Source organism: Lithobates pipiens, unplaced genomic scaffold, assembly GCF_037356315.1.
Source record: "Lithobates pipiens isolate NorthernLeopardFrog02 unplaced genomic scaffold, aLitPip1_a1.2 Scaffold_57, whole genome shotgun sequence".
Taxonomy (NCBI): domain Eukaryota; kingdom Metazoa; phylum Chordata; class Amphibia; order Anura; family Ranidae; genus Lithobates; species Lithobates pipiens.
In genome coordinates this window covers 1,755,611-1,893,552 of record NW_027507879.1, presented here as the reverse complement: position 1 = coordinate 1,893,552, position 137,942 = coordinate 1,755,611, and the positions used below count along the sequence as shown (strand labels likewise).

Here is a 137,942-nt window from a genome sequence, read left to right as displayed (position 1 = left end):
ACAATGCTCAATTGGTAATAAGGGGTCCAAAGTGTGCCAAGAAAATAAATCCCCCCCCCCCACACCATTACACCCCCACCACCAGCCTGAACCATTGATACAAGACAGAATGGATCCATGCTTTCATGTTGTTTACACCAAATTCTGACCCCACCATCTGAATGCCGCAGCTGAAATCGAGACTCATCAGACCAGGCAACGTTTTTCTAATCTTCTATTGTCCAATTTTGTTGAGCCTGTGCGAATTGTAGCCTCAGTTTCCTGTTCTTAGCTGACAGGAATGGCACCCAATGTGGTCTTCTGCTGCTGTAGCCCATCTGCTTCAAGGTTCACTGGGTTGTGTGTTCAGAGATGGTATTCTGCATACCTTGGTTGTAACGAGTGGTTATTTGAGTTACTGTTGCCTTTCTATCATCTCAGACTAGTCTGCCCATTATCCTCTGACCTCAACAAGGCATTTTCATTCACACAACTGCAGCTCACTGGATATTTTCTCTTTTTCGGACCATTCTCTGTAAACCTTAGATGATTGTGTGTGAAAATCCCAGCAGATCAGCAGTTTTTGAAATACTCAGACCAGTCGTCTGGCACCAACAACCATGTCACATTCAAAGTCACTTAAATCCCCTTTCTTCCCCATTCTGTTGCTCGGTTTGAACTTCACCAAGTCCTCTTCACCACATCTAGATGCCTAAATGCACTGCCATTGTGCCGCCGTGTGATTAGCTGATTAGCTGATTGGCAATACTGTATGACTATGTGTTAACGGCTTAAGGACCGCCTCCTGCACATATATACGTCGGCAGAATGGCACGGCTGGGCACAAGCACGTACTGCTACGTTGCTCTTAAAGTGCCCAGCCGTGACCGTGGCCGCGAAACCAGCGGACCCGATCACCGCTGGTGTCCCGCGATCGGGTCACAGAGCTGAAAAACGTTTGTGTAAACAAACCTCTCCCCGTGCTTCCTCCTGAGCCTGTCACTGATCTTCTGTTCCCTGTTATAGGAAAAGACGATCAGTGACGTCACATGCCAGGCCACGCCCCCCTACAATAAAAAAACCACTTTGCGTCATACATAACCCCTCCCCAACCCCTAGTGGTTAACTACTTCACTGCCAGTGTCATTTACACAGGAATCAGTGCATTTAAATAGCACTGATTGCTGTATAAATGACAATGCTCCCAAAAATGTGTCCGATGTGTCCGCCATAATGCAGTCACAATAAAAATCGCTGATCGCTGCCATTACTAGTAAATTTTTTTATAAAAATGCTATAAAAATATCCCCTATTTTTTAAACGCTATAACTTTTGCGCAAACCAATCAATAATCGCTAATTGTGAGGTTTTTTTTTTTTTTACCAAAAATATATAGAAGAATACATATTGGCCTAAACTGAGGAAAAAAATGTTTCTTTTTGGGGATATTTATTATAGCAAAAAGTAAAAAATATTACATTTTTTTTTTCAAAATTGTCGCTCTATTTTTGTTTATAAAGCAAAAAATAAAAACCGCAGGGGTGATCAAATACCACCAAAATAAAGCTCTATTTGTGGGGAAAAAAGGACGCCAATTTTGTTTGGGAGCCACGTCGCATGACCGTGCAACTGTCGGTTAAAATGACGCAGTGCCGAATCGCAAAAAGGGGCCCGGTCCTTTGGCTGCAAATTGGTCCGGGGCTTAAGTGGTTAACAAGCAATTGAACACGTGTACCTAATAAAGTGGCCAGTCAGTGTATGTGAGTTTGGTAAATCTAACATTTAGTTATTTTAGTACTTACATTGAGGCCCTGATCACAGCCGTATGGCAAACAAATTCTTTTTTGCGACTTTTTAGCATGACCTCATGGGATACCCATTTAATTGAATGGGCTGCCTTACATGTGACAAACGTGCCAAAAAAAGCTCCCGCACCGCAAGGGGTGCTGAGCTTCAAGCCTTTTTTTTTTTCTTTACGCGCATCTTAGCATGCCTCAAAAAACGCATTTCCTAGCCGCGTTTGGGTGCCGTTGCCAATTAATGACAAGCATGACGCACATTTTTTTTGTGCATTTTTCGCTTGTTTTTGCATGTCTTCCCAGAACACACAGATGTGAATGGGGCCCTATGGAGACTTGTCCCTTGTGCTAGTGGCGGGTCACATAGATGGAATCTGGTGTTCTCTGAAGTCCCTTGTAGGGATGACCTTCTGGTCAGTGGCGGTGCGTCCATAAAGGGCGCAGGAGCGCCGCCCCCTCTATCCTGTCACCTCTCTCTCACCATAGACAGATTCATGCATTGGTCGCTGCTGCCGCCCCCTATTCAGGTGTCCGGCCCCTTGTTGGGCGCCGGTCGCCTGAATGACAGCAGCAGGTTTTTTTTGGAAGTGCCTGATAGGCGCTAATATGCTTCCAACATGGTAAACAGCGGGTCCAATGGTGTGCGTTCGCTGTCCCTTCTCTCAGCCAATCAGGTGTGCGGGCCTGATTACCTGTCACCTGATTGGCTGAAACAACAGGCGCTGTGATTGGACGCCTGATAGGGAGGACCGGAGACATCGAGGATCGTAAACGTGGAGGACGCCACCGTGACCTGCTTCAAGACTGGTAAGTCCCGACTCCCGGGCGATGCACACTGGCAGCAATTGATGGGGCACAGTAGCGGCAATTGATGGGCATACTGGTAGCAGTTGATGGGTACAGTGGCTGCATTTGATGGGGCACAGTAGCGGCAATTGATGGGCACACTGACAGCAATTGATGGGGCACAGTAGTGGCAATTGATGGGCACACTGGCAGCAATTGATGGGGCACAGTTGCAGCAATTGATGGGCACAGTAGCTGCAATTGATGGGCACACTGGCAGCAATTGATGGGGCACAGTAGCAGCAATTGATGGGCACAGTAGCTGCGTTTGATGGTACAGCGGCTGCAATTTATGGGTACAGTGGCTGCGTTTGATGGGGCACAGTAGTGGCAATTGATGGGCACACTGGCAGCAATTGATGGGGCACAGTAGCAGCAATGGCACAGTGGCGGCAATTTATGGGTACAGTGGCTGCGTTTGATTGGCACAGTGGCTGCACTTGATGGGCACTCCAAATTAAGTATTCCTGTTTCCCCACCCTACAATCTATGGAGTACGGTTCAGTGGTATAGCGAATGACCAATCAGCTTCTAACTTCAGCTTGTTCGATTAAGGTTTCACAATAAAACCTGGAAGCTGATTGGTTACTATGCAGAGCTGCACCAGATTCTGTGTGCACCAGTTTTAGTATATCTCCCCCCATAAAGACGCATGGCAAGTCTAAATCTCTTTATTTCAATGGCACCCGTTCCAATCTACTGTATGTGACTAAGGTCGTGCCGTCTTTAAAAAAAAAGGTCTCTGTACTACTTCTATGCGACTTTTCTTGCAACTTGAATGGCATAGAGTGTAATAAGTTGCATTTAAGTCGCGCTGGAAATTGCACAACTTTAGAGTCGCACTAGTGGGAACCCAGCCTTACTATGCAGGCTAGTGTAGTGACAGCTCCGGAATGGAGCCATGCCATGTGCATTTCAGCACACTGTGCTGTTTTTTTATTTATTTTTGCTTTTTTTTATTTGCGTTATCACACAGTGACACTTCATTTGTATCTCTGCACAGCAGTCTAATGCATTGCGCTACTGTACGGTGGCATATGATGGCATCTAGTGCGGTGCTGAAAAACGCAGACATGCTGCACATCCCACCAGCATTGCGGTGTGAACAAGGCACATAAACAACAATTTTCTATGTGCCCTAGCGGTGACCTGCGTTTATCCAGAGCGGAGAAATGCAGGTCACCGCACATAATGCGAACAGCACAAGTCGTCACATCTGCAGATGCAAAATGAACCACAGAGGAGACCAGAAGCCAGCATGTGCTGACTGCCATGGGGCCCACAGACCTTCCGCCAAAGCAAACAGGCCCTCGTTCTTTGTCAGCTGGAAATCGCACGTGTGACATCGTGTGACATACAGATGGCCAATACAGGAAGAATGTACAGTGTTGTATGCAATACCACAGTGCAGCAATGACTCTTTTATTCCAAGGACCTAATAGTGGCATTGTGATTGCTTAGGGGATTGCACTCCTGCATTGCAGCACTTGGGTCCTTGGTTTAAATCCCAGACAGGAAAGCCATTGTATTGCTCCCATATATTTTCTTTTTGACATTTTAAATGCTCTGCACATGCTCCAATCTTTCATATGTGTCTGTACCCAGGGCTGGTGCTACCACTGGGCAAACTAGGCAACCGCCTATAGCGCCCTGCTGCCTAGGGCACCCGGCCACTGGTGTTATTACTCCCTTCTCTCTGCAGCAAGAAATTAAGTCTTAGCATCAGCAGGCAGCCATCGCTCAGTTCAGGCGCAGCGGCGGCGGAGGAGGAGGACTGTGTCTGTGTCCCAGCTCCTGAATGAATGGAAGCAAGCAAACATTCATTGATGGGCACTGGTAGGCTGCATTTGATGGGCACTGGTGAGGCTGCATTGATAGGTGCTGGTAGGCTGCATTTGATGGGCGCTAGTGAGGCTGCATTGACGGGTGCTGGTAGGCTGCATTGATGGGTGCTGGTAGGCTGCATTTGATGAGCGCTGGTGAGGCTGAATTTGATGGGCGCTGGTGAGGCTGAATTTGATGGGCGCTGGTGAGGCAGCATTTGATGGGCGCTGGTGAGGCAGCATTTGATGGGCGCTGGTGAGGCAGCATTTGATGGGCGCTGATGAGGCTGCATTTGATGGGTGCTGGTAGGCTGCATTGATGGGTGCTGGTGAGGCTGTATTTGATGGGCACTGGTGAGGCTGCATTGATGGGCGCTAGTGAGGCTGTATTGATGGGTGCTGGTGAGGCTGCATTGATGAGTGCTGGTAGGTTGCATTGATGGGTGCTGGTGAGGCTACATTTGATGGGTGCTGGTAGGCTGCATTTGATAGGCACTAGTGAGGCTGCATTGATGGGCACTAGTGAGGCTGCATTTGATGGGCACTGGTGAGGCTGCATTTGATGGGCACTGGTGAGGCTGCATTTGATGGGCGCTGGTGGGCTGTATTTGATGAGAACTCTATTAAAATGGCGGTGTATACATGGGCAGGGCAAAGGGGTGGAGTCAGGGGGCGGAAAAATGAGGTTTCGCCTAGGGTGTCAAAAATCCTTGCACCAGCCCTGCCGGGCAGTAGGGGGAGTCGGCACAGCACATAGTGATTAGGGTGTGCTCGGGCACACCTGGCACACCCGCTGCGCATGTTTATGACCATCACCCCTCTGAAAATATGATTGACGATACAGACAGGGCTGGTGCAAGGATTTTTGACACCCTAGGCGGAACCTAATTTTGCCCCCCTTGATTCCCCCCCCTGACCCCCACCCCCTTTGCCCTGCTCATGTATACCCCAACTTTTTAATGAAGTGCCCATCAAATGCAGCCTCACCTGCGCCCATCAATGCAGCCTACCAGCGCCCATCAATGCAGCCTACCAGCACCCATCAATGCAGCCTCACCAGTGCCCATCAATGAATGTTTGCTTGCTTCCATTATACATTCGTGAGTTGGGACACAGACACAGTCCTCCACCGCCTCTGACACTATGTGCGAACGGAGCAGTGACTGTCTGCTGATGCTGAGACTTAGTTGCTTGATTCAGAGAGCAGAGAGTAGGAACACCAGTGGCTGGGGGCCCTAGGCAGCAGTGCACCCTACGCGGCTGCCTAGTTTGCCTAGTGATAGCACCGGCCCTGATATGGTACCACAGGCACATATCAGGAATATGAAGTGTTGGGGTAACAAACATTAGTGGAAGTAACTGGATTTTGGTCTCCTGCAATGCCCTGTGCAACTGCACTCAGTCGTAGCCCAGGTTCACAATGAACTTGCATGATTTCACTCCCGCATGTCAGTCCCAATTTCAGCTGCGATTTCACATACATTTGTGCGGGTTTCTGCCAATGTCAATGGATGTCAATGGAAATCGCACCCCAAAATCACCAAAAATAATACAGAAACAACTTTTTTTAAATTGGTGCAGCGCCGTAAATGCGGCAGTGCGCCGATTACGGCGGTGCCATTGCCGGCAATTGGAGCTGATTTGACATGCGATTTGACATGTCAAATCGCACCAGTGTGAACCAGGGCTTAGAGAGAGAAGTTCTTCGTAAAACATACCACCCAACATTTTGAGATGGGAATAAGGGACACCTACTGCCAAACGTATGAGGGCATAGGACATGCCCCCTGTCACACCCCCTTAAGGGAGAATTAACCAAAAGTGCATTTTATATACAACTATATAGATCAGACCAAAATGAGGGACAAATGAGACGGGAAAAGGGACAGAGGGACATTGCTCCAAATCAGGCACAGTCCCTCCAAATCAGGGACAGTTGGGAGCTATGAATAAAGCAGTGCTGTCACTAGGTTGGCGGTCAAGGGCTTGGCTGTGCTGCCTGGCTGGGGTGCCTAGATCTTAAGACAGACTTCACAGAAGTACAAATGTCTTGATAGTTTCCATGTATTTTGCTAATTGATAGGAATGCAGTGGGAACTGCCAGTCCCAAGCAATTAGGCTCCGTTCCCAAAGCTAAAACAGCAGGATAATTCCAATGAGATTGGAAAATTGCAGCCACTTGTCTGAAAGTATTGCATTGAGCCTAAAGTGTCTAGTTGTCGTTCTTCTGTGCAAAAATCGAAATGTTCCCATTCCTGACTGCGCTATTTATTTTGAAGCATGGATAAAAAAAAAAAATTTAACACTACGTGGTTCCAGTAAATTGTCAAATTACTCTGAAAACGTGACGGACAGCACAAATATTTTACATCCCTGATGCCCAGCTTGCAGCCCGAGGGCAGGTACGCAATGTGCGGACCTCGGGAGTCTGTAGAGGGAACATTGATTGGGATAATAGCATTGATCCCAACTAGCCTCATGTAACGTGTTCCTAGTTTCATATTGTCTTATGCAGCATATCTCCAGCCAGCAATGTATCCTGACCCTTGTTTCCTCTATTAGGTCTGCAGTTTCTGACACTCCTCTCAAGCATTACATACATTATATTGTCAAAAGTATTGGGACACCTGCCTTTACACGCACATGAACTTAATTGGCATCCCAGCAGTGGCGGCTGGTGCTCAGAATATTTAGGGGGGGGGGGGCGCAAACAAACTGAAAAATTCTGAACCCCCCCCCCCCCATTAATTGCAGCCTCACTGTACCATCAATCACATCCATTGTGCCATCAAACGCAGCCACTGTGCCCATCAGTTGCTGCCACTGTGCCATCAAACACAGCCACTGTGCCCGTCAATTACTGCCACTGCGCCATCAAAGGCAGCCACTGTGCCATCAAACGTAGCCACTGTGCCCCTTCAAACGCAGCCACTGTGCCCATCAAACGCAGCCCCTGTGCCCGTCAGTTGCTGCCACTGTGCCATTAAACGCAGCCACTGTGCTCATCAATTGCTGCCACTGTGCCATCAAACGTAGCCACTGTGCCCCTTCAAACGCAGCCACTGTGCCCATCAAACGCAGCCACTGTGCCCCTCAATTGCTGCCACTGTGCCATCAAACGCAGCCACTGTGCTCATCAATTGCTGCAACTGTGCCATCAAACGTAGCCACTGTGCCCATCAAACGCAGTCACTGTGCCATCACCACAGCCACTGTGCCCATCAATTGCTGCCTCACTGTGCCCATCAAATTCAGCCTCACATTGCCCAGAGGGGTGGTTCGAGAGAGGGGGTGGCGCCCGTGCGCCCTTATGGACGCACAGCCACTGCATCCCAGTCTTAAGGCCCATACACACGCTTTGATTTTCGGAAGTCAATTGTGTTACGATGACCGATCGCCTGCAAATCTTACCATTAGTACGGTGCTTTCGACAGCCGATTTCACTTTTTCGTCAGACAGAAGCTGGATGTGCAGACGATAACATTCTTTTTCCATCGTCTGATTTTCGTTTCATTAGTACGGTTTTCGTATGAAAAAAATCGTAAGAGCAAGACTAGGCATGCTCAGAAACAAAAGAATACATACAAAACTACTCAACACGTTTCGTCACTTCTGACATTGTATTCTGTTAAACTAAAATTCTCGTATTGTTAGTAGCCTCTTCACTTTCGACATGAGACTAGCATGCCACGTTCCGTCGTTCGAAAATCAAAGCGTGTGTACGAGGCTTTAGTCCGTAGGGTTCAATATTGAGTTGCCCCCCCCCTTGCAGCTATAACAGCTTCATCTCTTCTGGGAAGGCCGTCCACAAGGTTTAGGAGTGTGCCTATGGGAATGTTTGACCATTCTTCCAGAAGCTATTGTAAAAAGTCTGCTGCTCTAGTAATCAATCTTAAATCTCTAAATAAACAAATAGTCCTTCAAGTAGCCAGCACAAAAAATGGATGAACATCAATGCAAAAAAATTGGGGGGAAAAAAAAAAGGTGCAGATATTGTCCTTAAAGCGGGAGTCCGCCGGGACTCCGCGTTTTTTTTTTTTTTAAAAGCCAGCAGCTACAAATACTGCAGCTGCTGACTTTTAAAATAGTGACACTTACCTGTCCAGCGTGCCCGCGATGTCGGCACCCGAAGCCGATCTGTAGATCGTCTCTCGGGTGCTGCCGCCGCCATCTTGGGTATGGGAATCAGGAAATGGAGCCTTTCGGCTTCATTTCCCGGTTCCCTACTGCGCATGCGCGAGTCGCGCTGCGCAATAAGGACGGTCCCCGCTGCCTCAGGGATCTGTGTGTTTACCCAGCAGGCAGCGGGGCACTTGCGGAAAGGGGCGGGCACTTGCGGAAAGGGGCGGGCACTTGCGGAAAGGGGCGTAATATACGCCCCTTTCCGCAGAGAGCTATCCCGGAAGTGGGTGCAGATACCTGTACTGTACAGGTATCTGCACCCCCCTCCCCCCTGAAAGGTGCCAATTGTGGCGCCGGAGGGGGGGAGGGTTCCGATGAGCGGAAGGTCCACTTTAGGGTGACCTCCGCTTTAAGTTAATGAATCCTCAAAGATGTATCGCATTTCATGGTAAGAAACCTCTTTCCCGATCTGTTTCTTACCATGATATGCAATACATCTTTGAGGATTCAATATCTTTAAAGTGGTTGTAAACCCTTACAAATCATTTTGACCTACAGGTAAGCCTAGATTAAGCCTTACCTGTAGGTCCAAGAAATATCTCCTAAACCTATACGGTTTAGGAGATATTTACAAAAAGACAGCCACCGCTGTCTACGGCGCATGCGCCGTAGACAGCGGTGCGCAGGCGCACTGGGCAGGCCGCAGATCGCGGTGATATGCCGCGAGTGTCGGCTCTCGTGCACATGCGCGGGAGTGACGTCATTGCTGCTCTGGCGAATCACAGCGCCGGAGCAGCGAGACCCGGAAGTCACTCCGGGATCCATGGCAGACATGAAGACGGAGGACCGCTTCGGGGGCTTCGTTCTCAGGTAAGTTATTCATAATGAGCTAGTATGCTATGCATACTAGCTCATTATGCCTTTGCCTTGCAGGTTGCTTTTTTTTTTATCCCATGGGTTTACAACCACTTTAAGCACTGCACTTTTTTTTTTTACATTATTCCAGAAGTGCACTGATGTTGGACGCAAAGGCCTGGCAAACAGTGTCCGCTCAAATTCAACCCAAAGGTGTTCTATATGGTTGAGGTCCAGACTTGCTGCAGGCCAGTCAAGTTCCTCCACCCCAAACTTGCTCATTCACACTATATTGCCAAAAGTATTGGGCCACCCCTCTAAATCATTTGGTGGAGGGGGGTTATGGTGTGGGGTTGTTTTTTAGGAGTTGGGCTTGGCCCCTTAGCTCCAGTGAAGGGAACTCTTAAGGCGTTTTAGCCCAACCCCTGAAAACCATTCCCACACCATATTCCCCCCTCCATCACATGATTTAGACCAGTGCACAAAGCAAGGTCCATAAAGAGATGGATGCGTGAGTTTGGGTCAGAGGATCTTGACTGGCCAGTGAAAGGAACACATTTTGGACAATTTCATGCCCCCATTTTCGTGGGGACAGTTTGGGGATGGCCCCTTCCTGTTCCCACATGACTGCCCACCAGTGCACAAAGCAAGGTCCATAAAGACATGGATAAGCAAGTTTGGGGTGGAGGAACTTGGCTGGCCTGCACAGCGTCCTGAGCTCAACCTGATAGAACACCTTTGGGATGAATTAGAATGGAGACTGCAAGCCAGGCCTTCTCCTCCTCAGTGCCTGACCTCACAAATGCTCTTCTGGAATAAATGGTCAAACATTCCCATAGACACACTCCTAAACCTTGTGGACGGCCTTCCCAGAAGAGTTGAAGCTGTTATAGCTGCAAACGGTGGGCCAACTCAATATTGAACCCTACAGACTAAGACTGGGATGCCAATAAAGTTAATGTGTGTTAAAGCAGGTGTCCCAATACTTTTGCAATATAGTGTATATTGAATATTGTAAAGTGAACAAATAACATGATGTAGCACTGCCAAAAAAACTAAAAAGTAAAGTATGAAGTGTAAAGTATAATAATACACAATGTGCAAAACTAAAGCAAACAGAAAATATAACTGCTTGATCCATACACAGTGCAATCTAGAATATGTGCACACTAAAATTGTCCATTAACAAATGACAGTCTAGGAAGAAAGTGCTTCCAACCCCATGATGTTAGTGACCTTCCTTGCCAATAAAGTGACTCACTCTGCTGTAGCCGATAGTGATCTTAATATTACACAACACCTCGTGCTCCTTTCCAGTCTCCTAGAACTCTCACCTCCACTACGTGGGATAAAGACAAACACTATATTACCAAAAGTATTGGGACACCTGCCTTTACACACACATGAACTTTAATGACAGCCCAGTCTTAGTCTGTAGGGTTCAATATTGAGTTGGCCCACCCTTTGCAGCTATAACAGCTTCAACTCTTCTGGGAAGGCCATCCACAAGGTTTAGCAGTGTATAGAAATGTTTGACTATTCTTCCAGAAGCGCATTTGTGAGGTCAGACACTGATGTTGGACTGGAAGACCTGGTTCACAGCCTCCGCTCTAATTCATCCCAAAGGTATCGGGTTGAGGTCAGGTCTCTGTGCGGGCCAGTCAAGTTCCTCTACCCCAAATGCACTCATCCATGTCTTTATGGCCCTTGCTTTGTGCACTGGTGCACAGTCATGTTGGAACAGGAAGGGGTCATCCCCAAACTGTTCCCACATAAATGGGAGCATGAAATTGTCCAAAATGGTCTTGGTATGCTGACGCCAAAAGTTCCTTTCACTGGCCAGTCAAGTTCCTCCACCCCAAACTCGCTCATCCATGTCTTTATGGACCTTGCTTTGTGCGCTAGACCAAATCATTTGGTGGAGGGGGATTATGGTGTGGGAATGTTTTTCGGGGGTTGATCTTGGCTCCTTAGTTCCAGTGAAGGGAACTCTTAGCCCTTGTACACGCGGTCGGAGATTCCGACAACCAAATCCGTCGGAGTAATTCCGATGGATTCATTCCAGAAGAGGTCCGGAAGTGATGTTGCATACACACGGTGGGACTAAGTTGTCGGAAAATCCGATTGTACATAACGTGATGACGTTATTTCGTTACGACGGGACTACGTTCAGGCTAGTAGCCAATAGCTTTGGTCTAGGAATTTGATCTGAGCATGCGTGGCACTTTGTCCGTTGGAGTAGGCTACACATGATCGGAGTATGTCCGATCGGAGCATTTTGTCGGAAAAAATTTTTACCGACAATTTGGAAAACTTGGTCTGTCGGATATTCCGATGGAAACAGTCCAATGGAGACCACACACAGTCGGAATATGCGACAAAATGGTCCGATAGGAAACATTCCGACTGAATCTCCGACCGTGTGTACAGGGGCTTAAAGCGGAGGTCCACCCTAAAGTGGACCTTCCGCTCATCGGAACCCTCCCCCCCTCCGGTGCCACAATCGGCACCTTTCAGGGGAGAGGGGGGTGCAGTTACCTGGATAATCCAGGTAACTGCACCCACTTCCGGGACAGCTCTCTGCGGAAAGGGGCGTAACTTACGCCCCTTTTCCGCAAGTGCCCGCCCCTTCCCGCAAGTGCCCCGCTGCCTGCTGGGAAACACACAGCTCCCAGAGGCAGATGGGAGCGTCCTTATTGCGCAGCGCAATTCGCGCATGCGCAGTAGGGAACCGGGAAATGAAGCCGAAAGGCTCCATTTCCTGATTCCCATACCCAAGATGGCGGCGGCAGGACCCGACAGACGACCTAGCGATCGGCTTCGTGTGCCGACATCGCGGGCGCGCTGGACAGGTAAGTGTCACTATTTTAAAAGTCAGCAGCTGCAGTATTTGTAGCTGCTGGCTTTTAAAAAAAAAAAAAAAAACGCGGAGTCCCGGTGGACTCCCGCTTTAAGGCGTCAGCATACCAAAACATTTTGGACAATTTCATTTCTCCCAACATTGTGGGAACAGTCTGGGGATGGCCCCTTTATGTTTCAACATTACTGTGAACCAGTGCACAAAAAAGGTCCACAAAGACATGGATGAGCGAGTTTGGGGTGGAGGCACTTGACTGGCCTGCACAGAGCCCTGACTTCAACCCGATAGAACACCTTTGGGATGAATTAGAGCGGAGACTGTGAGCCAGGCCTTCTTGTCCATATCAGTGCCTGACCTCACAAATGCACTTCTGGAAGAATGGTCAAACATTCCCATAGACACACTCCTAAGCCTTGTGGACGGCCTTCCCAGAAGAGTTGAAGCTGTTATAGCTGCAAAGGGTGGGCCAACTCAATATTGAGCCCTACGGACTAAGTCTGGGCTGTCATTAAAGTTCATGTTTGTGTAAAGGCAGGCCAATACTTTTGGTAATATAGTGTATATAAAGCCAATCCTCCAGGTACACAACTTCCAATCTACGGGATACTTGTACCTCCATCCATAGGGGTCTCCCTTAGTGAAGTATCTTCATGAATGTAATAATGTGGTTCCTTTAAATATTCATGCGGCCTTACTGCATAGCTCTCAGTGAAGCAAATACAGAGGTTGACAACCAATGGTTTACACATATAAAAGCACAGGCGTTTTTATTATTCAGATGATCAAACAAATTTAAATGATTCATCAAACACATTTTAATATTGCACAACCATAAACCTATGTAAATACAAAATGTCGTTTTTGAATGATGATTTTATTTGGATTAGTATGGAAGGGTTAAAACCACTGTTAGTTTTTTTTTTGCCATCTGTGTCTAATTAGGGAGATTCCTTGTCACTTCCTATCCTGTAGACTCAACAGGAAGTGATGCTGTCTTTACAATGTGAGGGATATCCCCCCTTAGCCCTTGTACACACGGTCTGAAATTTCCGACGGAAAATGTCCGATCGGACCGTGTTGTTGGATAATCCGACCGTGTGTGGGCTCCATCTGACTTTTTCCGTCGGAATGTCCGAACAACAAAGTTTGAGAGCTGGAGATAAAATTTTCCGACAACATGATCCGATAGGACTTTGTCCGATCGTTTGTAGAGAATTCCGATCGGACAAAGTGCCACGCATGCTCAGATCAAATTACAAGACCACAGCTATTGGCTACTAGCCTGAACGTAGTCCAGTCGTAACAAAAGAACGTCATCACGCTCCGAACGATCGGATTTTCCGACAACTTTGTCCGACCGTGTGTATGCAACACCAGTTTCGGACAAAATCTGTCGGAAAAAATCAGTCGGATTTTGTTGTCGGAATATCCAACCCGTGTGTATGGGGGCTTAGAGTTGTCATGGCAAGACATGCCCTTATTGAAAGTTTTTCAATCTGTTAAATGGTCCAGAGGTTTTCCTCCAGGAGCCCCCTGAAGGTGCTCTCCTTCATGATCTCCAACCAGGCTTTTTGCCACACCTTTATCAACATCAGTAATCAGTGTGTACAACGTGGGACCAGTGGTCATATCCAATCCTGATCACATGACCACTGCCCCTGCATTGGACGTGATGACATAGGGCTGCCAGTCCACATTTAGGTGTTGAGAAGAAGACAAGTCCATCAGATGTCACTGGACCATGGAGTAAGATATAAAAAAAAAGTATTAAAGTGGGAGTAAACCCGCTGATGTGTTTTTTTTTTTTTCTACCTGCAAAGGAAAAGGCATAATGAGCTAGTATGCACCGCATACTAGCTCATTATGAAATACTTACCTTAGAACGAGGCCCCGACATCTGGTCCGATCCACGCCGAGGGAGCTGACATGCTCCCTCTGTGTTTCTTCCGGGTATCGCGGCTCCGGCGCTGTGAGTGGCCGGAGCCGCGATATCGTCACTCCCGCCCATGCGCGCGGGAGATTTCTTCCCGGTAGCATCCGTAGTCTGCCGGTCTTTCAGCCGGGAATCCCCTGTGCGCATGTGCCGCTGCAGTCAGTGGCGCATTGCGAAGGGAATATCTCCTAAACCGTACAGGTTTAGGAAATATTTTTTTTACCTACAGGTATGCCTTATTATAGGCTTTCCTGTAGGTAAAAGTCCCAAAAAAGGCTATACAACCACTTTAAGTCCTTTATCAGCTGGAAGGGGGTGCAATGAATGACAATGTTATTTATTTTATCTTTGCCTGGAACAAGAATTTATGTAGTTAGAATCATTTTTATCATATGCATTTTATTTCTAATGGCAAAAATTCCCTGTCTGTATAATGCTTGTAGAAGGTCACCCCAGCGTACATACACACTCATACAACTCAACACACATACAGTTTAGCACACCACTATGCAGGAATGCAAACTTTTTGTGCGTAGTGTCGCACCTTATTGACTTAAAAAAAGAAACGAATGCCTTAAAACATGCAGTGCCGTCAATAATGTATGTCAATATTATGAGTCTGACCTTAGTGCAGCGGTGGACTCAGGGCCATCTTTAATATTGATTGGACCCTGGGCAAAAAATTTCTTGGGGCCCCCCGATGCAATTTTGCTCTCCACCTTCTCTGAGACATACAATAAATAGCAGCTAGACTTAAAATCAGTTTACTGTATCAAATCAGGCAGTGATTACAATTGGTTGCCAGAGGTTACAGCATATCATTACCGCTTATTGACTGGTTGCTAGAGGTTACAGCACACATTAAGGCTCACTGATTAGTTGCTAGAGGTTACAGCACATGATTTCTGTTTGTTGATTGGTTGCTAGAGATTACTGTACAGTAATGCTGCTCACTGGTTGCTATAGGTTACAGCACATCTTCTCCTCATTGCAGGGGGGGCATGATACACATATGAATGCCACCTTTATTTACATATCAGTGCCTCTGGCCTCAGCTATTTACATATGCATGTCACTGCTATTTACATATGAATGCCGGTTATTTACATGTAAACACAGGGTCTGCAGGTGAGTCATCTGTAATAGGGCAGAGCTGGGCAGCATTAGTAGCAGCACTTCACACTGAGATATCAGGACACAGCACGGGAATAAAACTTCAAGGGACGAGGGAATTTAAACTGTGATAGTTGGCAAGTATGAGGCAGCTGATTTGGGCCCCACAACAATGACGGCCCAGGGCAGCTGCCCCTTTTGCCCTGCCTTAAAGACGGCCCTGGGTGGACTGACAACCCATGGGGCCCCAGGGCAATAGGAGATTATGGGGCCCCCAGGCAATCCGATATTATGGGGCCACACAGTATACACACACACACAGTATACAATCATACAGTATACACATACATGTACACACAGTATACACAGACATGTTTCTATTGGCTGAGAAGGTACTGGAGAGGTGGGGCAGCTATAATCTTGGGATTTTTAGACCAAAAGGATGTCGGTAAGGGACATATCAGAGACAGATGTAAAAAGAAAAACCACAGATTTTTACATGCTGTCCCTGGTTTTACTGAGGCTGGCAACCCTGATGGGGCCCCCTAGTGGCCCGGGGCCCTCGGGCAGTGCTCGAGTGGCCCAATGGTCAGTCCGCCACCTACCTTAGTGTACACCAGGGATATGTAATTAGCGGACCTCCAGCTGTTTCAAAACTACAAGTCCCATCATGCCTCTGGGTGTCATGCTTGTGGCTGTCAGGGTCTTGCTATGCCTCATGGGACTTGTAGTTCTGCAACAGCTGGAGGTCCGCTAATTGCATATCCCTGGTGTACACCAAAGATCTTTGCAATGGTAGGTTAATTGGCTTCTGTCCAAAATTGGCTCTAGTATATGAATGGGGACCTTGGATTGTGGGCTCATTGAGGGTAGGGACCGATGTGAGTGTGTAATGTACAGGGATAGGGACAATTGTAGACACTCACAATTGTAGACACCCAACCTTACTAACTATGTAACTATGTAATGTCTTGTTAAAAACACTTGTATATACCTCAACAGTTTTTCTGCATAATTTTCACAGTCGGTGTATTAGATAAGAATAAAATAAATTTGCTTTATTTCATCCGTAAGTGTATTTTTTAGCACTTTATTTAACACAGAACGGTGCAGTAATATATGCAGCGACATAAAATGCAAGCTTAACAGTGGAGATTGTTAACAAATATATGTAGAAGTAATGCAGACGACATATATCTTCAATAATGTAGCAGATCCCTTTAATGTAATGTTCCACTTAATAATTTAGATGGAGCAAGACCTTGGAGGATTAACAGTAAATGGGACTTTTCTTCTAGACATTGGCGTTAAAGAATTACATATGCACAGTGCAAGTTATCCAGATCTGCAGACCATCGAGGACATTTAGTATAATGTTGATGCAGCGCTTAGACCAAATAATCAAATAAAGTTCATTTTGATATCATTAATTAAAAGGTCTTCCCAATCATGCTTCAAATATTAAATGGAAAATAGCAATTGATATGGATAAAAGAAAGGAGCAACCAGAAAGGAGCCGTCACCATCATCCGTCCGCACTGCTCGCGATATCTTTGATACGCCCCTGATGACGTCATTGATGATAAAACGCGCAGGGAGGAGTCGAGACTTGTGATGTCATCGTGCACCGGGACGAGGCAGACATTTTTTTGGTTGGAAACTTGTCTTCCTTTGTATTGATGCCTGCATTGACTTTTTTTTATCAAGTGAGTGTACTACTTTTTATACAATAAAATGTACTGGATATACCACACTGTCATATTCCCCTCTTATCCCTACATACCTTCATGGGAGTATCAAGGATATCATGGACAGTGGAGGCATGTCTAATTACAAGGAGCCGGGGGATACAACTTCAGTGACACCATCACAGGATTATTGTGAACACGCTTGTTTGACCTTCCTTGGTGGGGGTCCACATTGAGGGGTAGAAGGCAGTGTGAATGGGTGATGGTGAGGACTCTTTTCTGGACACGTCTTCCTTTTATCCATATTGATTGCTATTTTCCATTTCATATTTGAAGCAGGATTGGGAATGCCTTATATGGATTAATTAATGAGATCAAAATGGACTGTATTTGATTATTTGGTCTAAGAGCTGCACCTACGTTATACTATTTTCTTTATGTTGTTATTCCACCAGCATATATGTGCTAGCTTATACTTTGTACTTTTTATTCTAACCAGAGCACAGCCTATTTTGTATATTACTGTTTGATCATAAATGACATTTGATTAAAAAAATGCAAAAAAATAAATACTTGCATATTTGTTCACATTTTTTTTTTTCAGCCTGGGAAAGAAAAACAAGAATCTAAGTGGTCCCCATTGGCTCTTCCGCTTATTCCTTTTTTTAGCCATATTTTAAAATTGTACATACTTTCCCCCATCTTCTCCAACACTCCAAAACATGGTGCTGACAGCTAGCCTGACCTCTACCGCCTTCAAAAAGCTTCCTATTGGTCATTAAAGCTGCCCACAACATAGAAGAACCAATTGGAAGCTGCCAGAGGGACAGGCCAGCTTTTGACTTTCCTTGTAGAAGTCAAGGTTTATCATACCTGAATGACCAGTTTTATGTTTAATTGTAATGGAAAATCGTTATTATATAGCTGATACTTGCTTATGAATAATGCGAGCAAATCCCATAGCCAGCTCCATAACATTGGGCTGCTATGGGGTCTGGGGTAGATGGGGGGGGGGCCCATTAGGGAGACTATTAGGAAAAGTAAACTGAGAAAGTTCAAATTTCGAAAGGACTGGAGTTATTATGTATAATTGCTAATCACAGACCCTCCTCTGGCTATATTTTTCCAGGTTCTATTCCCTCATGGATGCATGGAAGCCAGGCACACAGCAGCTTCTCAATCACATCAGCAAATAACCATAAAGATAGTGTCTTTTTAAGATTTATTGCTCAGGAAAACTTGAATAGGGTATAGGGTTAAGCCTAGTATCCACAGGCTGAAAGTCAGTGTGTATTGGAGTTTTTCCAACAGAAGTCAGGCATTCGGAAGGAGCATTACCGGTGTTCTGGCAGACAGTGTCCTGCCATCATATAGTGTCCGCCCCATACTGCGCATGTGCTGTACGGGGCAGACGAAGCTTCGAAAAATCTCCGAAGATGAACTGCGCCCCGCGAGTGGAGGTGTTAGCCCCCCCATCCAAGCGGACACAGGATTGTGAAAATTAGACTGCCCCTCGCGGGTGAGCTTCGCTCGCCACGCTTCGGGCTCAGCCTCGCTGCGCTCGGCTCTTTTTTATTCTAACTCTATGTCCACTTGGATGGTGGGGATAGAACCTGGACTCACGGCGCAGGCGCCGTTCATCCGCAGCTATTTTCAGAATCTGTGTGTGCTGTGTACTGCGCATGAGCAGTACACAGCGGACACTATCCGATGGGGGACCATATTTTATAAGACACCAGCTCCTGGTAATGGCTGAGAGCGCTGACTGCAGAGTTCTGTCAGAGAACAATAGCTCAGAGGGGGAGATCGCTGTACTATCGCTGTATAGTTAGTACGGTGGCTCCTCCTAAACTATCAGCTTTTTTTTTCGTCCAGCCCTACAGGGCTGGATGAAAAAAACTACAAGTGTATATGTAATGTTTATGCAGAATTACTGTGACCCTTAACCCCTTTCTCCTGATGCATGCTGGGAGAGGGGCTATACCAGGAAGTCATTCACAGTGTGTGTGGGACTGGAAGCAGCAGCATGATACTTAGGCTGGATTCACGCCTATGCAATTTTAGTGCTTTTTGCATTTTTCAGATTTGAACTACAGCCCATTTAACATGGTTTCCTATGGAACACGTTCTGTAGTGCAAATCTGCAAAATGCAAAAAGCACTAAAAATGCCATAGGTGTGAATCCAGCCTCAGAGGGAGATCTTTTGTATATGACTCCTCCATGTAAGAATGTACATTGCTTCCTGAGTAAGTAATAAACCCTTCCCTGGTTAAGAAGTGCATCCAGCCTGTGTGTAACTTGCTGAGCAGATACTGGCAGCATTGCTAGCAACACCCTGAGAGACCCTGTGTCAAAGGGACATAACAGTATACTAGGCTTAAAGGAGAAGTTCAACCTGAGCTCGTTTGGCTGGGCTTCTCCTATGGGTCACAGGAGTGCAATTCGTTTTGTACGCCTGTGACCTGTTTTCCCGTTACACAGATCAGTCCAAGCACCGCGCCATCCCGACTCCGGGAGTCTGGATCTGCCGGGTGCCTGGCAAGCTGAGACGGGCACTTCCCGCCCCTCCACCGCTCAGTGCTCCAGTAAGCATGGAGGAGCAGAGCAGGAGAGCTGCTGATTGACAGGCAGCAGCTCTCTGCGTGGGGAGCTGAGAGAACCGAGCCATCGGCGGTGTTCGATCGCTCAGTTCTCCGTGAAGAGGTCTGATTCTGCATTCACCTAGGTAAGTATGACTCTGGAAAAAAATAAAAACCCATACTTCTCTTTTAAGCCTTGGGATACTACAGGACTAGAGAAACTTTAACAGGGGACTCTTTGTAGTTAACCTTCTCCAGATAGGCCTCTAGAGCAAAAAATGTAGACATACAACTTCAGGGGACTCCCACGCTGAAAACAGCCCTGAGTCAGCAATCTGGAACAGTCTCTGAAAGAAGAGGTACAGCAGTGTCAGCCTCTCTTCCTCTCTGACCTCTACTTACTAGGCTTAATTTTACTGGAGAGTGCAAAATCAGGTGCAGCCGTGCATAGAAGGCAATCAGCTTCCATGATTTCTGTCAAAGATTAAAGGGGTTTTAAAGCTTCATTTTTTATTTTCTAAATAGGTTCCTTTAAGCTAGTGTATTGTTGGTTCACTTACCTTTTCCTTCTATTTCCCTGCTAAATGTTTTTTTTCTTTGTCTGAATTTCTCACTTCCTGTTTCTCCTCAGTAAACTTCACACCATCATCCGAGTGGTGTTTAGTCAGCCAGAACAGCTTACTGAGGAGGAACAGGAAGTGAGAAATTCAGACAAAGAAAACAAAGAAAAAAAAACATTTAGAAGGGAAATCAAAGGAAAAGGTAAGTCAACCAACAATGCACTAGCTTAAAGGAACCTATTTAGAAAATAAAAAACAAACCTTTACAGCCCCTTTAATGGAACAAGCTGAAGTTAGAAACTGATTGGTCACCATGCAGAGCTGCACCAGATTTTGTACATTCCAGTTTTAGTAAATCAATCCCACTGTGTGCCTGGCTATTTTGGGGGACAATTCCCTTTTTTCTATTACTACTCGGGGTGTGCAGCATTTTTTTATTTTCTCCAAAGTGTCCTTTGTTCTACTGATTAAGATTTGTTCTTCTGCATAGTGTGACCCCCTTCCAGTATCAGTCAGACCTTTCTCCAGGAGTCTACAAGCCAGATCCTTGACAGACTTCTCTCAACTGTTCTCCACGCTTTAGCAGTAGGCCTCCACCTCTCCCTAAGCTAGGACCTTGAACAACCTCCTACAGCCCTCAGAATCTAGCCCAGGAGGGCAGACAGCCCCTCCAGGCTGGGACTCTCGCCACCAGGGCAAAGGACCTGGCTGCTGCTCTAGGCTCCAGACTATTTATACACACCTCAGTCCCTTGCTGGTCACTTTCTCAACCGGGGATTGGCTGGCTGAGGTTGCACGAATATTCTGTCCAGTGTCTTTCTCTCCCAACCCACTAGATTTCAGAACTCACGGAACGCAGGGGGAAGTAGGCGAACCTGCAGCCAGCAGAGCCCAGAGCAGCCAGTAACAATCAAATCTTGCTCCACTGGCTACAGAAAAGACAAAAACTTAATTTTTCTGAGCCCTAATGACAGCCTAACTAAGAGGGTACTAAGTCCTGTTGAAAGTGAAATGTGTTGGTGGTGTGACCAGGAGCGGCATTGAACTGTAAAATAAAATTATAATGATTGATCTTTAAAGTGACTGTAAACAGTCACCTTGTAAAATGGCCCATTCAGTTTAAAATAGAAATGAAAGGCAAAAAATGTGTGTATAACTATAAAAAATAATTATAAATACTTTTTTTAACCCTTTATAAGTGATCCCCATAAGTGATCACATCTGTTCCCTCTGTTCTCAGCTGCATACGAGCACAGGGAGGAGAAGCTGCAGCACACTGAGCTTCCCAGTGAAAGGTTGTCAGGAGAGCAGGCTGAATTTCCAGCACAGCAAGAGTAGGGAACTGATCAAGATTGTCCTTATCCGTGGTGTGCCGGCCGACACAAAAATGTGTCAAAAGTGTCCGATGTGTCCGCCATAATGTCACGGTCACAAAAAAATAAAAATAAATCGCAGATCACCGCCATTACTAGTTAAAAAAAAGCCTATTTTGTAGATGCTATAACTTTTGCGAAAACCAATCAATAATTGCTAATTGCGATTTTTTTTACCAAAAATATGTAGAAGAATACGTATCGACCTAAACTGAGGAAATAATTAGCTTTTTTAAAAAAAAAAATTGGATATTTATTATAGCAAAAAGTAAAAAATATTGTGTTTTTTTTTCAAAATTGTCGCTCTTTTTTTCTTTATAGTGCAAAAAATAAAAACCGCAGAGGTGATCAAGTACCACCAAAATAAAGCTCTATTTGTGGGAAAAAAAGGACGTCAATTTTGTTTGGGTGCAACGTCGCACGACTGCGCAATTGTCAGTTAAAGCGACGCAGTGCCAAATCGCAAAAAGTGCTCTGGTAAAGAAGGGGGTAAAATCCTCCGGGGCTGAAGTGGTTAATAATTGTAACCTTCTTTACAGCGCTTAATCCTCTGAAGATGACCCGGCGGAGTCGAAACGCGTCAGTGTTCGTTCAAACTACATCATCCCAGTGCTTTCATATCTCTAACACTGTGTTTCGTTTTATATATGCCGTTTTGCTGTTACCTCCTGGATCATAGCTCATAATTTACTGCTATTGTCACTCCTGATACTTATATGTCCTATTAAAGCCTTTTCTATTTCTAAATATTGATATATATATTTTTTTTCTAATTCGTTGCTGCCTAGAAAACCCCATTTTGGGGGACACTTCCCTTTTTTCTATTACTACTCAGGGGTGTGCAACGTTTTTTTTTTTTCTCTCCAAAGTGTCCTTTGTTCTACTGATCAAGATTTGTTCTTCTGCTTAGTGTGGCCAGTCTTTAGTAGGAAAGCAAAGCTACTTGCAGATCACCAGGGATTTCATACAAATGAAGCAATAGGAAGAGCAGGATACTTTTTCATACAAATATCTGGTACAGCGGGCAACATATCAGGAATATGAAAGGTGGGGTTTACAAACACTTGAAGATCAATGACTGTATTTTTACAGTTGGCACTGCCAACTGCTGCAGAGAGAGATGGTGGGGGGGATCCCTTTAGAATTTTGCCATGGGGCCCCATGATTCATAGTCACGCCTCTGCTTTTTTCATATCACTGCATCTATTGTCAATGTGATTTTCTTCCGTCTGGCACTTTGTACATAGAATATTCTTCCCACATCTGTAACATCCCACATGTGGAGCAGTCAACCAAAGTACTCACAGGGAGTGTCAGATGATCTGGAAGCATTTGAGGAGTATTTCGGAAGCATTTTTAGTTTTTTATGATAGTGTTTTATTCCTGCGCTACCACTGGTGATCTATCAAATGTCAGGGGCTGCTGCTACTACCGGAATGGATCACACCGTATCCACTTAATATGAAACTAAAGATATGTTGGTATTGCGCTGCCCCTATATTAAATAACCCTCCGAGGGTGATAAGTATAATGCCTAGTTACATAAATCAATAGTGTAATATAAAAATATATATCTATAAATGTATACTGAATAGTATCAAAAAGTGCAAAGTGCTACATTAAATAAAATAAACACACCACAAAGGTGATAGAATCCAAATAAATGAAAATCAAGTGAACAAAGGTAAGTAACTAAAAACAGTCTCTTAAAAAATTACTATTTTGATAAAGTGCAGAAAAAATGCAAAAAAAAAAAAAAAAAGTAAACGCACTACAGAGTCAATTGAAAACCTCCACGGAAACACAACTGCTTCAATTGAGTGCAAAGCCAAAAAAACAGTGAATTGATCATAAAGTGCCAAGTGCGTCTTATAAATGTGCAAATAAGTAAACACTCTCCAGAGGTGATATAAGTGAACCACCCTAATAATAAACAAATGATATACAAGAAAATAAGAAACAGTATACCTTTATACCAAAAAGAGGGTACCCTCTCCTGATCACATGGGAATAAACAAAAAATATATATAGTAGTAAACGCACTACAGAGCCGGCTGTAACATAAGTTATATCAGAATGAATCCGGCCTCTATAGATTAAATATACATATTGAAATCCATCAAAAATAAAAAGATATAAATATTCAAGTCCATAAATAAACAACAGTCTCCTTTAAGTGCAAGTGCTTTGTGCAAACTTGTGCAAATTCAACTGAGGTGTGGATCTCCCAGTGCTTAATCCCGCTGTGATCACACTTTAGTGGGCAGTGGCCCCTTACCTACAGCAAGGAGGGATTCGCATAGAGGTATATAGATTTCTTTATATGTCTTCTCTCCTGGTAAATTCGGTCACCTTCTCCTTTGAATTTTATTCTTATTGCTCCAGAGGACCCAATAGATTAATAGAGAGGGAATACCATAGTGTAGTATTTCACAAATAGCATTTATTAAAAATTTTCATACACGGGGTACTCACACATTAATAGATAGAAAAAAGCCTTTTTCTAGTAATCAGCAGCCAGTGCATCCACAGTCAGCTTCCTTCCCGTCCCTACGCGTGACATCACATCACGTGACTTCATCAGGGGATGCTGGGAAGGCATGCTATATCAGTATAGCGCCCGTTCGGGAGACACATTAGCATGAGAGTAAACATGGCCACTTCCTATGACACTATAGTGGCCTCATGGGATTATAGAGTGAGTACAACTGAGGTAGAATGATGCACAGTGTATGTGTATAGTAGGCTCAGCTACTAGGGCTGCAAAAAAATGGCGGCTGTATACACATGTATTGTAAACCACCAAGAAAATGGCGCCCGGAATGAGGACAAAATGACTATAAATACTGATATAGCATGCCTTCCCAGCATCCCCTGATGAAGTCACGTGATGTGATGTCAGGCGTAGGGACGGGAAGGAAGCTGACTGTGGATGCACTTGCTGCTGATTACTAGAAAAAGGCTTTTTTCTATCTATTAATGTGTGAGTACCCCGTGTATGAAAATTTTTAATAAATGCTATTTGTGAAATACTACACTATGGTATTCCCTCTCTATTAATCTATTGGGTCCTCTGGAGCAATAAGAATAAAATTCAAAGGAGAAGGTGACCGAATTTACCAGGAGAGAAGACATATAAAGAAATCTATATACCTCTATGCGAATCCCTCCTTGCTGTAGGTAAGGGGCCACTGCCCACTAAAGTGTGATCACAGCGGGATTAAGCACTGGGAGATCCACACCTCAATTGAATTTGCACAAGTTTGCACAAAGCACTTGCACTTAAAGGAGACTGTTGTTTATTTATGGGCTTGAATATTTATATCTTTTTATTTTTGATGGATTTCAATATGTATATTTAATCTATAGAGGCCGGATTCATTCTGATATAACGTATGTTACAGCCGGCTCTGTAGTGCGTTTACTACTATATATATTTTTTGTTTATTCTAAAGTTTATTCCCATGTGATCAGGAGAGGGTACCCTCTTTTTGGTCTAGGTATACTCTTTCTTATTTTCTTGTATATCATTTGTTTATTATTAGGGTGGTTCACTTATATCACCTCTGGAGAGTGTTTACTTATTTGCACATTTATAAGACGCACTTGGCACTTTATGATCAATTCACTGTTTTTTTGGCTTTGCACTCAATTGAAGCAGTTGTGTTTCCGTGGAGGTTTTCAATTGACTCTGTAGTGCGTTTACTTTATTTTTTATTTTTTGCATTTTTTCTGCACTTTATCAAAATAGTAATTTTTTAAGAGACTGATTTTAGTTACTTACCTTTGTTCACTTGATTTTCATTTATTTGGATTTTATCACCTTTGTGGTGTGTTTATTTTATTTAATGTAGCACTTTGCACTTTTTGATACTATTCAGTAGACATTTATAGATATATATTTTTATATTACACTATTGATTTATGTAACTAGGCATTATTTTTAGTTTTTTAGTTTTTTTCCCCTCAGCTTTCCATAGAAATCATAAGCTATAAAATCTAACCGACTTTCCATATTATTCTTCTTTCCTTCTGTGAAGTTTCCAGTATAGAAGGGCTGATCTGCGGTGTATTGCTTTTCAGAGGGCATTTGACAGGCAGTGAAAAGGTGATATATTGCCACCATCTGCTTTAAAGCGGTTACCTACAGGAAAGCCTATAATAAGGCTTACCTGTAGGTAAAAAAAAAAAAAAATCTCCTAAGACCCCATTTCACACCACACCGCCCATAGCACGGGCGGTAAAACGCCGCTATTTTTAGCGGCGTTTTACCGCTGGATTTACGGCGCATTTCGGCCGCTAGCGAGGCACTTTTACCCCCCGCTAGCTGCCGAGAAAGGGTTAAAACCGCTAGCAACACGCCGCAACAGTGATGTTTTGCCTGCAGTATTACAGCACTGCCCCATTGATTTCAATGGGGAGCAGCGGTGGAGGAGCCGTAAACACACCGCTCCTTCACCGCTCCAAAGAAGCTGCTGGCAGGACTTTTCCCTGACGTCCTGCCAGCGCACCGCTGTAGTGTGAAAGCCCTCGGGGCTTTCACACTACACATAATGGTGCAGCTTCTTTCGGGCGGATTGCAGGCGCTATTTCTAACGCTATAGCGCCTGCAAAACGCCCTGGTGTGAAAAGGGTCTAAACCTGTATGGTTATTCCCCTGGCAATGAGCCGCTGACTGCAGCGGCGCATGCGCACAGGGGTTTCTCGGCTGGGAGCCCGGCAGGCGCCGGACTTTGCTGGAGAGAAATGCTCGGGAGTGATGATATCACTGCTCCGGCCACTCACAGCGCCGGAGCCGCGATATCTGGAAGACACGCCAAGGGAACGTGTCAGCTCCCTCTGCGTGTATCGGGCGAGATGTCAGGCCTCGTTCTAAGGTAAGTATTTCATAATCAGCTAGTATGCAGTGCATACTAGCTCATTATGCCTTTTCCCTTACAGGTATGAAGAAAAAAAAATTCAGCGGTTTTACTACCACTTTAAAGAGGAAGTAAACCCTGATGGGTTTTACTTCCTCTTTTTCTCCCTGCAAAGGTAAAGCATAATGGACTACGATGCATCGCATCGTAGCCCATTATGTGTCACTTACCTGTCACAGGAGCCAGCGATGTCACCGCTGTCCCCTGTAGTCCGGAGCCTCCATCTTCTTCCTGGTATCGCTGCTCTGGCCACTCACAGCGCCGGAGCAGCGATAACGTCACTCCCGCGCATTCGCATGGGAGCCGCCACTAACGGCATTTTGCATAGCATGCCGCTAACGGCGATAGTGCGCCTGCGCATGCGCCGTAGACAGCTGTCACTGTCTTTTAGTAAATATCTCCTAAACTGTGTAGGTTTAGGAGATATTTATTGGACCTACGGGCAAGCTTACTTGTAGGTCAAAGTGGTTTGTATGGGTTTACAACCGCTTTAACCCTGAAATTTCAGTGTTTACTAATGTTCATATTACTTAGGCGCACGTGAAAATATTTCTGAAGGCTCTGGGTAAGCTATGTATGTAACACGTTCTAAACATCTTAAAAATGCTATAGGAATTCAATAGAGATTGGATTTAAAGTGCATGAGTATTAAGACACTTTCCTGAGCTCGGGGGAGATACAGAAAATACATTATTTAAGTTCTCTCTTTTACAGTGGAAAAAAAAAATCAAGAATTCCAGGAACGATGGAGAGGCATATTACACATGGGAGCACGGGCGTAACCAGGAATCATGGGGCCCCTGACTAACCCTCTCCATAGCAGCTGGCAGTGTTAACTGTAACAATATGTGTCATTGATCTTACCATACAGTATGTCTAATCGAGGGAAGGCCTCAGTAAGGCCTCAGGAAGGCCTCAGTAAGCCATCAGCATAATCAGACTACTAGAGATCACTGTTGTAGATAAAAGGTAATCGTTTTAGCAGAAATAATAATAATAACTTTAATGGATATTGTATATTATGACAAAATAATTTTTCGTTATGTAGCAGAAGCTCAGAGGGGAATAAATCTACCCTGCTATAGCCATACCTCCTAACTTTTTTAATGGGACTAGGTGTCCACCTATTAGCAAAAGTATACAGGCACAGGACATGCCCCCTGCCACGCCACCTTAAGGGCTCCTTCACACAGACGTGTCCGTGTACGGAGCCCGCTCTGCTTAGCAGGCCGATCGCTCCGTCGATCCCTGCTGAGCGGGCAGATGACAGGTCCGCCACTGCCCACTGTGCAGGGACGGACCTGTCAGAGCGCTGCTCTCCCCTATGGGGGATCGGATGACGACGGACCGCAGAGTCCAATCCGCAGACGGATGAAAAAGTAGGTTTTCTTCTCCATCACATTTTTTCGGAACGGAGCGGGTCAGATGCCACCCACCGCTGACATCCGACGCTCCATAGAGGTCTATGGAGCATCTGTTCAGGTCCGCCATAAAAAACTAGTGGATCGTCCGTGTGAAAGAGGTCTAAAGGAGAATTATAAAAAGAAAAATTATTTAAACCGCTACTATTCCTTTATATTGGCTTTTGAAATTTACAAATGCAGCAATTTAGAAATCAGATGAAAGGTTTAGTACTGGGAAAGACTTTTTGAAAGATAAAAAGTGAATTGTATATACAACTATATAGATCAGACCAAAATGGAGGGACAAATGAGGAGGCAAGAGGGACAGAGGGACTGTGTTCCAAATTAGGGACAGTTGAGAGCTATCTAAGGGCTCGTTCTGATAAGCGGCCATCATTGCCAACCCTCCAAAAAGTGATCTGCGGTGCATTGATTTTTATAGGGCATTTGACAGGAAATGAAGAGGTGATATATTGGGGTTGATTTACTAAAGACAAATAGATTGTGCACTCTGCAAGTGCTGTTGCTCTAGAATAAATTAGCAGAAGCTCTGCTGACTTCCATCATCCAATCATGTGCTAGGCAAAATGCTGTTCTTTTAATTGTCCTTGCACGTGATTGGGTATTCTTTGCAAAGTGAAGTTTTACCTCATTTACTAAGCTTTGGAGCAACTGCACTTTGCAAATTGCACAGTCTGTTTGCCTTTAGTGAATCAACCCCTGTGTGTTACGCTCTCCTGACCCGTGCCCTCTGTATATTACACTTTCCTGACCCCTGCCCTCTGTGTGTTAGGCAGTCCTGAGCCCTGCAGTCTGTGTGTTATACAAGCTAGACCCCTGCACACTGTATGTTACGCACTGTTGACCCCGGCGTTCTGTATTATACTCGCCTGACCCCTTCCCTCTGTGTGTTACGCTCTCCTGACCCCTTCCCTCTGTGTGTTACGCTCTCCTGACCCCTTCCCTCTGTGTGTTACGCTCTCCTGACCCCTTCCCTCTGTGTGTTACGCTCTCCTGACCCCTTCCCTCTGTGTGTTACGCTCTCCTGACCCCTTCCCTCTGTGTGTTACGCTCTCCTGACCCCTTCCCTCTGTGTGTTACGCTCTCCTGACCCCTTCCCTCTGTGTGTTACGCTCTCCTGACCCCTTCCCTTTGTGTGTTACTCTCTCCTGACCCCTTCCCTTTGTGTGTTACTCTCTCCTGACCCCTTCCCTCTGTGTGTTACGCTCTCCTGACCCCTTCCCTCTGTGTGTTACTCTCTCCTGACCCCTTCCCTTTGTGTGTTACTCTCTCCTGACCCCTTCCCTTTGTGTGTTACTCTCTCCTGAACCCTTCCCTTTGTGTGTTACTCTCTCCTGACCCCTTCCCTCTGTGCGTTATGCTTTCCTGACCCCTTCCCCCTGTGTGTTATGCTCTCCTGACCCCTTCCCTCTGTGTGTTACGCTCTCCTGACCCCTTCCCTCTGTGTGTTACTCTCTCCTGACCCCTTCCCTATGTGTGTTACTCTCTCCTGACCCCTTTCCTATGTGTGTTACTCTCTCCTGACCCCTTTCCTCTGTGTGTTACTCTCTCCTGACCCCTTTCCTCTGTGTTTTACACTCTCCTGACCCCTTCCCTATGTGTGTTACTCTCTCCTGACCCCTTCCCTATGTGTGTTACACTCTCCTGACCCCTTCCCTATGTGTGTTACTCTCTCCTGACCCCTTCCCTATGTGTGTTACACTCTCCTGACCCCTTCCCTATGTGTGTTACTCTCTCCTGATCCCTTCCCTCTGTGTGTGACGCTCTCCTGGCCCCTTCCCTCTGTGTGTTACGCTCTCCTGACCCCTTCCCTCTGTGTGTTACTCTCTCCTGACCCCTTCCCTATGTGTGTTACTCTCTCCTGACCCCTTCCCTATGTGTGTTACTCTCTCCTGACCCCTTTCCTCTGTGTATTACTCTCTCCTGACCCCTTTCCTCTGTGTTTTACACTCTCCTGACCCCTTCCCTATGTGTGTTACTCTCTCCTGACCCCTTCCCTATGTGTGTTACACTCTCCTGACCCCTTCCCTATGTGTGTTACTCTCTCCTGACCCCTTCCCTATGTGTGTTACACTCTCCTGACCCCTTCCCTATGTGTGTTACTCTCTCCTGATCCCTTCACTCTGTGTGTGACGCTCTCCTGGCCCCTTCCCTCTGTGTGTTACGCTCTCCTGACCCCTTCCCTCTGTGTGTTACGCTCTCCTGACCCCTTCCCTCTGTGTGTTACGCTCTCCTGACCCCTTCCCTCCGTGTGTTACGCTCTCCTGACCCCTTCCCTCTGTGTGTTACGCTCTCCTGACCCCTTCCCTCTGTGTGTTACTCTCTCCTGACCCCTTCCCTTTATGTGTTACTCTCTCCTGACCCCTTCCCTCTGTGTGTTATGCTCTCCTGACCCCTTCCCCCTGTGTGTTTTGCTCTCCTGACCCCTTCCCTCTGTGTATTACGCTCTCCTGACCCCTTCCCTATGTGTGTTACTCTCTCCTGACCCCTTCCCTATGTGTGTTACTCTCTCCTGACCCCTTCCCTATGTGTGTTACTCTCTCCTGACCCCTTCCCTATGTGTGTTACTCTCTCCTGACCCCTTCCCTCTGTGTGTTACACTCTCCTGACCCCTTCCCTCTGTGTGTTACGCTCTCCTGACCCCTGCCCTCTGTGTGTTATACTCACCTGACCCCTTCCCTTTGTGTGTTACTCTCTCCTGACCCCTTCTCTCTGAGTATTATGCTCTCCTGACCCCTGCCCTCTGTGTGTTATGCTCTCTTGAGTCCCACTGTGTTGTACATTTCATACTCCTCACCACTGCACTCACAGTCATTAAAGCATATTTTGTTTGTAAAAGGCCAGTGGCGTAATGTTTTCTAAATATTTTATGCTAAATGTGTTTGCAAATTGTTTCTTTTCAGTGTGTGGGCAGCACTCCGTTCCCGATGCAGTGAGATGGTGGTAGGGGGCAGTGTGGGTGTGATGTGCATTTTACCAAATCACACAGCTCCTTCTTTTATTTTGTACAAACTTTATTTCAAGTGTCTCATAGTGACACTTCATGTCACTGTACAGCAGCACAGTGCGTTGCACTGCTGTAGTGACATGTAGCGCCTTCCTGTGCCCTGTGGTAAAATGCAGCACGTATGCCTTTTATTGCAGCTCACTGCACCGAGGCTCTGATGTGTCCTCACTGTGACTGGTGTGCAGTGCAGAAACTGCCAGTCACCACACTATGTTTGTGTAGCACCCCTCTAGCTAGTGTGCTAGATGTAAATATTTTTCTTAATGTAGGATAATTTTGTTTGGCTGAGAGCCAGGCCTAGGTTGAATCTGGTCAGGGTGAGTGACTCAGCAAGCAGCACTTCTGGTACCTCCCCCTGTTTTCTGGAACCTTGGAGAAGCTTCCAGATATAGTGGGCAAAAGCTAGGAGGAGCTTTTTGGCATATTTATGAGGGTCCCAGGCAATCCCCAGAAAATGGGCTGACATTGGGCAGGCACCTCATAAATAGACATGAGTCATACCAGCAAGGGCAGTCAGGTGGAAGATGGAGATTAAGTGCTCAGGAGGCTGTTGGTGGCCCTTGAGGGTGCCCCCTAGTCTGGGGGAGGGTGACCTCGGGCCTGGGACTCGTGTGCTGGAAGGATCCCCCACAAAACATGGAGGAACCCCTTCCTGGAGGCATGGGAGCAAGGAGAGAACAAGTCAGCACATCTGGGATGATATTCTGAGAAGTCAGCCGGTGGGCTGCTGAGTGTCAGTCTGGGAGGACTGTGGGGAGAAGTTAGCCTGGAGGGCTAGAGAAAGGGGCAGCTGCAGCCAGTGCTGTGTCAGCTCTCCCATCAGTGTGCCAGTGGAGTTCTGCAAGTAAGTGGCTGGAGGAAGCAGGGGAGTGTATATAGACCAGGGATATGCAATTAGCGGACCTCCAGCTGTTGCTAAACTACAAGTCCCATCATGCCTCTGCCTCTGGCTGTCATGCTTGTGGCTCTAAGAGTCTTGCTATGCCTCATGGGAATTGTAGTTCTGCAACAGCTGGAGGTCCGCTAATAGCATATCCCTGATATAGACTGTATATAGTCGTGTCCTTGAAGTTTGTTCGGAAGCTGAGTGGGCATCCCATAATACCCTTATCCATATCCAAGTTTATTACCCTTAATAAAACAAAGAAAAAAAAAAGAACAAAGTCAGGGACTGCTCTCTGGCTCTGAGTGACTGCGAAAATTTGGTGTGCCTGGCTGTGCAGGGTGGGGGATCACAGTTCACCTGCGGCCCTTAAAAGGGGTACGCTACATGTGAACAGGCATTTAGCGTCTGAGTCAACAAAATGAACTTGCAACATGAACTATATTGTCCAATTTACAAGATGTTTTGTTCAAATTCTATCATGCATTGTGGAATATGTCCTGCCTCTTATGCTTGACCTTGTTGATGACTCAATAAAATGTGAAAAATAATAAATGCCAGAATAAGTTGCATACAAGGCACTTTAATAAGCATTACAGCAATCATCAGTTCTAGGTGGATTAAGGCGACAAGACACGTATTACCACAACAATGTACAGTATATAGTTTCCTTTTTACAATATTTCAGGAAACCATTGCTCATAAGGAACCATCATCTTTACCACAGTGATAAAAATAGTACATTTACCATGAACTGGATTATTCTTGCTTTGAAACAGAAAAAATAAAAGCACAGCAATATCTGTAAATGTGATGATAAACTGCATATCAACACCCAATTTTCCACATTTTGTCACGTTACCACCAAAAACGTAAATGTATTTTATTGGGATTTTATGTGATAGATAGACCAACACAAAGTGGAGATTTACTACAACTGGAGCATTCAGAATTTGGTGCAGCTGTGCATGGTAGCCATTCAGCTTCTAAATTCAGATTGCTCAATTAGGCTTTGGCAATAAAACCTGGAAGCTGATTGGTTTCTATGCAGAGCTGCACCAGATTTTGCACTCTCCAGTCTTAGTGAGGCTGGATTCACACCTATGGCATTTTTAGTGCTTTTTGCATGTTGCAGATTTGCACTACAGAACTTGTTCCATAGGAAACCATGTTAAATGGTCTGTACTGCAAATTTGCAAAAAGCACTAAAAATACATAGGTGTGAATCCAGCCTAAATCCCCCTTAAGGCCCCTTTCACACTGGGGCGGTGCGGCCATCGGCGGTAAAGTGCCGCTATTTTTAGCTGCGCTTTAACGTCGTTTTAGCGGCGGTCTGCGGGCGCTAGCGGGGTGGTTTTAACCCCCGCTAGCGGCCGAAAAAGGGTTAAAACCGCCCGCAAAGCGCCGCGATGTCCCATTGATTTCAATGGGTAGGAGCGGGGAATACACCGCTCCAAAGATGTGGCTAGCAGGACTTTTTTCACCGTCCTGCCAGCGCACCGCTCCAGTGTGAAAGCCCTCCGGCTTTCACACTGGAGTGAAAGGGGCCGGTTTTTTCAGGCGCTACACAGGCGCTATTTTTAGCGCTGTAACGCCTGAAAACCGCCCCAGTGTGAAAGGGGCCTAAGGCTGGATTCACACCTATGGCATTTTTAATGCTTTTTGCATTTTGCAGATTTGCACTACAGCCCATTTAACATGGTTTCCTATGGAACACGTTCTGTAGTGCAAATCTGCAACATGCAAAAAGCACTAAATATGCCATAGGTGTGAATCCAGCCTAAAGTGGCACATAACTGTGAAGTGGAAGGAAGATGATAAATGCTCTTTCAAATTTTTTTACAAAAAAAATCTGAAAAATGTGGTGTACATTTGTATTCAGCCCCCTTTAATCTGATACCCCTATCTAAAATCTAGTGGAACCAATTGCCTTCAGAAGTCACCTAAATAATACATATAGTCCACCTGTGTGTAATTAAATTTCTGTTTAACTACTGCTGTACGGCTGCGCAAATCGCCGTGCTTCTTTTTAGACGTCGCAGTCATGACCGCCGGGCACTTGCAATCACTGGTGACAGAGAGTGAGAACCCGGGATTGGCGTGTTTGTAACAGAAGAAAATATTACAGCGCACACATGCAAAAATTACATTTACATAACCAGCAAGGCTTATTTAAAACACCTAGACATTTTTCAAAAAACATTATCAAAAAATATAGGGATTTGGTCACACCATATTGCTATATGGTGCTTAATCCCACTTACTGTGACAAAGTACCCCATTATTAGGAGGTCCTACACTATCCATAGACTGGGATATCCTGCTTCTCTAAACCATGGGAGCTATACTCCTCTATATGGGAGAACTAGAGGTCTCCACCCATGACACAGGTGGACACTAATGAGAGGCACTGGTGAGGGAGTGAGGTGCTCCATGGCCAAAAGGATTTGGTCAGAATCCATACAATAGACAAACAAGATATTTGGGGGGCACACCCTAAAATATACATTAAAGATGGTGCAGCCATAAGATCATACAACAGAAGAAAATATTACAGTGCGCACATGCAAAAAATACCTATCTTGTTTGTCACTTGTTTGGATTCTGACCAAATCCTTTTGGGCACAGAGCACCTCACTCCCTCACCAGGTCAATGAGTTTCTGCACTCCTGACAGACCCTTGCATCTCTCATTCAGTGCTGCTGCACTGACGTATCTGGATTCTGAGTCATGGAGAAAGCAAAATAATTGCAGGAAAAGGTAGTTGACAGGAAAGGGATATAAAAAGATATCCAAGGAATTGAGAATGCCAATCAGCAGTGTTCAAACTCTAATCAAGAAGTGGAAAATGAGGGGTCCTGGTGAAACCAAACCATGGTCAGGTAGACCAACTAAAATTTCAGCCACAACTGCCAGCAAAATAGTTTGGGATGCAAAGAAAAACCCACAAATAACTTCAGGTGAAATACAGGACTCTCTGTAAACATGTGGTATGGCTGTTTCAAGATGCACAATAAGGAGGCACTTGAAGAAAGATGGGCTGCATGGTCGAGTTGCCACAAATTATTCCACTTACAATACGCCAAACAGCACAGAGACAAGCCTCAAACCTTCTGGCACAAAGTTATTTGGAGTGATGAGACCAAAATTGAGCTTTTTGGCCACAACCATAAACACTACATTTGGAGAGGAGACAACAAGGCCTAAGATGAAAGGTCCACCACTCCTATTGTGAAACACGGAGGTGGATCGCTGATGTTTTGGGGATGTGTGAGCTACAAAGGCACAGGAAATTTGGAAAAAATGAATGGTAAGATGAATGTATGTTACCAAAAAATACTGGCGGACCGTTTGCATTCATCAGCCAGGAAGCTGCGCATGGGACGTACTTGGACATTCCAACATGACAATGATCCAAAACACAAGGCCAAGTCGACCTGTCATTGGCAACAGCAGAATAAAGTGAAGGTTCTGGAGTGGCCATCTCAGTCTCCTGACCTCAATAGAGCCATTCTGGGGAGATCTCAAATGTGCAGTTCATGCAAGACAGCCTAAGAATTTACAGGAATGGGTAGCTTTACCATCTGAGAAGATAAAGAGCCTCATCCACAAAAGACTTCAAGCTGTCATTGATGTAAAAGGGTATTTAGAAATGGGGTATGTAAACTTTTGATCAGGGTCATTTGGGTAGTTTCTGTTGTCATTGTGATTTAAAAACAGTAAACACAGTTGATTGATCATAAATGGCTTCAGCCAAACACTAACTATAAGTGAAAGAAAAGTTTTTTGTGTTATCATTCATATTCTCAGGAAAATGGCCAAGAAATCATCAATTCTGCCAGGGTATGTAAACTTATGAGCCAAACTGTATTTATTTGTAAAAAGTTTTCAAAAACATTTACACTTTTTACATATGCATATCTAAAAAGTGTGATTTAGTGCACCCCAAACTCCCTTTTTGCTCACAGCTGCACTGGTGTGCCCCGTTTCTCTCCATTTGGAACTTCCTCTGCATCTCCTGCATGGTGCTCTGATTCCCTGCCTACGATCCCCTGCCAACTGCCATTGCAGTAGCCGGCATCTCTCCCGGCTGGCTGCCTGAAAATGTAAGCTGAGAACTTTTTCCGGTCTTCTGCTCTGGGCTAAAACCCAGACCTGCGGAACTTGGTTGAAGTTCCCGGAAGTTCCCACAGGATTCGGGACAGTTTGGAGGCATTACCACTCACCTCCACCATAACAGCAGTGAGCCTTTTCTCTGGTTCAAACCACCTTGCATGTGCTTTCTCTCCCTGATGCAGTAGTTCTGAGATCAGTGTTTTAGAGCTCACTCCTGTGATGGTGAAGGCGAGCAGTAATGACTAGGCCTCACTTAACAACATCCTAGCAATGTCCTGGGAGTATTCCAGTAAGGCTTCGGGGGGAATATATAAATGTCCCGTGTCCAACACACTTGCTCTTATGTATGTGTTGCATTAGGAGGGACAGGCTTAACATCTGCCCACTTCACCAGTCAACGTACCTCTGTTACCTTACTCCCAATCTGTTACCTTACTCCCAGCTCCTGCTGATCACATAGCATGGACCTCATACATGCTCTCACTTAAAGTGATCCTAAAGCTTTAAAGTGGTTGTAAACCCTTACAAACCACTTTGACCTACAGGTAAGCTTAGATTAAGGCTTACCTGTAGGTCCAAGAAATATCTCCTAAACCTACACGGTTTAGGAGATATTTACTAAAAGACAGTGACAGCTGTCTACGGCGCGGCACGCAGGTGCACTATCGCCGTTAGCAGCATGCCGCTGCTAACGGCGATATGCCGTTAGTGGCGGCTCCCGTGCGCATGCGCAGGAGTGACGTTATCGCTGCTCCGGCGCTGTGAGTGGCCGGAGCAGCGATACCCGGAAGAAGATGGATGCTCCGGACTACAGGGGACAGCGGTGACATCGCTGGCTCCTGTGTCAGGTAAGTGACACATAATGGGCTACTATTGCAGGGAGACAAAGAGGAAGTAAACCCATCAGGGTTTACTTCCTCTTTAAGGGGTTTCACCTTAATGCATTCTTTACATAAAGGTACACAACCTTCTGTGCTGTAGAATCGCCACCAGCCCCCGTCTATGCTTACCTAAGCCTGATCCAGCGATATGCACTTGAGCAGCGACTCTCAAGGTTTTCCTCCTCCATGTGCAGATTTATAGCAGTGGGAGCCATTGGCTTCTGCTGCTGTCAATCAAATGATTTGCCAAGCAAGCGGGTGGTGGGGCCAAGCTGCCCGTTCTGAGCTAAAAGACGCAGACAAGGCATCTCGGAAGCGAGTACGCACGGGTGCCCCCATAGAAAGCTGCTTTCCATGGGGGCACTTGCCAAAGAGAAGCACCAATGGGAGACCCCAGAAGAATGGGGGTTGCTCTGTGCAAAACTATTGCACAGAGCAGGTAAGTATAACATGTTTGTTATTTTACTAAAAAAAAAAAAAAAAAGAATGAAGCTTTAATATCGCATTAACTCTTCCCTTTCCATACAAAGTGACCAGGCATAGATCTCCATAACGCTAGTCTTCTCCCAGTGACCGACAGACAGACAGCTAGGGAGGGAGTCCAAACAGCAACGCTACCGGAGAATCTCTCACCTATCAGGTACTACGGCAACGTGGTTGCTGTTGCTGTTTATCCTTGTAGTTACTCATGAACCTTTGCCATAGTAATGTTACACATACCCCATTGTGTGGTTAACCACCCAAGTTCTTTAATTTGTCAGGACATCACATGCAACCCTTTGAATGACTTTAGACCAGGCTCTGAGCAGTAGAATCAATGTTTACCGTAAACTTGGCAATATGTATAATATGCATTAACACTTCGTTCAACTGAATCTAACTGCGTCTGCCCCAGGTTACCTGCACAGAAGAAGTCTCCGAGACGAAAGTCCAAACTTGGCAGTGCCCTAACAGGTGTTCCAGAGCAGACCATATTTCCCAGCAAGTCTTTTGCGTAGGTTCCTCATGCATTTTCCCAAGTGTCCCCGGTACCCCCAGTTAGGAGGGTATGGGAGGGAGGCTGGACCCAAGGGAAAGCCCGCACACACACACAGGGTAATAGGCAGCAAAAACTTTAAAGTAATACAAAAGTCTTGTTTTTTTTTTTTTCTTTAAAAATAACAAACATGTTATACTTACCTGCTGTATGCAGTGGTTTTGCACAGAGCAACCTTGATCCTCCTCTTCTCGGGTCCCTCTCTGGTGCTCCTTGTCCCTTCCTCCTGTTGAGTGCGCCCACAGTAAGCAGCTTTCTATGGGGGCACCCAAGCTGAGCTCTGTGTGTCCATTGGGACACACAGCCACGGTTCGGCCCCCTCTCTATCCTCATTGGCTAACTGACTTTGACAGCAGTGAGGAGGAGGGAGAGTCCCAGATGGCCAAGGCACTCGTACGCATCGCTGAAATGAGATGGGGTTCAGGTGAGTATTAGCAGGGCTGCTGCACACACAATTTTTTTTATCCTAATGCATAGAATAAGATAAAAAAAAAAATAATTCTGCCTTTAGAATCACTTTAACCCCTCCCCCCTGACCTGGGCAGCCAGGTGCTCAGTACACATACAGTAGGCTACGTGCTGATGGCTCTATAGGCTGCTGGGTTTAAAGTGGAGCTAAACCCTCTTATATTTTTCAGCCAAGGAAGCTGCCATTTTAGCTTAAGTTTGATCTGCTACGACACGTGATCAGTTATGACTCCAGCCATTTGATGATTTGACAGTTCTGTTGAAAGCACAAGCAAATGTGACAGCATTCCCAAGGTGTCAGAAATGTAACTGTTTTTTTTTTTTAAAACTGTTCAATTTTAAATTGATAGGTTTAGTCCTGGTTTAAATGGACTCTGTTGTCCATTTATATCAGCTACCCTCAATTCATCACATTTAGGTCTGCAAAAAGAGAAAAGGAAGCAGTCCTTTTCTGTATTTTTTTCTCAGAACCTGGATGGACTCAGAGGTAGTTGGACGTAAACGGACACAAGTCTGTTTACATTCAACTGTCCATAGGGCTGCATGGAGCATCGGATCGGGTCCACCTGAGAGACTGACAGGCTGACCCGATTGGAATGCCCATGTGAAAAAGCCTTAAGTTCTTTCTGAATCACCAGCTGACAGAACATGAAGATGCCGCTCGTGAATTCTGATGCCAGACTATGTCATCTTGACCCTGATGGACACAAGTCTGTTTACATCCAACTGTCCATAGGGCTGCATGGAGCTTCAGATCTGGTCCACCTAAAAGGCTGACAGGCTGACACGATCGGAATGCCTGTGTGAAAGAGCCCAAAGTTCTTTCTGAATCAAGAACAGAGCAAAAAAATCTGGATGGCCGCACTCCAATGAAAAATGATTTCTTTATTGTTCTAAATCCATACAAGCAAGGATAAGACCACTGACACATTTCACACTGTTAAGGCAGGTGCTTATTCATAGCTCCTGAATAAGGATGAGCTCAGGCGTGTTGGCATGCTCCACGTGCAGAGCCCGCCAGGAAGTCGCAATATGCAACCATATACGAGAACAAAACAAAAAGGTCTGGATGACCACACTCCAATGAAAAACAATTACTTTATTGTTATAAATCCATACAGCAAGGATAAAATCACTGACACGTTTCACACCATTAAGGCAGGTGTTATTCAGGAGTAGGGATGAGCTGAGGCGTGTGCGCATGCTCCACGTGCAGAGCCCGTCAGGCGCTGCTCTAATCACAGGCAGTGAGACATTGCCCCAATGCACAGCTGCAGAGATCGGGCAATGTCTCACTGCCTGTGATTAGAGCAGCGCCTGATGGGCTCTGCACGTGGAGCATGCGAACACGCCTCAGATCATCCCTACTCCTGAATAAGCACCTGCCTTAATGGTGTGAAACGTGTCAGTGGTTTTATCCCTGCTGTATGGATTTATAACAATAAAGAAATAGTTTTTCATTGGAGTGCGGCCATCTAGACCTTTTTGTTTTGTTCTCGCCTATTGTTGCATATTAAGCAGGAGAGAGATCATTGGAAACAGATATCTGGATCTCTTTGTTTCTTTCTGAATCACCAGCTGAATGCCAAAGATGCCACTCATGAATCCTGAAAACATAGAAACCATTGCAGCTATAGGATCAACATGACAGCCAGGCAGCTGGCATTTCCCGAAGCACCTCAGCAATGGCAGCCTATTCATTTGTCTCATAACAGAACCCCTTTCACATCTGCTGCGACTGCCAATATGTTGCTGGAACAAGTATTGCAAGATATAGTGATATTTGTACACTACACTAGCGGCATACACTGCCAGACGGAGACAGCAGGGGAGGGAGGGAGGAGGGGCCCAGTTACATGTTTTAATGTCTATTTTTGCTTGGAATATTTGATCAATGAGCTTTAATTGGAACCAAAATAGAACCAGAGGCAGAGACATCCTGCCAACAAGGCTCCAGTGACGTCATCAGGGAGCGACCAGGAAGCGCCTCCACGTGTGTCACTGGGGGAGACAGATGCTGCAGAAATCACATCGCTGAGAAGTTTTAGCATCCCTTATCATTGTATTAAAGGGACTGGACGTGTTCACAGGTAACTGGAGACCCCTGATCTTCTCATAGGCGGCAGAGTCCAGCCACCCTCACCCTAAATAGATCAGAGAATAGAGATAATGCAGACAGAAGTAATCCATTGAGATTGTTTTCCCCGATTCAGATTTGATTGTTGTAAGAAACACAGCTGGACTGCCGTGGCTGTAAAATTCAAAGAAATGCTTATTTAGGGCTGAGCTAATTGCTTGTAATTAGGAAACCATTCCTATTTCTGAATTAGAAATGGCAGTTCTCATATTGCTAACAGAATGCGTTTTGTTTTTGATAGAGAAGAGATTAGAAGCCCTCTGGCTTTTATTGTAAGAGCTCTTTCACACGGGACGGATCCGTGATGATCCGCCCTGTGAACATCCGCTTGCTTGGCGGGGGATCGCTGTGTCGATTCCCACTGAGCAGGAAGATGACAGGTCCGTCTCTGCACACTGTGCAGGAACGGACCTGTCAGAGCACCGCTCTCACCTATGGGGGATCGGATGAGGACGGACCTTAGAGTCCATCGTCATTTGATCTGCAGATAGATGTAAAAGTAGGTTTTTCCTCCTTCACACTTTTTCAGATCGGAGCGGGTCGGATGTCAGCGGACATGTCACCGCTGACATCCGATGCTCCATAGACCTCTATGGAGCATCTGTTCAGGTCCGCCTAAAAAACTGACAGGCGGACCTGAACGGATCGGTCATGTGAAAGAGCCCTTACCTGTGACCCCTGATGAGCAGGATGACTTCAAGTGTGCGGACCCAACTGATCTATCCCACCAGGAACCTGTCAAAGTGGACAGCCTATCATAGGTGTGGAGGCGAGTCCTGCACCCACATGTATACACTACCCCTATATATTATGGGTGGTGGAGAATGCACTTTGTCAGCTTCCTGGTGGGATTAATCACGAGGGTTTGGACTTGTGTCTGAACACAACTGGGGTAGTTGCACCCTTGCCATTTATCCTGATGACCAGGAATGAGCTCAGGCATATTGTGATCCTAGTCCTGCACGTGTTTGCATACTCCATGTGCAGAGCCCGCCAGGAAGTCGGCGCTGCGCTAATCGCAGTGACACATCAATGCGCAGCTGCAGAGATCGGGCAATGTCTCACTGCCTGTGATTAGCACAGCGCTGCGCCAACTTCCTGGCGGGCTCTGCACGTGGAGTATGCAAACACACCGGAGCTCATCCCCATTCCTCACACTGCAGCCAAATGTATACAAGGGGCATGCATATGTGCCGCTGCAGGGTGGGGAATGCATCGGCACAGTATAGTGGCAGCTTCCTGGTGGGCTCTTGTAGGTGGGTCTGCACTGGGAACCTGAAAATGCCTGAGCTCATCCCTGCTGTTGACTGTTATCACCGGACAGAAAGTGATGAGAAATTTAAATTTGTTACCAATAAACTTTCCCATCGCTTTCCGTTGTCACCGCAACTGGAAGCGATGGGAATGTTTTTCAATGAGGACATCTGTTTCGGTGAGAACTGTTGAAGAGGGGATTCTTTTGCTTTGTAGGGGTGACCTTTCATATCCTGTTGCATCTCTATAATGTGGGAGGTAACTCCCATGTATGATGTTTACCTATAGGTAAGCCTATAATAGCAAGGCTTACCTATAGGTACAGTAAATATGTCCTAAACGTGCACCGTTTAGGAGATATTTACTCTAGATGCAGCCGGTGATGTCACCAGCGCATGTGTTTTGAAGGAACGGCATACCCGTACTGTAAACAGCAACTCCCACATGCACGGGAGTGATGTCATCGCTGGCTTGGCCACTCCTATCCCCGAAGACCAGGTGAAGATGGAAGCACCTTCAGCGGGTACATAGTGCCACTGGGGGGCTTTGTTTTCAGGTAAGTCTGTCGTAATGTGCTAATATGCGATGTATACTAGCACATTATGACTTAAACTGCCCAGTACCATTTTTTTTTTTTTTTTTTGGGATGTGGTTTACTACTGCTATTAATGGGTTACAGACAGCAACAAGATATTCAGGGGGTTTAAAGTGAATGTGAACATGGACTATCCTAAAATATTTAAATTAGCTACTATACTGATCTAAGGCAAAAAGATGTGACCCTGAGAGTACAGACATGCAGAATATGGGGAGCGTGTCCATAGAGATCTGACCACATGAGTACAGGCACGTCCTGTAGCTCCAAAACAGAAGGTACAGACACAAACTGACCACGTTATGACTGATTTGCATCCGTGCCTAGCGTGGTCAGAAGTGAACAGGGTAAAGGGACTTCATACTTACTCAGTGTGGTTTTTGCACAGTGCAGTTCCAATCCTCCTCTTCTTGGGTCCCCCGCCGGCTCCAGGCCCCGCCCTCTTGCTGAGTGCCCCCATAGCAAGTGGCTTGCTATGGGGGCACTTGTGCATGTTTGCTCCCGAGTCGCCTGTGTTTGTCCATAAGACACACAGAGCGTAGCTTGGTACCACACTGCTCCCTCCTCACTGGCTGTGATTCACAACAGTGGGAGCCAATGGCTCCTGCTGCTGTATTTCAGGAAATGAGGATGGAGAGACTCGGGAGAGCCGCTGCTCTCATGCACATCACTGGATCGAGGTGGGGCTAGGGGGGATGCAGCGCACAGAAGTTTTTTTGTTTTGTTTTTTTTACCTTCATGTAAACCTTCAGCCTTTACAACCAGTTGAATGTTATTTAACACTTCTCAGTTAGTAAAAAAAAAAAAAAAAAAAAATTTCTACACATTGTCTGATTGGTCCATCTACGTATGCATATGCCATAACCGTGAGATCCCTGTGCAAGCAAATAATCACTGTAGTAGGCTCAGGGCACCTTGTTTTCAATAATACCACAAAGAATTGGTTCTTAATATTCAGATTCTTGCATAAAATGTTGCTTGGCTTAAGATTCTGGTTCTCATATAGGCCCAATAATGTTAACTTTATGAGATTTTACTGATCTCTTTATTAACTTTTTACTGACTTATTCATTTTTTATTTTATTTTAAGATTGTACGGCATGAGTTTTGTGGAATACAGAGAGCAAATCCAAGATGGTGACACAGCCATTATCTTTCTGGGACATGACTCCATGTTCCCGGTGACTATCAAACAAGGAAGCCAGACTCAGACTAAATATGGGGTCATCAGGCACTCCACCGACCTTATTGGGAAGAACTATGGCTCCAAGGTGACCTGCAGCAAAGGAGGATGGGTATACATTCTGTATCCAACCCCGGAGCTCTGGACAATGAACCTGCCTCATCGAACTCAAATCCTTTATTCTACGGACATCTCGATGATCACCATGATGCTGGAGCTGAAGCCAGGCTCTGTGGTCTGTGAGTCAGGTAATTATGTTTTATTACAGGTATATTTTAGGAAGGTTATTCCATCCATTCCATTACATCGGTATTGCTGAACTGGTACATGGAGTAATAGGCAATTCCAAGCTGTCCTAGGAAATGAATGCTTTTCTTTATATAGTAGAGAAGTGAATAAAAAAAAAAAAAAAAAAAAAAAAAAGACCTATTCAACTGTATTCCAAACAATTGATAATACTTATAAAAAGGGTCAGCCCTGCCAAATCTGATTTGGTCACCTTTTTTAGGTTGAATTATTCTATCCCTTCGTAGGTCTGACCCTTAGCCCCCGTTCACACCTATGCGAATTAGATGTGCGCTTTGCCGCATCTAATTTGCATAGCAGGAGAATGTGATTGGCTCCCTATGGAGCCGGTTGGGTCACATATCTCCGGGGCGGCTGCGGAGCGCACTGCAGAAAAAACGTGCGTCTTTGGCTCCATTTCAGTGCCAAATTCAGGCATAGAATCGGCCCTGATTCATCTCTAAAACGGGGAACAGGGACGCACAGCGCTCCTGTGCGTTCTGCAGCGGGTTATAGTGTGAACCCGGGCTTAAAGTATAAAAGGCAAAACTTCTTATTTTTGTTTAGTGGGGGGGGGGGGGTTAACATCTGTCAGGTTCTTATTGCTGTCAGTGACCCTTTTAGGGATATTCATCCTCTTTATTTGTCCTGGTGAACCTTATCACCAAAGAAGGCCACAGATAGATCAAAATTTTACCGGTTCAACACTGACTGTGACCGCTCTCATTGAGAAAATGTATCCAACAAGCCCAATCAGCTGCTGATGAGGGTCTTCTGAGAGCAGAATACAATGGCACCACAGGGGGGATTCCTCCATGTACCTCACTTGAGTTGATGGGGGGGAACCCATTAGTTTTTTCGTTTTGCCCACTGGGTGATCCAAAAAAAAAAAAAAAAAAAAAACTCCTCTATGGCAAGCTTAGGAGTGGAAGTGAATGCACACACCAAATTTGTAGTTGTCACCAGAACAGGGATACAGAAGTCTTCCACTAATTCTGATGAGCTTGGTGACAACCAGGGAGCCCCTCTTGATGTTGTGGTTATGGGACAGAAAGTGAAGGAAAATGTCTCTATTGAGTGACAGATGGCAAAGAAAAACCCTGAATGGAGTTATAAAATAAAATTACAAATTGTTTTGCCTTTAGTTCTACTTTAAGGCCTCATGCACACAGGACATGCAGTGCACTCCTTGGGGTGTCTGGTGTTTTTTTTTTTTTTTTTTCTGCTACTAAACTCCCCTGTGTGTTAGTCTGGGTCTCCATGCACACATAGACGTTTAGCAGTGTTTATGGGCAGGGGAAAAAAAAAAACACTGCCGGTGTGTCCAGGAGCAGCAGAGTTTGGGCAGAAGAACTGCTTGGCATTTGTAAACGTGTCTAAATGAGCGTAAACGCTTGTTAACCACTTGACCACTGGGCACTTAAACACCCTTAATAACCAGACCAATTTTCAGCTTTCGGTGCTCTCGCATTTTGAATGACAATTACTCAGTCATGCAACACTGGACCTATATGAAATTTTTGTCCTTTTTTTTCACACAAATAGAGCTTTCTTTTGGTGGTATTTAATCACCGCTGGGTTTTTTTTTTTTTTGTGCTATAAAAGAAAAAATACCGAAAATTCTGTAAAAAAAACGAATTTTTCTTTGTTTCTGTTAGAAAATTTAGCAGATTAGTAATTTTTTCTTCATAAATTTTGGCCAAAATTTATACTACTACATATCTTTGGTAAAAATAAGTACAAATTGGTGGATATTATTTGGTCTTTGTGAAAGTTATAGAGTCCACAAGCTATGGTGCCAATATCTGAAAATTGATCACACCTGAAGGACTGACGGCCTATTTCAATTCTTGAGACCCTAACATGCCAGAAAAGTACAAATACCCCCCAAATGACCCCTTTTTGGAAAGAAGACATTCCAAGGTATTTAGTAAGAGGCATGATGAGTTTTTTGAAGTTGTCATTTTTTCCCACAATTCTTTGCAAAATCAAGATTCTTTTTACTTTTTTTTTTTTTTTCACAAAATTGTCATATTATCAGGTTATTTCTCACACACAGCATATGCATACCACAAATTACACCCCAAAACACATTCTGCTATTACTCCCGAGTATGGTGATACCACATGTGTGAGACTTTTACACAGCGTGGCCACATACAGAGGCCCAACATGCATGGAGCGCCATCAGGTGTTCTGGAGCACCCAGGACAATTCTGACATTTCTCTCCTACATGTAAAAATCATAATTTATTTGCTAGAAAATTACATAGAACTCCAAAACATTATATATGTTTTTTTAGCAAACACCCTGGAGAATACAATGGTGGTCTTTGCAACTTTTTATCTCGCACGGTATTTGCGCAGTAATTTTTCGAATGCTTTTTTTTGGAAAAAAAACTGTTTTGTGCTTAAAAAAAAAAAAACACAGTAAAGTTAGCCCAATTTTTGCATAATGTGAAAGATGAAGTTACGCTGAGTAAATAGATACCTAATATGTCACTCTTCAAAATTGCACACGCTCGTGGAATGGCGGCAAACGTCGCTACTTAAAAATCCCCATAGGCGACGATTTACATTTTTTTTTACTGGTTATATGTTTTGAGTTACAGAGGAGGTCTAGGGCTAGAATTATTTCTCTCGCTCTAACGTTCGCAGCGATACCTCACATGTGTGGTTTGAACACCGTTTTCATATGTGGGCGGGACTTACGCATGCGTTCGCTTCTGCATGCGAGCACATGGGGACAGGGGCGCTTTAAAAAAAACATTTTTTTTTATTGTTCATTTTACTTTATTTTAGTTTGACATTTTTTTCCCCAAAAATAATTTTTTTGATCACTTTTATTCCTATTACAAGGAATGTAAACATCCCTTGTAATAGGAATATGGCATGACAGGTCCTCTTTACAGTGAGATGTGGGGTCAATAAGACCCACATCTCACCTCTAAGCTGGGAAGCCTGAAAAAAAAAAAGATTCTGGCTTTGATCGTATTAGCGATTCGGTAGAAGCACCGGAGGGCGGAGGGCGGCGGGAGATGTCTATGGCTGGGTATTGCAGGGTATCACCGACTATGGCTGGGTATCTCAGAGCATGGTGTTGCAGAGTACTGCGTTGCAGAGCATTGCAGGGTATTGGCGGGTGTTGCAGAGCATTGCAGAGTGTTGCAGGGTATCGGCGGGGGTTGCAGAGCATTGCAGAGTGTTGCAGGGTATCGGCGGGGGTTGCAGAGCATTGCAGAGTGTTGCAGGGTATCGGCGGGGGTTGCAGAGCATTGCAGAGTGTTGCAGGGTATCGGCGGGGGTTGCAGAGCATTGCAGAGTGTTGCAGGGTATCGGCGGGGGTTGCAGAGCATTGCAGAGTGTTGCAGGGTATCAGCGGGGGTTGCAGAGCATTGCAGAGTGTTGCAGGGTATTGGCGGGTGTTGCAGGGTATTGGCGGGTGTTGCAGAGTGTTGCAGGGTATTGCAGAGCGTTGCGGAGTGTTGCAGGGCATTGCGGAGTGTTGCAGGGCATTGCGGAGTGTTGCAGGGCATTGCGGAGTGTTGCAGGGCATTGCGGAGTGTTGCAGGGCATTGCGGAGTGTTGCAGGGCATTGCGGAGTGTTGCAGGGCATTGCGGAGTGTTGCAGGGCATTGCGGAGTGTTGCAGGGCATTGCGGAGTGTTGCAGAGCGTTGCAGGGCATTGCAGAGCGTTGCAGGGCATTGCAGAGCGTTGCAGGGCATTGCAGAGCGTTGCAGGGCATTGCAGAGTATTTGCAGGGCATTGCAGGGCATTGCAGGGAATTGCAGAGTATTTGCAGGGAATTGCAGAGTATTTGCAGGGAATTGCAGAGTATTTGCAGGGAATTGCAGAGTATTTGCAGGGAATTGCAGAGTATTTGCAGGGAATTGCAGAGTATTTGCAGGGAATTGCAGAGTATTTGCAGGGAATTGCAGAGTATTTGCAGGGAATTGCAGAGTATTTGCAGGGAATTGCAGAGTATTTGCAGGGAATTGCAGAGTATTTGCAGGGAATTGCAGAGTATTTGCAGGGAATTGCAGAGTATTTGCAGGGAATTGCAGAGTATTTGCAGGGAATTGCAGAGTATTTGCAGGGAATTGCAGAGTATTTGCAGGGAATTGCAGAGTATTTGCAGGGAATTGCAGAGTATTTGCAGGGAATTGCAGAGTATTTGCAGGGAATTGCAGAGTATTTGCAGGGAATTGCAGAGTAATGCAGAGTATTTGCAGGGAATTGCAGAGTAATGCAGAGTATTTGCAGGGAATTGCAGAGTAATGCAGAGTATTTGCAGGGAATTGCAGAGTAATGCAGAGTATTTGCAGGGATTTGAGGGGTTAATTTTCGGTGAGCAGCGATGTGGGCACTGCAGATGCAGCCCACATCGCTGCTGACACCGATCTCTTCCCCCTCCGCTGTACCGATCGGTACAGAGAGGGGGAGGGAGGAACCGGCGTCATAACATGACGCCGGCTTGTTTACAAGTGATCACTCCGTCATTTGACGGAGCGATCACGTGGTAAACGGCCGCGATGAGCGGCCGTTTACCGTGATTCGTGATGCGCCGGGTCCACTGGACCCAGCGGTCACGGATGCTCTCGTGTGCGCGCCCCAGGGGGCGCGCGAGAGCAGAATTCTGGGAGGCCGTTAATTAACGGCCTCTTAGAGTTAAACAACCGCCCTGATGCCGTTAATCGGCAATGGGCGGTTGTTAAGTGGTTAAAGTGGTTGTATAGTCTATTTTTTGACTTTATCTATAATAAGGCTTACCTGTAGGTAAAAAAAAAAAATCTCCTAAACCTGTATGGTTTAGGAGATATTCCCCTGTCAGTGAGGCGGTGCATGCGCACAGGGGTTTTTTGGCTGGAAGCCCGGCAGATGCCGGACCCTGCCGGAAAGAAATCTCCCACGCGCACGCGTGGGAGTGACGATATCGCGGCTCCGGCCACTCACAGCGCCGGAGCCGTGATATCTGGGAAAACACACCAAGTGAACATGTCAGCTGCCTCTGCGTGTATCGGGCCAGATGTCGGGGCCTCATTCTAGGTTAAGTATTTCATAATGAGCTAGTATGCAGTGCATACTAGCTCATTATAACTTTTCCTTACAGGTATGAAAAAAATAAATAATTTCAGTGAGTTTACTACCGCTTTGACGCTAGGCATGTTTAGCAGTTGAGCATTAATTTCAATGAATTAATAATTAATTTGGCCAATGAATTAACGCCTTGACACCTGTAAATTCACTTAAATGCTCGTAAAAGCGTTGGACACTTTTAGAGCATCAGGTGGTTTTTCTGCAAAAATACTGCAGGCTTCTAGGTGAGTTAAAACAAAAAAAATAAAAAAAAATAAAAGATCCTGTGTGTATGAAGCCTAAAGAGGAACTGAAATCTGGAAGCTGTGCCCAAAAAGCACGTAGAGGACAAAGAGCTAGTCATCAGTATTACAATGTGAAAAATAAAACAGATATACCGCGCTGTCTATTAAGGATGTTAAAGTGGTTGTAAACCCTTACAAAACACTTTGACCTACAGGTAAGCCTAGATTAAGGCTTACCTGTAGGTTCAAGAAATATCTCCTAAACCTACACGGTTTTGGAGATATTTACAAAAAGACAGGCACCGTAGACAGCGGTGCACTGAGCAGGCCGCAGATCACGGCGATATGCCGCTCGTTTCAGCTCTCGTGCGCATGCACGGGAGTGACGTCATCGCGGCTCCGGCGAATCAGCGCCGGAGCGGCGAGACCCGGAAGTCACTCCGGGATCCATGGCAGCGGTGAAGATGAAGGAGGACCTCTTCAGGGGCTTCGTTCTCAGGCAAGTTATTCATAATGAGCTAGTATGCAATGCATACTAGCTCATTATGCCTTTGCCTTGCAGGTTGCATTTAAAAAAAAATATATATATATATATATAAAGTGCCTTTACTTCCTCTTTAAGAAAGCAGCTAGCACAGCAATAGATCAATTGCAAAAATCAAAAAATATGTGGAAAATAAGTGCAGCGCTAAAATTGATCTCAAAGTGAACTGAAACAATATAAAACTGTGTGTGTGTGTGTATGTGTGTATATATGTATGTATATATATATATATATATATATATATATATATATCTTTTTAGATATATATTAGTGCCTTTCAGCTCCACAGCTGACCGTTAATAATGAAATCACTCCCGTTAGACTCACTCAGTACAGAGGCACAGGCAAACACAGAGGGATTTCTTCAGAATAACAAAAGGTAGGAATCGGCAACAAAGGTTGTTATAATCCTTGCAATGTACAGAGATCACCCAGAGGGGGATGTGCGTTTTTTCTTAACAAAAGTGGAGTTACACTTTAACCGATGGCGGACCAGCCACTGCAGTTTTACCGAGGAGGGTTGGCTCCGCTGCGCAAAATCACGTTATATTATATTACGTGATCTCGCGAGGCTTTCATAGCAGGCGCACGCGAGCTCCGTGATTCCGACAGTGGGTCCCGCGGACTCGATGTCCGCGGGGATACCCGCGATCGTCACACGGAGAGGAAGAACAGGGAGATGCTGATGTAAACAAGCATCTCCCCGTTCTGCTTAGTGACAGTACACTGATCACAGCTTGCTGTAATCTGGAGCGGTGATCAGTGTTGTGTCACAGCTAGCCCATCCCCCCCCTACAGTTAGAATCAATCCCTAGGACACACTTAACCCCTGCAGCGCCCCATCCTGGTTAACCCCATTCACTGCCAGTGACATTTTTTACAGTAACCAATGCAATTTTTTAGCATTGATCGCTGTATTGATGCCAATGGCCCCAAAAATGTGTCAAAAATGTCCGATGTGCCCGCCATAATGTCGCAGTCACGATAAAAATCGCTGATTACCGCCATTACTAGTAAAAAAAATAAAAATTATCAATAAAAATGCCATAAAAATATCCCCTATTTTGTAGACTCTATAGCTTTCGTGCAAACCAATCAATAAACGCTTGCAATCTTTTTTTACCAAAAATATGTAGAAGAATATATTGGGCTAAACTGAGCAAACATTTTTTTTTATATATATTTTTTGTGATATTTATTATCGCAAAAAGTATAAAATATTGCTTTTTTTTTTTTTATGGTCGCTCTTTTTTTTTTTTTTTTTCTTCTTTGTTTATAGCGCAAAAAGTAAGAACCGCCAAGGTAATCAAATACCACCAAAAGAAAGCTCTATTTGTGGGCAAAAAAAAAGAGTGGATTTTGTTTGGGAGCCACGCTGCACGACCGCGCAATTGTCAGTTAAAGCGACACAGCGCCGAATCGCAAAAAGTGCTCTGGTCTTTGGCCAGCCAAATCCTCCGGTGGCTGAAGTGGTTAAAATTAGCAGGCAGGTGCCCTGTGATGTGGGCCTATTTTTTTGTCTAATTTTGCTTTGCAAACGAGGCCACGGATACGATGATCTACTTGTCGCAGATCCCTCAGTCCAGTCGCTGTGTCCGTACTGTAATGCACCTCTGCACATTTCATTTTGATAATGGCCTGCCATCCGCAAGCCGCTTGGTAAGCCTGTGTTCAGGAAGCTTAGTCAGGACATGTGATCTGAGCCTCGGCTGGAGGTCACAGATGGTATCTCAGCAGCAGCAAAAGAACATTTTAGGTGGAGATTCAACGCCTGCTTTGCTCCTTCAGCTGTGCTCAACTCTTAACCCCTGAGCTGCTGGATCAGACCGCGGCGTGCCACCGCACCGCCTGATTAGATTGATACCAAATCATATCTGTTAATATTTGTGAAGGCCCTTGTCAGTCACCTCAATGTCAAGGCTTTGTGTGGAAAATTCCACTAGTTAGAATTAATTAATTGATTTTGCCCACACTCCGAAGTGAATTATGGGCATTCCCCATGTCTAGGTGCTTCAGTCTGCAGGGTAATGTTATGGAGAAAAATAGTTTGCTCCATAAGAATCGTAAAAGTGGAACTCTAGCCAAGACTCCCTTTTTTTTTTTTTTTTATATAAACCCCCCCCCCCCCCCCCCCAAATTATATATATATATAATAAAAAATTTTAGATAAATTTTTTTATTTTTATTTTTTATGTGACAACACTAAAAAATTTTACACACACGTTATATCATCTACAAAATAGGGAATAGATTTATGGCTTTTTTTTTTTTTTTTTCTTCTAGTAATAGCGGCAATCTGCTATTTTTATTGGGACTGCGACATTGCAGCGGACAGGTCAGACACTTTTGACACGTTTTTGGGACCATTGACATTTATACAACGATCAGAGCTATTAAAAAGGCACTGGTTACTGTGTAAATGTCGCTGGCATGGAAGGGGTTAACACTGGGGGGCGAACAAGGGGTTAAATGTGTTCCCTCTGAAGTCTGCTCTCCACTGACGTCACCAAGTTTAGTCGAGGCAGCGAGTCATCCTGTCTTCCGAAGTCTGGATCCGCCAGCTGCCTTGACTGCTGGAGTGGTGAACTCACCACTCCTCCATTGATTCGGGGTCTCCAAACTGTGGCTCAGGGGCTGGTTTTTACATGGCCCTTGGGGTCATCCACTGACACCAATGAAGGGGCACAGCTCCTCCCAATGACTCCAGTGATGGAATCCAGTTATATAGTTAGTCAGCTTGGAAAAAAGTCCATCCAGTTCAACCACCAATTCCTCTCACTGGCAACCAACAATGGTGCCCAATTCCTCTCACTGGCAACCAACAATGGTGCCCAATTCCTCTCACTGGCACCAAAGATTGGGGTGTTGTTTACTCCCACTGATCCTGGGATATTTTCTACTTTTAGAGTTTCCAGTCCAGCCCCTTTAAAGTCTGAATGACAGTAAACTGTACCTTTTTGTTTAGAGAACTTGGAGACCACTGCTCTAGGAGAATGCAGCAGTTATACAGACATAACCACTTGTGCTAGGTTGATAGGTGTGCAGGGGTGGCTGACTGACCCTGAACCCGCACAGACTTCAGGGGCCGGTTATCTGCCCCTTCACGTCTGTAAAATTAGAATGAGTGGCTGTGTCTGAACAGCTACTGCATCCTCATAGAGTAAGAGCCCTTTCACATCGAAAGCAACCCGGGCGTCATGTATATATGTGTATAGCGGCGCTTTACTGTTTTAGCGGCGCTATTCAGTCGCTAGCGGAACAGTTTTGACCCCCCGCTAGCAGCCGAAAAAGGGTTAAAAACACTGCTGCGGTGCTTTGCTGGCGGTTCGGCAGCACTACCCATTGATTTCAATGGGCAAGGGTGCTTTAGGAGAACTGTATTCACAGCTCCTGCTTGCAGGACTTTTTGTGACGCCCTGCCAGCGCAGCGCCCCAGTGTAAAAGCACTCTGGCTTTCACACTGGGATTGCAGCTGAGGCTTTTTTCAGGCTCTTTACAGGAGATATTTTTAGCGTTAAAGCGCCGGAAAAATCGCCTCCAGTGTTGAAGGGGTCTAACAATAGGCTGCCTGCATGCAGCTGCGTGCGGCTCCAGCCCCATAAACGGTCCATTCTCGCTGCACAGGCCACAGCACGAGTGTAAACGAGGCCTTGGAAACGAATTCAAGAAAAAAAAATCCATCCTACTTTTTCGAATTGGTTTGTCGCTGCAATACGATTCGACCCCAATAATGATTAGAAATTCCAAAAAATGTTTAGAATATGACATTTTTAACAAAATTCTACTAGTGTAAGGCCAGCTTAAGAGTTAATAGCTGTGCATGTGGCCCATAGCCTTCTGTAAGACGTCAGGAGTCTTATCATGCCGCACTTTCCAGAGCGTTCCGTAATGCTCTATCCCTGGTGTCAATCATACATTGTTCTGAGAACAAGGGATAAACTGTCTGGGCTCTGCATGCGTATGTATGTGTGTACAGGCCTTTCAGGCAGCTCTGCCCATAGACGCTCTGTTTGTTTGCTCTGTAAGCAGACTGTTTAGAATCTTTTGCTTTATCCATCAATCGATATTGATTTTGTTTCTCCTTTTGGCCGTCCCAAAGCAAACAGAGATTGCAGACCTGTAGGTTTAAATGAAACTGCGGTGAATATAATGGATCCATTCCTGTAAGATGGAACACCCCCTGGAGTGTGCTTTAAAGTGATATTCAAGTTGTGTTTTTTTTTTTTTTTAACCCCTTCCTTCGGAACACAGCTGATCACAGATCGGGGTGAAGAGCCAATCATAACTGCTCTTTACCATGTGACCAGTTGTGTCTAATCACAGCTGATAACAGTGTAAACAGGACTTGCCAGTTGTCTGCACACCTCTCTTCATGCTGACGGCACGTGAGGAGAGGAGACCTGATGAGCGGCAATCCCCATGGGGCATTTACACTGATAATCCGAGCACTGATTACCAGTGCAGCCAATCAATTTCTATCAGTGATGTCCATCGTTGCAGCCTATCGGCGTCCATCATTGCCGCTTATTCATACCCGAGATTTCCGCATATCAGTGCCGACTGACCAGTGCCCATCATTGCCGCTTATCCATACCCGAGAGTGCAATTTTGACACGTATTGGTAAAACCGTACATATCATCACAGCTACTTTGTGCATCCAGTTGTATTATACATTGTGTTTTTGTTTTTTTTAGGACAAACTGTTTTTGTTTGTTTTTTGGTGGTAAATGGTAATGGATAGCTCCTGATTTTATTTATTTAAAAAAAAATTCCATTCTCAAAACTGGACCAAAATAGTAAAAAAATAAAATAAAAAAGAAATGTATAAATATCTTTTTTTATTTATTTATTTTTTTGGAAATTTTAGCTGTATATCTCTTGTTACTACCATAACCTACCACCAAAGAACAACTAAAAATAAATTCTGCTCCTGACGATTGTAGCGATACCACATACGTGTGTGTGTTATTTGTTTGTTCCTGTAGTACAATCCACAAACAATAGTGCACATTATTTTTTTTTGTCCTACCTAAAACACGCTGATGCTAATTAAAAAAAAAAAAAAAAAATCCTGCCCAAAGTATACTGACCTTGACCTTTGACCGTTACTTGACCTAAACACTAACCCTGGCACTGACCTAGATCTAGGTTTATATTTTTTTAAATTATTATTTATTTAGATTTTTAATTTTTTTTTCCTCTGCAAGGAGAGCGACTGCAATGTATCTCTCCCCTCTATTCACAGAGAGAAACACAGGGGTGGGCTTCACAGTGACTGATGACTGTCTTAGCCAATCAGAGGCTATTACAGCGATCAGGTGACCCAGAATCGGGGATTCTAGGTCCTGATTATTACGGGACTCAAGGCTCTCGGTAAGACCCCGGTCTTTGTGTTGGGAGTGCTCTGTGCGGCGTGCTCCCAGCACGAAGACAGATACGTGTATATGTGGCCCCACGGCAAAAAGCCTAGTCCAGTGAGGCCACATAGTTGTGTTATGTTGGCGCAAAGGGGTTAAAAGCAAAAGTAGGCCAATTAAAGTGTCAGCTTGCGGTCTGTAAAACCAGGTGCCACCTGGGGGAGAGGCATAAGAGGAACACCACCAACCACAGGCTATCACTCGTATCTGGTTGTATAGCATAGCCCTCATGCCCTGAAGAAAAACCCGTCTCCTTCACAAGGACCAAAAGACTAACATGGGCTCACCAAGAATCCGATTGCATTATACCAATCTCAAAACCTAGCTGTGCTCCCAAATAAACTTGGGTGCCATGGTCCAAGAGGGTCTATGTACAAAAACCTTTTTAGAAATTCTACAACCTTCAGATAAAAGCAGTCGCTAATGTAGTGTTTAACCCAAATTACATTCTTTATAGGTACTGGAAGTGGCTCTCTTTCCCACGCCATCATACGGACAGTGGCACCGACGGGTCACTTGTACACTGTGGAGTTCCACCAGCAGAGAGCTGAGAAGGCCATTGAGGAGTTCCAACAGCACAAAGTGGATCATCTGGTAACCGTGAAGAATCAGGATGTGTGTAAGAATGGCTTTGGAGTATCTCATATTGCAGATGCCGTGTTCCTGGATATACCATCACCCTGGGAGGCCATCGGTCATGCAAAGGATGCTTTGAAGATTGAAGGTATGCTGAATAAACGGAGAATTTGAATGTGTTTTTACCATACCAACCAGTCAGATGTTTGCCTTCCTTGTCTATGAGAACACTATCTCCTGCCTTGACATAGACATATTTAAATTATGTTTTTGTCGTTAAATTATTGTGAACATTTCTGGTACAATGTTCAAACCCATAGCTTATATCCCTTTTGGAGTGGGAAAGGCTTTGACGGGACAGATTGCTGTCTGTGTCTGCATTGGAGTGACCACTTCCCTCCTCCATACCCACTAACCAGCTAACAATGGTGGTGGGATATTAAATTTTGATTGATGGAGGCTTCACCTCCCTGTTCTAAGATGCAGGCTGGAGGGCCTGTGACTGCCAGAAATCTGTCCACACCGTGTTATTGCCAAAAATAATAAATATGTTTCAAATATATATTTGGACGGCAATTTAAAACAGTTTTATTGATGTCGATTGTTTTGTTTGTTTGTACTTTGTATCCCAAAGGCTGTTTTTTTTTTTTGTTTTGTATTTTTTTTTCTTGTGAACAGCAGCAGAGGACTGCGAAAGTGCTGGGTCATGTGACACAGGTGTATTGATCCAGAAAAAGTTTTCTAATTAAAAAAAAATTACAGTGCCATCATCCACATACTGAAAGAGAAGGGAGAATGTAAATAAAACTGTATTTGTTTAGGATCACTTTACAGGTATACAGTATTTCTCCAGTGTGGACTGATATAGTAGCTTTCATATGATTTTAAAGCGGTTTTCAATTCTGAATGGTTTTAAATACCCTTCTCTTTCTGGCAATGCACATCCCAACATTTTCTTCACTCCAATGCCCAGAGAGGTGTGTCTGATCAGGCAGGTAAGATTAGAGAATACACTGGACAGTGTGGGCCAACTCTGGTGCCCATCAGGCTGTACAGTCTTATTTAGACACATTAAGGTTGATTTACTAAAGGCAAATATGGCTGTGCACTTTGCAAAGTGCAGTTGCTCCGTAGCTTAGTAAAGGAGCAGAAGCTCTGCTGACTTCCATCATCTAATCATGTTCAAGCAAAAATGCATTTTTTTAAAGATTTCCTTTCACGTAATTGGGTATTCTTTGCAAAGTGAAGCTTTACCTCCAGGGCCGTCTTTAAGCCAGGGCAAAAGGGGCAGCTGCCCTGGGCCCTGTCATTGATGTGGGGCCCTATGCAGCTGCCTCATACTTGCCAATTATCCCAGTTTAAATTCCCTTGTCCCTTGAAGTTTTAGTCCCGTGCTGTGTCCTGATATCTCAGTCTGAAGTGTTGGTACTAATACTGCCCAGCTCTGCCCTACTGTTGTGTATGGATGACTCGCCTGCAGACCCTGTGTTTATATGTAAATAACCGACATTCATATGTAAATAGGGGCTGCATTACTAAGTAAATAGCTGCATTCGGCAGCATTGATATGTAAATAAAGGCGGCATTCATATGTACAGTATATCATGCTCCCCTGCAGTGAGGAGATGATGTGCTGTAACCTCTAGCAACCAATCAGTGAGCAGTATTACTGTACAGTAATCTCTAGCAACCAATAAACAAGCAGAAATCATTTTGCTGTAAACCTCTGCCAACTAATCAGTGAGCCGTAATGTGTGCTGTAACCTCTAGCAACCAGTCATTAAGCAGTAATGATATGCTGTAACCACTGGCAACCAATCGCAATCGCTGCCTGATCTGATACAGTAAGATGATTTTAAGTCTACCTGCTATTTATTGTATGTCTCAGAGCAGGTGGAGAGTGAAATTGCATGGGGGGGGGGCCAAGAATTTTTTTTGCCCAGGGTCCAATCAATATTAAAGATGGCCCTGTTTATCTCATTTACTAAGCTCTGGAGCAACTGCACTTGCACAGTCTATTTGCCTTTAGTAATTCAATCTCCACTGTGCAACATTGGAGTTGTTGTTCTCTGTTGGAGATCTCTTCACTTCCTGTCTTGTAAAAAAAAAGTTGTCCCCGGGACAAGAAGTGAGGGGAAATCTCGCTAACCACAACAGACAGACGTAGAAATGCTTTTTTAGATTAAAGTGGAGTTCTAGGCTTTTCTGTGTCTTTATTAAAAGTCAGCAGCTACAAAAAGTGTAGCTGCTGAATTTTTTTAATAAAAAGACTCGCCTGTCTCACAGTCCAGCAATGTGGCCCCCCAAACCCTCAGTTCTCTCTCTGTCTCCACTCCCCGGCGCCAGCATTACAACTGTGGGCACCTGGCTGTGACAGCTTTTGGCTTTACAGCCGGGTGCGCACTGTGCATCCGCGGTTAACGTGCTGCTCCTCCTCAATGTTCGGGCAGCCTTCTGTGACCTGTAAGGTGTCCCAGAAGATTGCACAGAGGGAGGGGGAGAGAAGAACTTCCGGTCGGATCACCTAGGTGGTCCCACCGGAAGTTGGAAGGGGTACCTGTCAAAACTAGGTACCTGCTTCCCCTCCTAAAAAAAATGACATGCCAAATGTGGCATAGGAGGATTGGAGCTCTGCTTTAAATAGGGGGATGCTAAAACCTCTGTCAACTACTTCTTGTTGTCCTACTCCCTGGTGCAGGTTTTCCCTCATTTCCTGTCTGGTAGAAGGTTGTCTTCAGAACAGAGAGTGAGGCACGGTTCACACAGGGGCAACACGACTTTTGGAGGCGACTTGACGTTGACTTGGAGGCGACTTGACGTTGACTTGGAGGCGACTTGACGTTGACTTGGACGTGACTTGGACGTTGACTTGGACGTGACTTGGACGTGACTTGGACGTGACTTGGACGTTGACTTGGACGTTGACTTGGACGTGACTTGGACGTGACTTGGACGTTGACTTGGACGTTGACTTGGACGTTGACTTGGACGTTGACTTGGACGTTGACTTGGACGTTGACTTGGACGTTGACTTGGACGTTGACTTGGACGTTGACTTGGACGTTGACTTGGACGTTGACTTGGACGTTGACTTGGACGTTGACTTGGACGTTGACTTGGACGTTGACTTGGACGTTGACTTGGACGTGACTTGACGTTGACTAAGGCTCCGTTCACACAGGGGGCGACGCGAGGCGACACGACTTGCCGTGACGCGACCTGACAAGTCGCCCCCGTTCTGTACTACGGAACCGTTCTAAGAGGAGCGACTCGAGTCGCTCCGACTTAGAAAAAAGGTTCCTGTACTACTTTTGGGCGACCTCGGGGCGACTTGCATTGACTTCTATACAGAAGTCATTTGCAGGTCGCCGCTGAGGTCGCGGCGAGGCAAGTCGTGTCGCCTCGCATCGCCCCCTGTGTGAACCGAGCCTCACAACACTACTTTAAGTCGCCCCAGGCCAGGCGACTTGCCGTGGCCAATCAGAGAATGAGCTCTCGGGGGGAACTCCTTTTGAGAGCTGATAATTCTCTGAGAGTCGCCTCTGTATAGACGGAAATCCGACTTGGAGGCGACCTCCATTGAAATCAATGGGTACCAGTCGCCTACAAGTCGGATTGAAGTAGTACAGGAACCTTTTCTGAAGTCGGAGCGACTTCAGTAGTGTGCATTAAGACAGCTCTCATTCACTTACATTGATTTCTACATGTTGTGCGACCTGAGGTGACTTGGGGCGACTTGAAGTCAGATCTGAGTCGCCCCTGTGTGAACCGGCACTAAGGGAAAATCTCTGTAACAAAACACCGAATAGCAGCAAAACCTGATGGGGTTCTTGCCTTTCTTCATTCTATCTCAAACTAAATAAACAGTTTTGGGTAAGAATACACATTGAAGTGGTAGTATACTGCTGCAATTACAAAAAACATTTTCCTGCACAATAATAGCATAATATGCTAGTATGCATTGCATATTATAAAATACTTGCCATAAAACTTAGCTCTTCAGTGCCGCACTGTCACCGATAAGAGGGCTTCCATCTTCCCCCGGTATTTCTTCCGCATTCACGGACTCCGGCTGTGTGAGTGATAGGAGCTGCGATGGCGTCACTCTCGCAAATGCGCACAGAAGCCCTCAGTTATGGCACGGAGCGCTAAAGTGCACCTTCAGAATGCATGTGCTGGTGATGTCCCCGGCTACATCCAGGGTGACTATTTGCTAAATGGTGCACGTTTAGGAGATATTAATTTTACCTACAGGCAAGCCATATTATAGGCTTAGGTAAAAATTACTACTGCTTTAAAAAGAAGTTCAGTGTTCAGGAAAAATAAATCAAATAATCGCTTAGGTGGATGCAGCATCGATGCGATGCTGTATCTGTCCCCCGCCGCCTCTACACCGAGATCAAAGACCACTGATCGCTCAGTTTTCAGGTCCGTTCTGAGCACAGCGTGGGGACTTTCCATCACCACGCTGTGCTCTGCCCCTCTGGCGCTCACTGGAGCAGCAGACTGTGGCAGAGACAGGAGCAGTTCGCTCAGCCTCTCCGTGGTACATGGAGAGGCTGAACCAGCTGGCTCTCGGGCACCTGGGGGGATCCCTGTAGAGCCTGAAATTACTTGTCATGTCCGCTAGCAGTGGACTTTAGCCCACTGTTGGCTGAATCTGGGTCAGAAGAGTGCAGAACTAAGTGCATTCCTGTGATCTACAGAAGTATGGCTAAAAAAGGCTTTTGGTCATGCTTCTCCTTTTTAGGTTTGATGTGCCATTTGTAATGTTTGTTCTTTCCCTATAAAAAGCTATATAATGCTGGAGTCAAATGGCAACAACATCTGGTCATATACCCCCCTAAGCCTGTTTTTGGTAAAAAGTAGAAAAAAAATCTAGCCATGGCCTGGACCATTCCTACCAAATGGGGGCAAGTTGAGATTTTCATCTTAGAAGGTGCCACCTAGGGGCAAAATTAGAGAGGCACATTTTCTACTGCTCATAGTCTCCCAACTGCGGCTCCCTGCTAAGCACAATGAGGAGACGGCAACCAGATTAAAAAAAAATCATCCTTATGGGTTGCTTGGTGACCATGGCATCTGTTGAGTGAGTGGTTTTGGCTAAAACCAGTAGGTATCTTTTTTTTTTTAATTTTTTTTTTTTTTTTTAGTGTCATCACAGGCATAATGAATTGTTAAGGTCCTGCTAGCATGGCTATTTTTTAACAGAACCCATTTCTGTTTACCTCCTACATTCCATTTTTCATGAAACAATAAGCGCCTGAAATTAATCTGCGTTTGGGCCTGGGTGACTCGCAGTAATCTAATGTTTTCTCCTAATGGATTCTGTCTGCTGGAAATGAAAGCAGATTTTAACATAGCTGGAAATGGCTGTTATGGGGGAAAAAAACAGATTATGTCTCAGGGATTCATGAAATTGCTCACAGATTATAGATTTGTAATATGTTGTATTTCTTTAACCTTAAATAGTCTGCATGTGACCGAAGGTGACCCAACGATGGTTCTTTGGCAAAGCTTCTGTGTTTCCTGTACCAACCATTGACTGTTGTGATTAAAATGGTATTTCTATATACCTGACAAAGACCAGCTAGGTATAATTACGGCAATTACCATACTTACAAAAACCCTACTTAGCACTGCAGACTAAGGAGACAACATCTTGCTGAACACAAGAAGAGATGAGTCAAGATTGATGTTCAGGGGTTGTCTGATTTTATTCTGGGAGGGTCTACAATCTATATGCACCATTATCAGCCAATTATTGCATAGAACATGGGTGTGGTTAATACAGAGGTGTACATTACATATCATTAATTATGTCATCTGCTTTCATGAGTCACAGTCATGAGTTCTGTGGCCCAGACGTATTGTGACACAATTTCTTTATTTAGACAGTACAAAATAAAACTACTTATGCAAGCTATATTTTCTTATATGTATGCTTTATAGGAAAACTGCTACAGTCTGTAAATATAGAGTTTAAACTAACTAATAGGTTAACCCAAGTTAATCTTATATGAACTTATAAAGATGGAGTCACTCTGGTTCAGCCATATCACAACATTGACCTCCCGGACTGTGTCATTGCTCCAATAGAGGTTTGAAAATGAGAAAGGAACAATGGTATTGCTTAGGATATCATAAACAATTTGATGCCTTGGACTTGCCCTCTACTCACCCCCTATTGGCAGACCGTACACTCCCTGCTTCAATCCATCTTCGAGACTGGGATGGCCTTTGATCCGAAAACTTTCCTTCTGTGCCTACTATCACTAAATTAGGAGGAGATAAAATTTGAAATGGCTTTATAATTATGGTGTTGGACCCCCTGGTATGTTTTTTTTTTTTTTTTTTTTTTTTTGGATTAATCCAAAAGAATAATTGGTACTTTAAAGGCCAACTGTGTTGAAATCTGTTCAGTGCCTTTAGAAATTATTAACAAAGAAAAATAAAAAAAATAAATGTGCAATGATAAAATGTGGTGTATTCTTATTGAATAATAATTCAAAAATGATAAAATCAATATGTGAAAGTGAAGTAAAATAAAGTGAATAAATGAACGAGTTAATAAATAAATGCAGTGTTAAATAATTAAATAAGAGTGTGAGAAATGAGAGACAAAAAATTGATTAGATAAATTTAATAAATACAATTCGGTGTTGGAAACCTCGGTACTTAGCCCAAAAAAATATATATACACACCAAACTACGTGCCTAACTTTTTTTTTAAAAATGCCGATGTAATTAAAACAATAAATATGCATATAAATAATTTAAATTAATAGTCCAAAAACATGATGAAAGTGACTTGTGCACAGTTGACTACTTCTTAAAGAGGCAGTAAACCCTGATGGATTTACTTCCTCTGTCTCCCTGCAAAGGTAAAGCATAATGGACTACTATGCATCGCATCGCATCGCATAGTCCATTATGTGTCACTTACCTGACACAGGAGCCAGCGATGTCACCGCTGTCCCCTGTAGTTCCGAGCGTCCATCTTCTTGGTGGGCCTCGTTGCTCGGGCGCTGTCATTCGCCGGAGCAGCGATGATGTCACTCCCGCGTATGCGCACGAGAGCCGACACTCGCGGCATATCGCCTTGCCCAGTGCGCCTGTGCGCCGTGGACAGCGGTGGCTGTCTTTAAGTAAATATCTCCTAAACCGTGTAGGTTTAGGAGATATTTCTTGGACCTACAGGTAAGCCTTAATCTAGGCTTACCTCTGTAGGTCAAAGTAGTTTGTAAGGGTTTACAACCACTTTAATCCTAATTGTGTAAAAAGACTGTTTGATTCTGTCTTCTCTGATCATCCGCTTCTTTTACTGTCCATTGCCATCCTGATAAGACAGAGTCTTTGGAGTCACTCTGCACATGCTCAGTTTGGTGTGTATTGCTAGAGAGGTTTTTCTTTTCTTGGGGAAGAAAGATACCCGGTGCCTTTTTTCGTGCAAGGTGATGGTTTTGCACTCACCAGATACCCTGCCCCGGCAGGGGTAAATGTGCCTTCACAATGTGAGCCCCTGTGTTGCTTTATGGTATCTCCCTGGGAGCTTCGTTTTCCTCAGCATGGGTTAATCATTCATATGTTTAATGAGAGACAGGAATATCCATAGTGTAGTATATTTTGGAATATCCAATTTATTAAGTTAAAAATCTACTCACAATCATCAGTCTTTGTAAACCGCAATATTATGTCTGCCGCCGATCGCTGCAGCTTTAGGAGAGAGCGTGCGTCCTATGGCCACGCACTCTATTATGCCAGAAGTACTACTACTACAGCAAAACTTATTTTCCTGTATCTTATGTTGGAATTTCTCCTCTTCCTCTTGAAAAGCAATAAAAATTGTTAGTTCTCAAAAAAACAATTTGATGCCAAGAGACACCAATAAGTGCATACAGTAAAATAGAGTGGCAATGTGCAGATCGTTATATCATTCTATTAGAATTGTACTCTTTACAGTGAACAAATGACCAACAAAACGTAGATACAAGCCGCTCTGTGTTCTTGCTGTCACTAAATAAAATATTTGAATGCTCTTCACGAGGCTCCTGTGTGCCCATCCAATCCAGGCACTCTACCGGAACCCATTGTTAGGTGTAATATTCTCACAAAATCACTCTAAAACTTTTAAAGACCTATCGTCACGTTTTGCATACCTTCTGTTACACAGAGGGACCAATGGGAGTCAGACGGATTTTAAAAATACAGTACTCTGTAGATTTTTTATTTTTTTCAAAATTGATTTATTTTTACAAAAACAGAGGTCAAGACATGCCATTTGAGTTACTTATTCACTTACGAAAAAATAATGTAATTTAGACGACAACCATCCTCTTGAATGCATCTTTCATTCCTTCTCTCGGGCCAACAGCTGTTGATCAATCATGAGCCCTTCTTGTCAGATAGCATCCTTTAATTCATTGAAATTATGGAGCTTATGAGTGTACACACGGCTGTTCAGTAGAGCTGCACGATTCTGGCTAAAATGAGAATCAAAATTTTTTTGCTTAGAAGACGTAACATCATCTTTCACATTAAAACAAAAAAAATTGTGCTAACTTTACTGTTTTGTTTTTTATTTAATTGTATTTTTTTCCTCAAAAATTGCATTTGAAAGACCGCTGGGCAAATACAGTGTGACATAAAACATTACAGGAATTGCCATTTTATTCCCTAGGGTCTCTGCTAAAAATATATAGATAGATAGATAATGTGTGTGTGTGTGTGTGTGTGTGTGTGTATATGTATATGTATATATATATATATATATATATATATATATATATATATATATATATATATATATATATATATATATATATATATATATATATATATAATGTGTTTGGGGGTTCCAAGTAATTTTCTAGCAAAAAATATTGATTTTTAACTTAAAGTCTCAGAAAAATATTTAGACTTTAAGTGGTTAAACTTCCTGCTTTTACACCTGGTTGAAAGCTTGGCAGACTGCCCAGATTATTTGTTTACACAAGAAGTTCTATCCCTTTTGATCTAAGTAAGCATTAGTTACAATGTTTCAAGTTCTAAATTTGGCAGATTACCCGGGATGCTTTCTTTTGATGGCTGAGTGAGCAGATAATCTCTCCACTTGCTTATATGAAAGAATCGGCTACTCTCAGCGGGAGAGATCGTGGGGGGGGGGGGGTGGATCGAGATCGCAGTTTTTTAACGATTAATCGCGCAGCTCTACTGTTTAGGTACCTCCACAGGAAGAAATAACATGATGACAAATCGGGAGACCTTGAGGGGGGTCACGACTCTTAGGCAAAACGTGAACTGAGGTGCCCAGGGAACATGTTTGACAGTTCAGTTAAGAGCACAAGCAACTGTGAAAGTTTTTTTTAAGTTCTTTTTTTTTTTAATTCACAGCATGCCTTAAATTTAATGGTTTTGGAAAGCAGTTTAAAATTGGCTTGTTTAGTTCCCCTTTAAACCTTGCAGTGTGAATGGAGGGTCGTCACCTCTACAGGGTTTTTGTTTTGTTTTTTTCGTTATGCTTGGAAATGCGTTTTTTATCATTTTGCTGTATACAATAAGTAAAGACTATTTCTGTTTATAGAGTGACAACACTCTTTCTTTCATGCTCAACCCATCTGTCTTCCTGTGTTGTCACCCTGTCACAGGGGCTTCTGATGGAGTGGCCATTTCAGCACACATTATGCCCACTGTTATCACCGTCAGGAAAGCATGCCTGAGAAATGCAATTCAGCAATGGCTGGATGGCGTGTAGACAGGAAGTGGCTGCAAAGGGACTGTACAAGGTCAGCAGCGCTGAGATGAAATAAAGGATGAAAAGAATAAGCGTGAGTGGATGATGAGAATAAAATAATACACAGTGCTTTGGCAAATTCATCTAATTGTCTCAGGTAGGGACATAGTTATAAAGTAGTGAATCTGACATTCACCAAACGTGTAAATGACAGTGATTAATTCTTCACTGCAGAACGTTAGGTGAAAGTCGCATTCAATTCTTCATAAATAGGCCCAAGTGTTTACATGTACTTTTAAAGTGGTGTTGCCACAAAAAAAAAAAAATTGGTTAAAAAAATGTAAAAAAAAAAAAATTTGAATTTTTTTTTTTTTTAATCATCTCTAAATGCCTGTTGTTAGGGGGTCCCTCATAGTCTGCCTCCTTCATTGCCCGGGCTGGTGACATCACTTCCCCTCGGCGCCGCACAGTCATCTGGGACCTGTCACGTGTCCAAGGTGACTGTGCAGCGTATCGCGGCGCACGGTGCCGCTCGCGCATGCCCAGTAGGTGCCCGGCTGTGAAGCCCACAGTAAGAATGCCGGTTCCGCGGAACGGGAAACGAGGGGGGGGATCTTCGTTCCCCCGCATCGCTGGACCCTGGGACAGGTAAGTGTCCCATTTATTAAAAGTCAGCAGCTGCAGTATTTGTAGCTGCTGACTTTATGTTTTTTATTTTATTTTTATTTTTTTTAGGGGGCACCCCACTTTAAATGTGGCTTTCCATTATTTTAAAGGAAATCTTCATCATCCCAAACCATTTGCTTAAAAAAAAAAAAAAAAGAGACTGGATAGATCCTGTGTATACAGGAAAATTGTGTTACATTGAGATTATGTTGGAAGGATGAATGATCTCTTGTGAATTTTATTACATTTTCCTGGCGTACGTGGCTTGGCTTTAGCTAGTTAACCTTTCCACCCGCCGTGCGATTAAATGAAGACCTTCCCAGACAATCACGTCTTCTGATCCTTCCGATGAAAAGCACGCAGGGTACATTTTGTGTGGCAATAAAACCATGCAAGGAATCGTGTAAAACCCGCAATAATGGATATTAGATGATAAGGATGCACAGAGACACTGAAATGATGGCAGATACTAAAAGGACCTAGAAACCAATATATTTTTTCATGATAACGTATATATCTACGAGTGTTACTTGTGCCTAGGCAGGAGCCTAAAAAAAATCCATTGTCTGTAATTCCTCCTGAAAAACTGCATTGTACTTCCTAGTATGTGAGGGTGCCTAGGCACACCTGTGGCTGCAGTCTCATAGCTGTATATCTGCAGTCAAGGGGGGGTATCAATGCTGATACTGAGCAATTTGCATGAGTATTTGTACTCGTGCAAATGCTCCAATGCCTGAACCAATACATTTTTGATGAACTGTTTGAGCCCATACAAAATGTACGGGCTCAAATTGCACTGCAAAGAATCGCATGCAATTTTAACAGGAATGCAGTGTGATTCCTGTCCGAATTGCATGCAGTTTGGCCCACCACGCCTGTGAGAACCCAGGCTTGTTATAGCGACTGTAGCATAAATGTTCCTTCCCTTTTCCTAGCTATCCAGCCTAACCTGGAAAAAAAAAAAAAAAAGATCCTGATACATACCAATTTTCCAATCTTGTCCGGTCACATGATGCTGCAGCTCTGCGCAAGGGAGCATGGTGGGCCTTGAACCTGATCTTAGGACAGAATGTAGTGCGCAGGTGCTGTGTAGAGCTGACGATCAGCTGTTCATCTTCGGAGACTTTCGGTGGCTCCGTAGTCGTACGTACTACACAAGCGCAGCTAATGAGCAGTACAAGGAGGGTCCTTATCCACCGGGGGAACTTTCTAGACACCGGCAATGCAGATAAGTCATTGAAAAAAAAAAAAAACAGCATGGGACCCCCCCCAATATTAAGGGGAACCCCGAACCAAAATGAAGAAAAAAAATTGTGTGGGGGTCCCCCCAAATTCCATATCGGACCCTTATCCGAGCACGCAACCTGGCAGGCCGAAGGAAAAGAGGGGGGGCGAGAGAGAGCTCGCCGCTCCTGAACTGTATCAGGCCACATACCCTCAACATAGGGAGGGTGCTTTGGGGTAGGGCCTCATCCCCACAACCCCCAGAACTGTCACCTGGGAGCCTCCCATGGAGGCAGATCGGTGGCTGTTTTTTTTGTTTTTTTTTGGTCCATCGGCGGAGCCATAGAAGATTAATGGACTTCGTGGGACATCTTTATTTTTGAATTTTTTAATAAAGGACTCCTGAGGTGTGTCTTGTGTGTGTGTGTGTGTGTGTGGTGTTGTTTATTATAAAAAAAAAAAAAAAGTTATACTTGCCTCCACTGTGCAGTTCGTTTTGCACAAAGAGGCCCCGATCCTGCTGTTCTGGGGTCCCATGGCGGCTGTCTCGGCTCCTCCCTGCTAAAGCTAACCCCCTCTGGGAAGCTCTTTCCCGAGGGGGTTAGCTTGCGGGCACACTCCTGTGTCATACAGTTTTTCACCTTAATGCATAGGATGCATTAAGGTGAAAAAACACAAACCTTTACAACCCCTTTACAAACACAAACCTTTTGGCACATATTTTTTTTAATTTTTTTTAAATGGTATGGGTACAATGTACCCGTTACCATTTCAAACGGGGGGGGGGGGGGGGTGGGATCTGGGGCTCCCCCATCGGGCTCATCCCTAGAGAAGAGTCCAAGAGATATCTGAGGTTGGCAGTGGAGATAGAGGGAAAGGAGTATCATTTTTAGAGCAGAGTTTTTCCTTTCGGGCTATTCTTATCTGCAAGGATATTTTACCAAAGTCCTAGCAGAAGCCCTGGTTCCTCTCAGGTTGAAGATGACTGTAGTATTGTACCTAGATGATCTACTATTCGCAGCACCGTTAGAAGTACAGCTGGTAAAAGATCTGGCGGAAGTTCAACTATGGCTGAAGTCACTAGGCTGGATTTTAAACATTGAAAAATTCAACCTGTGTCCCACTCGGAACATCCGGTTTTTGGGATATCTGCTCAACTCCATAAAGCAGAAGACGTCCCTACTGCAGAAGAAGATCCAAGGCCCCGTCAAGAGAGTAAGTTCTGTACCGAACAACCTCCCGATATCCATCAGGGAGCTGATGTCAGTTCTGGGTCTGATGACCTCAACAATACCAGCGGTACAATGGGCCAAATATCATCTAAGGTCCCTGAAAGTCTCTACAAAAAGATCTGGACAGGACGCTCTTATTCCCAACATCTGTTAAGAGGTCCCTCTGGTGGTGGAGGATACACATAAATTTAAACCAGGGTCTGGCATGGTCTTTCCCAACCTCACAGAAGTTGACCAGTTGGCAGTTGGATGGGGAGCTCACCTAGCAGGTCAACCTGCTCAGGGGAGTTGGTCCCCAGTAGAAGCCCAGGCATCGTTGAATTGGAGGGAGCTTATGGCAATAGCCAAAGCCATAGAACACTTCTAAGACCAACTAAGGAGTCATCACACCCTGATCCTTTCAGACAACGCCACCGCAGTGGTTTATGTAAACAAACTCTAGGGATAGACGCACTCCAAAACCCATGGAATTTCAAGATGTGCCATGCCTTCCCTCTGGTACATCTGATTCCTTGGGTAGTGCAGAAATTCCTTCAAGAGCAAACCAAGCTCATACTGATAGCACCATGTTGGCCCAAGAGAGCCTGGTTCTCTCAGCTTCTCAGTCTCTCAGCAGAAGAACCATAGCCACTTCCTCGCAGGGGTGACCTGATGTGTCAGGGACCACTAACAGCCCTAAGACAAGAAAGCTTCCAATGGGCGGCCTAGTCGTTGAGGACGACATCTTGAGATCGAAAGGACTCTCCGATAAAGTGGTGACGATGCTTCTGAGCGCTAGGAAGCTGAACACCAGGGCCATCTACAGAAAGACCAGGAGAAAATGTAACAGCTGGTGCGCTAAAAATAACAGACAAAAGATGGATACACCGACTATTCTCGAGTTCCTTCTAGATGTTGCCTTCAGTATCTGGAAGTCACCAATGAGTTCAGAGCATCAGACACTCTATTTGTCCTGTACGCTGGCAAACTGGTAAACAAGCGTCCAAGAAAACGCTCGCCAGATGGATAAAGGCAGCTATACTGGAATGCTACAGAGTTATGGATATAACACCACCAAAAGATCTAAGGGCTCATTCAACAAGGGCTTCAGCAGCTTCGTGGGCAGAGTAGGCGGGAGCCACTCCGGAGCAAATTTGCAGGGCAGCAACTTGATCAAGATTCTCAACCTTTCGTACAGCATTACTGGCTGGATCAGATATCCAGCCAGGACCAGGCTTTTGGTAGGAAAGTCCTCCAAGCCTTTGTTCCACCCTAGTCTGGTGAGTACTTGGTTATCCTCTCAAGGGCTGACCTGGAAGACGACTGGGGGAAAAGCAGAGTTGGTTCTTACCGGTAACTCTGTTTCTAGTAGCCTTCCAGGGCAGCACAATCCCACCCTAATGTCTAACCTTTGTGGGGTTGGGTTTTTATGTCTTTCAGGATTAATTCTCTTGGATGACTGACCAGGGACCTGGGGGATCGCCTTTTAAAGAAATTACCTGCAATGCGTTTCCTGTGTGTGTGAGGCGGAGCTCCATCTCTCAAGGGCTGCCCTAAAAGACTACTGGAAACTGGATGTTTGCGAGAATACAGTGATCAAAAGGAAAAAAGTGACAGACTGGTTGTACTGAATTAGATCCAGTACAACTAGCCTGCCCATACTTGGATCGAAATTTGTCTGGTTCCTGCTGAACCAACCAAATCTCAATCTTTCTACGGCCAGTTTTAGGCTTTTCTCGCACTTTAATTTCAAAATGTAGCTGACGTGAGGAGGGGAATCATCCAGGAAATTTGCAGGGGGTCTGTATGACAACACACACGAAATTTGTAGGGAAACAGAGTGAGAAGTCCATCGTGGAAGCTTTGAGTTGAACGAGGAAAGGGAGTTTTTGAAGTTATACTACTGGTGTGGACCTTTTGAGTGAAGTGTGTCGTAGATCGTTTAGAGCAGCCATTCTCAACCTGGGTTCCTGCAGAGGTTGCTAGGGCTTCCTTGAGCTGTGGCTGAATGGCCTCTCATTTATGGTGCCTGCATGGTTCAAGGTCCAACACCACTTGGAAAAGCCAGTAGCATGACACTAATTAACAAGGTGGCATTCTGACCCCCAATGTAAGGGGCATTCTTCCTACTGACTTCCAATGTAAGGGTCATTTTCCCCATTGACCCCCAATTAAAGTGGCATTCCACACACAAAAAAAAAGATTAAAATTCATAAAAAACAAACAAAAATTTGCTAATTTTATTTTTATTTTTTTAACTCGCCTCTAAATGCCTGTTGCTAGGGGGTCCCTCGTAGTCTGCCTCCTTCAGTGCCTGGGCGGGTGACATCATTTCCCCTCGGCGCAGGAAGGGCTCAACTCTGCCCCCTCCCTCCTGTCAGTCATCTGGGACACATGACAGGTCCCAGATGACTGCGCGGGCCAATCACGGGGGGCCGTTTGCACATGCATAGTGGGTGGCCAGCTGTGAAGCCACAGCTGGGTGCCCACAGTTGCAATGCTGGCGCCGCTGAGTGGAGGGGGGGACAAGCGGGGCTTCGTTCCCCTGTATTGCTGGACCCTGGGACAGGTAAATGTCCGATTATTAAAAGTCAGCAGCTGCAGTATTTGTAGCTGCTGACTTTTTTTTTTTGTTTTTTTTTTTTTAGGGGAACTCTTAAAAGGGAAAAGTGAAGTTTGCCCTGTGATGTCCTTCAAACTGACTGACTTTAATACCACTAAAAACTACATGACTGATAAGTCAAGTACAGTCCTTACATCTCCTCCTATCTTTCTGCTTCACAGTAAAGGGCTGGTGTGCTTTCATTCCAAGTCCGCTACCTTTTATTCTGTACCGCTCCGCTCCGAATAAATCATCCCAGAAGCTCTGATTTGGCTGTAGACTCTTAATTAATGTCTCTTAGCAGCAGACTTTTCTTTTTTTGGCATCCAATCTTTTTACTTCACTTGATTCCTTCCAAATTATTTCCCTATCAATCTTGATAATTAAGTTTTTTTATATGAGAACACAAAAAAAAAAAAGTTTGGCTCTGATTTCTATAGAAGCAGCAAACCAGATCTTTTGTTCAGTTTTGCTATGACGAGCCAGTTTTTAAAGAAGCACTCTATGGTCTTATGCCACGTACGCACGACCGGACTTTTCCGCCTGAATGAATTTTTGAGGGAGTTCCGCTGAAACGGACTTGCCTACACACGATCACACCAAAGTCCGACCATTTAACGCGATGACGTACGACTGTACTAGAAAAAGGAAGTTCGATCGCCAGTAGCCAATAGCTGCCCTTGCGTCGCCGTTGGTCTGTCAGACCTGCATACAGACAAGCGGTTTTCTCGATAGGAGCTGGTTCCGGTGGAAAGATTTGGAACGTGTTCTATTTCTTAAGTCAGATTTTTTGACAGAAAAGGTCCGATGAAGCCCACACACAATCGAAGTGTCCGATGGATTCGTTCTGTCAGAACTTTGCTGTCAAAGTCCGGTTGTTTGTACACGGCATTAGCAGAATGATGCTGTAAAACTTAAGAAGACCTGTATAAAACCATAAAACCTGTGTATTTGGTTTTATAATATGTCCTAAAACTAGGACTCTGAAATGAGGACCTGATGCAGAAGCAGGGTTTGGTGTCTGTGAACTCTATTTGTCATAGCTATCAGTAGAGGTATAGACAGATATATTTATGTTTAAATTTAAAGCGGAGCTCCACCCTAAAGTGGAACTTATGCTCATTGGAACCCTCCTCCCCTCCGGCCCCACAATTGGCACCTTTCAGGGGGGAGGCGGGTGTAGATACCTGTATAGTACAGGTATTTGCACCCACTTCCGGCATAGATATCCGCAGAATCTGCGGATATTTACTCCACTTCCTGCAGGTCCCCCGCTGTCTGCTGGGAAACACACAGATCCCAGAGACAGCGGGGACCATCCTTATTGCACGACTCGCGCATGCGCAGTAGAGAACCGGGAAGTGAAGCCGCAAGGCTCCACTTCCTGATTCCCATACCTAAGATGACGGCGGCAGCACCCGAGAGACGATCGAGAGATCGACTTTGGGTGCCGACATCGCGGGCGCGCTGGGCGGGTAAGTGTCCTTATTTTAAAAGTCAGCAGCTGCAGTATTTGTAGCTGCTGACTTTAAAAAAAAAAAAAAAAACGGCGGAACTCCCACTTTAAGACTTTAAGACTTTTTTTCTATTTAATGTCACGTCTAGGCTGGCCGTAGACATTTGAATTTTGACGGATTCCTGCTGATATGGCTGAAATTTTAAGCTGTGGATGGCCCGCCAAGAACCAGTCGGCTAGACAAACATTCAATTCAAAAATCATCTGAGCCGGATGAAAAATTATTGGCTGAACAGCGACTGCATCCTATCGGATACAGCCACTGTTCAGGTATTCCAGTAGCTGCAGTAGCCAGGGCTACATCAGTACAGTGGCCATCAGTGGAAATTCCTCCATCCACACTGTTGATGTTTTTGGGGTAATCAATTGATTTTCTCTTGTTCAGCCCTTCAGAAGAGATCACTCAATCACAGGAATTGACAACAGGGAACCCGACCCACCTGAGTCTACTAAAAAAAAATGAATCATTTTTGATGGCCTAACCTTTTTTAGCCCATAATATTCAAAAACCTGAAAAAAAAACGAACATCTGCAAGAATCTGTCCACCCAAAGCTGATATTTCAGAGTTAAATTGATATCAAAGGTTGGTTTGTTTTTTTTTGTTTTGTTTTTTTACCTGCTCTGTGTAATGGTTTTGCACAGAGCAGCCCCCGTCTTCTGGAGAAGCTGGAACACACAAGGGTGGTGAGAAAATCTCAATGTCGGTGTATCCGGGACCTATAAGAAGCCAGGTGCTGACTTGGCCCACCTGGGTTCACTTATAACTAAAATGAAACCTTTCAATGTACTGACAGTTTAAGTTGAACTTAAAGTAGGACTAAATGCTTAGTGTTTTTAAGCTTACTGCATTGTAAGCAAGAAGTTATACTTGCCCCACGCAACATTTTTTTTATTTTTATTTTTGTGGCCAACACTAAAGCCTCGTACACGCTATAGTTATTTTTTTTCCATTCAACCCAGTCGATTGAATGGAAAAAAAATTGTCCGCACCGATTTGGCGCTGATGCAAAGCAAGCACAGCAATCTCCCCCACTGAGCTGTTTTTTTTTCCGACAGGGGCATGGCCCACCCGCCAGAACACTCTGGTCAGCGCTCTCCGCCATTGGCTAAGAGCACTGATTGGGAGTCGATCAGATGCTGTTTTTTTTTGTCGGAAAGACCGGCATACACACTGGCTGAATGTCGGGTGTTTTTATTTTTTATTTTTTTATAATTCAAACCAGCCAATGTCTCCTGACTTTCAGCCAGTGTGTACCCGGCTTACCATAGGAGGATAACCACTACTGCCGGTTCCAGGTCTCACAACTTCCACTTCCTCGAACGTCTGGCCATGTAGCCCGCACTTCATGTTCCATGACCCCTTGCTCAGCCATCACAATGTGCATTTGCACTCTAAAGCCCCATACACACGAACAGATTTTCTGCTGATTTTTTTTTTTTTTTTTTCCTTCAGATTTACCAAAACCATATAATATGAGGTCAAACCTTAGGAGTTTCAATTTGTATGCAACCAGGTAGTCCCTTGCACTACATGGTTTTGGTAAATCTGAAGACAAAAATCAGCAGAAAATCTGACAATGTGTACGGGGCTTAAAGTGGTTGTAAACCCTTACAACACACTTTGACCTACAGGTAAGCCTAGATTAAGGCTTACCTGTAGGTCCAAGAAAATTTGCTGAAAGACAGGCACCGCTGTTTACGGCGCATGCGCCAAAGACGGTGCGCAGGCGCACTGAGCGTGCCACGGTCAACGGCGATATGCCGCGAGTGACGGCTCCCGTGCGCATGCGCGGGAATGACAACATCGTGGCTTCACTGAATGACAGCGGCGGAGCAGCAAGACCCACCGAGAAGATGGATGCGACGGACTACAGGGGACAGAGGTGACTTCGCTGGCTCCTGTGTCAGGTAAGTGACACATAATGGACTACTATGCGATGTGATGCGATGCGATGCATAGTAGTCCATTATGCTTTACCTTTGCAGGGAATGAAAGAGGAAGTAAACTCATCAGGGTTTACTTCCTCTTTAATGCACCCCATAACATGGAAATGTGACATCTTGGCCCTTGTACACACGGGTCGGACATTCCGACAACAAAATCCGTCGATTTTGTCTGACGGATTTTGTCCGAAACTTGTGTTGCATACACACGGTCGGACAAAGTTGTCAGAAAATCCGATCGTTCAGAACGTGATGATGTTATTTCGTTGCGACGGGACTACGTTTAGGCTAGTAGCCAATAGCTTTGGTCTAGGAATTTGATCTGAGCATGCGTGGCACTTTGTCTGATCGGAATTCTCTACACACAATCGGACAAAGTCAGATCGAATCATGTTGTCGGAAAGTTTTATTGCCCAGCTCTTCCGATGGAAACAGTCTAATGGAGCCCACACACAGTTGGATTATCCGACAACACGGTCCGATCGGACATTTTCCGTCGGAATGTCCGACCGTGTGTACAAGGGTTTAGAGTAGAAACTCCCAGAGAAGCTGGATATAGAACTTCACATTTCAACATGTAATGACCACTGTGCAACCCGGACTGGATGGTTCTAGCATTGCAGCCCTCTTAAGATCAGGGAAGCTGTATGTGTATGAAAAAAAAAAGGGGGCGCAACTGCCTAGTGCATTATCTAAAGGACTTTATTAAAAAGTGAAAGATAAAAATATAATCACAAGCTCACTGTGAAACAGAGCGCATCATACGGTACACTTTCTTTCACTGTAAGCTTGTGAGTATATTTGTATCTTTCACATTTTAATAAAGTACCTAAGATAATGTGCTGGGCGGTTGCATCCTTTTGTTTTGTTTTTTGTCGTTTACACTATGAACCCCAACCACATTGTATCAGTGTGCCCCTAACACCGCAACCAAGCTGGCACACTTCTAAGGTCCCCAGCTACATTGTGTTTGCACATCCTATGCCTGGCACTCGAGCCTGCCACACTGTGCATGTATAAGAGTATGCAAAGAATAGGATAAACCCATCAGGGAGAAGTGTACAAGTCAAAGGTGTCCCCAGTAGGACCCTGCAACATAATGTCACCCTTACACAGAAAATGGGGGCCAGTGATCGGATGTTAAAAAATATTTTTTTTTTAAATGAGCGTATAGATCAGAAGCACATGTCAACACAACGTCATATATTGTATGTGACAGACCCAAGTAGGACATGGGCTTTTGGAGAGGACTAGGGGCTAGCCTCCTACCCACTGATTATGGCCGTTGGAGAAAGCCGATCATTCGATAATGATGGAGAATCACATAATGGGTGCTGAGAGCAAAGATTGGATTACTTCTCTGAATACGGACAATAAACTTCCCTTCTGGAGTGGATGGAAAGGTGTAATATTAATCCTGTACAGGTTAATGGTCAGAGGTAATATGGTGGCCCTCCTGGACACTAGGTTGGAGAGGCTGCTTCACTTGGGGCAGAAATATTTATGAACAATATCCCTCAAGGGATCTATCAAGATAATTCCACCTTTTTGGACTGCTGGAATATTGTATGAGTTTGTCTCGTAGACTGTTGCTGACTTTTAATAATCAGACACTCACCTGTCTCACAGTCCAGCGATGCAGGAGCACAAAGCTCCACTCCTCTCCGCGACGCCAGCATTCTAACTGTGGGCACCAGGTTGTGGCTTCACGGCCGGGCATGCACTGCGTGCTGTGAATGGCCAGGCAATCTTCTGGGACCTGTGACGTGTCCCAGAAGATTGTAGGAAGGGGGGAGAGGTGACCTCCTGGTGTCACAGCGCCAGGGGAGGAAGTGGGAGCTGGGTGCCTGTAAAAACAGGGTACCCGCTTCCCCCCCCCCAAAAAAAAGTGGCATGTCAGGGGGTCACCAACATTTAAAACAAAAGTTCAATTTTTTGGTGCCACTCCGCTTTAACTTTTTACTTAATTTACTGGTTTTAATTAAGATCATTGTTGGCCGTTAATTGGATTGGTGTTTTGAAGTTTGCATTGTCATGCTAATATCCTCAAGAGGGGAATGTCCTCCTGTGGGGTATAAAGTATGTGTGAGTTTCAATAAACAGTCATTCCTTTGGTTGTTATCTCAACATCTTGTCTGTACGATGCTCGGGGTAAAAGGACTGGTATTAGCTCTCAGGAGGCACTGTTTGGCGGAGGAACCTAATCGGGGTGCCCAAGCGGATCTGTCACATTGTATATAAAAAAAGTTCAATATTGCTCTAATTTTTTTCACAACTTTATCTTGCATTTTCTTATAGACAGCAGCTCTGCTAGTTGAACCTGTTGCTTGGGGGTTCTGGGGACATTAGCTTGATGGACCATGTATGTTTTCCCAAAAGTGGAGTCCTTCTTGTATATTTAATATTACAGATTCATGGTTGGGCACCAGGGTATGTACGGAGAAAAGGCTCTGCTGGAATGTGAAGGTGATAATCTTCTCGCCATCCTCCATGAGCTTCTTGGGATGTTCACAAATCCTTTACGCTGTGAAAATAAATAGGCAGTTTGACATTTTCATCACTTGCTCTGCTGCTGTGGTATGCACACAGCAGACATCTTGGATGGTGAATGTCTCTAGAGCTACCTCTTAGTTTTTCTTTTCCCCCACTAAACAACAGATCTGCATTGCTCTGGCAGTAGGAAAATATAGTTCACCCTCCGTTTATTCTCTCTGTCTTTGGAAGCTGCTGATAGCATTTTGTTCCCCGTGTCCCTGGCTGGCATTGTGAAGCAGAGAAACAGATACACCGCAACTGTCGTCTGATTTCATAATCGCCCTCTCGGTGGCTTCTCCAAAGCCACTTGTCATGTTGAAGTGATATCAGCCTGATGGGGCCAAATGTCGGAGCTGTCAGTCGTGTCCTGATTGCCGTCTAGTGAACACGTGTTGGCAGAGAACGGGGGGCATTGATAACTTGCGGCAGTATCCAGCCAACACATTATTGTGAAGATCATGTTCTGGTATCTAGGGGGTTACTGATTCGGTTGGCAAGATAAAGGTCAAGTATCCAGACGAAATAATCTATGCTCAACATAATCCAGATATTGTAGATTTGTAGTGAAAGCTTTTTATTTTTTGATTCTTTTTTTATTTTATTTTAATTTTTTTTGCTTGTGGCAACCACCCAGTTTCTTTCTACCATTTCCAAACCGGAAATAAAATCTAAGGTTACAACCTTGGTAATATAATTATTTTTCATCGGTGTGCCTAATGGAGAGATTTCTTATCGCCTCCTGTCCTGGCAGGAAATAGGGAATAGCTTGACTACAATTGCATTTCAGCCAAGCCATACTGGTCAGCATACTGGTAGGCCATGACATTTAAACAATGCTCACTAAGGGCCAAAAGTGTGCCAAGAAAATACCCCCCCACCACCATTACACCACCTCCAGCCTGAACCGTTGATACAAGTCAGGATGGATCCATGCTTTCATGTTGTTTACGCCAAATTCTGACCCGACCATCTGATGTTTCTACGCCTTCATTTGCAATCTTCATGCGTGCAATAAAATAAAGTGAAATTCTAATCTAACTGATAGTAGAGCCCCTTTATATTGGCAGATGTTCAGACGCTGGAATTCAAGCACAGATTTTATAACTGGAATCCCTAAGATATAAGGCTGTTAGTTGGCTTATCTCTCCAGTGTCCAATGCTGAATTAATCAACAGTTTTGGGTGTGCTGACCTTTTGTATGTTTTCAGACAATTTTTTTTATTTTTTTTATTTACAGTTGTGCTCATAAGTTTACATACCCCTGCAGAATTTCTGATTTCTTGGCCATTTTTCAGAGAATATGAATAACCGACTTTTCTTTCACTCATGGATGGCGGGTGACTGAAGCCATTTATTAATCAACTGTGTTTACTCTTTTTAAATCATAATGGGCAACAAACTACCCAAATGACCCTGATCAAAACTTTACATACCCCGTTCTTAATACCGTGTTTTGCCCCCTTTAACGTCAATGACAGCTTGAAGTCTTTTGTGGTATTTGTGGATGAGGCTCTTTATCTTCTCAGATGGTGAAGCTGCCGATTCCTCTTGGCAAAAAGCCTCCAGTTCCTGTAAATTCTTGGGCTGTCTTGCATGAACGGCACGTTTGAGATCTCCTCAGAGTGGCTCAATGATACTGAGATCAGGAGACTGAGATGGCCACTCCAGAACCTTCACTTTATTCTGCTGTAGCCAATGACAGGTCAACTTGGCCTTGTGTTTTGGATCATTGTCATGTTGGAATGTCCAAGTACGTTCCATGCGCAGCTTCCTGGCTGATGAATGCAAATGTTCCTCCGGTATTTTATGATAACATACTGCATTCACCTTGCCATCAATTTTGAACAAATTTCCTTTGCCTTTTGTAGCTCACACATCCCCAAAACTTCAGCGACCCTCCTTCGTGTTTTACAGTAGGAATGGGTATTTCATCATAGGCCTTGTTGATGACTCCTCTACAAATGAAGCATTCATTGTTTTGGCCAAATAGTCACTCCAAATGACTTTGTGCCAGAAGGTTTGAGGCATGTCTCTGTGCTGTTTTGTGTATTGTTATCGAGATATTTTGTTGCATTTGCGTAGTAATGGCTTTATTCTGGGGACTTGACCATGCAGCCCATCTTTCTTCAAGTGCCTCCTTATTGTGCATCTTGAAATGGCCACACCACATGTTTTCAGAGAGTCCTGTATTTCACCAGAAGTAATTTTGGGTTTTCTCTTTGCATCTCAAACAATTTTCCTGGCAGTTTTGGCTGAAATTTTAGTTGGTCTACCTGACTGTGGTTTGGTTTCAACAAGAACCCCTAATTTGCCACTTCTTGGTTAGAGTTTGAACACTGCGGATTGGCATTCTCAATTCCTTGGATATCTTTTTATATCCCTTTCCTGTTTTATACAGTTCAACTACCCTTTTCCCGCAGATCCTTTGACAATTCTTTTGCTTTCCTCATGACTCAGAATCCAGAAACATCAGTGCAGCACTGGATGAAAGATGCAAGGGTCTGTCAGGAGTCCAGAAACTCATTGACCTTTTATACACACACACTAATTGCAAGCAAACAGATCATAGGCAAGGATGGTTATCTTTAATAGCCGTTCAAACCCCTTTGTGTCAACCTGTGTGCATGTTATCAGGCCAAAATCACCAGGGTGTGTAAACTTTTGATCAGGGTCATTTGGGTAGTTTCTGTTGCCATTATGGTTTAAAGAGTAAACACAGTTGATTGATAATAAATGACTTCAGCCAAACACTAACCATGAGTGAAAGAAATTTCTTTTTATTTATATTCTCTGAAAAATGGCCAAGAAACCATAAATTCTGCCAGGGTATGTAAACTTATGAGCACGACTGTAATTAAAATCTGTGATGCTTTTATTGTCTGTCTGTGTGCCTGCCAGGCAGATTCCCATACTTGTGTATGTGATCACTGAGTGAGGAAGTAAATAAAAACTGATGGCAATTATAGTGGTTGTAAATCCAATATAAAATACATTATAGCCTCTCAAATAAAATGTTGTAATAGTCTTTTTTTATTTTTTTTTTATTTTATTTTTTTTCCATTTGTAAAAAAAAAAAATACCTGTTAGACCCCTTTCACACAGACGGACCTCCTCCTATCTGTTTTTGTTCCATCGGTCAATGGCCGACAATGCATTCCTATGAGCAAACGGATGACCTCCGCTTCCGTTTTCATCCGTTTTTTATTTATTTTTTAACATACAAGGCTACGTCCAGATACATCAAAATGGATATTAAGTGAAGTTAACGGACAATGTCCTTCAACGTCCGATCAGTTAACATCCGTTTTGAAGAAATCTTTTTTTTTTTTTGTTTATCTGTATGGGAGGAGCAATGCTTTCTGGGTAATTTCCTTAAAAGCACAGAAACTGCTGTAAACAGATCAAAACAGATGTAAACCTGTACATTAACGGATGAAAACTGATATTAACGGAATAGAAGACGGATGAAGAAATGGAGAAGAACTGATACGTTTTTAACGTGGCTAAACTGATGGTGTCCGTGTGAAAGGGACCTAGAAAAAAACAAAAGGCAGAGGTTCTAAGGCAACTGTTGACTCTCATGGTACAGTAAGGACTTGCATACACATTTGTATAAAAATATAAAGATTTATTGATGATTAAAAAGTTCCTAAGAAGGAGCATACAATTCATATAAATTCTCTGAAGAAGAACTGAGCAATTGGACGTGCATCCATCCAGGGAAAGGAATCAGAACGTCGTCCTAGATCAATTCAAACTTGACATGTTTTGCGGTATGACCTCTTCTAGCAGAAGTTCAATGTAAGAAATACACAGGAGAAAATGCATGTTCACAAGGGGAGTGTAGAGGTGGGCGGAGAATCTACTGACATCACGACTCCACCCACCGAGCTCCAGACAACAGACCCACCCACAGAATCTGCAGTTTTTCAGGTTTCCTAACAGAGGGGGAGACATTTGACAGATAAGCATACATGCAGGAGACATCTATATCCTTATAGATAACCACTATGGCAGTAGTTTAGAAAGGATGATAGCGGGATTGCATCCACTTTAAGGACCGTACACACAGGCCGAATATCAGGAGGCATCGGCTGGTTTAAAAGAGACTAGCTGACATTTGGCCCATGTGTATGGCAGCCAGTCCGACAGAAGCTGGCAGCTCAACTTGCTTCTGCCCAAGGGGCATGACTGCAAAGGGTCTGCTGATCGGCATCCGGTGTGTTTTGGCAGGGGGGCTGTCCACCTGTCAGAACACAATAGCTCAGTGGGGGGGAGATCGATGTACTAACAATGCATAGTTAGTACAGCCGCTCCTCCCAAGCTCTTCAGTGTTATATTTTGTTCAGCCTGCTGGGTAGAACGTACCAGTAGTACGTACCAGGCTTTAGTCATACTTCAATCTATTGGGTAAGTGGACATATCTGAGATGTCGTTCATTAAGACAGATAAGAAGTTGATGTTTTATTCAGCCTGCCAGTATCTAAATAAGGTGGCATTCCAAATTTAAGTGGGCTGACTCTTTAAAAGTAAATGTTAAGTGGCATGGTAATAAACAGAATTGTAAGGGGAACAGATTAGACACACAAACAGCTTTCCCTGTCTGCAGCCTGTTAAAGGCCATCAACTTAAAGAATCCTGAATGAATGCTTCAATTTCTCTTCATGCTTAACACAATTCTGAAAAGACAAAACATGTATTGTATTCAAATGAATCAGAAATTTCCGACACATCTTTCTCGCTTGCTAACCATTGACCATTCAAGGAGTGTCTGCTAGGAAACGTTTTACTACAATGGCCTTTGTTCAATCTCATTCACTATATATTTACTTAAGTAGGTCAGGCTCTGTTGTGAATGGATGCCAAAATGTAAGCTTAAAGCACAAGATCACTCAAAAGGGAAAGTTCCACTCACTGTTCTGCCTCCCCCCCCCCCCCCCCCCAAATTGTGGTACTTGGCTTTGCCCGGTACCCCCTCCCACTTCCACCTGGATATCCGAGAAGAAGTTTGGTCCCGCCTCTCTTTACCCGCAGCCGGTGTGGGACACGGGCACAGGTCCCAGAAGGCTGCGGGACCGGCCACAAGAAATCACAGCTTGGCTTCCCACACTAAACATACCAACAACAGGGACCCAAAGACCAGCAAAGTAGCCGCCTGGGTATGGACAGCGCTGGATCCTTGGACAGGTTAAATGTCCTTTCTTTGTAGGGTGAAGATCCTCTTTTTAAAGTAGAAAACTTGGCTATGGCAGTTACAGCGCAATATGAAGTCTTTATTGGGATAGCAAAAATCCCCCTGGGTACGAAAAATAAAAAATGGGCATTAAGGAGGCAGTTATCCTGTAAACTGGCTAGGGCTGAAACAACTAATCGATTAATCGACAACTAATCGATTATGAAAATAGTAATCGATTAATTTTCATAATCAATTAATCGGCCAGTAACAAAATGGGGTTAAAGTTAGAGTCTGGGGATATTTACCAGATTGACCCTTTAATAGTATATCTCTCCTCTAATAGTATATGCAGTATATATCCTCTAATAGTATATGCAGTATATATCCTCTAATAGTATATACAATATATATCCTCTAATGGTATATACACTATCTCTCTCCTCTAATAGTATATACAGTATATCTCTCCTCTAATAGTATATGCAGTATTTATCCTCTAATAGTATATGCAGTATATATCCTCTAATAGTATATGCAGTATATATCCTCTAATAGTATATGCAGTATATCTCTCCTCTAATGGTATATACAGTATATCTCTCCTCTAATAGTATATGCAGTATATATCCTCTAATAGTATATGCAGTATATATCCTCTAATAGTATATACAGTATATCTCTCCTCTAATGGTATATACAGTATATCCCCTCTAATATATACAGTATATCTCTTCTGTCTGTTATTCTCAGAATGGATTAGATATTTTTCTCCCTAACCATATAGTTGGTTTATATTCACCACTGCATATAGAGATATTTAAGAATAAATTGCCTTTTTTTTTAAACTTTACATATTAACTAAATTATACACCACGCTTTTTTTTTTTTTTTAAAGGGTATTAACCGATTAATCGAAACAATAATCGGCCAACTAATTGATTATGAAAATAATCGTTAGTTGCAGCCCTAAAACTGTCTGTCAGCCGTATTCTGAACGTCAGTCCACAACAGATCCTTCTTTTAAAGGGCAGTAGAGCCCTCTTTCAGCCACAATATTGAGGCCAATGCTTCCTAGGATTTTTGATGTGAACTTCAGGAGAAGAGGGGACATCATTCTTGCCGAGGAAAGAATGGAGAGGGCGAGCTAGAATGTGTAAAAAAAAAAAAAAAAAAAAAAAACGGGGGGGAAATACCACTTTAGATTGCGTGGGAGTTGAGGAAGTCGTAGGTGTAAATTTGGAGTAAAGGTTCACTTTTAGACCCCTTTCACACTGGGGCGTTTTTTAGGCGTTTCTCAGGCACTTTAGCGTTAAAAAAAGCGCTTGAAAGAAGCCTCATCTGCAATCCCAATGTGAAAGCATGAGTGCTTTCACACTGGGGCGTTTTTTAGGCGCTTTAGCTTTAAAAAAAAAAAAAAAAAAGCGCCTGTAAAGCACCTAAAAGAAGCTGCAACTGCAATCCCAATGTAAAAGCCCGAGTGCTTTCACACTGAGGCGCTGCGCTGGCAGGGCGTCAAAAAAAGTCCTGCAAGCAGCTTCTTTGCAGTGCTTTTGGAGCGGTATAAACGCGGCTCTTAAAGCACCCCTTCCCATTGAAATCAATGGGAAGCGCCTGAAAATCGCCTGAAAGGCGCTTTTGGCAGCAGCAATTTGTGGACGCTTTTATCCCTTTATATGGCCACTAGCAGGGGTTAAAAGCGCTCCAATAGCGCTCGAAAAACGCTGGTAAAGCGCCACTAGTTTAAGCGGCGCTTTACGAGTGTTTTTCGGTGGTGCTGACACTGTGAAAGGGCTCTTAAAGCTTTCACATTGGGATTACAGATGAGGCTTCTTTCAAGCACTTTACAGGCGCTTTTTTTTTTTTTTTTTTTTTTTTTTAACGCTAAAGCGCCTGAAAAACGCCCTAGTGTGAAAGGGGTCTAAAGGACAATGCTTTACTATACCTTCCCTTTTCTCTTTTTTGTTACAGGGTCTCTATAGCCATTTTATTCCTCTTTGAGAAGGTTGCCAAGAAGAGAGCAAATCCATAAAAATGTGTATTTTTGTTGGGAAACCGTCATCACATCACTGGAATTTTTCTTTTTGGCTCGCTATCAGACTTGAATGTGTTTTTTTTTATTTTTTATTTGGGAGAACAGAGCTGCGTATTAAGCCGAAAGGTAATTTCTTTGATTAAACCCGCCTCAAGTCTACGGATTAGACTTTGATCAAAAGCTCATACTAATGTGAGTGGAATCATCCTGGCCCTTTGTACATTTCTTACCAAAGAATCATATTCGTGTGAAGAAATGGATCTTGTTGCTGAGCACAGATTATACTCTGGTATATATTCTGTGAGCTCGTCTTTATGCACGGGAGGACGGGGACATTTACAATTTTTTTTTTTTTATTGCTGTGACAAGGAATGTAAACCTCCTTGTGACACCAATAGGCATATGACAGCTACTCTCTATGAAGAGATCTGCGGTCTTTAAAGAGGAAGTAAACCCTGATGGGTGTTACTCCCTCTTTGATTCCCTGCAAAGGTAAAGCATAATGGACTACTATGCATTGCATCGCATCGCATAGTAGTCCATTATGTGTCACTTACCTGACACAGGAGCCAGCGATGTCACCGCTGTCCCCTGTAGTTCCGAGCGTCCATCTTCTTGGTGGGTCCCGTGCGCATGCGCGGGAGTGAAGTCATCGCTGCTCCGGCGAATCACAGCGCCGGAGCAGCGATGACGTTACTCCAGCGCATGCGCACGGGAGCCGACACTCGCGGCATATCGCCGCGATTTAAACGGTGTCAAATGTGGCACCAGAAGGGGGGGGGGGGGGAGCAGATAAGTGGAGCTTCCACTTTTGGGTGGAACTCCACTTTAAAACGGTAGTAAACCCTCCGATACTAGCATTATAATTACCATATTCATAAAAAAAGGTATTTATAAATCGATTGATCGCTATATATGCATCTAAATTATTTTTCTTACTGTAGATAATCTTCATCTTGTAAAACGTTTTTCAGCATATAAGCCCACGCCATCTCGACTGTGGTCTTCTGCGTCTGAATCTATTTCTATTTCCGCCCACAGTTCATCCTTGTCTCCGTAATCCCGCGCGTGCGCACTAGGATCAAAATATTCAAGACTCTTTTGTAAGCAGTCTTTGTATCTCGCGCCATCTATCTGACGTGCAAGTCACATGTTAACCATGATGCTCTTAGCATCTTGATGAAGCATCGGGGGATGTCACGGCTGATGCCTACAACAGGAAATGACGTAGCCTCGACAAACAAGGAAGTCTTGGCTTGCCAGAATGAAAGAGGATATGGCGCATGCGCGTTACACATCTCCACTTTTCAAAATATTGATAACTTGAAAAGGAAACGGGTATTGTAAAAATGACTACTGGCAATCGGTTTGTAACAATAAGAGGCAAAAAGACATGCAAAGTGATCATTTTGAGTATACAACCGCTTTAACAAGCACATTTTTTAACCACCTAAGGACCGCTCATAGCATATATACTGCGGAAGGGTGGCCCTATTGCACGACATGATGTTCCTGTATGTTGTTTTGGACACCCACTGTACGGGGGGGGGGGGGGGGGGGGGCAATGCGCGGCTCTGCCAGCCACCCGCGATCGCTCTACAGAGAGGCAGAACAGGGATCTGCCTATATAAACAAAGCAGAACCCCATTCTGACTGTGAAGTACAGAGAGATCGTCTGTTTCTTGTGATCCCAATCAGTCCACTTCACCCCACAGTTATATAGCACCTCCCTAGGACACACTTAACCCCTAGTGTTAACCCCTTTCCTGCCATCGTCATTTATACAGTGACCGTGCATATTTTTATCTCTGATCACTGTAATAATGTCACTGGTCCCAAAAAAGTGTCCGATCGATCCCATCAAAAAGCACCGATCACCGCCATTACTAGTGTAGCACTAACCCCCGAAGGAGCTGCTGGTTTGAATTGGGCTTACCGTTACCTTCTCCTCCTCGATCTGTGTCTAGGGGGTTCTTGTGGTAGATGGCCCAGTAACTTGAGAGACTGATGACAGAATCCGCATAAAGGGATTTTTATTTGAAAAACGTAGACAACGAACAGTCTCTTAAATTGGGATCAGAGGGTCAGGAAGAAAGTTCAGGTACTCAGGTATTGTCAAAGTCAAAAATGAAGGACTTGCCATTCGCAGCTAGATGATCACTCAGGTTGGACAGTCCCTCTCACAAGGTCTAGCAGCCAACAAGGTGCTTTACTCAGAAAACAAGTCTCTGCCACAGACGTTGTTGTAGAACATACAAGAATGAGTCTCTGCCACAGACATTGTAGAACACGTAGGAAAACTAAACTTGTAGAACACTCGTGTTACCTGAATCTTTCAGCCAGCTTGGCGATATCCACAAGACCGGATTCACTTGGGTACTTCAACCCTTCTAGGCTCTTGCCAAGAAACCAACCCGTACGTGGACTTCTTCTGAAGAGTCCTGCCCTGGAATGCTGTGAAGCTACTGGGTCTCTCCCAAACCGGAGACGGCACACAAACCCCTCAGAATCCTTCTTTTAGTTTCCTTGCCTCGGGCTAGCCAGCCCCGAGACAACAAGTCGGGTGGATCCGCACCATAGGCCATAGCCTTCCTGGAGGCTGGTTAGGAGGACCAGGACCATGAACTCAGCACATCCTTCTGGACCGGAACCTCGAATCACGTGACATCCGCATCTTAAGTACCCTCTCCCAGAAAGCACATCAAGAGCGCCACTCCCACTGGGCGGGCTCTGAGAGAGAGTAAACTTAAAGCACCCAACTAGACTGTAGTTCCATGCCTGCCAGAAGGGACAGTGCCCCCCTGTGGCCAGGCTGAACATCCCATAGTCCAGTCAGACTGATGCTGAGGTCCAAATTTTAAACAATTTTACCCAAACCAAACTGCAGTTCAGGTGTAACCTTAACTTGAGAAAAAACAGCGCGCGCTCTTCACTAGTAAAAAAAAAAATAATAATAAAAATTCCATAGATCTATCCCCTATTTTTTACACCCTATAAATTTTGCGCATACCAATCAATATACGCTTATTGCAATTTTTTTTTTCTTTAAAAAATTTTTTTTCCAATAATATATAGAAGAATACATATTGGCCTAAACTGATAAATACATTTTTTTTTTTTTTTTTTTTTTTTTTTAAATATTTTATTGGATATGTATTCCAACAAAAGGTAAAAAATAGTTGTGTTTTTTTTTCAAAATTGTCGGTCTTTTTTAGTTTATAGTCCAAAAAATAAAAACCGCAGGGGTGATCAAATACCACCAAAAGAAAGCTCTATTTGTGGAGAAAAAAATACATTCATTTTTTTTGGGGGTACAATGTGGCAGATCCACGTAATTGGCAGTTAAATGCATTGTCGTATCGCAAAAAAAAAAAAATGGCCTGATCGTTAAGGGGGTAAATCGTCCTGGGCTGAAGTGGTTAAAAAGAAATGTGTTTTTTCTACCAGATAAATTAAGCTCGTAATTTTAGGAATATGAGCGTAGTAAGTTTGTGGAAGTCTCTTTTATTAGCTGGCACTAGATAATATTTGGATTATTGGTTTTCATTAGACCTGCGTGTGTTTTATGACGTTTACCCTTCATTCCAGTCCTGCTGTGGTTTTTAGCTGCGCTCAGTGACTGGAATATCTATTGCTTGGTTGCTTTTGTATAGAATTGTAATTACCAGTCGCTGTATTGGCTGCATAATTTATTACATCGTAGCTTGGGAGATGTGGCCACAGACACGGAATGCTATGTCTTCGGGATTGCGGTTTTGCAGTCGGGAACTGAGCTTTGCGGATCAGCCAAGTAATAAAGGGACTTTATTTAGTCTTGCTTTATTAAATCGAAAACAAATTGTCTTGAATGATGTGCCGTCTGAGCATACCCCTGCTGGCTACTACTAGTCCCTGGTAGTTTAATTACACGTTAGTCAAAACCTAATTCAATCCGAAACTGCATGCAGCGCACGTCCTACACGTACAGGGCTCTTTTCTTATCCAGATTTTTTTGGAGTTCTTTTAGGAAATGCCTCGGGCATTCCCGTAGTATTGTTTTTAATATGTGGTGTTGCATGTCATTGCATGTCGAAATTTCATTCATTACTATGTTGATGAAAAGGCAGGACGTAAAAACACTACAAAGCTCTGACATGCAAAGCAGAAAGTAGACTTACTAAAAAAACAAAAAACAAAACAAAAAAACAGCTTTGATGTTAAGACGCTGCATCTCCGTGATTTTGATTGTGGCGTTTGGCACTATGTGTCTGCAGATATTGTTATGTAACAAAAATTGAAATTGAAGCGCCGCAACACTGCTATGAGGTACAGATACGTTATTCCGATATAAGGGCTGTAGCTGCTTGTTTTATTGGGCTTACCGTTACCTTCTTGACCTCGTCTCCGTCTAGGGTTTCCCATGGTAGATGGCCCAAAGAAATGCAGAAACTGACACCGGATCTCCTTTTAGGTGATTTATTTGAAATAGAAACAAGATCTCTCAGTTTAGGGTAGAGGGTCAGGAGGAATTTCAGGTACTTTTGAACTGCAAAATTCGGAAGTCTCTTCTAGAAGAAATCCAGAGAATAACCGCTTCACAGCTGGATTCTTACAACCCCCGGATAGACCTCCTCTCACTAGGCCTAGCAGCCGGTAGGGTGTTAAGTAAAGAAAAGTCTCTGCCACAGACTTGAATGTGAAATACTTGAGAAAAGTCTCTGCCACAGACTTGAGTGTAACCGAGGGACATAGACAAATTTAGAGAACTATCATACGGTACCAGTATCTCTCAGCCGGTCCGGCGATACCGTATGAGTGTAGATCCATGTAGTGTCCTTCAACTGAGCCTCCAGGCTCCTTCAGAGAAACCAGCCTGATGCATGGCCTTCTCCTGAAGAGTCCTCCCCTGGATGCTTCTCCAGTTGCTGGGCGGCTCCTTGGATGAGACGGCACGGGACCACCTTTGAATCCTTAGGCCTCGATATCCAGTCAAGCCTGTCCCTGCAGTTACTTTGCCTGGGGCTATCCAGCACCGAGACTCGGAATTGCATGGATCCACACCCCAGGCCAGGAGGGTCATGGTGGCTGGTCAGGAGGACCAGGACCAAACAGACAGAAAAACTTCTGGACCGGAACCCAGAAGCACGTGATGTCCGTACCTTTAAATACCATCTCCCAGAGTGTACAGCAGGAGAACACTCCCACTGGGCTGGTTCTGAGAAAACGTGGCACCCAATACACCCAGCTAATCTGCGTTCTACCACTTGCCGGCGGTGACAGCGACACCTGCGGCTAAGGAGAACTCAGTGCAGTCCAGGCAGACTGGTACTGAAACCATAATTTATCAAAATTAGCCCCAAAACCCAACTGTGGTTTCAGGAATATTAATTTTCAAAAACATATAGCGCATGCTCGTTGGGAGCCGGCGCTACAGGCGTATAATCCCAAAAATAACCAATGCGCTTGGGGGTTCCAAAAAGTATCCCGCGTGTTTTGGGGGCCCAAGAGTACCCCCTTCATCAGAAGCTGGTCTGGCAGCCTAAGGCTAAGTTCGCCCTGGCATTAAAAGCAGATGTTTAAGAGGTGTTACAAACGCCTATGTAAAGGATACATGGACAGCATAAATCTTTAGCGTTGCGTCAAAATTGAAGCCTCGTGTCGAGTCAGGAGGCGGTTGAAGCCTTTTAAGTCTCTGGTAACGTAAATGCTCTGGCAGGCAGTTGCGGTGCGGTTGTGGGGCATTAAGATTAATATGTTTCCTGTAATGGAATAGGCGTTTGTGGAACAGTTTTAATGTTTATCAAACACTTCAAAACTGCCCATAGGGCATTTGGGGCACCATTAACGCTTGCAAAATACCAGTCTAACGCCCATACTACAGCTCATTACCGCGAGTCTAACGCCCATAGGAGCATTTGTTGAGCGTTAGAAATTTGTTGGGGTGTAGAAGTTGCCCGCCCAGGAATCAGATCTACATTTCTATCAACATAAATACTTTAAAGTGGTTGTAAACACTTACAGAGCACTTTTCGCTACAGGTAAGGCTTACCTGTAGCTACCCAGGATATCCCCTAAGCCTGCACAGTTTAGGAGATATCCCCTGTATTTGCATGTGCCAACGTCATCGGCACTGACACAAACTTCCGTGAGTGTGCCTTTACCACCTGCATGGAGTGACGTCATCGCAGCTGTGGCCAATCACAGCGCCGGAGCCGCGATACCCAGATGTAACCCCCGGGAGTGATGTCGCAGGCCGGTGCTGTGTACGGGCACCACAGCAAGGGCTTCGATCTTAGGTGAGTATTACATAATGAGCTAGTATGCTATGCATACTAGCTCATTATGCCTTTGTCTTGTTGTCTTGCAGGTGCTAGTTTTTTTTTTTTTTTCTCCAAGTGGGTTTACAACCACTTTAAGATAACAATACCAGCGAGATAACCCGATGGGTTCAGCACTATTTTCCACTTTCCTTGCATATATTGTCACTGTACATTTTTCTTTTGTAAAAATGTCACAACAATCTTTATAAAAACAACATGGCTATATAGCGACTGTGAATATAGAAATTGCTGTATAATGAATTTACATATATAGGCTGCAGCTTAATCACTTGCCACCAAATCACTTACCTGTACATCATTTGGCTTCAAGTGGTTGTACCGGGGTGATGCCTGCATCTGCTTTAAAGTGGTTGTAAACCCTTACAAACCACTTTGACCTACAGGTAAGCCTAGATTAAGGCTTACCTGTAGGTCCATGAAATATCTCTTTAAACCTATACGGTTTAGGAGATATTTGCCGAAAGACAGGCCCCGCTGTCTACGACGCATGCGCCATAGACAGCGGCGCGCCGCAGTTAACGGCGATATGCCACGAGTGGCAGCTCCCGTGCGAATGTGCAGGAGTGACGTCATCGCGGCTCCGACGAATGACAGCGCCGGAGCAGAAGATGGAGGCTCCAGACTACAGGGGACAGCGGTGACTTCGCTGGCTCCTGTGTCAGGTAAGTGACACATAATGGACTACTATGCGATGCGATGCGATTCATAGTAGTCCATTATGCTTTACCTTTGCAGGGAATCAAAGAGGAAGTAAACTCATCAGGGTTTACTTTCTCTTTAATGTGTTACTAAAACCACAACAGTAAAATCAGTCTGTATATGCAGTAAAGCATGCTTGTTGTACTCGCTGTGGAACCTAAGGGGTTAAAGAGGAAGTAAACCCTGATCCTCTGTCTCCCTGCAAAGGTAAAGCATAATGAGCTACTATGCATCGCATAGTAGTCCATTATGTATCACTTACCTGACACAGGAGCCAGCGACGTCACCGCTGTCCCCTGTAGTCCGGAGCATCCATCTTCTTCCGGGTATCGCTGCTCTGGCCACTCACAGCGCCGGAGCAGTGATGACGTCACTCCCGCGCATGCGCACCGGAGCTGCCACTAGCGGCATATCGCCGTTAGCAGCGGCATGCTGCTAACGGCGACAGTGCGCCTGCGTGCCGCTTTCTACAGCTCATGCGCCGTAGACAGCTGTCACTGTCTTTTAGTAAATATCTCCTAAACCGTATAGGTTTAGGAGATATTTCTTGGACCTACAGGTAAGCCTTAATCTAGGTTTACCTGTAGGTCAAAGTGGTTTGTAAGAGTTTACAACCACTTTAATCCTAATTGTGTAAAAAGACTGTTTGATTCTGTCTTCTCTGATCATCCGCTTCTTTTACTGTCCATTGCCATCCTGATAAGACAGAGTCTTTGGAGTCACTCTGCACATGCTCAGTTTGGTGTGTATTGCTAGAGAGGTTTTTCTTTTCTTGGGAGGGTGCATGTGATCAGCACAGGGCCAAACAGCACTGTCCAGACAGAGGGTCAGGGGTCCTGCAGCCTCATAGGACAGTCAGAGGAGAATGAAAACTCTTGCAAGCTTTAACCAGATACTGATAGAAGTCACAAGACTGCTATATACAGCTGATGAGAAAAAGGTATTTACCTGTTTATATTTACAAAAATTATTACATTTCCATCTCCTGTGTACTGTTGGAGACCAGATATAGTAAATGCAGGGTCCTGGGTTTAGTAACACTTTAACTGTATACAAAATGAAAAGCTTCTAAATAAATGGAATATGTTAACTGAACTTTTTTTTTTTTTTTCCCCTCCAGGTGGTAGAGTGTGTTCCTTCTCGCCATGTATAGAGCAAGTACAGAGAACCTGTCTAGCCCTGGAGGAACACGGCTTCACCGAGATCAACACCCTGGAGATCCTCCTGCGTGTTTATGATGTCAGAGGTATCAGTCTGCCGGTTCCAGATTTCGGGACGCCTGCAGAGGAGAAAGGAGAAAGTTTGGTTGCCGATAAAGCCAAACCGATCTCCACTTCCCAGCCCGGCACAGTGCAGTTTAAAAGCGGCGTATCGCCCAGAGAAATGGTGGGTCACACCGGGTACCTGACCTTTGCCACCAAGAACTTATTTTAGGATTTTGCTTGGTAGCCCTTGAGCCTTGTGCATGTCTGTGGGGGGGAGAAAGATCCATATATAGCCAGACTCGGCTGAAGAATGCATTTATGTAAACAGCACATTCACGCTGAATGGCAGAGACTGAACCAGGAACGTTACAGTGCACATCAGCAGCTCTGCCAAGAAATGAAGACAAATCGTCTTGCTGCAACCGTTTTTTTCCACTGTCTATAAATAATAAAAGTTACTTTTTTTTTTTAAATGTTTGCTTGATTGTAAGATTGGTCTTATCCTTTAAAGATTACGATCATCTGCTATCTCGGAGATTGTCACATTGAACAGTTTGCAAGTGTTTTCATCCTGCTGTCTTTTACTGCACTGCAGATAACTGCTGCACCGTACTGTTCATTCAGCTCTTGTACAATGCTGAGGGTTGTTATACTTCAGGGGTGTCCAAACTTTTTTTCAAAGAGGGCCAGATTTGACGAAGTGAACATGCGTGAGGGCCGACTAGTTTGCCTGACATTCTTTGACCGAATTTTAATGGTTCAAAGTGTGTTTTTGTTTGAGCACTAATACGATGCCCAACAAGAATTCTCTTGCCTTTGTGGCTGTGTGCGAGTAAAGAGATGAGCTCAGGTGTATTATTTGGATATACCGTATTTATTGGCGAATGGCACGCACCTTCACTTTAAGAGGGAAGTTTCAGGAAAAAAAATAAATAAATTTAAATAAAGAACTGTGAAACAAAATAAGGGTCAGTGCTCATCTGCAGACCCCCAATTGGCTGGGAATGCAGACCCCCAATTGGCTGGGAATGCAGACCCCCAATTGGCTGGGAATGCAGACCCCCAATTGGCCGGGAATGCAGCGCGCCCACCATTGGCCTGGGAATGCAGCGCGCCCACCATTGGCCTGGGAATGCAGCGCGCCCACCATTGGCCGGGATTTTACTCACAATTGCCGGGATTTTACTCACAATTGCCGGCAATGCACCCACCATTAGCCGGGATTTTACTCACTATTGCTGGGAATGCACCCACCATTAGCCGGGATTTTACTCACTATTGCCGGGAATACACCCACCATTAGCCGGGATTTTACTCACTATTGCCGGCAATGCACCAACCGTTTGCCAGGAATGCACCCACCATTGGCCAGGAATGCACCCACCATTGCCATCAGTGCAGCCATGGAGGAGGCAGGACAAGCGCCAAAGAATAGGAGAATCTCCTGTTTACACAGTGGCCTCTTTAAGAGAAAGTCCCGCCTCCTTTAATGGACAGAACAGTCGTCCAATGGCGGAGGCGGGACTCCCTATTACAGAGGCTGCCTGTGTGCCCCGCACTCGTACCGCCTCCTATCTCCGAGGCAGCCAGACTGAGCCTATATATCTTTTTTGGTCCCGGCGCTGGGAGGGCCACAAAAGATATGTATGTTTAGATAACCAGGCGGGCCGTTCAAAACCGGACCATGGGCCGGACTTTGGACATGCCTGTTATACTTTGTACTATAGTGGTCTCAGGCCCGGTTCACATTGATGCGGTGTAGGAACCACGGTTATTCCTGTGCGGTTTCCGCACCACATCAAAATTGGAGGAAGTTCACACTGTGGTCTGCGAAACACTGCGGGTGTCGGTATTAAGTTAATGACACCCCCCCCCCCCCAAGTCAGTTTGCAGAACACTGTGTGAACTATTGAATTGGATCACGTGGGTCTGAACACCCATGCGTTCCGATTCCAGTGCGGACAAAAAGATTTTTGGTGCGGATCCAGTGCAAATTGAGACATACATAATGTATGGATCAATTCACACCGCACTGAATTCGCATGTTATTTGCACAGGAATCTGCTGCGATTTCCTGTACAAATGAAATGCGATGCAGCAGACCGCATCATTGTGAACCTGGCCTCAGAACTGGTGTTTAATAATATTGTTGCTGGTACAAGTTTTTTTTTTTTTTTAATCATCACTTGTTCAGAATAGTAGGCATGTATGGTGGCAGTACTGCTTCTGGGTGAACCATTTTTTAAAATCTCATCATTCCTTTTCTTTAACAAAGATTATTTTTTTTTTTTGTTTTATTACAAAAGTAGGTAAAGACAAGATATTTTGAATAACATTAAATTGTACAGAAAATCTGAAAAGAAAAAAAACAAAAAACATTTGGCCGGACATTAAAGGTAGACGAGAACGCTTACTTATAGAAAAATTCTTTATTTTATCAGTAAACAAATTATAAAAAGCTTGTAAAAACATGCATTAATAAAGACGTGTGCTTGTATACAGCAATAACAAGACTAATCCATCAGATTACACCATGGATATTGAGTAAAATGAGCCCTTGTTAATCAACACGTTTCGCTTGTCTGCTTTCTCAGGACACAAACGGGATTCACTACACAAATAAAAAAAAGAGTAAGATTACAGCGTCCACAAAGTCATAATCATCTTATTACTTTTACATGTCTGTAAGGCTCCATTCAGACTTGTACAACTCCAAAGTTGTGCCGTCTTTGGAGTGAAACTTTGGCGCAACTTTGTATAGTTGCGACTTGGATACAACTGGTGATGATGGACAATTGTTGCCCACGAGTTGCTTTGCATAACATTCAGGTACGACTTTACTGCAACTTCTGAAGTGTTAACTTTGAAGTCTATGGCCCTCACGTTGCATAAAAGTTGGACCCATGAAAGTGATCGCATTCCCCCTGTTCTCAGCTGCATAAGAGCTGGGGGAGGAGTAGCGGCAGGACACTGATCTTTCCAGCGAATGGCTGTGTAGGGGTGGGGAAGGTGGACGTGCCAGCACAAGTCTGATCGTAGGAGAGCAGGCTGAGTCCCAGTATAGCTAGAGAACTGACTACGGTGTGCTCTACAGCTTGGAGTGGTCAGTTTTATAGAAAAGCAGAGGGACTGGCAGAGAACACCAGGGAGTTCACACAGAGGAAGCAATACAAAGCGTACAGAATACTTTTTCATACAAGTACATATCAGGAATATGAAATGTTGCTAGAGATGCACTGAAATTTTGTCTGAAACTGCATTTGCAGATTAGAGAAAAAGGTGCTGATAATAGTACCCAAAACGCACATGGTTTTGCAGCGATTTTACCACCATCGTACTGTGCTTATGGTGTGTTTTTCTTAGGTTCTGTGACTCAAAAACCACATCAAAAAGGTAACACCGGTTCATTATTGATGATTGCTGATAGCGTGAGGAGAAAAAAAAAAGCCGATCACCGGCTTATGTTCAAGGGACATCGGTCCCGAAGAGGAAGGAGGCACATCTGCCTCCTCCTCTGTGCCAATCAATACCCCCTGCCAGTGCCACCTATCAATGCCCACCAGTGGTGCTAATCAGTGCCCATCACTGCCACCTATCAAAGCCACCTATTAGTGCCACTTCTCAATGCCCTTCAGTGCCACCCATCAGTGTCACCTCTCATTGCACACCAATGCCGCCTATAACTACCCAGCAGTGCTGCCTCATCAGCGTACATCAATGAAGGAGAAAAATCACCTGTTTGCAAAATATAAAAAATATATATATATATTTTTTTTTAATTCGGTCTTTTAAATTTTTTTTTATCAAAAAATAAAAACCGCAGAGGTGATCAAATACCACCACCAGAAAATTGGTCTGGACGGGGGAGGGGGGGGGGGTTTAAGTGCCCAGTAAGCAAGTGGTTAAAAGAGTGCAAAGAAGCCCAGTATTAATTAATATTAATCCCTTGTGAAACCGATCCATGCTGTCTTCTAGAGATAAGCTTGCTGACGAGTCGTCAGCATCTGGCACACTTCCCTCTGTCATATGCCTGTTCCCCCCTGTTGCACTTTGTGGTTTCATCCATGCAGGCCACAATAATAGTCTAGGAGCCGAGGGAAGGAACCAGGGAAGGAACCACAGATTGCATTGCCAAACCACCCGACTGCACTGGATGCTAAAGAAACTTCAGCAAGCTTATCTCTTGAGGACAGGTGAGTTTGGCATTTGCTAAAGGCAACTGCTGTGGAGCTCCGCTTACCTATACATATATTAATATTCATGCCACCATTCGAATCCAAATCTCCTAAATAAATCTCGGGATCCAAGGAAGGGGGGTGCCTTCTGATCTCCAAAAACACAGATGTAACAGATCTGTTAGAAAAAAAAAAAAACACCTACATTCGGACTCGCACCTTGCATTTTTCCCTTTTGTTTCTTTACTAGTAAAAGCCTTACATGGGCTCCAAGCTTACCTTACTGTAATCAAAACTTTAAAATGCATTGGCTTCAGATACACTTTAATTAAAATGAATAGATACACTCCATGTTTGGTGGATTCGCACCCCCCCTTTCTTTTCTAGCATCCCACATAGGTCACATAGGTATGCCAAGGCCCCTCAGTATGCCCTGAAGGCTTCGCGGAATGTGGGATGAGGATATTCCTATGATTCCATTTAAAGCGGAGCTCCACACTAAAGTGGAGCTTCCGCTCATTGGAACCCTCCCCCCCTCCGGCGCCACAATTGGCACCTTTCAGGGGGAAGGGGGGTGCAGGTACCTGTGCAATACAGGTATTTGCACCCACTTCCGGCATAGATATCCGCAGAATCTGCGTATATTTACGCCCCTTTCCGCAGGTCCCCCGCTGTCTGCTGGGAAACACACGGATCCCAGAGACAGCGGGGACCATCCTTACTGCGCAGCGCGACTCGCGCATGCGCAGTAGAGAACCGGGAAATGAAGCCACCACTTCCTGATTCCCATACCCAAGATGGCGGCGGCAGCACCTGAGAGACGATCAAGAGATTGGCTTCGGGTGCCGACATCACAGGCGCGCTGGGCGGGTAAGTGTCCTGATTTTAAAAGTCAGCAGCTGCAGTATTTGTAGCTGCTGGCTTTTAAAAAAAAAAAAGAAGTGAAGTTGGCGGGCAAATCATATGCCGAAATTTTATATTACGTCATTTATTTATGTGTTTTCGATTATGATGATTTCTGTCATAATGGTTTTGCTTTTTTTTTTGTTATTATTTACTTTTGAAAAGGGTGTAAACGGTGTGAATGGCCTGGCAATCTTCTGGGACCTGTGACGTGTCCCAGAAGATTGCAGGGAGAGGTGATCTTCCTTCCGGCGCCGTGGGACCTGGGTGCCTCTAAAAACAGGGTACCCGCTAGCCCCCACCCAAAAAAAAAAATGACATGCCAAATTACATAATAAATCATACACCACACTTTAAGGTTAATATCCAATTAATCAAAACCATAATCTGCCAACTAATCGTTTATGAAACTTTCCCGTCTGTGTATAACTGCCTGCTCAGCTCATACCAACTGACAAGTCTGCAGGAGTATTGCATGGCACCTGCAATCTGCTGATCGTGGGTGCAAAGCGTTCCTAGGCTCCTACTAAAAAAAATAATAATAATAAATGCACATTTGTTTATCTGCAAAAAAGGTGTGCATTTATTTGTTTTTTAAAAAAGGTAAACGTATTCATTTAAACGCATTCCTCTGCAGGTTGCTAGTAATCATTAAACTGCAAATCCGTTAAAACAGCGAATTTTTATTGGGTTCCAGATATCAACATTAATTACCTTTGTGATTTTTCATCAAGGCAAATGGCAGTGATGCCACCCATGCATGGTAACCCATAGGTGCCAATCAGATCTCCTCTTTCATTAGAGGCGGTAGAACAATGATGAATACATTCTGATAGGTTGCCATTATTGACCTACATAAAGCAACTTGTTTTTCCAAGAAAAATAATGCAGCCGGTATATCAAGTACTTGTGGCTTGAGAAGTCTTTCATCAGGCTATATGAATAAACCTTCTCAGGAGAGGCTGTGAAAAGGGAAAGATAACTGCCCACGCTTCTTTTATGTGGAAAAAACAGTCCCATATAGAGAATGCAAGAGGACTTCTTTCAGGGCTGCATAATATTTGTCAATATTGATGATATTGGTTCTTTAAGAACTATCCAACTCTTTGGTGGGTGATATTTATTTACCCATATCAACATAATCATTTTACAAAAAAAGTGGCTCTAGGGAGGAGGGGATTATTATGGTGCCTAGTAATGATAGAATATGCCATGAGGTACCAGAATTAGAAACAATTAGGTGCAATACATGGCATAAAAATTTAACATGAATTCTTTATTTGAAAAAAAGTTCCATAGAAATTATGTATTATCAAAATTAATGCACAATACAATTGATAAAATAGTCGACTACTCAATGTAATGTAGTCAAAATTCAATAGCTGGTCAGGAGAGTCCCAACATGTTTCGCCATTACCATGGCTTCTTCAGGGGAACCATTTTTTTGACCCAAAGGAATACGAACAATAGCCCTGGCTCATCCACAAGCCCATAATTGATGAGGCGCTTTCACGGGGGGAAAAAAGATGAAACTGGTTCTCTGGGGACACCGTCCTGCGTAGCACACGGAAACAACGTTGCCTGACAGTGCGTCCTTTCTATCCCAAATTTTTCCAAATTTTCGGTGTCTTTGATATGTAGTTTCTCTACATTAACCCTGCATTTGTCACCATTGGTGATACATAGGGCTGGATGTTTCATCCTTTTTTCCCCCCGTGAAAGCGCCTCATCAATTGCGGGCTTGTGGATGAGTCAGGGCTATTGTTCATCTTCCTTTGGGTCAAAAAAATGGTTCCCTTGAAGAAGCCATAATGGTAATGGCGAAACATGTTGGGACCAGCGATTAAATTTTGACTACATTACATTGAGTAGACGACTATTTTATCAATTGTATTGTGCTGTGTTGTGTATTCATTTTGATAATACATAATTTTATGGAACTTTTTTTTCAAATAAAGAATTAATGTTAAATTTTTATGCCATGTATTGCACCTAATTGTTTCTAATTCTGGTACCTCATGGCATATTCTATCATTACTAGGCACCGTAATAATCCCCTCCTCCCTAGACCCACATTTTTTTCTCAAATTTTGGGATGAGGTGCCCTATGAATTTGATTTTCTCGCCGAATTCCTCCATTTCTCTATAATCATTTTACAGTTTTCTCTTGTTTTTGGGAAACAATTTTTTTTTTTTTTTTGCAGAAGAACTAAGCTTCTCTGGATACAAGTAGTAAAAGTGAGGGAGATCCTTACTTGGGAAATTGTCACTGGAACGAGTGTCCCCATTGGAAGATTTACCCTCTATTCCTATTCTAGTGACAACTCAAAACTTGAAGAAGAGCTGTGGCTGTACTTCTCCAGTTCCTTCTGCACTCCTGTGACCTGTTTCCCCAGACAGCGGGCTGAAGTCACAGAGCGAATCAAGGCTGTGGAAAGCTCACCATAATATGATCAGGATCTGCCCACAACTTTGGGCCGCTGAGAGCCTGAGCAATCCGCTGAGAGCCTGAGCCATCCGCTTCCACCCCCTCTACAGCTCAGCGCTCCAGTGAGCACAGGGGGGCAGAGCAGACAGCGTTGACTGACCAGCTCTCGGCACACAGAGCCATGAGAACCGAGTGATCAGTTGTTTGATTGCTCGGTTCTCCGTCTTAGAGCGAACGGGGGACCGATGCAGCATTGCAGCGATTCTATATCCACCTAGGCAAGTTTGATTCTTAACCACCTGCCGCTTGCCATATAGCAAAATGACGTCGGCAAAGTGGTAACGATATCCTGACCAGACATCATATGACGTCAGGATATCGAGGCGGGCATTGCAGCGATTGTTGTCTGCAACTCTGATCTAGGTAAAGAGTCTCTGACAGAGACTCTTTACCACGTGATCAGCCGTGTCCAATCATGGCTGATTACGATGTGAACAGGAAGAGCCGTTGATTGGCTTTTCCTCACTCGCGTCTGACAGACACGTGTAGAGGAGAGCCGATCGGCTGCTCTCCTGACAGGAGGGGTCTGTGCTGATTGTTTATCAGAGCAACCCCCACCCCCTCGGATGCCCACCCAGGACCACCAGGGAAATGTCAATCAGTGCCCATGAAAAATGGCTGCCGGTGATGCCTATCAGTGAAATACAGTGTCAGCCATCAATGACCATCAGTGCCACCCATAAGTACCCATCAGTGCCATCTCATTGGTGTGCCCCATCAGTGAAGGAGAAAACTTACTTATTTACAAAATTTTATAACAAAAACAAAGAAGATGTTTTTTTTTTCAAAATTTTCAGTATTTTTTTTATTCGTTTAGCAAAGAATAAAAACTGCAGAGGTGATCAAATACCACCAAAATAAAGCTCTATTTGTGGGAACGAAATGACAAAATGTGAAAAATTTCAAGGGGTATTGAAGGGGTACTGTAGTTACATCAATGAACAATTTAATATTATATGTAATCATACACCTTGCCACAGCACCAACAAGCTCCTTGGCGTTAGCTGCCAATGCACCCATGTGTATTCAACCCGTTAGTTAACAGACACACTTTTTCGCATGTAATTACCGTATTTATGGGAGTATAATATGCACTTTTTCCCACTTAAAATCAGAGGAAAATCATGCGTGCGTGTTATACACCGAATGGCTGCCTTGTAGGGGAAGGAGAGAACGGGCGCCGCTGAAATAGACAGAATCTCCTGTGTACTCTGCTCTGCTCGCAGTCACGCCCAATCCCGCCTCCTAGCATTGATGTCCCGCCATTGGACTGGTGTTATGTCAAGGGGCGGGACTGCAAGCTGAGGAGAGTACACAGGAGATCCCGTTCTGTTCATTTCGACAACAACAAGGCTGCAGATGGGCACCGATCATGCTGCAAAGAGGGGCACGGCTGCTGATGGGCACTGATCAGACTACAATGATTGGCAAGGCTGCAGATGGGCACTAATCAGGCTGCAATGATGGGCAAGGCTGCAGATGGGCAAGGCTGCAGATGGGCACTAATAATGCTGACATAATGGGCAAGGCTGCAGATGGGCACTGATAATGCTGCAATGATGGGCAAGGCTGCAGATGGGCACCGATCATGCTGCAATGATGGGCAAGGCTACAGATGGGCACTAATCAGGCTACAATGATGGGTAAGGCTGCAGATGGGTACTAATTATACTGCAGTGATGGGCAAGGCTGCAGATGGGCACTGATCATGCTGCAATGATGGGAAAGGCTGCAGATGGGCACTGATCATGTTGCCATGATGGGCATTGATCAGACTCCAATGATGGGTAAGGCTGCAGATGGGTACTAATCAGGCTGCAATGACGGGCAAGGCTGCAGATGGGCACGGATCATGCTGCAATGATGGGCAAGGCTGCAGATGGGCACTGATAATGCTGCAATAATGGGCAAGGTTGCGGATGGGCACTGATAATGCTGCAATGCTAGGCAAGGCTGCAGATGGCCACCGATCATGTTGCAATGATGGGCAAGGCTGCAGATGGGCACTAATCAGGCTGCAATGAAGGGTAAGGCTGCAGATGGGCACTGATCATGCTGCAATGATGGGCAAGGCTGCAGATGGGCACTGATCATGCTGCCATGATGGGGAAGGCTGCAGATGGGCACTGATCAGACTGCAATGATGGGTAAGGCTGCAGATGGGTACTAATTATGCTGCAATGATGGGCAAGGCTGCAGATGGGCACTGATCATGCTGCAATGATGGGAAAGGCTGCAGATGGGCACTGATAATGCTGCAATGATGGGCAAGGCTGCAGATGGGCACCGATCATGCTGCAATGATGGGCAAGGCTGCAGATGGGCACTAATCAGGCTGCAATGATGGGTAAGGCTGCAGATTGGCACTAATCAGGCTGCAATGATGGGTAAGGCTGCAGATGGGTACTAATTATGCTGCAATGATGGGCAAGGCTGCAATGATGGGCACTGATCATGCTGCAATGATGGGCAAGGCTGCAGATGGGCACTGATCATGCTGCCATGATGGGCAAGGCTGCAAATGGGCACTGATCAGACTGCAGTGATTGGCAAGGTTGCAGATGGGCACCGATCATGCTGCAATGATGGACAAGGCTGCAATGATGGGCACTGATCAGGCTGCAATGATAGGCAATGGCAAGGTTGCAGATGGGCACTGATGAGGCTGCATTGATGGGCGTTGACCATTATTTTGCTTCAAAGTAGCTTATTTAAAAAAAAAAAAAATTTCCTGAAACTTCCCTCGTAAAAGGAAGGTGCGCGTTATACACCGATACGCGCATACGGTATATAAAAGTGTGGCCACAATAAATTTACTTTCATGTTTTGCCGACATCACCTTTGTGATATGATAGTTTGAGTGCCTGTTGTCGGCACTGAGCTCCAGCAGACAACTCTTTTCTAAGGAGCGAACCCAAGGTGGCTCACAAAGCCCAATAGGGCTGTTACTGGTACTGACCTGTCAAAAAATAATAATGATTCACCCTGGCAGCAAGGTGATAGATGGTTTGCCCCCACAGCCCTGGAATATTTGCCCTGCACTATGGCTCGCTGTCGATAGTTTACTCATTGGCACGGTTGCCTCGAGTCCTTGGCTCTTTAGCTTTGACTGTTGATTGTTATGATGTTCTTCAGAACACCTTTGTTTTTGTGTAACTACACTTTGAATATGTACCGAAACCTCACGGGCGACATGTGAGCTTTGTTTTATATCGACAATGCGATATTGTGGAAAAATGTTATGACAACCTTCCAGCCTTCCAGGGTACTCATGCAGGTCAACATTTAAAGCAATATTAAACCCAAAACCAATAATGGAATATATTGCAACTTACAAATCCTTACCGTAGATGTGGTGGCTACAATAGTTTTATTTTTCTTCCCTGTTTTTTCACCTGGTGATCTTGCCAGTAACACACCTCCCGAATTAAAGTGCTCCCAATCTGGATGAAGGAGCACAGGGGGCACCTTAGGACAGCAGAATTGTTAATCTGGGGGAGGGGATAGTTAGATGTACTAGCAGATTTAGATACACTAACAAATTCAGCTAATAATTTATAAATAATTAAAGCAAACAGGGTTTTCCCTTTTGGGATAAAGGTTTTACATTAAAAAAAAGCTGATCATTTTAAGCACCCTTGTGGGTAGCAAGGCCCCGTTCACACCTGCGCGATTTTCTGCTTGAAACTTGCAGCTCTTAAAACGCTCAACAAGCCAAATCCCATTCATTTCAATGGCCCCTTTTCACATCTGAGTGTTCTGCCACCGGAGGCCAAATGGCTGAAGCTCAAAAAAGTTCATATGCTTTTTTTTTTTTTTTTTTTTGGCCAATTACAAGTATTTATGCCGCATGGACTTCAACAGAAACACCTGACTTGATCGTTTTACGAGTGTTTTCTGCTCAAATAGCAGCTTTCCACCCCTAATTTCTTCTCCCTCTACTCCCCCTGCTGCTTTCTATTGGCTAAACAAAAACACCCAAAGCTGTAAAATGCTTGTTAAGCCTCATACACACGATTTTTGTACAAAGGGCGTTGGCCGTGAACTTGTATTGCATACACACTGCAGGACTTTTTCAGCCAACTTTCACCAAATCACGTGGTTTTTCTGCTCTTTATCACCACCCTTTGGTCAACTTCTGTATTGTTGTCTGATCTTTTGCACTGGTTCTGAGCATGTGTGTTTTTGAACTTTGTACAAAAGTCCGATGGTTTTCTGTACACACGATCGGACTTTGCGCCATGGGACTTTTGTTGCCGGAAAGTTTGTTGGTTCGCACAGCCAACAAAAGTCCAATGAAAACCAAAAAAGTTTGTCCGATGGAGTGTACACACAGTTGGATGTTGCTCCAAAACAGCTAATTTGCATGTTGTCAAAAATCAGATCGCGTGTATGGGCCTTAAAGAGGAAGTAAACCCTGATGGGTTTACTTCCTCTTTGATTCCCTGCAAAGATAAAGCATAATGGACTACTATGCATCGCATCGCATCGCATAGTAGTCCATTATGTGTCACTTACCTGACACAGGAGCCAGCGAAGTCACCGCTGTCCCCTGTAGTCCAGCGCATCCATCTTCTCGGTGGGTCTCGCTGCTCCGCCGCTGTCATTCGACGAAGCCACGATGACGTCACTCCAGTGTATGCGCACGGGAGCCGCCATTTGCGGCATATCGCCGTTGACAGCGGTGCCTGTATTTTGGCAAATATCTCCTAAACCGTGTAGGTTTAGGAGATATTTCTTGGACCTACAGGTAAGCCTTAATCTAGGCTTAACTGTAGGTCAAAGTGGTTTGTAAGGGTTTACAACCACTTTAATACACTTCTAAAGCCCCATACACACGATCGGACTTTGTACAAACTTTCCCGTTGACTTTTGTACAAAGGGCGTTGGCCGTAAGTTTGTATTGCATACACACGATCTGACTTTTTAGGCAACAAACATGAACGTAGTGACGTTTCAACATACTGACGACACAAAAGAGGACGTTCAATTACGCCGGCGCCACCCTTTGGTCAACTTCTGTATTGTCTGATCTTTTGCATTGGTTCTGAGCATGCGTGTTTGTACTTTGTACAAAAGTCAGATGGTTTTGTGTACAGACGATTGAACTTTGCTCCATCGGACTTATGTTGTCAAAAAGTCAGATGAAAACCGAAAGTTTGTCCGATGGAGCGTACACACGGTCGGATAATTGATTTTATTATTTACACGGTTATTATTTTATTATTTACACGGATATTATTTTTTACACGGGTTTAAAAAAATTAAAAAAAGTATCACTTTTATTCCTATTACAAGGAATGCAAAACATCCCTTGTAATAGAAAAAAGCATGACAGGTCCTCTTATATATGAGATCTGGGGGGTCAAAAAGACCTCAGATATCATATTTGGACTTAAATACAATAAAAATAAAAATAAAAAAGTAATTTGAAAAAATGACATTGAAAAAATGTGCCTTTAAGCCCTTGTACACATGGTCGGACATTCTGACAACCAAATCCGTTGGATTTTGTCCGACGGATTTTGTCCGAAACTGTTGCATACACACGGTCGGACAAAGTTGTCAGAAAATCCGATTGTACATAACGTGATGACGTTATTTCGTTAGGACAGGACTACGTTCAGGCTAGTAGCCAATAGCTTTGGTCTAGGAATTTGATCTGAGCATGCGTGGCACTTTGTCCGTCGGAGTAGGCTACACATGATCGGAGTATGTCCGATAGGAGCATTTTGTCGGAAAATTTTACGGACAATTTGGAAAACTTGGTCCGTCGGATACTCCGACGGAAACAGTCCGATGGAGACCACACACGGTCGGATTATCCGACAAAACGGTCCGATAGGACATATTCCGTCGGAATCTCCGACCGTGTGTACAAGGGCTAAGAGTTATGGGCGGAAGTGACGTTTTGACGTCGCTTCTGCCCTCCTATGGTATAGAGACGAGTGGGGGGGCCATCTTAGCTTCACTCGTCTCCATACCCAGGCACAGACAGGACCCGATCGCCTCCGGCGGGAGAGTGGCGGGAGGGGGGGGGGTGGCACCTCTCCCGTTGCCGATAAATGGTGAACCCACCGCAGAGACCACCATTATTGTACACAGGACCGCCTCCTGAAGAGATGGATATCTCGGTTGTGTTTTTTTTTTTTAATGGCCAAAAAACGTCTCTAAACGAAACGCGTCTAAAACTTCGGAAACGTCAGCTTCTGAACTCATTTTTTTTACCTTAAAAAAAAAAAGGCCTATAAACGCAACTGCCTAAAAACGACAGTAAATGAACCTGTGTACATGTACACATAAGATAGCATTGGATGAGTTCAGCGGCAGCTGAAAAAAGTGTCCAACTGCCACTGAACGTCCGTTTAGCAGCAGCCGTGTACATTGGGCCAACTGACATCGTATTCTGAAGCCCGATCATCTGTATTGCCTTTAACAAAATCTCAGTTTTCAGATGTCTTTCCTTAACCCGCACTAAAGAAATGATCTTTCTTTCTCACCCTCTGAATACAGAGTTTTCTTATCTCTATTTTTATAAAGCAGCCCATTAGTAGTGTGTGACAATGCACTGCACAGTGTCCTCAATCGCCCGTCTCCTGTGATTACAATCATAGCACCTGCCTGTAGCCGCAGACGCAGCTGGTACTTCTTTTCTTTTTTTTTTCCTTATTTAGAAAATGAAGTCGGAACTTGTGCGATGGCCACATATGGCAGCGGGCTGGCCTGGCGTTTCTCCATATTAGCATACAACATTGCTGCGCTTGAATCTGCCACTGACGCTCATTATTCACTCAAAGCCCAGAAGCAAAAAGTCATTCCTGTATCTGGGAATATCTGCAGGGAGGTTTTGCTTTGGTGCATTTGTGTGTTCAGTCTGCACAGGAAAATTAGGTCTCATTTATCAAAGTGCCAGCATGTATGATGAGACTGGATGTAAGCCCCTGTACACGCGGTCCGACATTCCGATGGAAAATGTCCGATTGGATCGCGTTGTGGGATAATCCGACCGTGTGTGGGCTTCATCTGACTTTTTCCATCGGAATGTCCGACCAACAAAGTTTGAGAGCTGGATATAAAAATTTCCCGACAACATGATCCGATCGGACTTTGTCTGATCGTTTGTAGAAAATTTCGGACAAAGTGCCGCGCATGCTCAGATCAAATTCCTAGACCACAGCTATTGGCTACTAGACTGAACGTAGTCCTGTCGTAACGAAATAACGTCATCACGTTCCGAGCGATCGGATTTTCCGACAACTTTGTCCGACCGTGTGTATGCAACACCATTTTCGGACAAAATCCGTCGGAAAAAATCAGACGGATTTTGTTGTCGGAATGTCCGACCTGTTTGTACAAGGGCTAAGAGAGAATTCCCTTGTATAGTTGTTTTGACTTGCAACAGGGTCAAAATGGTACCCTTGGGGTCATTTATCAATGTGTAATATATAGAGGATAACTTGGGGACTCCAACTACTTTTCCTTAATGAACTACATCCAGGGCTGGCCCAAGACATTGTGCTGCCTGGGTCCAAGAATTAAATGCTCCCCTCCCCCCGAACCCCCTACTCCCGTGGCTTTGGTTCTTCTACCCCCTATGTGCATACCCATGTCCTCCTCCTCCATGTGAGTGCCCAGGTCCGGCCCTGGCACTGTCCCAGTGTCCTATCGGATAGTGTCTCCCTGTCGCATGCGCAGTACACAGGACAAGCAGATTACGAAAATAGCCGAAGATGAACGGCGCCTGCGCCGTGAGTTCAGGTTCTAGCCCCACCATCCAAGTAGACATAGAGTTAGAATAAAAAGAGCTGAGCGAAGGGAGGCCGTGCCCGAAGCATGGCGAGCGACCCTCTAATATGTGCAGGCTGCAGCCCTATGTCCACTTGGATGGTGGGGCTTGCACCTCGACTTACGGCACGGGCGCCGTTCATCTTCGGAGATTTTCAGAATCTCCTTCTGCTCCGTACTTCGCAAGCGCTGCGCCTGCGCAATACAGGGCGGACACTTTTCCATGGCCAGACTGTATATGTCACAACACCGGGAATCATACACAGGCTGGTGAGGTTAACAAGCAGCCCGCCAGCCCCAACCATCACCACCTACTGCTAGACAGCCTACAAACTTTTGCACCCAAAACTATCTTTTCCAATGCAAAGCGAGCTGAGGATCCCACCAAGCTACTGACACCTGCCAGCCAACGCTAAGCCGGACGGAGGGTGTGCACAGCCTGAGTAAGTGGGGTGGCCTTTGTATGGGGCATCACAGCAGCTCGGGGGCAAATTGACAATCTTTCCCCCCCAGGGTGACCACATTTCCAAACTGCCATTAAGGGACAATTTTGCAAAGGATTGGGGGGGGGGTTGATCGATCAGCAACAGGTGCGATTTGTCAGGTGAATGGCTGGTGTTAACACTTAAAGTGGATGTAAACCCGCTCTCATCCTTTCTAAACTACTGCAGTATTGGTTATCTAGAAGGATATACATGCCTCCTGCATGTATACTTATCTGTCAAATCTCTCCCCCTCTGTCTGTTATGAGACCCAAAAAACTGCAGATTTTGTGGGTGGGTCTGTTTTCCAGGGCTCAGTGGGTGGAGTCGTGATGCCAGTAGACTCCCCGCCCACCTCTACCCTCCCCTTATCAACATGCATTTTCTCCTGTGTATTTCTTACACTGAACTTCTGCTATGATCTTTAACATCCCGTCAAAACCCTGAAAAGTCCCCACATGACTTCAGCATGCCCAATCATGCTGAGATGTGGAACAGCCAATCCTTGCAGAGCTGCTGAAGAAAGGAGTGGGGTGGGAATTAAAAAATAATTTATGTCTTAGCCTAGTGCATGAGATATGTAAATCATCTGTCACTCACAGCAAGGGGGAAGAACAAGAAAGATTCCACCTTTTCACTATCCCTTCCCCACTTTTTATTTATTTTAGTGTGTGTTTGTCACGTCTTGTTTTGTCACTTTGCACGTTTGCTGTGATGAGTAGGGTCACAGGTCCCAGGGCCTGTCCTGAAAGTCTGGGGAGGGGGTGGACATGGCCTTTTGGCTTAGTTCGCCCTCTTCCTTAGGGTTGGGGTCTCCCTTCGGGGGAGCCTCACCTAGTATTTGGGTGGGTCTGTTTCGGCAGACCATCCAAAGAACGGGGTCTGCCTGGTTTCGTCCAGGAAGACCAAGTTTTAAGTGTCCTTGTCCCTGTCAGGAGCCTAACGCCCCACGAGATTCAGGTCAAGGACCTCTGATTTTAGAGGGATTGTGTACCCGTCTGCACTTTTTTTGTGTCACTCTTTATGTGTGTGCACATTTTTTATGCACCGGCTGAAGTTTTTGAGTGTGTTTTGCACGCCACAGGCTTTCAGTGGTGCTGTACTCACTTTTATTAACGTGTTCTGTCCCCCGGGGGACAAAGTACATATGTGCTGTTTAACCACTTCACCCCCAGAAGAATTTACCCCAATCCTGACCAGAGCACTTTTGTGATTCAGCACTGCGTCGCGTTAACTGACAATTGCGCGGCCGTGCGACGTGGCTCCCAAACAAAATTGATGTCCTTTTTTTCCCACAAATAGAGCTTTCTTTTGGTGGTATTTGATCACCTCTGCGGTTTTTATTTTTTGCGCTTTAAACAAAAAAAGAGCGACAATTTAAAAATAAAGAAAAAAAACATTTTTTTTCCCTCAGTTTAGGCCGATACGTATTCTTCATATTTTTGGTAAAAAAAAAAAAAAAAAAACGCAATAAGCGTGTATTGATTGGTTTGCGCAAAAGTTATAGCGTTTACAAAATAGGAGGTCGTTTTATGGCATTTTTATTCATATTTTTTTTTTTTTACTAGTAATGGTGGCGATCAGCGATTTTTATCGTGACTGCGACATTATGGCGGACATTTTTGGGACCATTTGTCATTTATACAGCAATCGGTGCTATACAAATGCACTGATTCCTGGGTAAATGACACTGGCAGTGAAGGGGTTAACCACTAGGGGCCAGTGTAGGGGTTAAGTGTGTCCTGGGGAGTGTTTCTAAATGTGGGAGGGGGGGCGTGGTTACGTGTGACACGTCACTGATCTCTGCTCCCGATCACAGGGAGCAGAGATCAGTGACACTGTCACTAGGCAGAACGGGGAGATGCTAGTTTAAATTAGCATCTCCCCATTCTTCCTCTCCGTGAGGCGATCGCGGGTATACCCGCAGCAATCGAGTCCGCGGGACCTGTGACCCGACTCACGGAGCTTGCCACCTCTTAAAGGACGAAGTACGGGTACGTTAGTTTGCCCGTACGAGCCCTTCTGCCGACGTATATCGGGCTTGAGACGGTCGGCAAGCGGTTAAGGCTAGCTGCAAGGGGCAGACAGGGTGCTCCCCATGGCCATCCAATAACGCAGATAGCAAGGAGATGGCTGCTTTGGCAGATGCCACTTTTTTCTGCCGCCGTGCACTTCCGATCTTGCCTGAAACTATTTATTTCAGATAGTCCACCCCAACCTGCCCCCCGAGCAATCTTTGTCAGTAACTTTTTGTCTCCACCAAGTGTTTGATGATGGCGGAAAGTGCCCTTTGGCAAAGCAGCCATCTCCTCCTAGGGAGAACCTAGGACATGGGTCTTCAAACTATGGCCCTCCAGTTGTTCAGGAACTACAATTCCCATCATGCCCAGTCATGTCTGTGAATGTCAGAGTTTTAGAATGCCTCATGGGATGTGTAGTTTCACAACAGCTGGAGGTGCCGTAGTTTGAGGATCCCTGACCTAGGAAGTGGGACAAAGTATTAGATGCAATTGGTCCCCTGGGGAACAAAGTGTATTAATAAATGTCGAAGCGAGACTTCTTTCAAATAAAGAAAATGCCTCTTCTTTTGGAATACTATTCCAGCGCTGTCCTCTGCAGGCTCACTGCTCTTCAATCAAACAGCGCTAATCCTTTGGGGTGAATGATGTCTAGCATCCTATGAAGATGGGACAAGGTACTACATGTATTTTATCCCCTGGGGAACATAACACATTAATAAAAAGTAAGACTTCTTTAAAAACATAAAAAATTAATATAAAAAACACAGAGTTGGGCTTTAAAGTGTTTCTAAACCCAGGACCCTGCATTCACTATATCTGGTCTCCCACAGTACACAGAGCATGGAAATGTAATCGTTTTAGTAAATATAAACTTCTAAATACCTTTTCTCATCAGCAGTAGATATCAGTCTTGTGACTTCTATGCGTGTCTGGTTAAAGCTTGTGGGAGGAGTTTTCATTCTGCTCTGACTGTTCTATGAGGCTGCAGGACCCCTGACCCTCGGTCACTGGACAGTGCTGATTGGCCCTGTGCTGATCACATGCACCCAGGGGCGGACTGACAACTCATGGGGCCCCCGGGCAATAGAAGATAATGGCGCCCCCAGGCAATCAGAGATTATGGGGCCACACAGTACACACACACACACACACACACACACACACACACACACACACACACACACACACACACTATACAATCACACAGTATACACAGACATCACAGCCACACAGTATACACAGACATGTTTCTATTGGCTGAGAAGGTACTGGAGAGGTGGGGCAGCTATAATCTCAGGATTTTTAGACCAAAAGGATGTCGGTAAGGGACAATTCAGAGACAGATGTAAAAAAAAAACACAGATTTTTACATACTGTCCCTGGTTTTACTGAGACTGGCAACACTGATGGGGCCCCCTAGTATGCTATGCATACTAGCTCATTATGTTTTTGTCTTACAGGGTGTGTTTTTTTTTTTTGCCTTTACTTTCTCTTTAAAGAGGAGCTGCACCTTTCAAAAAAAATATTAAAAGTCAGCAGCTACAAAAACTTACCTGTCCCAGGGTCCAGCGATGTCTGCGGCAGATGACGAGCGATCGCTCGTCTCTCAACTGCCCCCGCCGCCATCCTCTGTCAGGGAATCGGGAAGTGAAGCATTGCGGCTTCAGTGCCCGGGTTCCCTACTGCGCATGCGCGAGTTGCGCTGCGCGTCTCCACTGGTCCCCGCTGTGTCCTGGGAACTGTGCGTTTCCCAGAACACAACGGGGGGGGGGGGGCATCTGCGGCTAGCTTGTCCCGGAAGTGCCCGGTTCCCTACTGCTCTTGCATGAGTTGCGCTGCATGTCTCCACTGGTCCTCGCTATGTCCTGGGAACTGTGTATTTCCCAGAACACAATGGGGGGAGGGGCATCTGTGGCTAGCTTGTCCCGGAAGTGCCCGGTTCCCTACTGCGCATGCACGAGTCACGCTGCGTGTCTCCACTGGTCCCCGCTGTGTCCTGGGAACTGTGTGTTTCCCAGAACACAACGGGGGGGGGGGGGGGTATCTGCGGCTAGCTTGTCCCGGAAGTGGGTGCAGATGCCTGAATTATACAGGTATCTGCACCCCCCTCTCCCCGAAAGGTGGCAATTGTGGCACCGGAGGAGGGGGGGAGGGTTCCGATAAGCGGACCTTCCACTTTAGGGTGGAGGGCCGCTTTAACATTTTCGTAACATACGTGTCACAAATGCGGCATTAGCGAAAATGTGCATCACAGCTTTTGATCCGTCTGCCTACCCCTAGTAAACAAATTTGCTCATTATATATATATATATATATATATATATATATATATATATATATATATATATATATATATATATATATATATATATATATTTTTTTTTTTTTTTTTTTTCAAACAGAAGCAGAGCTCTTTAATCATAACTAAACATATGCACGATGTGTTGATACAATCTTTCATCGCAGAATCTAAAGGCTGAGATTAGCATTTCTATAGAGTTGCGCTTTATGCTATCCATGCATCTGTCGCGGGGACGGTTGTAGAATCAGAATGAGGCGCGGGGGCCGGTGTTATATAATGGCAGATGAAGGGGTTGCAGAGCATCAAATATGCAGAGGATGGAGGGAGAGCCTGGCCTGCAAAAAGCAGCTTATGCAACGCAGAGAAGAGGCTTTACCTGACCAGGCACTGTTATATAAGCCTGGATTAATGTGCGCAGCGGTCATGAGAAAGCTGACCTTTCCTCTAACGGGGGGGGGTGACAGCATCCGCTTCATCCTGGCCCTGCATGTGAATCAAGCCTTGGGGGCAGAGGTAGCATTAATGCCAGTTTTAAATGCCAATCTGTCACATGTTAGATAGGATTAGAAAGGGGAAATCTAGCTGTATTACAAGAAAATAAATAAAACAAACAAAAAAAAATAACAAACAAATTTTAGTCGAGATATAATCTCATTTAAAATCTATATATTGTATTTATATACAGCTATATTAATTACCTAAAAAAAATATATATATTGATTTACAATAAATTAATCAATTTTCCTTGTGCGGAATTCAGTTGCTGCAGGAGGGAAATACAGCCAAATCAGGTCTAGTAAATACCACCCCTCTGGTTTAGGTTCCTGCTGCCCCCCCCCCCCCCTTAGTGCCGCTGGCTTCCCCCCTCTTCTATCCCACTGGCTGCCGCGGGGATCATTTTAGAATGGAGAGTGAGGGAAGGGCCCAGTAAATATGTAATTTAGTGGCCCTTTCCTTTTCCGAGTGAACACAGTGCGCGATCAATACCTGTCGCTCTTGCGTCCATTTATAACCGAAGCATAGTAAACTTTTTTTGTTTACTACGCTTCAGTGGATGAATGAACAGGAAGCCACTCTGCACAGAGCTCTTTTATTCACTCACTGTGGATAGGGTTGCTACCTTTTCTTCAAGCCAAACCCGAACACTTTTAAGGGAACAGGGCAATTTTTTTTATTATTTTTTTGTTGTAAACACTACAGGATTATATAAGACCTGGGATACATTTGGGTGCCCCAAGGAGAGAAGTAATGGAATGCACAGACGTGCCTTGGCACACAGTGGGTGTGGCCAAATCACTCAGCTACAGCCTGGTCTGAATAATGTGTCCGGGCTTCAGGTGGACTGAACCCCAAACACATGATTGAAAACCTGAACTGTCCGGGTGAATCCTGGACAGGTGGCCCTAGCTGTGGAGTGCAGCTGAGGCTGCAGAGAAAGGGATTGGGGAAGTTCTGTCCTCAGTCCCATTCTCTGTTTTAAAAGTGAGACATTAGGGGTGCTGATATTTCACAAAAGACCCTAACAAGGCTCCTAAAAAAAAAAAAAAATTGTAAAAAGAAAATAGTAAAAAATAATATGGTAAAAAATAATAATAAAAATTAAAAACTACCGACACTGCCTGATGCCCTAGTGACACTAATACCTGCCCTACTTACACCATGGTCAGTCCGCCCCTGGCCCAACCCCTGAAAAACAACCCCGCACCATAATCCCCCCTCCACCGAAGGATTTGGACCAGTGCACAAAGCAAGGTCCATAAAGACATGGATGAGCGAGTTTGGAGTGGAGGAACTTGACTGGCCAGTGAAAGAAACTTAAAGTGGTTGTAAACGCTTACAGATCACTTTGACCTACGGGTAAACCTAGATTAAGGCTTACCTGTAGGTCCAAGAAATATCTCCTAAACCTACACGGTTAAGGAGATATTTCCCTAAAAACCGGCACCAATGTCTACGACGTATGCGTGCCATAGACAACTGTGTAGGCGCACTGAGTGTGCCGTTAGTGAAGGCGATCATGCCGTGACGGCTTCTGTGCGCATGCGCCGGAGTGACATCATCGCTACTCCAGCCAGTCACAGCGCCACAGCAGTGATACCCAGAAGTCACTCGGGGTATCATGGTAGCGACAGAGCAGGTGGACGAGGGTCGCTTCGGGGGCTTCGATCTCAGGTAAGTAGTTCATAATGAGCTAGTATGCTATGCATACTAGCTCATTATGCCCATTTCTTGTAGGGCGTTTTTTTTTTTTTTAGAATAGTTGAAACTGTTATAGCTGCAAAGGACGGGCCAACTCAATATTGAACCCTATGGACTAAGGGCCGGTTCACACTATTGCGATGCGAGGACCCTGCAAATCCACTGCGGGTTCCCGCATCGCACCCAACACGCACGGCAGTTCACACTGCCATATGCGAACTGCTGGGGAGTGTCATTATATGTTAACGACACCCCCATTTCAGCTCGCATATCGCACTGCGAACTGACAGTTCAGACATGAATCGAATCGCATATGTGTGAACACAGATGCGATCCGATTCTGGTCCGAACAGAAAAAAGGTCCTGTGCGTGTTTGCACTGAATGCGTTGCGATATCAGCCATACTATCTGTATGACTGACATCGCACCCGCACAGACATCGCATGTAATGTGAACAGCAGTGGCGCTGCGAATTACATGCAATGTCTGTTATCACAATAGTGTGAACCGGTGTTCTGGCATATAGTGTCCTGCCATCATATAGTGTCCGCCCCCGCTTGCGCAGTACAGAGCAGAAGAAGCTTCGGAAAATCTCCGAAGATGAACGGCGCCTGCGGACATAGGGCTGGGAAAATTAGAGGGCCCCTCGCGGGCTCGCTACGCTCGCCACGCTTCTGGCACGGCCTCGCTGCACTCGGCTCTTTTTATTCCAACTCTATGTCCACTTGGATGGTGGGGCTAGAACCTGGACTCACGGCGCAGGCGCCATTCATCTTCGGGTATTTTCGGAATATGTGTGTGCTGTGTACTGCGCATGCACAGTACACAGCGGACAATATCCGATGGGGGACTGTATATGATAGGACACCGGCCCTAAGAGTGGATTCACCCCTATGGCATTTTTAGCGCTTTTTGCATTGTTAAGATTTGCACTACAGTCCATTTACCATCGTTTCCTATGGAACACGTTCTGTAGTGCAAATCTGCAAAATGCAAAAGCACAAAAAAAAAGCATAGGTGTGAATCAGGCCTTAGCCCTTGTACACACAGTTGGACATTCCGACAACAAAATACGACGGATTTTGTCCGAAACTTGTGTTGCATACACACGTCAGACAAAGTTGTCGGAAAATCCGATCGTTCAGAACGTGATGACATTATTTCGTTACGACGGGACTACATTCAGGCTAGTAGCCAATAGCTTTGGTCTAGGAACTTGATCTGAGCATGCGTGGCACTTTGTCCGATCGGAATTCTCTACACACAATCGGACAAAGTCCGATCGGATCATGTTGTCGGAAAGTTTTATAGCCCAGCTCTAAAACTATGTCGGTCGGATATTCCGACGGAAACAGTCCGATGGAGCCCACACACAGTCGGATTATCCGACAACACGGTCCGATCGGACATTTTCCGTCGGAATTTCCGACCGTGTGTACAAGGGCTAAGGCTGGATTCACATCGATGCAGTTTTAGTGCATTTTGCAGATTTGCACTACAGTCCATTTACCATGGTATCCTATGTAACACGTTCTGTAGTGCAAAATGCAAAAAGCACTAAAACTGCATAGATGTGAATCCAGCCTCACTCAGGTTGAACTGGATGGACTGGTGTCTATTCAACCTTACTAACTATGTAACTGACCCTTATGGCCCGTACACACGATCCGAAGATCATACGACCGTTTCCGCTTAACAGTCGCAAGTAGGGCTGAAACAACTAATCGATTACTCGACAACTAATTGATTATGAAATTAATCGCTTACTATTTTCATAATCGGCCAGTAAAATAATGGGGTTAAAAAAACTAAAATGAGCCCTTTATAATTCAAAAATATAATCACTACTGTAAATATTACTTTCACTGTTCTACAGTAAAAAAATGAACCCCTTCCAGTAGTGAGTATTTGCTTTTTTGTTTTATAAATGGCTAATTTTAGTCTTTTTAACCCCAATATGTTACTAAACATCTTAGGCCTGGTTCACATCTATGTTTTTATTGGTTCTTTTTTGTACTACAGTTCATTTACATGGTTTCCTATGGGACACCTTCATATCTGTGCTTTTTTCAGCCGCTGCATCTTTGGAAAGGGTCAGAAAAGCATGTGATGCGTTTTTGCAGCAATTTGCGTTTTTTAATTTGCCCAAAAAAATGCAAAAAATGCAAATTGCAGTAAAATCACGTGCGCAAAAAATCAAAACAAACAGCAAAACGCATGGCAGAAACAGATCAAAAGCAAAAACTGCATAGGTGTGTACCGAGCCTTATGCTGGCATCACGGATACATTTTCAAGTGAGAATATTCAGAATATTCAGATAAAAAATCTTTGTACATTCGCTCAATAAAAGAATTTTGTTTGAAATTTTCATTTAATTTCTAAAACAAAAACCACACACACTGTCTGAAAATTCCTTTGACCGAGAAGTTTTCTATTATTTCCAAATTTTCCCACCACTGTGGTTGAAAATGAAAGTCAATTTGACCCACTTTTTTTTTTTTTTAAGGTTATTAACTGAATTAATCGAAACAATAATCGGCCAACTAATCGATTATGAAAATAATCGTTAGTTGCAGCCCTAGTCGCAAGTAGAAATGGAATAGCTAAATAAAGTCACGAAAATTCTCGTACGACAGAAAAAAATAAAATCGGAAGTGATGTCATGTGTTGTAATGTATTTGTATTGAATTTTCGGACGACGACTGAACTGACTAACCCGAAAATCGTACGATCTGGAATCGTGCGAGGAAAATGATCGCACATGACCGACCGAAGAAGATCGGATGAACGGTCGTGATCGGCTGTCGAAAGTAGTGTACGCACGATCCGAAAATCGGACGATCCTTCCTCGGACGAGCGTTTTCGTACGATATTCGGATCGCGTGTGCGGGCCATTAGGCTAGAGTTACACAGGTGAATTTCTTTTTTTAATGATTTTTCTTCAGTTGAAAAAAATCGCTTTAGTAGAGGAATTTAATAAATTCTTTACTTTTATTTCTGCAGACAGTTTGATAAATGGGTGGCAACAGGGTGGCATGACTTTAGGCAGGGGTGATGAACTTGTACAATGATCACATGAGTGTTTTTATATTAGGAATATGTGGTCTGTTGACTGGTGTGCAGTTCAGGCGGTTTGGCCTGGCTAGTTCTTACAGTTCCAGTAAAATCCCACGATGATGTAATAATATTTGCTCTTATATACGGTAACTGTATGCGAGTTGAGCTGGCTGGACTTTGCCCAGATAAACCACTGCTGGGTTACACTGGGTGTGTTCTATGAAAAAAAAATGCTTTGCAATCTTGGCGAATTTTAGACAACTGGTTTCTGCTTTTGCGCTTTTCACTGATCAAGAATTTAAAGGTTAAGTCACCTTTACAAAAACACATCAGGGATAAAAAACAAACTGCGCAGCTCTGACTAAATCTGAATAATGCCCTTGATATGGGTGACGTCCATTTACATACCACCTGAAGCCTGAATGGAATACTCCCAGGACATTGCTAGGGTGATGCTAAGTGAGGCCTAGTCATTAACCACTTCAGCCTCGGAAGGATTTACCCAGGAGCACTTTTTGCGTCGCTTTAACTGACAATTGCTCGGTCGTGCGACGTTGCACCCAAACAAAATTGACGTCCTTTTTTTCCCCACAAATAGAGCTTTCTTTTGGTGGTATTTGATCACCTCTGCGGTTTTTATTTTTTGTGCTATAAACAAAAAAATAGCGACAATTTTGAAAAAAAAAAAACCTATATTTTTTTTACTTTTTGCTATAATAAATATCCCCAAAAAATATATTTAAAAAAATGTCTCTCTCAGTTTAGGCCGATACGTATTCTTCTACATATTTTTGGTAAAAAAAAAAATCTCAATAAGCAATTATTGATTGGTTCGCTCAAAAGTTATGTCATCTACAAAATAGGGGAAAGTTTTGTGGCATTTTTTTTTTTTTTTTTCCACTGGTAATGGCGGCGATCTGCAATTTTTATCTGGACTGTGACATTATGGCAGACACATTGGACACTTTTGACACTATTTTGGGACCTTTGTCATTTATACAGCGATCAGTGCTATATAAATCCACTGACTACTAATGTAGTGTAAATAGCACTGGCAGTGAAGGGGTTACCCACTAGGGGGCAGTGTAGGGGTTAAGTGTGTCCTGGGGAGTGTTTCTAACTGTGGGGGAGGGGGGCGTGGCTACGTGTGACACGTCACTGATCTCTGCTCCACACGTCACTGATCACAGGGAGCAGAGTTCAGTGGCACTGTCACTAGGCAGAACGGGGAGATGCTTGTTTACATCAGCATCTCCCCGTTCTTCTTCCCCGTAAGGCGATCGCGGGCATTTATACAGCAATCAGAGCTATAAAAACGCACTGATTGCTGTGTAAATGACACTGGCAGGGAAGGGGTTAAACACTAGGGTGTGATCAAGGGGTTAAGTGTGTCCTAGGGATAGGGAATGATTCTAACTGTGGGGCGGATGGGCTACCACTGACATGTCAGCAATCACTGCTCCCGATGACAGGAAGCAGTGATCTCTGTGATGTCACTAGGCAGAACAGGGAAATGCCTTGTTTACATAGGCGTCTCCCCATTCTGCCGCTCCGCGACATGTTTGCGGGCCCCCCGGCAGACATAGATTCTGCGGGCGCACGCCCACTATGCTGCGATTTAAAGGGGACAAACCTGTACGGCCATTTGCCCAGCCATGCCATCGCCGTGTGCTGGTCAGCACGTGGTTAATGCTCGCCTCCTCCATCGCAGGAGTGAGATTTTTCTTTAGTTCAAACCTCCTCACATGTTCTTTCTCTCCCCTGATGCAGTAGCTGTGAGCTCCTGTGAGCTCGCTCCTGTGATGGAGGAGGTGCGCAGTAATGACTAGGCCTCACACCCAAGCAATGTTCTGGGAGTATTCCAGTCAGGCTTCATAAGGTACTTAATTGGCCCATACCTAGTACAGTTTGTTTTTAGCTACAGACAACCCTTATCTGTGTAGGCAGTTTTTTTGGTAATGATGAATTAACCGTAAAAACGTCCTGGGAGTGTTCCAGTCAGGCTTCAAGGGTTACATAAATGGCTTTGACTTAGAGCAAGGCCATATTTCAACTTTAGTCTAGCTGCATAGTTTGTCTTTATCTACAAACACACCTTACCTGCAGAGACAGTTTTTTTTGTATTTATTTCAGGTACTTGTATAGCACTGTCAATCAGGGCTGGACTGGGAAAGAAATGTGGCCCTGGACTTCATCCAGACCGGCCCACTTACATTTTGAGGGTCTCATTACCAGCCCCCTTACATCAGAGTGTCCCATTAGCACCCCCTTACATCAGAGTGTCCCATTAGCACCCCCTTACATCAGAGTGTCCCATTAGCACCCCCTTACATCAGAGTGTCCCATCAGCAGCCCCCTTACATCAGAGTGTCCCATCAGCAGCCCTCTTACATCAGAGTGTCCCATCAGCAGCCCTCTTACATCAGACCCATCAGCAGCCCCCTTACATCAGAGTGTCCCATCACCACCCCCCTTACATCAGAGTGTCCCATCAGCACCCCCTTACATCAGAGTGTCCCATCACCACCCCCCTTACATCAGAGTGTCCCTTCACCATCCCCCTTACATCAGAGTGTCCCATCACCACCCCCCTTACATCAGAGTGTCCCATCACCATCCCCCTTACATCAGAGTGTCCCATCACCACCCCCTTACATCAGAGTGTCCCATCACTAGCCCCCTTACATCAGAGTGGCCCACTCAGCCATCGGCCCACCGGGAAACTCCTGGTAGTCCTGATGGCCAGTACATGCCTGCTGTCAATTTACACAGCACTTTACATATACATTACACATTCACATCAGTCCCTACCCTCAAGGAGCTTACAATCTAAGGTCCCTAACAAACATTCATACATACTAAGGACAAGTTAATTAATCCAATTAACCTACCAGCATGTCTTTGGAGTGTGGGAGGAAACCAGAGTTCCCGGAGGAAACCCACACAGGCACAGGGAGAACATGCAAACTCCAGGTGGGTAGTGTCGTGGTTGGGATTTGAATCAGCGACCCTTCTTACTGCCAGGCAAGAGTGCTAACCACTACACCACTGTGCTACAGGTAAACTTTTGCTTTAAGGTATATGGTTGCCACTAGAGATGGGCTCAGGCGTGTTCGGGATCCTAGTCCCAACCCACCTACTCAGTCCAGCCAGGAAGCCGACACTGTATACCGCTAATCACAGGCAGTGACACATTTCCTGGTCCGCAGCTGCACAGATCGGGAAATGTCTCAATGCCTGTGATTAGCGGTGTGCAGTGTCGGCTTCCTGGCAGGATCAGGCAGGTTAGTTGGGACTAGGATCCCGAACACGTCGGAGCCCATCTCTAGTTGCCGCCTCATCTCTTTAAAACCAAACGCTAATATAATGCACATAAGCCACTTAGGGCTGGTTCACACCACAAAAATCGCACTTCAGATGCATTTCTGCATGTGCATTTTTATTGAATTCCTGTGCATTTTTGATACATTCCAGGTGCTTTTTTCTTATTTTTCCTGTTTTTTGGGGTCTAGTGCATTTTTGATGCATTCCGGTGCGTTTTTTAAGCGTTTTACCACTTTCCAATACAGTTCAGTGCAGGAAAAATGCAGCATGTTCTACTTTCATTTCTGTAACTAGAACGTCCTGGAACTGACCACACTGTTGTGAACTATGCCATTGGAAACCATATAACCTACTTGTCATGAATTTTTGATGCAGAAAAAAACCACAATGGACTGCGTGTGGTGTGAACTGGACCTAAGTGAGTTTATTTACCACTTTAATCTGCCACAGAATCTGTGTTTGTTTTAAATGGATGAGGTGGCAACTTTAGGTATAACTAAAGGCATTTTTATTTTAGGATAGAATGGAGAAGGATGGGTGTAGCATAAGGGGTTGCAGGGGTCACAATCGCAACCCCACCCCTAGCTCCAGGGGGGCCTCTGCAGCCTCCCTCCTCATATTATCATATCCTCCACAAAATCCAGCTCTGATCTGCCCTAGGGCCTCACAGGCGCGCCTCAGTACTGGGATTCTACTTTGTCTTCCACAGTCCACACCTCTCTGTTCTCATTGGCTGGGGAGAAGCTGCGAGCCATTTCCTGAATGGAGAGGAGCACGAGGTGAGAACACCCCAGGGTGGGGAAGTGTCTGTGCTGTGTGCCGGCAACATGGAATTGTAACCAAGCTCAGCGAGGCAAGAGGAGGAGAGGACCGTCCTGTAGCCACGATAGGACCGATGTCACTGGTGAGGTACGACACCGCTCAGTGTCTCCTAATCACCACCCGGGATTCTCTGTACCCCCCTCCTGGGGATGTCTACTTACCCCACTTCCCTGACAACTGGGGAAATGTTCCCAGGTCAACTTTTGCATCGGGGCCCACAAGCTTCAAGCTACACCTCTGATTAGAACCCCTGTCAGGTTTGTTTGTGTCTGTGCCACTGTTAGGGAGATCTACCCTCTATTTGCCCTGTTTACCACTATAACCGAAAGTGAAAGAAAACCCACATTTTCGGTTGTTATCAGAACAGGAATAGATAGGAAATCTTTCAATGGTGACCCTGATGACATCCAGGGATTCCCTTACTTTGGAGGGATGTTCTCTCACTTCCTATTTTGACCACTAGACAGGAAGTGAAGGGAAATCTCCCCAAAGGGACACAGATGGCAAAAAACTGACAGAGGTTTTAACTCTCCCTTACTCTCTTCAAAATGGGATAAAAAAAGTTTGGCCTTTAGTTCTATTTATGAAAATAATTCCGGAAAACGTATCTTTAGCTAACAGCATATGACTTTAGGCTTCCTATGCTTGTACTTCATGTGACCAGTATCAAAGCATTACTCCTGTAGTACATTCGGGGAATAAGGTGCACCGTGCAGGCACATCTAATGCTTGGCCATTGCTGCCTAAACATATGCAACATACGAAATTTCATATATGTTTCAATGCATTGAGGGTCTTCTGAAACTGCTTTCCAATATGTTTTCCCAAGACCCTAGGATAGTTAATGTAGGTACTACATTGCTGCTCCTATCCTGAAAGGAGGTTTCAAAAGCAGCCAATCAAAAAATATTAAAAGAGAAGGATGGTCAAAGCATTTTTGACCATATTTCACTGGTGGATCCCAGAAGTGTACTTACTGTTGAACTCCTGTGACCCAGAGTCGGCTTACAGTGGGATAGAGCCTGTTCTCAGCTGGTGTCACAGAGCTGCCCTAGAACAGGCGTTCTCAACCTTCTAACCCTAGAGGAACCCCAAAAATAATTTTCATGTCTCAAGGAACCCTTCCTAAAACCAACTCGTAAGGGTTCAATAGGAACAATACTCCTTATATTGGTGGTCAATAAGAAAAATGTCCCCCTTAAAGTGGTGTTTAGAATGCCACCCTTAAAGACATCTAAAAATATATTTGGTATCATGCTGCTGGCTTTGCTAAGTGGTGCTGAACCTTGTACTCTGTAGGCATCATCAAATAGGTGGTTCAACAGCCACAGCTCAAGGAACCTCCCTAGCAACCTCTGGAGGAACCCCAGGGTTCCACAGAACCCTGGTTGAGAATGGCTGCTCTAGAAGGATCCAGACCCTTTCGACAGGATCCACCTATCTGCCTGATTGATAGCTGGCTCCAGCTCTTAGTGCGTGGCTGAAAACCGAAGTGAGCTGTGCCCACCCCTCTTCTGCCCGGCACTCCAATGAAAGCTGGAAAGGCAGAGTGGTGACTGACAGTCACCACTCTCCACTCCAAGAGGTCCAAGAACTGAGCGATCAGCGGTCATGTTCTTGGTTTTAGAACTAGCGTGGGACAGCTGCAACCTCACAATGATGCTGCAGCATAGAGGTGTTTCTTTCATAAACCCTCCTTTAATAAATTCAGCCAATATCCTTCCAATGTTCTTATACTGTGTAAAGCAAGCGGCAAAATATCTGGTCAGGTTTTCTGTAGGGTGCCCCCCCCCCCATGAGCCCCAAATACTTACACCTGATATGCAAATAGCACCTACTTTGTATAATCTTTGGGTCTGCCCATCTTCTTCTATCTCATGAACCCTACATATTGACCCATGCTAACCAGTAGTAAGGCTCTGGAGGCAGGAGGTGGAGATGGGGACTATGGGAAATGGTTGCATATCAAGACACATTTGTTTTTTCACGGCTCAAGCAGCGCTCTGCAAAAAAATGGAACAAGCTGTCCAGGCACCATCATTACTCAGCAATTGGCAATTCTATTAATGTACTATATACAGGGCTCAAGTCCTGCAGGAACGCATGGGAACGGAGTTCCTGTACATTCTCCACAACAGGAACTCAGTTCCCGTTAGCAGCCGCGTCCTGCATATGCCTGAGTAACTGGTTGTTAGGCTGAGCAGCGCCTCCGAGAGAGAGCAGCCAGCCACAGACACCACACCAGACAGAGCCATACTTACTGCTGGTAAGGATCCAACCTGTGCCCACTGCACAGTCAGTGCCAGACAGTCCTGGGGCCCGCTGCCGACTACTCCCTCAGCCGCTGTAGCACTTTGCCAGGAGTGCAGCCCAACTCTGAGCTGCCAGACTTCTCCAGTTCAACTTCTCCTCTCCTGAGCTGAGCCTTCGAGTCCTCCCGCCCACGAGGTTTGCCACACGCCAGAGTCATTGACAAACTTCCAGGTTAGTGTGTTACACACACTTTGTTAGTTACAGTGTGCATGCTCCCCCTCCGTTCTGCTGCTGTGTCCCCCACTCCCCCTCCATTCTGCTGCTGTGTCCCCCACTCCCCCTCCGTTCTGCTGCTGTCCCCCACTCCCCCTCCATTCTGCTGCTGTCCCCCACTCCCCCTCCATTCTGCTGCTGTCCCCCACTCCCCCTCCATTCTGCTGCTGTCCCCCACTCCCCCTCCATTCTGCTGCTGTCTCCCACTCCCCCTCCGTTCTGCTGCTGTCTCCCACTCCCCCTCCGTTCTGCTGCTGTCCCCCACTCCCCCTCCATTCTGCTGCTGTCCCCCACTCCCCCTCCATTCTGCTGCTGTCCCCCACTTCCCCTCCATTCTGCTGCTGTTCCCCACTCTCCCTCCATTCTGCTGCTGTCCCCCACTTCCCCTCCATTCTGCTGCTGTTCCCCACTCTCCCTCCATTCTGCTGCTGTCCCCCACTTCCCCTCCGTTCTGCTGCTGTCCCCCACTCTCCCTCCGTTCTGCTGCTGTCCCCCACTTCCCCTCCATTCTGCTGCTGTCCCCCACTTCCCCTCCTTTCTGCTGCTGTCCCCCACTTCCCCTCCTTTCTGCTGCTGTCCCCCACTCCCCCTCCGTTCTGCTGCTGTCCCCAACCCCCCCTCCATTCTGCTGCTGTCCCCCACTCCCCCTCCATTCTGCTGCTGTCCCCCCACTCCCCCTCCATTCTGCTGCTGTCCCCCTCCAGTTTTCCTCCATGTCCCCTTGCGTTCTGCTGTCCCCCTTGCGTTCTGCTGTCCCCCTGCGTTCTGCTGTCCCCCTGCGTTCTGCTGTCCCCCTCTGTTCTGCTGCTGTCCTCCTCCAGTTTTCCTCCACGTCTCCCTCCGTTCTTGTGGTGATTATTCTGTTGGTTTGACAAGTTAACTTATTTTGTTGCACTTTACAATAAATGTTGCACTGTATTTTCTGTGAAATATATATGCATATGAGCGTATCATTTTCTTATTTATTTTTAGGTGGCGGAGTGGATCTTGGGTGGGAGATCCCACACTTTTTCCGACCAGGACTTGACCCCTGACTATATACCTTCCTTCATTTTCATGTTTATGGAATCCAACATGATTATCTTGCTGGAGAATCATCACAAGCACAAATTTAAAACAATTACCTGGCCCTTTCCATAAATCCATTAAAGTGTATAAAATATGCAGGAGAATTGAATACTCCAAACACCTTGTTTAGTGATTACAGTCTGATGTGACGTTTGTGGAAAATGAACCTTCTTCCTCTTGTTTCATCTAACAATGCCTCCTCGCTTCCAGATTCTTTCCTGACCTAATTGCAGAAAATATGTGCATTTTCCCTGAACTTGGAGATAGGGCTATTTATACACAGTGAGCTTGTGATTGCAATTAAGTCATCAGCGACTTAACTGATTAGTAGCGGCAATGGTGTGAGCTGCTTCACACCGCTATAAAATCAAGGTATTCCTGAGATTACCATTAGGGGGGGTTTAATAATTTAGGTAGTCACAGGACATCTCTAGTGGGCAAACACCCATCAGTAAAGACTCAACGATGTCGTCTTCTATTCCCCAATGTGACCCCAGTAACTCTAAACCACATTGTTGAGGGTTGTGGGACTTTGCATGTTGCTGTTTCACTGCCTTGCTATTAGGCCCCTTTCACACTGGAGCGGTGCTGGCGTCGGCGGTAAAGTGGTGCTATTTTTAGCGCCGCTTTACTGTAGTTTTAGCGGCGGTATGTGGCCACTAGCGGAGCGTTTTTAACCTCCGCTAGCGGCCGAAAAAGGGTTACAACTGCCCGCAAAGCGCAGTTGCAGCGGCGCTTTGCTGGCAGTATAGCCGCGCTGCCCCATTGATTTCAATGGGTAGGAGCGGTTTAGGAGCGGTGAATACACGGCTCCCTCACCGCTCCAAAGATGCGGCTAGCAGGACTTTTTTCACCGTCCTGCCAGCTCACCGCACTCCGGCTTTCACACTGGAGTGAAAGGGGCCGTTTTTTTTCCGGCGCTATTTTTTGCATTGTAGCGCCTGAAAACCGCCTCGGTGTGAAAGGGGCCTTATAACCTGTGCTAGCCAAATTACAACTGTAACTTGAATGGTTGTTTTCGGCAACACCTCCCATTATGTTTTTTTTTTTTACTTTTTATACTTTCAGAATTATTTTTTAGGCATTTTGGCTACGCCCTTTAAATTGGTTATGTAGACTAAATCTAAAAACACTGTTGGAAGACTGCTAAAAACTTTTGTTGAGATAAAACATTTCCCTCTGGGTGATCTCTGTACATTGCAGGGATTTTAACAAACTCTGTTGCAGATTCCTACCTTTTGTTATTCGGAATAAATTGCTTTTTGTGTGTTTGTGTCCATGTGCAATGTGAATTTGACTTTATAATTCTCATTCAGCAGTTGGTTCTAATGAGGAAAATGGCAGGGTCTGCATCCCATAAACTGTAGAGGAGGAGGAGGAGGAATGTAGGCGCCACCAGGTGAAAAAAAAAAAGCCTTATACTATAAAGCCCATCTATATATTTATAATCAGTGGAAACACAGGGGAACGCAGTTCAGGAATCTCTAGCACTGAATGCATGCAGTGGCAAGGGGTAGCGGGGTGTGCTAAAGGGTCCAATGATGCCATCTGCTGATGTATCTATTGTTGCTAGTGAGTCAATTCTTGCTGGGAGGCATCTACTGTTGTGGGAGGGGTCTATTGTTGCTGGCTGCTGGCGGGTCTATTAATGCTGGCTGCTGGGGGGGTCTACTGTTGAGGGAGGGGTCTATTGTTCCTGGGGTGGATCTGTTGTTGCAAGGCAGTAGGGATGAGCTTGGTGTTCGACTCAAATGCATGTTCGACTCGAACATCGGCCCGTTCGTCTGTTCGGCGAATTCAGAACTTTGTGGACCGTTCGCACCAAATTCGTATGGCACGAACGGCCCACAATGCACTACGCCATCGCAGTGCATTGCTGGCTCATGATTGGCCAAGCATGCACTGTGACCCTGCATGCTTGGCCAATCACAGCACCAGTAGCGAGGAGAGCCATAATTGGCCACAGGCAGGATGCCTGTGGCCAATTATAGCTCAGGGGGTTTAGTACACGCCCCACACTATATAAGGCCGCCAGCGCGGCGGCCTTGTGTAGTGTGTTCTGGCGTGCAAGGAAAGAGCAAGATAGGCAGGGACAGTGTTCTTTTCTCAGGCATCTGCAGGAGTTAAAGTGGGTGTTGTGTGCCTCCAGCACAGTATAAACCTGTATCTACCCTTTATTGCTGGTGTTCTCTAATACAGGCATGTGCAGGAGTTAGTGGGTATTGTGTGCCTCCAGCACAGCACAGTATACACATGTATCTACCCTTTAATGCTGGTGTTCTCTAATACAGGCATCTGCAGGAGTTAAAGTGGGTATACACCTGAAGATATTATATTGCTGGTGTTGTCTGTTGCATGTTCTGCATATTAGCCTTTAAAATGAGCACTTTTGATTTTGACCGTTCAAGTCCCATAGACTTTAATAGGGTTCTAAAGTTTATACAAATTTTTGGTCCGTTCGAAGGTTCTGCTGCAAACCGAACTGGGGGTGGGGGGGGGGGGGTGTCTTCGGCTCATCCCTACAAGGCAGTATTTTGTTGAAAGGGGTCTATTGTTGCTGGGGGATCTGTTATTTTTTGGGGCTGTCTATTATTGATGGAATCCGTTGTACTGCTTTTCTTATTATAATTACCAAATTTCATACAGATTACTTAGCACCACAAAAATTATAGTTCTGTTTTCTCTAAAAGAGGTGGTACTGGGAGGTGGCTAGGGGGGTGGAAACAAGCGACGATGCTTGGAGGTGGGTAGGGGACGGAGACAAGTGGAGACTTGGGAGATGGGAGTTCCTGCGCCTATTCTCTGAGAAAGAAGCCCTATATATAATATCAGGGGCGGACTGACAATTCATGGGGCCCCCAGGCAATAGGAGATTATGGGGCCCCCGGGCAATAGGAGATTATGGGGCCACACATTAGACGACACAAACACACACACACAGTATACAATCACACAGTATACGCAGACACGTTTCTATTGGCTGAGAAGGTACTGGAGAGGTGGGGCAGCTATAATCTCAGGATTTTTAGACCAAAAGGATGTCGGTAAGGGATATTTCAGAGACAGATGTAAAAAAAAAAACACACACATTTTTACATACTGTCCTTGGTTTACTGAGGCTGGCAACCCTGATGGGGCCCCCTAGTGGCATGGGGCCCCCGGGCAGTGCCCCAGTGGCCCAATGGTCAGTCCGCCCCTGTATAATATAGTAAAAACATGCAGAGTCCATAAAAATTAGTCTAATCCATAAAAGTCCAATAATGTCCAAACACTAGGGCAGGCTCTTCAGCGAGCAGGACCAGGCTCTGTATGTAATAGCAGAGGAGAGGAAAAGTGCTTCTAAGTCCAGACTGGTAAAGTTAGTTTATTGGGGCAAGAAAAGACAAAAGTGGCCAATCACATTTGTTAGGTAAGAAATAGGCTCATCAAAAGATATATGGTCCGGGATGTTACCGCACGTGTCAGCTAAGGGGCAGCCAGGGTCCGCTGCTGTGGATCAGTTAAAACGTTATGGATCGTTTTGGAGCATCTCACGAATACTGTAATTTTTGTTCCAGAGGAGGCAAAGTTGCTCAAAATTTCAATTTGTTTCTTCTGGGAAAATCAGTGAGCCAATCACACAAGCAGGAAAAATGGTTTTCTCTGGTATACTCATTATCCACTTCTGGATTTTTACTGATTTTACCAAAAGTGACTCATCAGGTTTGATTAATTTACCTGCTGAAAAAGCCTGCTGTGGATACGAACTGTACACTTCAAACTGAACTCCGGTCAGCCATTAAAACTTTTTGCTCACCAACCCTTCACTGTATAGTGAAGGTCTAATGCTCATTTAGCCTCATGTAGGGGGTAAAGCAAAGGAATATTTATCATATCCTTGCTCTAGCAGGCATCTTCCCCACTGGTTCTGGGATGGACGTCCAGTCCCTCAAAGCTGCTCTTCCTCTCCGGTCATGTGAAGGCTCCCGCACTGATATAAACACTGCAGGACCAGCAGTCCTGCACTGTATATGAGGACATCAATAGTCTTCTCATATTCTCCAGTTCCCGTGGATCGTAGGATGTCATGGAAGTGAGGAACAAGTTCAACTTTCAGTTTCTTGATGATGACATGGACATCACAAGGAGGGCCTGTCCATTGTGGGTGCATGGGTACTGCCCTCCCTATCCATGCACCTGGCAAATTCCTATGGCGGGGGTGGGTAGGGGTGTGTTTTTTGAAGCACTGATTAGATCCAGAGGCTCTAATAGGCTTCAAAATAGGGTGGCAACAAAAAAGATAGTGTGGATTCCCACAGACGGGTAACCCCAGAGAAAAGTGAGGATCACTGAGGAACAATGACCACTGATATATAACCATTTCAAAAAGTTATTAAATACAAAAATATTAACTATCTAACGTTACCAAATGAAAATTCATGGATATACAGTGCCTTGCAAAAGTATTCGGCCCCCTTGAACTTTTCAACCTTTTGCCACATTTCAGGCTTCAAACATAAAGATGTAAAGATATAAAATTTTAATTTTTTGTGAAGAATCACCAACAAGTGGGACACAATTGTGAAGTGGAACGAAATCTATTTGGATATTTTAAACTTTTTTAGCAAATAAAAAACTGAAAAGTGGTGCATGCAAAATTATTCGGCCCCTTTACTTTCAGTGCAGCAAACTCACTCCAGAAGTTCAGCGAGGATCTCTGAATGATCCAATGTTGTCCTAAATGACTGATGGTGATAAATAGAATCCACCTGTGTGTAATCAAGTCTCTGTATAAATGGACCTGCTCTGTGATAGTCTCAGGGTTCTGTTGAAAGCGCAGAGAGAATCATGAAGACCAAGGAACACACCAGGCAGGTCCGTAATACTGTTGTGGAGAAGTTTAAAGCCGTATTTGGATACCAAAACATTTCCCAAGCTTTAAACATCCCAAGGAGCACTGTGCAAGCGATCATTTTGAAATGGAAGGAGTATCAGACCACTGCAAATCTACCAAGACCTGGCCGTCCCTCTAAACTTTCAGCTCAGACAAGGAGAAGACTGATCAGAGATGCAGCCAAGAGGCCCATGATCACTCTGGATAAACTGCAGAGAACTACAGCTGAGGGGGGAGAGTCTGTCCATAGGACAACAATCAGTCGTACACTGCACAAATCTGGCCTTTATGGAAGAGTGGCAAGAAGAAAGCCATTTCTCAAAGATGTCCATAAAAAGTCTCGTCTAAAGTTTGCCACAAGCCACCTGGGAGACACACCAAACATGTGGAAGAAGGTGCTCTGGTCAGATGAAACCAAAATCCAACTTTTTGCCCACAATGCAAAACGATATGTTTGGCGTAAAAGCAACACAGCTCATCACCCTCAACACACCATCCCCACTGTCAAACATGGTGGTGGCAGCATCATGGTTTGGGCCTGCTTTTCTTCAGCAGGGACAGGGAAGATGGTTAATATTGAGGGGAAGATGGATGCAGCCAAATACAGGACCATTCTGGATGAAAACCTGTTGGAGTCTGCAAAAGACCTGAAACTGGGACGGAGATTTATCTTCCAACAAGACAATGATCCCAAACATACAGCAAAATCTACAAAGGAATGGTTCACAAATAAACGTATCCAGGTGTTAGAATGGCCAAGTCAAAGTCCAGACCTGAATCCAATCGAGAATCTGTGGAAAGAGCTGAAAACTGCTGTTCACAAACGCTCTCCATCCAACCTCACTGAGCTCGAGCTGTTTTGCAAGGAAGAAAGGCAAGAATTTCAGTCTCTCGATGTGCAAAACTGATAGAGACATACCCCAAGCGACTTGCAGCTGTAATCGCAGCAAAAGGTGGCTCTACAAAGTATTAACGCAAGGGGGCCGAATAATTTTACACGCCCCACTTTTCATATTTTTATTATTTAAAAAAGTTTCAAAAATCCAATAGATTTCGTTCCACTTCACAATTGTGTCCCACTTGTTGGTGATTCTTCACAAAAAATAAAAATGTTATGTCTTTATGTTTGAAGCCTGAAATGTGGCAAAAGGTTGAAAAGTTCAAGGGGGCCGAATACTTTCGCAAGGCACTGTATGAATGAAATAGCGCACACTCAGACACGTAGAACATAATATGTGAAAAGGCAGCCTTGAAAAAACCTTATGAAAAATAGGTATCCGAGATTCGAAAATTCTCTCCAATCCTGGCAAGCACTAGTCTAGGGGGGATAATAATAATATTGACCATCCTTTTTCTTTATGGTTCAAAATAGGGTGGGCTCGGGGCACAGAGCATTGTGTCCGGAGCCCACCCAGGTGTGTTCTAACAGCGACTGATACCCGTCACCCATTTGGCTGAAGGGACAGGCGATCCTATTGGATGCTTAGGAGAAGAAAGGGGGAGCCGCACAGTAGACACAGGAGCTCGCCCACCGTCCATAGAAGCTCCCTGCCATCAGAGCCCGTAACCCGCCGCTGCCTGCTGGAGCCTGCAACCTGCCCACCGGGTCCTGCTGCGGGCAGGAGGTGCAGAGATGCCACCGACCAATGGGGAGGTTGTTTGTCACCCCCCAAAAAACAACAAAAATAAAAAATAAACACAGGCCGCCACTGGTGTATTGATTTTGTTTTTGTTTGTTTTTTTGTTTTTTTGTTTTTTTCCTTTTGTTATGAGGAATGCAACAAGAGCATTGAGATAACTAGAGGGGTGACACTATCCCTCTATCTCTGCTATTATAGATTAACCCCAATAATGACCTTTGGGAACTTTTAAAGAATTGTCTTTGGTTTTAATCTTTATATTTCGGCTGATTCTATATTTTCTATATCTGTATTCCTGCATCTATCTAGTGCTTTCAGGATAAAGCTAGTACTTGTTGTAGAAGACAAGTGTTTTATTGAGTGTTTTATTGAAAAGACACATTTCTTTGACATTGTAAAATGCGAACTTTGCCTCTATTTGACTGTAATATCAGCCAACAGCTTATGTGCTTAATGTCATATCTACAGGCAATGAATCAACCTTCAGCATTGATGTCCGATATGCCCTTTATACTACCTGCTAGTCTGCAATCTTTGCAAGTACCTGTACAATCATAGCTGCATTTTAAAATAAGGCACATTTTGCTGGTGCCAAGGGTTACAGGGTTAGAGGGAAAGAAGGATTGAGTCAAGTAAATGTCTACCCAGTCATTTTTTAATAGAATGAGGAAGTCACGTTTGTATTGCCTTACTAAAAAAAAAAAAAAAAAATTAAAAAAAAGCTGTTGTTTACAGACTTCAGTAGCTAAACCTGAAATCACACAAGTGACCTAGTTAGAACAGTGACTTCTACTTCTCTCTCTCTTTCTCTGAGGTTTCAAATATAGACAGCTTGTTTTGCTCCCTCCCCCTATAGAAAACCTATAATGCTTTGGGAATCCTACATCATGCATGCACTCTGTATTAAATGTTTATTAGTAAAATAAAAATGTTATATCAATTGTCCTTAAAGTGGTTGTAAACCCCGCTTTGTTATTTTTACATACAGATAAGCCTATAATAAGGCTTACCTGTAGGTAAAATGAATATCTCCTAAACATACACCGTTTAGGAGATATTCACCTTGCATGCAGCCGCTGATTTCAGTGGCGTGTGCGCTCTGAAGGTCCATCGTACCACGCCAGATCTTCTGAGCTTCATGCCGGAACGGAGGGCTCCCACGCGCATGTGTGAGATTGACGTCATCGCAGCTCCGACCACTCACAGCGCTGGAGCCTGCGATCCCGGAACGAAGGCCAGGGGAACATGTCAGCGATGCATACTAGCACATTATGTCATTGTCTTGCAGGGTTTTTTGTCTTGTTCTGTTTTTTCAGTGGTTTACAACCACGTTAAAGCCCAACATATTTTTATGCACCCCCTGCAGGTATTTAAAAAAGCTCTGGCTGCAATACTCACCTCCTCTGTGTCGTTGTCCCGTAGATGTCCCCAGTCTTTCAGAATTATTGATGCCGAGCTTCCAGGTATGGGGGGTAGCATCTGATTTCACCTATGTAATATTGTGGAGGCCATTTGTCAGCTCAGATGGCCATTTGTCAGCCCTGACAAAGCTGGCAAATGGTAATCCTACATCAAACCGATGCCCGAGCTTACCAAGAGGGACTGCTGCAGGGATGTAGCCAGTGGCGGCTGATGGAATTTTTTTGGGGGGGAGCAGGAAACAGTATGCCAACCTTTGCGACCTGAGCCCACCCTATTTTTAAACCTATCAGAGCTTCTGGCTCTAGCCAGGTGCTCAACCAAAAAACCCTGGCCGCTGTAATTCATGCTCCCCGGTGCCCTGAAAGGGGCTGGACGCATGAATAGGGGGTGCCCGTGGCGGCCATGGATAGATTCATACTATGCATGAATTTATCCATTGTGCATTTAGGGGGTGGCGAGGAGAGAGCAGGTGGCGCCCGGGTGCCCCTAATGGACGGGCCACCACTGGAGGTGGCAGGGGAGCATAAATGGATGAGTATACCTTACTGGTATGGTGGCCCATAAGAAAACACTGGGAGTTATTTGCTAAAGGCAAATCCAATTTGCAGTACAAGTGCAAACTGCAAGTGCAAAGAGCACTTGAAATTGCACTGAAAGTGCACTTGGAAGTAAAGTCGCTGTAGATACGTGGGCGACATGCAAGGAAAATAAAAAACAGCATTTTAGCTTGCACTTGATTGGATGACAAAATCAGCAGAGCCTCCCCTCATTTCAGATCTACCCCTCAGATTTACAGCGACTGCACTTCCAAGTGCACTTTCAGTGCAATTTCAAGTGCACTTCCCACTTATAGTGCAAAGTGGATTTGCCTTTTGTAAATAACCCATTGCTACTAATCTCTAAATGAGCAGATGACATTTTTTTTTTTTCAATTACTATAGTTTCTCTTTAAAGTGGTTGTATACCCGCTGAATTTTTTTTTTCCTCACCTGCAAAGCAAAAGGCATAATGAGCTAGTATACTAGCTCATTATGAAATACTTACCTTAGAACGAGGCCCTGACATCTGTCCCGATCCACGCCGAGGGAGCTGACATGTTCCCTCGGCGTTTCTTCCGGGTATCGCAGCTCCGGTGCTGTGAGTGGCCGGAGCCGCGATATCATTTCTCTCCGGCAGGTTCCAGCCGGGAACCCCCTGTGCGCATGCGCCGCTGCAGTCAGCGGCGCATTGCGAGGGGAATATCTCCAAAACCGTACAGGTTTAGGAGATATTTTTTTTTACCTACAGGTAAACCTTATTATAGGCTTTCCTGTAGGTAAAAGTCCCCAATTTGGCTATACAACCACTCTAAATGCCAGTTTGGCACTTGCATACCTCCCAACTTTCTGATGTGAATGAGGGACACCTATTAGCAAAACTATGTAGGCATAGGATACACCCCCTACCTACCATTGTACAAAAAAAATGATTGGCTAATCCCACAAGTGCTTTTTTACCACTACTATTCCTTTATACTGGCATTTGGAATTTACTAATGCAGCAGTTTATAAATTGGATGAAAGCTTTAGCACTAGGAAACACTTTTTGATAGATAAAAAAATGCATTTCATATACAATTATATAGATCAGACCAAAATTAGGAGGAAAGAGGGACAATAGGACTTTGTTCCCCAAATGAGGGACAGTCCCTCAAAATCAGGGACAGTTGGGAGCTATGCACTTGGTGCTGGCCAGGTAGAATTCTGTGTGCAACCTCTAAATGCCATTTTTATAGGCTTGGCTCCAGTATACCTTTACGTAATCTGGAATGAGTCATAAACAATTCATTGCACGAGGAATACAACAGGCCTTGACACCGTCAAGGTTAAATGAAGGGCAAACCATAAAAGCTTGTGTAGTGTTTGTGAACATATTGTCTCTCCTCCAGCCTCAGCCTTCCTCACTCTAATTACTCGGTGAATCTCCAGATAGATCTGTAGCTTCCCAGCACAGGACAGCCACAATGTACTTCAAAGCCCCCTACGGAGGCAAGCAATTTGCTTCTGACATATCCAGTCTGAAATATGCAGATACGGTCAGGTGAATGTAACAAAGCTTCATTGCAGGTCAGCAAATCATCAGTGAAGAATAATTGCATTGATTTACTGTAGTCATTCAGCTGGAGAAGAGTTGGCTGTAGGGTGACCAGAAAGATTTTTTTTTTTATTAGTGACAGTTACTAATTAACTTCAGATATCTTCGTTTTTTTTCCCATTCTAAACTCAAGGGGTAAAAATGCATGGTATACTTCTAGAATCCCCTGTGTGGAAACAAGTCTATTAGCCCTTGTACACACGGTCGGAAATTCCGACGGAAAATGTCCGATCGGACCGTGTTGTCGGATAATCCAACCGCATGTGGGCTCCATCTGACTTTTTCCGTCGGAATGTCCGACCAACAAAGTTTGAGAGCTGGATGTAAAATTTTCCGACAACATGATCCGATAGGACTTAGTCCGATTGCTTGTAGAGAATTCCGATCGGACAAAGTGCCACACATGCTCAGATCAAATTACGAGACCAAAGCTATTGGCTACTAGCTTGAACGTAGTCCCGTCGTAATGAAATAACGTCATCACATTCCGAACGATCGGATTTTCCGACAGCTTTGTCTGACCGTGTGTATGCAACACCAGTTTCGGACAAAATCCGTCGGAAAAAATCTGTCGGATTTTGTTGTCGGAATGTCCGACCCGTGTGTGCAAGGGCTAACAGAATATTTACTCAATGGGGACACAGGCAGCCATAAAACTGCCATTTTACTCTAGATGTACAGGCAGTCCCTGAGTTACAAACAGGTTAGGGACTGCCTATTTGTTCTAAAGTTGGATTTGTTCATAATTCGGACGCGCATGCGCACAATGGCATTTTCTGCTGTTTTTAGATATCTTTTTCAGATGTTTTCCTCTGTTTTCCAATGTGCCTCGCCGGCGCCACCTGCCGTTCGTAAGTAGGAGTTGTTCGCAAGTCGGAGGTTTGTAACTCAGGGACTCCCTGTATAAATCCAAAGAGGCCAGTAAAAGAAATAAATATGGCTTTCACATTTTGCCTTTATTCAATAAATGTTTTCCAGGAGTTAAAGCCGTCTTTGGACCACTACCATCTCCAATCATGCCTAAAAGAGAAGACTTTGATTTTCTATATTTTTTATAAATGTACACATCAAGTTTTGTGAAGTTTCCATTTACTATCTTTTATATATATATATATATATATATATATATATATATATATATATATATATATATATATTCTTTATTTTCACAGAAACAGCATTACAATTTCACAGGATAACAGTACTCTTTTGTTTGCCTAACTAAAATCAATTATCTTTTTGACCATTTAGAATCAATATTTTTTTGTTTTTAGATATTTTCCATGGTTTATGCTACTGATGAGTGGCTATAAGGCTGCGAAACATGTCAAGCCTTACACTTTACTATTATTCTACCATGGACCAATTTATATTCTCTATGGTTTTATTCATGTTTAGAATCATTCAGTATATGAATTATGTTTATTCCTTTTCATTTATTATTTTATTTTTTTCCCCTTTTCTTAAATTTTTTATTTTATATTTAGTTTTGTTTTTAATTTACGTATGTTTATAAAAATGTATCCATTGTCTGTTCTCTAACTGTTTCAATGATTGTGGACTACTATGTAACTGATGTTGTAAATTATCTGATTGAAATGGTTTTGGAGGTTATATACCCATTTAGTTGTATGTTAGATTATACAAAATGAATAAACAGTATTTCCCAGTCACTTGACTTTCCTTTGTGCTGCTGTGTGCTTCATATAAAGTCCCACCACTTGCTCTCAATTTTAATCAATGATAAGGGTGGAGGCAGTTACCCCTTTGGTTCCTGCCTCATTTAAAGTCCCAAAATTCCTTTTCTTCTCATTTATAGTGCCCAACCATGATTTAACATGCAATATGAACCAAGTAAATCAAATAGTTAACAAGACCTGTCTGTAGAAATACGTCTGTGTGGTAGTATCAGTCAAATATATGTAGTTATATTGAATTTATGCTGTGAACATCAACAAGCAACACCGTTTCTTGGACACAACCAAGCAGAGCCCTAGTTAAAGGGATTGTAAAGTGAATTTTTTTTTTTTTAAATAACAAACATGTTATACTTACCTCCACTGTGCAGCTTGTTTTGCACAGAGTGACCCCGAACCTGCTCTTCTGGGGTTCCTCGGCGGCTGCCTCTGCTTCCTCCCGCAGCTCCCTCGCATGACGAGAAGTATCTGTGGGCACGCTCCCGTGATACAGACGGCGGCTATAGCTGCTCGTTGTATCACACGGCTCCGCCCCCCCCCCGGCGCGCCGCGTCATTGGATGTGATTGACAGCAGCGCGAGC

The 137,942-nt window shown here is 44.6% G+C and overlaps 1 protein-coding gene across 1 annotated transcript; it reads left to right on the top strand.

Annotated features, from left to right (window-relative positions):
• The first annotated feature begins 40,210 nt into the window (after window positions 1–40,210).
• On the top strand, window positions 40,211–92,915 carry TRMT61A (tRNA methyltransferase 61A). The gene is made up of 4 exons (XM_077467597.1): window positions 40,211–40,355; window positions 43,342–43,682; window positions 55,460–55,726; window positions 92,358–92,915. The coding sequence occupies exons 2-4, from the start codon at window positions 43,352–43,354 to the stop codon at window positions 92,669–92,671; spliced, it is 912 nt and encodes a 303-aa protein (XP_077323723.1). The 5' UTR covers window positions 40,211–40,355; window positions 43,342–43,351; the 3' UTR covers window positions 92,672–92,915.
• The last annotated feature ends 45,027 nt before the right edge of the window (window positions 92,916–137,942 follow it).

What these genes read in the sequence shown, in the direction of transcription:
- TRMT61A (XM_077467597.1), top strand. Translation starts at nt 43,352, where the DNA reads ATGAGTTTTGTGGAATACAGAGAGCAAATCCAAGATGGTGACACAGCC. An exon ending in CTCTGTGGTCTGTGAGTCAG is followed by an intron (nt 43,683 to 55,459) that starts GTAATTATGTTT and finishes CATTCTTTATAG; the next exon opens with GTACTGGAAGTGGCTCTCTT. An exon ending in GGATGCTTTGAAGATTGAAG is followed by an intron (nt 55,727 to 92,357) that starts GTATGCTGAATA and finishes TTTCCCCTCCAG; the next exon opens with GTGGTAGAGTGTGTTCCTTC.